The 144179-nt window shown below is 43.4% G+C and overlaps 2 protein-coding genes across 3 annotated transcripts; both read right to left on the bottom strand.

Moving 5' to 3' along the window:
• Positions 1 to 7671: 7671 nt before the first annotated feature.
• On the bottom strand, positions 7672 to 31970 carry SLC14A1 (solute carrier family 14 member 1 (Kidd blood group)). Of its 2 annotated transcripts, XM_060028982.1 has the most exons (10): positions 31840 to 31970; positions 31107 to 31170; positions 25411 to 25567; positions 24659 to 24848; positions 21963 to 22091; positions 20017 to 20209; positions 16972 to 17119; positions 16632 to 16766; positions 11951 to 12000; positions 7672 to 10063 (listed from the first exon to the last, which is right to left on the bottom strand). In XM_060028982.1, the coding sequence occupies exons 3-10, from the start codon at positions 25544 to 25546 to the stop codon at positions 9890 to 9892; spliced, it is 1155 nt and encodes a 384-aa protein (XP_059884965.1). In that variant the 5' UTR covers positions 25547 to 25567; positions 31107 to 31170; positions 31840 to 31970; the 3' UTR covers positions 7672 to 9889. The 2 variants fall into 2 exon arrangements, with proteins under 2 accessions (XP_059884965.1, XP_059884966.1); XM_060028983.1 differs by lacking the exons at positions 31107 to 31170; positions 31840 to 31970 and adding an exon at positions 28719 to 28865.
• Positions 31971 to 82884: 50914 nt separating this feature from the next.
• On the bottom strand, positions 82885 to 137821 carry SLC14A2 (solute carrier family 14 member 2). Its single transcript, XM_060029536.1, has 19 exons — positions 137642 to 137821; positions 128472 to 128652; positions 127312 to 127501; positions 124677 to 124805; positions 120123 to 120315; positions 116095 to 116242; positions 114681 to 114815; positions 113098 to 113147; positions 112422 to 112596; positions 97144 to 97266; positions 94691 to 94773; positions 93476 to 93635; positions 92498 to 92687; positions 92050 to 92178; positions 90988 to 91180; positions 87932 to 88079; positions 87162 to 87296; positions 86045 to 86094; positions 82885 to 83085 (listed from the first exon to the last, which is right to left on the bottom strand). The coding sequence occupies exons 1-19, from the start codon at positions 137819 to 137821 to the stop codon at positions 82885 to 82887; spliced, it is 2793 nt and encodes a 930-aa protein (XP_059885519.1).
• Positions 137822 to 144179: the final 6358 nt, after the last annotated feature.

The raw sequence follows: 144179 nt of genomic DNA, 5'->3' as shown, positions 1-144179 counted from the left end.
CCCCAAATTATAACACAGCATTAAGCACACAAAGTCTGTCTGCATTGGACTGTTTGACCAAGTGTATTCCAGGGTGACCATCAAAAACGTTATCCGGGCTTCCCTGGTGGCGCAGCGGTTGAGAGTCTGCCTGCCAATGCAGGGGACACGGGTTCGTGCCTTGGTCAGGGAGGATCCCACATGCCGCGGAGCGGCTGGGCCCGTGAGCCATGGCCACTGAGCCTGAGCGTCCGGAGCCTGTGCTCCGCAACGGGAGAGGCCACAACAGTGAGAGGCCCACGTTCCGCAAAAATAAATAAATACAAATAAAATAAAAACATTATCCACTGGTCTGGTAAGGGTATTGATCCATCAGATCCAGGATGCTGAGGAAGGGGCTCCTCAGGCTGCAGTGGGCCTGTGTCTTGGGGCCTTTGAGGGCCCTGTAATGAGCAGTGGTGGGCGGGGCTGCAGGTGATTGGATGAGGAAAGGAAGGTCAGAGGCGGGACACGTGGGACAGGTGTGGATGTTGAGGGAAGTCCCCAGTATAAGGAGAGAGAAGCACAAGCCTTCCTCACACAATGAGTGGAGAGGTAGAGGCAGGGGGCGGGGCAGGGCCTGGCGAATCACAATGTCAGCCTTCTTCTCTTGGCTTTTTTTGTGTCTATGTAAAATCTGGTTGGCTATTTCTAGCTCATTCTTACAGATGAAAAGCAGTAGCCCATTAGGGTGGGCAAGATGAACTCTGTGCCATCACCTTGGCTAAGGGTAAGAGCGAGACGGGAATGATGGTCAATATGGGCTGACTTGGCGCATGTAAGTTTTGTGCACCTAAGGAAATAGATTCTCCACTACAGGCACTTCCTTTTGCCCCTGACCACCTTCTATATACACTGTCTACACTGTCAATCTCAGGGCCCATCAAAACATGGCCCCTTGGTAAGAGCATCATTTTCTGGGACCCTAGCAGTTTTTCTGGAAAGGTTGGTAGTCAGGGGATCCAGGAGGAACCCAAATGAGCTTCCAAGACCAAGTCCAGGTGAGTCAGGGAGGGAATGTGTCAGAAAAAGAGCAGAGTCACACCTCCTCCAGGAAGCCATCCTTAATGACTCCAGCTTCCATGGATCTCTGAGTTTTCTGAGTTTGCAGTCACTTTTACATAGGAAGGCACACTAGAAACATCTGTAGAGTCACTAAAGATTCAGTAGGTCCAGGATGGGATGGGAACAATTGCATTTTTCAAAGACTATTATGCATAATTCTGATAAATGCCCTTGGTTGAGAAGCATTGTAGAGCATTTATAAGAGGTGCCTAGGAACAGAACTTGTAAAATGGAGCCCATTAGAAGAAATTTAGCTGCCAAATGAGATTTGTTTGCCTAGCACAGTGTTAAAAAAATCTGAATGTGAATGCTTTTAGGTTGGGGGGGGTGCAATCTTCAATTCGCCAGTCTCCCACTATTCCTTAGTGCGCCACTCTTTTCATTGCCTGTGACTGATGGGTACTAGTACATCTGGGTGATGGCATCCCTACATGGGCACATTGGGAGGCACCCCACTTCTTCCAGCGGTGCTGCCCTAGCTCTGAGTGTTTCTGAGGGTCCTTTTCAGGCACTAACTTCAGAATAACTTCATACCACACACAAGAAAATCAGTCTCCTCATTCTGTAGCTATATAATAATTATTTTAAAAAATGACACACTTGCTGTGCACAGGGTAGTCCTGGAAATGTATAAAATTTTACCTGAAATTGACATTTATAGTCTTTGAACTCACAGATTTGTGATAAAGACTCCAGAATTAGCTAGCAATGTAATAGAGGAAAGGCTTTTTACCCATTCATTCTTTCAAAGGGAAGAATGAATTCTCTGGAAGTGAGTTCTGACAACTCAGTGCCATTTGAGTTGCCATGGAGGCTTTATAAACCATTAAGAACCCAGGGCTTGGGCATGGTCTAGCCCAACATTGCCCAATAGAAATATAACGTGAGTCACAACTGCAAGTCATATATATGATTTAAAATTTTCTAGTGGCCACATTAAAAAAATTTTTAAAGGTAAAATTAATTTAATAATATATTTTATTTAACCCACTGTATCCAAAGTATTGTCATCTCTACTTTTAATCAATATAAAAAAATTATTGAGGGACTTCTCTGGTGGTCCAGTGGTAAAGAATTACCTTACAATGCAGGGGACACTTTTTTTTTTTAATAATTATTTATTATTTACGGTTATAGGAAACAAATTTTAAACAAATTTGCATACATGTTTTGTTGCTGTGATATATGAGAGAGTGATCAATAAAAGACTGTCAAGCATAAAAATATCAATGTATTACATCAGGATAAAATTCTGTGGGAGAAGTGAAATGGAAATATAGTTTCAAAGAGTAAAAGGAATGATGTAAAATGTCTGATTGTTAAAGAGCTTGTCTTGTACTTTTAAAATGGATGATGGTGGCTGTCGCATCATAATGATTTTTTTTTCAACATCTTTATTGGAGTATAATTGCTCTACAACGGTGCGTTAGCTTCTGCTGTATAACAAAGTGAATCAGCCATACGTATACACGTATCTCCATATCCCCTCCCTCTTGTGTCTACCTCCCACCCTCCCTATCCCACCCCTCTAAGTGGTCACAAAGCACCAAGCTGATCTCCATGTGCTATGCAGCTGCTTCCCACCAGCCATCCATTCTACATTTGGTAGTGTATATATGTCCATGCCACTCTCTCACCTCGTCCCAGCCCACCCCTCCCCCTCCCCATGTCCTCAAGTCCACTCTCCATGTCTGCGTCTTTATCCCTGTCCTGCCCCTAGGTTCTTCAGAACCATTTTTTTTTTTTTTTTTAGATTCCATATATATGTGTTAGCATATGGTATTTGTTTTTCGGGGATGTGGGTTTGATCCTTGGTCAGGGAACTAAGATCCCACATGCTGCAGGGCGACTAAGCCTGCGTGCCACAACTACGGAGCTCACGAGCCTCAACTAAAGCCCGTGTGCCACAAACTACAGAGCCCATGCGCTCTGGAACCCACACACCACAGCTACAGAGTCCACGTGCCCTGGAGCCTGCGCGCCACAACTAGAGAAGAGAAAACCCACACGCCGCAACTGGAGGGAAGCCTGCGGACCACAACAAAGAGCTTGTGTGCTGCAACGAAAGATCCTGCACGCCTCAATGAAGATCCTGTGTGCCGCAACTAAGACCTGATGCAGCCAAAAATAAATATAAATAAATAAATAAAAAATCTTAAAAAACAATTATCGAGATATTTTACATGTTTTTTGTCCTTCACGTTTGAATGCAGTGTGTATTTTATACTTAAAGCCCACCTCAATTTGGGCTAGCTTTATTTCAAGTGCTGTGTGTGGCTAGTTGCTATCACAGATCTAGCCTCTTGCTGAGAGGACAACCTGGGGTCTCAGAATGTAGAAAGTCCTCCTTGTTGGATTGGCTCCTCCTGTGGCCCCCGTATTGTTGCCCTAAGATGTGCTTGCTCTTGGGTCACTAACTCATGTCCTGGCTGCTATTGTTTCCTTGGTCTGATGGGCTTAATTTTAACCAGGTTTCCTGGTATTGTGCCAACTTTCCTCTGTGCTTCATTTCTATCCCTTCAAGTCCTTGCATGTCACTGAGCTATAATTCAAAGCTTCTATGGGCTAGGATCCCACGGACCCAACCCAAACAGGAAAAAACTGGCTTTCTCATTGTTTATTTGGAACCAAGAAGTAGAAAACGTTGGACATTTGTTTTCAGTGTTTCATTGAGCTGGAACTGAACTGAAACTCAGCTGTTTCCAAAAGGGCCTTCCAACGTGGAATGATTTACAGGATTCAACTGTTGGATTAAGAGGGCTGATTAGAACATGAATGGACCCTAAGTTTCCTTGCTTTGATCGTTATCACTGGTTGTCTCACCCTTTGTTTAGAATTCTATTAGTCAGAGGCTATAAAACCTTGTGAGGCTGGGGTATCTAAAGTACTGTGGGAATATTTCAGTAAGTATTCAACAAAGTATCACTGTGTAAAAGGTAATAGTTTAGGTGTCTGTCCAAATCTTTGTGAATCCCAAAATAGACAGTCTTTACTGTCACCATGGCCTCTCTCCAGTGTGGTCTGGGCACAAAGGTACTGTATGCTGTATAGTGGTACCATATACCACTGAGGCAGGCATGTTGGCACCTGTCCAGTAGCCATTCCTCTTGCTTTTGCTGCAATATGGCAGAGCTCACTTGCAATAACAAGTGTCCTGCAAATAATAGAAGTGTGCCAGATAGATGCTTTCCCAGACTCCTTTGTAGCCAGGAATGGCCATACGACCCAGTTCTGCCAAAAGGACTCAAGGGAAAGTACTTTTATTTTTTTAATAAACTATTTTATTTTATTTTATTTATTTTTGGCTGCGTTGGGTCTTAGTTGCTGCACGTGGGCTCTTGTTGCTGCGTGTGGCGAGTGGGTGCGCGGGCTTCTCATTGTGGTGGCTTCTCTTGTTGCGGAGCACAGGCTCTAGGTGAGTGGGCTTCAGTAGTTGCCCACTGAATGGGGGCTCTCCAGGAGGTAGCTCATGGGCTCTAGAGTGCAGGCTCAGTAGTTGTGGTGCATGGGCTTAGTTGCTCCACGGCATGTGGGATCTTCCTGGACCAGGGATCAAACCTGTATCCCCTGCATTGGCAGGCGGATTCTTAACCACTGCGCCACCAGGGAAGTCCCAGGGAAAGTATTTTTGGAGAGCTTCTGGGAAAGATTTTTCTCCCTGATAAGAAGAGAGAAACGTGAGAGAATGACTCTCTTGAAGCTCTGGTTTCCTCCTTCTTCGTGATGTGGTTGTGATGTTTGCAAATAAGGCAGCTGTTTTGGAACCATGAGCTAACAAACCTGAGGATGAAAGTGAAGCCATCTGAGGATGCTGATGGGTGGAAAGAGGTCACATCCTTGATGACATTGTTGAACAGCTACATCGAACTTGGAACAGAACTTCCTACTTTTAGGATGCTGTTTAAACCACTTTTTGTCAGGTATTCTGTTGCTGGCAGCCAAAAGCATCCTGACTGGTATGCATGCCTGATATTTAATGATATGTTCTTGTTTCTTGTTTCTTGGAAAGAAGAGGTTAGTGGAATACTCTTCCCTCAAACTTGTCACTTGGCATTTCTCATCCTCATCACCACACTCCTCCATCTACTCATTTACTTGTCAGTTCACCTCATAAGGCTCTTGTTGAGGGAAGAAATTTTGACTGTCTGGTGCACTACTGTAGTCCTGGTTCCTATTATGTAATAAATAGTCATTCAATAAATATTTGCCAATTGATGAATGAATGGGTCTGTCCAGGAAGTAGAATCCCTAGAATGTGGCTGTCGCCTAGAGGTGAGGGAATGAGTCAGGGCTGGCACAGTGTTTCTGGCTTGTGTGGTTGGCTGGAGGGTGCTGCCTCCACCATGAGCCACCATGGGAGGGAGCAGAATAATTGAAGGAGTTGGGTTTTGTCCTAGATGTGTTGAAACTGAGGGGACATTTTTGGCATGGTCCCTGTAGACAGTTGGACATAGGGTCTGTGTTGGAGCTTGAGAAAGATGGGTTTGTGGAGCATGGGAAGAGAATGACCCTCTATTACCATGGACTTCTCTCCATCCCCCCCGCCACCACTGGAGTCCAATCCAACCTCCTCTCTTCCGCACTATCGCAGTGGCCTTCTAACTGGTTTTCTGAGTTCACTCTGATGCTTTTTCCTTTCATCATGCTCTAGCCACACTGATCTTCTTTCTCTCCTTGACAGCACAAATCTCCTTCCCATCTCAAGGCTTAAAGGCCACGAGGACTTCTTCCACCAATAACTCTGCTCCCTCCATCCTCTACCTTCCTCCACCTGCACAACTCCAGTCTATTTTTTATGTCTCAGCCTAAATGTCATGTCCTCAGGGAGGCCTTCCCTGACTACCCCCAACCCCACCCACCTTTGTAGCCTCAGAAATTTAAATTTGTTGGAACACCATGGGTGATTTGCTTTTTGGTGACATATAACATCAAATAAAACTTGTAAAGACTTATGTATCTGAATTAAATTATTAATTAAAATGAGAAATGTAACTATCGACGATCAGAAACTCATGAGTGTGGACAAGTACATTTTTCCTCTGGAAGACAAATCTACACAGGAAGCCAGGTAGCTTGTGCATACAGGATTATATAAGAGGCATTTGCTGCTTGATTAAATGATCATTAGCTAAACCATGATACCCCAGTGCATCGTTTTCCACCACAGAGATCTCCCTTGACACCTGTTCTTGGACCACCACCCCCTGTGCTGAAGACCCCTGCGTATGTTTGCCTCCAAATCCTAAGTTTCAGTGGTTGACCTGCTACTGCATCAGAGGTAAGCTTGCTTCAGCTATGTTAACACCTACCTGGTTAATACTTAATAAGGTTAAGGTCAGATCTGGAAGTATTCTTTTCTTTTAGATGATTTTGCATATGTCTGCTCTGACCTATTATATGTATTTCATAGTTCAATTTTAAGAGCTGTGAAAGCAGACTATTATAGGACTTATATTCACTTCTTTAAGAGTCTTTCATTCACTGTATTTGTTTAGATTCCTTCAAGATCTGCACTGCAGATTTTTTTAGCAAACGGAACTCTGTAGCTGTGAATCTACAAGTCTTCTAATGGTCCGGGGGGTTGTCAATGCACGTTCAAGAAGGATATTTAACTCTAAAGATTAAAGCTTTTTGGAAGGAAGTTGTTAGATAAGGGGGAGGCTGAACACAGTCACATATGTAAAACCTCGTTCTATACTTAACAAGCTTGAAAATATTCTTGCAAGCTTGTTTGTAAGAAGCCCCCTTGGAAATTCCTGATCTCCTGGAGTTTAACCTTCCAATCTCAACATATTCCACAGTAATCAAGTGTCTGGGTAGCAAGAAAATTGGCACCTGTAACTCAGAAATTATATAGTGTCTGGAGTCTTTAGCAAAAAGGGCTCAAAACCTTCTCGCTGTTTTCTACCTCATACCAAAGGAGGCAGATCACTCTTGTAAAATTTATTATCTTGAAACGATAGGTGGGAGTGGTTTTGTTTTGACAGAGAGCACTCCAAGGGTCCAAGTCATTGTGGCTTCCTTTTGCTTCCTGTTTGGGCAGCTTTTTGAAACTGGTTGGACTAACTTTCCATTTTTAGTGTGTTTTCTTTCAAATATGCTAACCATGGGTTAAAGGAGGCAGAGACAAGCACTGGCCTTCACCCTCGGGGGATGACATTCTGAACAGTAGTTTGTCCTAGAACACTGACCCCTGAGGCAGGTCATGGCCCAGGGTCAGTCCTGATGGGTACCCAGGGCCTGTCTGGGAATGCATGGAAGCTGGCTCTCAGGATATTCTTCTCCAAGTGTTAGGAGAGTGCCCTGAACATCTGTAACTGTCCTCAGTAATGCATTTTAATTCTCGAGTGAGGAGACCAATGGATAGTTGAGGGGATAACCAAGGGGATGGGCTCATAAATCTGAAATTGAACAGGGTTTTCTCAACTACGCATCTGGTGTGACTATGAAGTATAAGAAAGGAATAAGGATTCTAGTACATTGAAATATAAGCAATACATACCTATGCGTGTGATTGTTAATATACACAATGGCTATAAAAGGCATATATGACTTCTAAACAAAATTTACACAAAACTGAGCTGTGCGTATAATTTATTCATATTCTTACATAGAAATTTGTCATACAGGCAATAGAAAGGAATATAAGCACTCCTTAGGAAAATCAATAAAATATTCACTAAAATTATTAGGATAACACTTAGCAACAAAAATAGCTTGAGAAAATGAATACTATTTAAATTAGACAATGTACAAGGTTTTAAAATGTTCTTATTTACAAGTCTGTGTGAGCACGTGGGAAAAGGGCATATGGTCAGCCCGCTAGGGCTTCCCTGTGAACACGGACTTGGAGACACTGAGAGGCTCTGGTTCCCTCAACCTTGCCCCAGGGTCTCCAGTCCTGGTGATCTTTGGTCTGCTTGCATTTTTGTCCACCCCCCCCCCCAACTCTTATTTTACAAATTCCCTAACAAGGGAGATTTCAGTTCCAACACTGAAAATTTAGTTTTTCCACAGGAATATACATGACTCTATGACAGCTGCAAAGTCATGGTTTCAAAAGGCTTTGGTCACAAGGTTTTTAAATTGGAACAGTGTTTCCCTGAGAAAATGAAGAAGTGAACTTTTCCCTAAAATATTTGTAGGTTTACTTCCCTTCTTCTGTTTGTTCATTCAGCAAACTGTATAGTTTGCACTGAGTACTTCAAACCCAAATAGAAAAACACCTTTAGGATTCCAGTGTCATTTTCCAATTCGCCAAAATTTCGGAGCTTCCCACTGCCGTCTTCAGCATGTTTGGTTATAGAATCTTTACAGGATTGATAACTTACACAAACAAAGCAAAACAGGAGACTCCTTTACCTGTATTTCTCTTTTTTTAAAAAATAAATTTATTTTATTTTTATTTATTTTTGGCTGCGTTGGGTCTTTGATGCTGCACGTGGGCTTTCTCTAGTTGCGGTCAGTGGGGGCTACTCTTCGTTTTAGTGCGTGGGCTTATTGCGGTGGCTTCTCTTGTTGTGGCTCTAGGTGTGCAGGCTTTAGTAGTTGTGGCACATGGGCTCAGTAGTTATGGCGCACAGGCTTAGTTGCTCCACAGCATGTGGGATCTTCCCAGGCCAATGCTTGAACCCGTGTCCCCTGCATTGGCAGGTGGATTCTTAACCACTGTGCCACCAGGGAAGCCCCCACCTGTGTTTCTTTTTGATGGTTCAAATACCATTGGTTTCTGAGTGAGAATATTGTAAGCGTGCAGAAAATAGTGATTTTTTTTAAAGTAAGAATTAAACAACTTCTAAACACCCAGAAGCAATCTGGCATTAACCTTCAGTCTTTATAATATATAACATCCTTAAATGAATTGAAAATGTGGCTTTAAAGGGCCCTTGGATGTTGATGATTTGGTATTCGATTCTCTGCTTTTGTGGCATTTACAAAATCAGTTTAGGTAGATTAAAGTAAAAATAGCTATGCTGAGTATTTTAGAAAAATGTAACTTTTTCTTTTTAATACCTAGGAACTGGTAAAGCCAGGAACTTCTCTTATTTTACCTCATTGAAAACAAATCTATCCTCCTAAAAAAAAGATAATAAACTACCTAAAAAATCCTTTGCAATATCCAAGAAAAGTGACAATACAGAATAATTTTGAAGGATGGGATCCCATTCTCCCTCCTGCAGCTCTGCCAGCCTGAAACAAACCAACCGTCTCCTGTAAGAGAATGTCACACACATGGGACAGCATGGAGGCAGTTCTGCTGAGGAGCTGGGGAAAGAGCTCAGTGATGAGCCCTGCGACGTTGACCACTGATGTAATGTGTAACTTGCATTGATTTTAAATAAGCCAGATGGCTTATCTGAGAATTCTGGGTTGACTTTGATTTTGTGACTCTGAATTCCATTCACTTAAGGCTTAGTTGGTTTATAGAGATTAATTTTTTAATACTGTTAACATCATGTGCAACCAAGCACCAAGAATATCAATAAATATCAATAATTAGCTTTGGTCTTCCTTCCTCTTTCTGGTGGACCATTCTGACTTTGTAAATACAGTACAGTCTCAGTGCCAATGCCCCACTGGGGTTTAAATTCCATAGCCAGAGCACATCACCTTGATGTGTCTTGTCACTTGTTTGGGCATGTTTTGGAGTCTGAAAGAAAAATACAAAATGGGAAAAAGAACAGATCACCGATGGCTTAGCATGAAATTTGTTAGTAGTAAAAACAACAGTTTTGAGACCCTCGAAGTCAACTGGGGTAGTTAGTCAGAAATGACTTGTGACCATGGCTGTGGATGGGGGTTGCATTCACAAAGGGCTTTCAACCAGCCTTTTCTTGGCTTGTAGGTAGAAGATGCGGTTTTCTTCAGGATAAGTGACTTTACTGAGGGGCATCTTATAGATGTTGGGGTTTTTCGTGGTCAGCAGGAGGAACAGTAGTGTCGCCAAACAGAAGGGCCAGGTACAAGATGGCAATCCGACCTGGAGCAAAAGAGACAAGTCACACATTCCTTTGAGATCCTGTCGGAGGATCTCAAAGGAACCATGCTTCACTCCACTGTCATTCAGCTCAGGGGATGACTTGCTGGGGGCACTGCTCTGGACTCTGCTTGTTCCTGTGGAGACTGAGTCTAAGATCTCAGGGCATTCTGCAGCTGAAATGTCAGCATGCATTCCTTAGTGTTGATGTATGTCTTTCCCTCCCTCTCATGCAGTCAGACTTCCTACACTGGATGAGCAAACATGACACCTTGCTCCCAGAGATGACACTTCGCCAACCACCAATGGCTCCTGACCACTCATCAGGTCCACCGAGCCATTTTTGATTAGTTCAGCCCTCTCTCCCCTTGACCTCTACCCAGTCTAGGTCTTGGACTCTACTTGCTTTACTGCTTTTTGTTCATTTCTCAAAAAGACTGTAAGCTCCTTGATGGTAGCTCTTCCTTCTGTGCGTCCATGGCAACTCACACAATGCTGAGCACACACCATGTACTTGGTTAGGTTTGGCCTTATACATGGACCCCCAGGGTATGATGATACACAAACCTGACGTCACATCACATCTGGAAGAATTTAATAAAACACAGATGCCTAGGCATCATACAAGATCTACTCTACCAGAAATGCCAAGGGACAGGGTCTGAGGACCTGCATTTTTCAAAATCTCCCTAGCTGACTCTGTTTCGCAGCCTGTCCAATTCTGGCCCACAGGCCAAGGTCTGTGAACCTTTGTTGGGATGTGAAGGGCCCCACAAGCTCTAAGGCATCCCATCATGCCTGTAACAGGGCTTTGACATTCCACCATAAAGATACTGTGTCTCCAGAAGGACCCTCCCAGGTAAGCTCTCGAAGCTGCTGTTGAGAGGGCTAGATGCTGTCCTAACCCAGTGGCAGCCATGACCACATCTACATGGATAGAGTTATCATGAACCGGCCCTGCATCATCTGCAGTGGTCGGTGAGGAAGGGCACTGAGAGGTGGGGGACCCCAGAATACTCTGGGGATACTGGGCTCCTCAGGGGAGGGGAAGAACAAAGTCAAAGGAAGGAGAGAGTAGCAGGAGGCTCTTAATGGGCAACCATTTTGGCTACTAAATAATTCAGCCAGGGACTTCCATCTGCCAGTGCAGGGGACACAAGTTTGAATCCTGGTCCGGAAAGATCCCACATGCTGTGGAGCAACTAAGCCGGTGCACCATAACTATTGAGCCTGTGCTCTAGAGCCCACGAGCCACAACTACTGAAGCCTGTGCACCTAGACCCCGTGCTCCGCAACAAGAGAAGCCACCACAATGAGAAGCCTGCACGCTGCAACTAGAGAAATCCCGCACACAGGAATGAAGACCCAATGCAGCCAAAAATAAAAAAAAAATTCAGCCAGGACATGGGTCTAAAAAAGTCTTACTGATGACTGATTGGGGATTAAAAAAATATAAGGGGTATGAAAAACTGTTGGCTTAATTAAAAAAAAATCTGGGTCTTTAATCAACTATCCTTTTCCTCCCTTTTCTGATTTATCAACTAATACATAGCCCCAGTTTTCTGTTTAAGTGAAAGATATTCTAAAGTCAACTTCTTGACACTCAGAGTTAAAGTATGAACTTGATAATATATTATACACCCTAAATTTCACTCCTTTAAATCAAACAATCTGATATTTTTAGCAAGTCTGGTGACTGTAGTTTGGACTAAGGTTTACTGTGATGCTGGAGGGTAAGTGAGGACTGGTGGGTCTGGCAGATGGAAAGTAGTGGCTATCTGTCATGGATTCTGCCCCAGGATGCCACGAAAGTGGACTTCAGGAGGGCTTCCATATCGTTGAAAACTGATCGATCACACTGATGAGAAAATGAGATTAAAGCAAACTCACCACAGCCATCAGGTTGGACATGCTGGCTCCAACGTAGGCAGTGAACAGGGCTACAAAAAAAAAAAAAAAAAAAAAAGGAAAGAAGAATGCTTGGTAGGTGCACTTTTCATTACAGGAAAGACTGCCTTTAGGTATAAATCCCTGGAATGTAAACTTGTGCGTTTCACCAGCGAGCCCAGCATCCTGGTTACAAGTATGAGCTTAGAGTCAGCGGTTCTGGGTTCAAATCCAGACTCCACCCTGTACGAGCTCGGTGCCGCCTCTCGAAGTCCCATTTCCTCACCTGTACAAGGAGGTAATAGGAATCTCTCTCTCACGGGTTGGTGTGAGTGTGAAGAAGATAATGCTTGGGCTTAGCACACAGTAAGTACTCAATAAAGGTAGCTTTTCTGTGGTACTATTTTGTTGCTATTATTGATAACACTTAAGGAAAAGGCCTTCCATGGTAAATAAACTTCCCCATTATTTTATCCAAGCATAATAATTAAAATTAAACTTATGTTCCTTGAGACAGCATACAATCTCATGGCATCTGGGATTCTCAGATCAATGGTTAGAATTCACAGTTCCAAATATCATAGTGTATATATATATATATGTAGTAACTCAGAAATTGGCAGAAACTGAACACAGACCTGGGATTCCTCCCCATAATAACATTTTCCCAAATACCATTAAGGTTGGCATACAGGTCAATGAATTAATTAACATCCTGTTTTTATTTACTTTGAGCACAAATTAGAGTAGGTAATTTGAGTTATATGTATGACTTTCAATGTAAAACAACAAAATCAAAGATCTCAACTAGCTAACTCAATTCCTGGCCCCAAGGGGGCTCGTGGAAGCCCTTAGGTTTCACAGAGGCGGCCTGAAGAATAACCGTCTTACAATGGCCACATGGTCACTTGGGCCAGCAACACTCAGTGTTAGACACACTCATCATCTGATCCTCAAGTCCATCGAGAAATCACATCTGCTACTCTGGGGAGTTGGGCAGCGGTGGTGGGAGGGACCTTATGATCCTCCTTTACTATAGACTTCCATCCTTTTATCAATATTTTATATTTTTATCCTGATAGTTTTTGTTCAACAGTATACCTAATTCTTTCACATCTGAATTGTCTCATGCCAATGGGAAAGGCTCATCTTTGGAAATGATCTGGGCTTCAAATCCCAGTTCTGCAATTTTGTTTGCTGTGCAACAAATCACTGAACTAGGAATCTAGTTTCATCACCTGTAAAAAGGCAACTTGAAGAGGTTTTTTACAGGGAGGTAATGAATCTCAAATGAAATCGTATATTTTCACAAACAGTAGCTATAAACTCATCTCTGTCACCATGGGTTGGAAGTACTGCTCTGAGGAGAAGGGTTAGAAGATTTTCTCTTTTCCCCCCATTTAGTTCATTCATTCATTCACTCATTCAAGAAATATTCACTGGCCATTGGCTAAGTAGAGGGAACACTCTGTCCCTTCTCTCCTGAGTACCAGCTTTTCTATGACACTCCCTTGAACACGTGAGACCTTATTTCTCTCCTAGAAGTGCAATAGCTTAATACCTATTAACGTACTTTTGGTGCTCGAGTCTCATATTGTAATGCTGTTTCAATTCCCTGTTGCTTTTCTTTCTATAGTAAGAGTATCAGATTGTCTAACAGTTGCTGCCCATCACTTAAGACTAGCTGGGTTGGGCTGGGAAAGCCTTATATTAGAGGTGAAGTTCTGTACACCATGGTTTGGAGGTGATGACCCTGACAGCGTTCTGAGTAGCCGAGGGAGAGAAAAGGCCCTTGAGTGTGGAAGGGAGGACTGGATCCTAGTCCTTCATAGACAACGTCCCTCCCCACAGACCACCATGCGTGAGTCCTACTATGATAACCCAACTGTAAGAAGAGATACAAAATGTGTTTACAGTTTGCACTGATAAAATAACAAAATTGAGGAGTTCCCTGGCCATGCAGTTTCTGGCTTAGGGACACAGGGAAGGCAGCTTTACCAGGCTCTATCAGTGACTCCGAAGTCCTCTTTCCGATAAAGCCATAGGAGCTAATAAAAGAGCACCTCTGTGATAAATGCCTGTTATTTATTTACCTTGGCTGACAAGGTTTACCTTTTGTTTGGCAGTATTGGGGTGATATGGGCAAGCATAAACTTGCTGTGAGATTTGCTTTTTAAGAGGGACTAGAGGTCTGTCTCAAAACTTTATGTCCAAAGATGAAAAAGACAGTGCCCAGTGTGGGTGAAACAGGCACTCTCATATACTGTCAGTGGCAGGGGAAATTGGTACGGCCTTTGTGGGCTGCATTTGGCATCTCTTGAAATTAAAATAGGCAGAGCTGGGATTTGGGCACCAGGGAGGGTCTGGGCTCTTAACTAGTTCAATATACTGACTTAACCAGTATGCTCTACTAATAATGAAAATCTGATCTATCCAAAGGAAGGGAGATGTGATAGGCAGAATAAAGGCCCCCAAAGACGTCCATGTCCTGATTCCCAGAACTTGTGAATATGTTACCTTATGTGGCAAAAGGGACTTGGCAGTTGTGATTAAGTTAAAGATCTTGAGATGGAGGTTTATCCTGGATTAGCCAGGTTGACCCAATGTGATCACAGGGTCCTTATAAGAAGGAGGCAAGGAAGTTCTGTCTAGGGAGTGGGATGGAGTGTTTTCATTCTCTGCTTTATACACTTCTGTATTGATTGAATTTTTGTTTGTTTTGTTTGGTAGAATAGGCCTGTACAACTATAGAAGTATAGAAAGAAAATAATGATGATATCACAGCTTTGGGAAACACACATCTGTAAACATCTTTGGCTTTTCCTTTCCCATAGTCCGTGAAGAGACCTTCACAGACCTTAACAACACCCGTGACCAAGACAGTTTCTGCTTATCTTTAAGGATGTGCTCAGACTGTCCCTATGCTGGCCCAGACCATGCTTTCTACCAACTGGAATTCCTCCTCTTACTTTTTAGGACTTACAGAAAAGCCACCCTTTCTAGGAGGTGCTTTTTGGTGATTCTGAACTATAATGTTCCCCCAGGGACTCACTCTGCACTGTAGGTGTTTCCTAGCTCTGCATCTTGTGGTCTCTGTGGGCTTCTCTCTCTTACTCACCTGGCTTCTGTTTTCTGTACAGAAAACCATCTGGGATCTAAAGCTTCTGAACCTCTAGCTCTTCCTAGTACTGTCTGGGTTGTACCATGAGTGTTTAATACATATTTGCTGCTACTGCCAATACAGAAAAAATAAAGGTTTGAAACCTCAAACCAACCTCAGAATAAAGAGTCTAACCCAGGTGAGCTCAGGAGGCCACATAATCTGTTTCTACCCTTCTCCTTTGCCCTAAGCTTTAAACAAGTATGGAAAAATGAGCAAAAATTTTAACAGGACTATTAGGTGAAATAGTTATGTAACTATAAAGAAATTGACAAAATGACATGTGAATGGCGACACCACAGCAACCTGAGTTTTGTTAATCTTCCTAGAGCATCAGACAATCAAAATTGGATTAGGCCTTAGAAAACTTTGGTTCTATCCCATGTCCTGCCCAATGCAGGAACTCACTCTAAATCCTGCCTGACATGTCCCACCACTTTAATAATGGCTGGATTGATTAATCTGGTGATAAAATGACTCTAGACAAATGTTTCCATGAGATTACAAAAGTTTCTGCATGTTCCAATATCCCTCCACCCCTTTGTCCCCAAGGAAGTGTCATTTCCTTCATTCTAGCACATTATCTTACACACTTTTATTTGTGTTGAATTAGGGATGCCAGAAGCTATAAGTGAATAAGCTCCCCTTCCAATGGCCAGAGAAATCCATGGTAGCTTTTCATATCCAAAGCACTTGAGGTCTGTTTTCACCTAAGTGCCTGAATGGTACTAAAGGGAAGGAGAGTAGTGTAGTGGGCGTAACTCTGGAAGTTGTTAGCAAATGTGGATTCTGGACTTATATTTACCCCTAATGGATGCCTTTCCGTGTGTCACTTTCTCTCTCTGCCCTTATGTAGAACCCCAACAGTAAAATGAGAAGGATGGAGTGGAGATCTCCAGAACCCTTTCTAGCTCCCATAGGCTGAGTCTGGCTAGAAAACAGAGGTTAGAAAGGATTAATATAGCAGTTCTCAAAATGTGGTCCCCAGAGCTACAGCATCAGCACCACCTGGCACCTTGTTAAAAATGCAAACTCCTCCCCCTACCTCTAACAATGAGTCAGGGACTGGGGGTTAGACCCAGCAATCTGGGTTTTAACAAGGCTTCCAGGTGATTCTGATGTTTGCTGCATTTTTGAGAACAGCTGGATTAAGGTGATTCTCTAAGGGCCCTTTAATATCACCTGATTCACCAGGAGAACCGACTCTAAGCTTGTTTCCTTTTAGTTTCTTGGGTCAAACAATTAGTATGAAGAACATAGGACAAGTCAAGTTTCTATCCCTCAACATACACATATTGTAAAATGGTTCTCTCATCTTCAAAATGAGTAATGAGGTAGACAGAGCAGACCCAAACCCTCCCAGAGAGGGGAGGCCAGTTGCCCTGGTTCCATCCTCAGCAGATAGCAGGGGGCTCAAACTAGAACTCCTGCTCTAGTTTCTCACACAGTCCTTTCTGACTGTTTGTTCTTGATGTTGATCCCATAATCATAAGCAACCATGCCCCAGATGAACAGGATACTCACCGCAGGCAAGAGCCAGGAGGTGGGTTTGCCAGGTGAGCGCCATGAACATTCCTCCAATTGCAATGCAGGTTAGAGAGCTGTTGAAACCCCAGAGTCCAACGTAGATGTTCTCAAATGGAGCTGAAAGACTGAGTCCTATTAGGCAAGACAGGAGGAGTCAGAACTTTGGACTAAATGCAGGATGCTCTGGAAGGAGTCTTGGGGTGGGGAAGTCATCCGAGAACTCCCACTGGTCCCTTGGAAGCAGACCTTCAAGAAAGGTCTGGGGTATAGAAGATGCCTGAGACAATGGATGGAGCAGAGGAGGCGCTCAGTATCTGGTAACAAGTCTTACACTCACCTGCTGCCATCCCCAGCAACGACCCGATCGCAGCATGTAGGCACATGAGTGGGGAGGAGAGGAAGATGGCGCCTAGGAAGATGCCCCCTGTCCACGGATTATCACAGCCATATATCTGACCAACACCCACAGGCAGGGACTTCAGTAACTGCAGAAACAATTTAGAAAATGCGGTCATTAAAACTACTGTACAGAAACTCATAGGGCACCCACAAACACAATGCGATGTCATTTTAGATTTAGCGTATCTTATCTTTCAAGGTCAGTGCTACTAATTTTTAAAATTCTCTCTCTCTATGGAAAAATCTCAGTCATTCTTCTGCTTTATCCCCAGAGATACACCAGCCCTTCCCTGCTGCGTGCTGAGCATGCCTTTCCCAGACCCTTCACTCACTGGCTCTACTGCTTGCACTGTCACCTGGCTTTGGTCACTGATAAGCTCCCAGTGCTGTGTCACTGCTCCTCACTGATCCTGTGAGGATCGGCCACGCCTCCCAGTGAGGATGGCAGGGACCACAGCTCACACTTCTATTGCTTTCAACTCTTTATCAGATCTGAGGCCAATAAATCAATGCATCTCTATGGTCAATAGAAGTATTATTACTCCCACGTAATTTAGTTATTTGTGCTAAGGGCAGAGACCCAAAGTCGGGTTATCTTATCCACAACTCCGAAGCAATTATTGGCAGGTTCATGAGTCAGGACCATATTTACACTTCTGTTGTTAATGAGAACATGTATTAGTTAATTAATTTTACTTTATTTTTTAAAATTTATATTTATTTATTTACTTTTTATGTTTTGATTAGTTTTTATTAAAAGTTTTTTAATTAAAAATTCTTTTTATTTTTCATTATATATACATTTTTAGAGAGCTTGTATTAATTTAAACCAAGATATCCTTAGCTTATTCCAGTTATCAACAACTGCCAGTCCTCAGAACACAAAAATCCATGTAAATATCACAATTCTAGCTTTCTGGCTGAGTTCTGAACTCAGGTAATATGTTCACAGAGTGGCAGTTCCTAGGAACAAAGTACAGGGTTTGATTCAAGCTAACAAATGATAATTCCTTATAACAACACTTCTGGTAGGGCTAGGATAGGCGTAATTAATTGTGTTAGTTCTGTTTTGACCAAGGCTATCACTGAAAGGGGTCCTCCCTACCTCCCATCTCACTCCTTCCACCTTTTCGCAAGGACCTTTGGGAGGCAGTGACTCTGATGCAGGGAGGCCAGCTTTGGCACAAGGAAGTGTCCGCTCCTTCCATGAATTAGGCTGGATCCAATGCTGGTTTCTGATGCTAGTCTGGTCCTTGCCCAGGGCACAGGATCATACTGTGAGTTTGATTCTAACCTAAGATGGGCCTAAATTCTTCCAGCCCATGCTGGATTTTCACGTCTACACAGGATCATTTCCTGTTTCTTCTAGACCAGGGAACTTGACACAGGCAGACTGTGTGGTCTTTTATCACAGAACTGGACAGCAGAACTATCCCTCAGGTATCCCTCCCCAGGGAAATGGGGAGTTGATGAGATGGGAAATAAGTATGCTGATGTTGGAGAGGTAGTTCAGAGTGAGGAGAAGGACAAGACTCCCCTTCCCCATGTTAGCACTGTCCACTAGCACTTTCTGTGGTGATGGAATATTCTGTATCTGTGCTGTCCAATACGTGCAGTTATTGAGCACCTGAAATGTGGCTAGTGAGGCTAAAGAACTAAATTTTAAATTTTATTTAATGTTAATTAACTTTACATTTAAATTAAAATAGCTACTGTATTAGGGCAGTTTTAGATAGTTAAACTAATGCTATTTTTTCATGGGCAGTTCTGATAAATTTTTAATTTTCCTTCTGAGTTATTTCCAAATGCTCCCATTCATTTTCTGGGCAAGAAGCTAAAGAAAAGGCTACTTGAACTCCTCACATGTTTTGACTGCTCAGCAAAGAGGACAGCAAAAGGTATTTTATAACCTGATAGCGGAAAAATCAGTCTCTTGCACCCTAAAAAAGGTAAGGTTGGTTTTCTTCTGATTTCAAGTGTTTTCTTTTTTTAAATAATCAAGAAACCTTAAACAGATTTATTAAATAAACACCAATACAAAGAGCTGGAATTTGATTTGGGTTAACCAGGCTTTTAAAAATAGTGCTCTCTCTATGCACAACTGTAATGAAATACACAGCATACATGCTAGGATAGTGGTTCTCAAACTCTGGCCCACGTCACTATTATCTGGGGAGCTTGTTAATACAGGCTCCTAGGCTCCACCCCAATGATTATGATTTAGGGAGTCGAGATGGAGCTTGTATTAGTATTTAAAAAACAGTGATTCTTATGCCTCCAAAGCCTGAGAAATCTGAATTACTGTACATATTCTATGAGGTCCACCATAAGAAAAAGCAGAATAGAGAGCTTCTGCAACAGGATCTAACAGTAAGCAGCCAGTTCTTTTGATTGGAGGAGGTAGGTCAGGGACGACTTAACACCAGGCTGGAGGCCCCTGCCTCAAGGGCTGGCCTCCATCATACCCCACAAATAAGGGCCAAGTTTGAAATAGAGTGTCTAAATTTCAGTGGAGATATATTCTGGAGTTAGCACTGCAGATTTTAGGAAAAGAGGAAGAAAAATTAGCTTTGACCAAATAGTCATTTAAAAAATCCCTTAGAGCCCAAAGCTTTGGAGTAGAACAAATAAGCATTTAGACGGCAAGAGGAAGGCGTTAAAGGACTTCCTGGTGGTCCAGTGGTTAAGACTCTGCTCTCCCAGTGCAGGCGGCCTGGGTTTGATCCCTGGTAAGGGAACAAGACGCCGCATGCGGCAACGAAGATCCCGCGTGCGGCAACTAAGACCTGGCGCAGCCAAATACGTATTTTAAAAAAAAATCTTAAAAAAAAAAGAGGAAGGTGGCAAGGTCCCCCCAGTGCTGAGTCTCTATAAGCTTCTGATGCCCATGAATAATTAACCAGGAGGACACGGGGTGTCTTCCAGAGCCAGTGGTGGGGGTGGGGTTGGGGGGGTCGGGGTGTAAGAAGATAGTGTATCTTACCTGCAGGGCACTGAGGTCAGACCAGGTGACATTGGGAACGGAGGTTACAGGTGTGAACAACTTGCTTGGGAAAAATGGATTGTAATGTCCCGTGGCAGAAAGGTACATTGACAACGCCATGTTGAAGGGCAGAGTGAAGACAGGGAGGTCCCATTTGCAGAACACGGAGTTCAACGCACTTGAGAAAACTGGACTAAAAACAACAACAGAACAGAATGGAAGAATATGCATGTGAAGCCTTCCAAACTCCCAATGCCCTGGAATGGAAGCCAGGTTGACAAACTGGATCTCTATACTATGGAGGGGCTTTGTTTCATTGGCAAATATGTCCCTAAAGTGTGTTGCCAAACTTTTCACAGAAAAAAAAAACAAAAATAAAAACAAACCCAAACCCAAACACACCTGGAATAAATCCTGTCATAGAATAATTCTTACATACAGTCAAAAATAAACTCTCAGCTTATTTGGCTTGTGGAAAATTATGCTCTGGGTTTGCTCACAGTGAGTTATAAATCTAGGTTTTAAAAATATTTTTGAAGTATTTAAGACATCTGAAAAGAATATTGTCTAAACAGTTAAAGCCCCTTCTGTAACCTACTTGATCATATGCACCTCCCTCCCCACCAGAGGCAAACTTGATCTTGAACTTGTATACCATCTCCACGAGTCTTAGTATATTTAGTCTTGAAAAAGAAAAACGATGATCCCAGGAAGGATGCAGGTGGTGTGGACTGGAGGAAAGAGATCTTAAACTCAGGAGGGCAGAGTTCTAAGTCCTTGAGCAGTTGAACTGTGTGGCCAAGGGCAGGGAGGTACTTTCAGTTCCCTCATCTGTAAACTGGGAGATTGGATTATATGGTCTCTGGGCCCATTTTGTTCCCTCACTTGTTGATCCAATCAAGGAGCCATCACTTTAAGGTCAGAATCCCAGGTTTCCGGAATTGGGGGAGAGGGTGAGTGACCATGTGCAGGTGATGCCTCTTGCCCTTGAGCCTTATCTTCAGAATAGGTGGGAAGTCCCACCTGAGCAGGTTGGCCGTGCCGGCAGGTTCTCCTCCACACATCTGTGCTGTATCCAGGGTGGGCACGCTGTCCATAGTGGGCTACACGTATCATTTGTGTGGGTACTAATATTTTATATTCTGAATATACCATGGTAAGAAGGAAATGTTTGTTTTCGAAAAAGAAAAAAAGTATTTAAGACAGTGTCAACATAGAACTAGTTTGAAGGATTTAGGGTTAAAAAAGGAATCGAATTCAGTAAAGAACTATTTTGAAGGGGACAGGGGCAGGTGGTAAGGGGAGTTCATACAGGCGCAGGGGTTCTCAGTGAGGTCCCTGGATCAGCCACAACAGCATCATCTGGGAAGTTGTTAGAGATGCAGATTCTGAGGCCCTGCCCCAGATGGACTGAATCAGGAAGCCTGGGGGAGGGAGCAGCAGTCCGTGTTTTAACAGGCCTTGCAGGTGAGGCCGATAGTGTGCATGTTTGAGGACCACTGATGTGGGGAGTGGTTCTCAACTTTGGTTGTACTTTAGAACCTCCTGGGAGCCTTCAAACTCCCAATGCCCTGGAAACACCCCAGACCAATTACATCAGAATCTTGTGGGGGGTTGGCTGTGAGGTGTGTGTGGAGGCCACACGCATCGGTGTATTTGAATGTTTCCAATAGACATATCCTGAATCTAAATTTAAAAATATGTTTTTCTAAAGATTGTGTTATATACATAACATAAAATTTACCATTTAAGCCATTTTAAAGCATTCAGTTTAGCGGCATTAAGTACATTCACATTGTTGTACAACTATTACCGCCATCCATTCATGGAACATTTTTCATTTTGCAAAACAGAAACTCTATACTCCCTAAATAATAACTTCCCCCACTGCCTTCTCCCCCTATACATTTTTCAAAAAGGCATTTCGAAAACCAGGTACAACTTACCAAGTCATGGACATAGCAGATACAGGGAATAATAGCCACCAGAAATAGTTTCCCTTGTCTGAAAAGACAGCCATGAGGATTCCCACCAGGGTGGCATTGTAGCCCTGGAGCCCTGCTGCAATGGCGGACCTGTGGGCAAAAGGCGCAGCTTGGACAGCTTCCAGGAGGATGTTGGCTGGACGTGCACATAAATGACACTAGTAACTTCCAGATAATATTTACATTTGAAAATGAGATTATATTTAGGATTTTATTGCAAAGTCTGTAGAAGTCAAATACTAATAAAAGCATGAAAAAGTAAAATATACATGGATAAAATGCAAATGTGCACATAGAACAACCCCTATAGAGGTGTCATAGCTAAAGAGAGAATTCCAGCATCCAGGGGAGGAAAGGGAAATCAGCAATCCAACCTATTCTGCTTCCTTTTACCCTTTTGTTCCAAAAGTTATTATTTCTTTTAAGTCATTAGGACCTCTGACTTGAATAGAGCTTTGATGTGAAACTGTTTCCTAAGTCTGATTTTCTTGGTGAGAGATGTAAGATTCTTAAAATGTAAATTTACTTCCATGGTGTCTTTGATCTTATAAACACAGCTCTTCCAACTTAGCATATATTTTCATCTTCCTGTGCTTCCATTTTGTTGTCTCCAGATATACATTTCCAAGTTATTGCAAAGAAAAACAATTACTTTTACTTGGCAAATTACTCCATTTAATTATGTGCATATATAGCACCTAATTATTTCTTGGGTCCTTTTTGCTTCCCAGCATTTAACCTCACTTCTAAATGTTGTCCTGGGTAAGTTTCTACTCCTGGCCAAAATGGTTCCCATTTCATATCTGGGGACAAGAAGCTCCAAGAAATGGAATGATTTCTATAGAATAAGCCCTGGGGCTGACAAGCCAGGCCCCCCAGGGCTCTGAGAATTGGCACCTTGAAGGTACCCAGCATTCAAGGATGAAGTCTGTAGGAGTCACGGGTTTGCAGATGGTGAAGTGGGTGGGCGAGGTTGAACACAGGGCCTGAGGGGGAGGTGATGTAGCAATGAGTCACGCTACAGGGCAGTACAGGATGGTGTGAAAGCTTCTCCCGGCCTGTTTGTCACTGGAGCAGGAGGCACCAGTTCAACAGCAGGGTGATATTCATCTGGGCAAGAGTATTAGAGGTGAGACTCCATGCTCAAAAGCCCTTTGTCTCCCTTAAACAATCCTTCAGGATATGTGGCAGGTGATGCGACTTGTATTGGTTTAACCCAGGAAATGATAATTGAGGCCATACCTGAGGGCAGTGGGGAGTTATGCAAGGCTTGTCCTCTCAGCAACTGACTTTCGGATTGAAGGCTTGAGTTTGATCAACAAAAAATTAACTGCAATGCCTACATGTTGTGGAATGCCACAGTTTCATCAACAGGAAGATGTGTATTCATTTAAAGCAGAATTACCTTTTTCATGTGCCCTTTAGGACCGAGGAGAGTAAAAGAGATCTGAAAACTAACCCATGTAAATATGGCTGGTCTTTTAAACCATTGATCGCCAACGTTTTTGGCACCAGGGACCGGTTTCATGGAAGGCACTTTTTCCATGGACTGGGTTGGGGGGGGATGGTTCAGGCGATGGGGAGTGGCAGACGAAGCTTTGCTTGCTAGCCTGCCACCCACCTCTTGCTGTGTGGTCCAGTTCCTAACAGGGGGTGTTGGGGACCCCTGTTTTAAACCATATGTGATAAGGACAATGGGTCAACTTCTACTGGGGCAAAACAATGAAGAAGATTTGATATGATACAATCCTGGACCATACCTCCAAACTGGACAGACTGTTTCTTGATGTGCATTAGAACAGAATTTGACCTAAGGTACAAAATCACCCTCCATAGAGAACAAGTCAGGCTCCTTGGACCTGATGGGAAAGTGGAGCATTTTTGGACTCTCTCCCCGAGAAGCCCCTTAGGCAGTTTGCAGTAAGTGTTACAGGAGCTTAGCTGTATAATGACCATCCACTGGGGGTGATGCATGGATCCTGGCCACCTAGAAGACCAGCAGGAACCAGACCTGAAGGAACTGGTCAGGCAGGAGCCGTCTCCTCCCATGGTAGGAGTCAGCTCATCAATTCTTCAGTGGCAGATAGTTTATAAAGTACACGCTATGTTTAGCCTAACACATAGTTCAGAAGACACACTAACATTACTTAAGTCAGAACTTGCTTACTTGGAATTTATGTCAGTTCGTCTCTCTGGAAGCTGAGCTAATCTTTGTACTGTCCATGAAGAATGAATTTACTAAGCTAAGCATGGAAATAAGATATAATGGGATTAGTGGGATTTTTAAGCCACTAAAACTTTTCCTGAACCCATATTCATTTTTTGTAAATAAACAAAATGCTGATGATAAATAATTGATCAATCATTAAAGCAGATCCCTTTGGACCCTACCCTGGGAATTACTTATAGCTTTCTTCTGGTTACCATGTAGTGCCAGGAGCATCTGGCATCATTCAGACTGGCCGCTTATTCAGGTACCACGAATAAGAGGATATAAATGATTTCCTGACCTCTGACTAAAGGCACATATAAAGCATTCTGTGCAATAAAGGTTGTTTCTCCTGGGGAGGGTGGGCTTTATCACTGTTGCCCAGAGTAACTGGTTGGCTCCTGTGTTCTAAGAAGCAAGAAGCGGAGGCTTGGAGGGACGCGCCTACCTGTCCTGACCGAGTAACAGGGCTGTCAGGGTGGAGACCACAGTTGCCACACAGCCACTGAGCGCCCACCAGGGGTTCTGGACCAGGAGTCCCACCAGAATCAGGATTCCGCTGATGGGGTTGCTGACAAACACCACTTGGGATATGCCCCGAAGGACCCAGTCGACGAACTGGAGTGCCTGGGGTTTGTCTGGAAGAGATGAGATGGGCAGAGCTAAGGAAACAGCGAGGCAAATGGGGCTCCTTCCCAAGTCCAGGGCCCACCCTGAGCAAAATCCCCTCTCATGAAGGTGAAGCTAATTTTTGATATTCCTTGAAGCTTTTTCTCTGAACCCTTTCCCCTTAGTGACCTTCAGATCCCTGAAAGCAACCAGTTTCTTTCCTCTCAATCCAACTGCCCCTACTAGAATCTCAGTTCCAGAAAGCATCGGATGAACTTATTTACCATGCTTAGAGGTTCAGATTCATACGGCAAAGGAATGAATTACCAATAGTAAAATTTCACTTTTTAAGTACTGAAATTATAAGGAGGAACCAGGTGCCTTCCTCTGATATCAACTGGACTGCGGCCCTGACCACTATCTCCATTAAAAAACATTTGAAGAAGTTTGCTGGTTATAAGATAAAAAGTTAAAAAAGGGAGAGGAAAGAGATAGATAGAAGGTAGGGGAGTATAACTAAAGATATGACTAGAAGAACCAGCAAACCATTTCCCCCAAAGCCACTGCTCCAAGGGATGGAAGAGTAAATACCTTTAAGCCAGTTGGCAAATTCTTTCATATCACCAGTTATGTAGCCAAGTGCCTTGGGGAGGCATCTTCTCTTGCGAACTGGTGGACCCTGATTTCCACCCTGGTCCAGTTTAACCACAGTGGGGCTGTCCTCCATGGATAGCTCTTCCTCTGGCTCCTTAAGGAAAGAACAGAGCTCATAAACATCCTAATGTAGAACACTTCGGACTGGCCAGTGTGGGACCTGGTCACAGTAGCCACAGAGGATGAGTTTAAAGGCACTTTATCTGGACCATGACATCCCATGGAACTAAGAACACACCATTTTCCTCTTGAAATGTTGTCACGGAGATTATTACCAAGACCCAAACCCCATACTACTTTTGTTATCACTGTTTTCAATGCCATCACGAAAAAAGGTTCTGGTCTTTCATTTCATAAGGTTCAGTTTCTAGCTCAACAAATATTTATTGAGCACCTATATCCTACACTCAAAGAGCTCAGTCTAGTGGGAAAGACTGAAAAATAGTTAATTTCAACGTAAGGAGTCAGATAATGATATAGAAATAGCTAAGTACTTAAGCTTCTTGCTGCCAATGAAAGGAGCCAGATGTCAGGTTACAGACCAATCAGCTACTTTCCAAGACAAGCAGTCATTTTAAATTGAATTTTTATTTTACAAAAAAGAGTTTTGTTTTTAAAAGTTTGAAAGAGAAGAAATGTTTACAAAACAGTGTGTGTGTGTTAACACAGCCTAAGAAAACCGCCTCTCACACACTCTCCAAGTCAAAGATTGCTTGACTATGTCATCACATCAGGCAACTGCCTCAGATATTCTTTATTTTTGGAATTTGTTATTTAAATGTTTAAAGACTGGAAAAATAATATTCCACAAAGGTGTAGAAAATGGGAAAGGTGGAGGCGGACCAAGCTGTTGAAAACCAAAAAATTACAATTTAAGAATTGTATGCTATGGGGCTTCCCTGGTGGTGCAGTGGTTGAGAGTCCGCCTGCCGATGCAGGGCACGCGGGTTCGTGCCCCGGTCCGGGAAGATCCCACATGCCGCGGAGCGGCTGGGCCCGTGAGCTATGGCCGCTGAGCCTGCGCGTCCGGAGCCTGTGCTCCGCAACGGGAGAGGCCACAGCAGTGAGAGGCCTGCGTACCGCAAAAAAAAAAAAAAAAAAAAAAAGAATTGTGTGCTATAAGAATGTACAGGGCATACTTACAGTAAGCATGCCTCGGGGAAATACTAACAGTATAACCGCGACTGGCACTCACTATGAGACTCTTCACTTCTCATGATAAGTGTTAATAGGACTAAGTACCAGCATCAACAGAATATGGTACCCTGTAGACAAAAATGGTTTTATGGTGCCGATGGTAGATATAAAAGAATACCAATGATGTCGTCCCAGAAAGAGGCAAAGGGAGAACGACAATGGCAAAACTACCTTGAGTTTGCAAGGAAGCAAGGAGCACAGCCAGGCCAGTGTGAAGCAGGGGAACACCAAAACCATCAGACCCCAGAAGGCACAAGTGTGGAATGTGGAAGCCACAGGCACGTAAGACATGACCAAGGAAATACCCCAAACTCGTGCAGTTAGACCAGCTCGTCTTCTCTCTGTGGCCAGGCTGTGAATAAGGGGTTCTCGTGGCTATTTTTGGTCCCATCGTTGTTCCATTTACCATAGCCAACAAATGGCTATTAACAGATAATAAAAGTTATGGCTTTTAAAATTTTTATTTTTTGCAATCCAGATTTTAGTTTTGGCTTCTATTAATCCCAGTACAGAAATCAATGTAACATTTTTTATTGAGTCACAATTTCACTTCAATTGTATTATTTCATTGCCCAACTAACCATTCTGCTTTTGAACAATGGCCAACCATTCCACAAAGTAGAAGCTGTTCATGCAGTGCATTCTAGACCAAGGTCATTTTGTCTTGGCAAAATAGTGATAGAAACCAGCATTTGTGAGACTTCCAATGAACATTTGCATTAAGAAATTCTTAAACTGAAAACTGCTGGAGGTCAGGAACCAAAACTAGGTCTATATGGAACTCAGCTGGCCCCAAAGTTAAACAAGGAAAACTGTTTGAATTATTAAGCAATTGTGAAAAATTGGATTTTATTTCATAATCTAAGTGATGACTATCATTTATTTTTATTTATCTCCCTCTTTAAACATCATAACTGAAAATATTGCTTGGAAGGCCCTTTCCTCAGCTACAGTGACCCCATTCTCAAAGCCATGCATCTTATGAGAGGCATCAGGCTCCAGCCCAGGCAATGACAAGAAATTGCCTTGAGTTTCTGTGACTGAGTAGATCTGGCCCTACAGAGGCAGCACCGAATGAAAACATTAAAGTGGACATTTTCCATCAAGCACAGAAACAATTAGGTATATGGGTTATTCCAGGGTGAACAAATTCATGTTCTCAAAATTTCCAGCATTTATTTAAGAGGGTTTTAAATACATCATCACCTCAGAGATTTTAGAGATAACAAATATGAAACCTGATATTCTAACTGGCCAGATATGACTGAGAACCTGACTGGCCAGAGTTCCCTGCCTAGCCACCCGAAGCTGAATAAAGATTGAATCATTTATCTGAATCCACAGCCCAACGTACAGAAGGCTTGCTGTGCTTTGTCTTTCCAGTATCCACATATTGGGGTAGGTTGTGTGGTTGCCATGTCCTAGAGAGAGGGGTCTTCTCATGAGTTGAGCAGACAGTTGCTGCTGTGGCCGAACCCCCCAGGAACCATTTATTCTGAAATCCTGAATACTCTGGAGCCCTGGGAACCCTGACTACTTGCTCCAGAACTTAGGCATGAGAATTGGTTATGAGAAACCAGTAACTTAAAGGTTGTGGTTCACCCTAGAATTTTATCATGCTAGACTGTTTGCATTTCTTTAGGGAACTTTAAGAATCCACACATCCTAATTGGAAAGGCAATGCAAGGTGATAAAACAGGAACTTAAACTGATGCTCAAGCTTTTCAAATCTAAGTAGGTCATTAAATTTCAACTAAAAAGACAAGACCAGAAAATAAAAGGAAAAAACTCTATAAAATAGGAGGAGCATAAGTTAAAAATCCCAGACTACTTTTTCCTAGCTTTTCCATGGTTGTCAAAACTCTGCAGCACAAAGGTCCAGCATCCAACCCCAGATGAGTGTCTTGTGACTTTCTTGACCAAGACCCCTGTGCATCTGGCTCAGCCCAAGCTGCACTGCTCAGCAGAGCATGAGGACCCACTTCCCAGGCTCTGTTCAGAAAAGACACAGCAGAGTCACAGAGAGAAGCTGCACAAAGGTAGCATACCTGTTCTGGTGGCCCATGGGCCAGGGCCAAGCTTAGCCAGGGAAAGCCTCTGCGTGCCGCCTCACCAGCTTTTTTTCCAAAAGGGTCCCTCCAAAGAGGACCAGGAGGGGCGTCACCAGCGGCGCCAATCAAAGACCGTCCATTCATCCTTCCTTTCTTTCCATACATGACAAAGGGCAAAAATAGATGAATCAGCAGGATTTGTGCCCTGGCTGTGGTGTGAAATGCAAGGTAGAGAGAGGCAGGAGCTCTCCCAGAGAGTTCCTGGGGAGAGGAGATATTAACAGAGAAGGCCAACTTCTCCATAAACAAGAGCTCCATCAGCAAAGAGAGATGATGAGCTGACTGCAGACATTGAATGTTCATTTTACTTCACTTAGAACAAAAGAAAAATATGGCAAATCATCCTGCACAGAGACCTATGCATAGGTTTTGTTCTGCTGCGTTTCTCCACTATCAGGAAGCTGACAGATCTGAAGCTTGTTCCAAAAGGAGGGGTGGGCTCAGGCTCTGAAACACTTCAGGCAAACTGTTAGGGCTCCATCTTGGGGGTCAAAGCCAATGCCACAAATTCCCTCAGCCTTGATCTTTACAAATGTGAGGAGAAGGCCTGGTATGGGTTCTATTTTCTGTGATAAGATGCTAGCCACACTTTGTATGCATAGCAAAAGCCCAGTCTAAGAAACTGCTAAATGGCATTTTCCCCCTCCTTGTATCTGATTAGGAATTGTTAAAAATTGGACATCGCCTTGTTTATAAGAAACAATTCTTAGTTGAATTCAACAAGTGTGGCAACTTTTTGTTTCCTTTTTTTTTTATTAAAAAAAAAATTCCATCACATCCAAGGATAGTATTCTTCCTTCAGAGGTCCCAGGAAAGTCGTATGTGTGGTATTTCTTTATTTTTTTTCTTCCTCTTTTATTTAATTTTTATTTTCTTCTACTGGCTTGGTTTGAAATCTGAAAATTTACACTCTACTAGAGTGACTCAGAAAAATCCACAACCGTGGAAAATATTACTGACATTTCTTAGGAAAAAACTGTGTATGTGTATGTTTATCCATGGTTAAACAATCTGGCAAATACCTGACCAGTGGGTTGCATTATGTATATTTTTGTTTGATAAAGAACAACATGCAGAAACCCAACTGTAGGGCACTCATACACAACTTTAAAAAAAAGAAAGAATGAATGAAATAAAAAGGAGAGAAAGAGGGCTTCCCTGGTGGCACAGTGGTTGAGAGTCCGCCTGCTGATGCAGGGGACACGGGTTCGTGCCCTGGTCTGGGAAGATCCCACATGCCGCGGAGCGGCTGGGCCCGTGAGCCATGGCCGCTGAGCCTGCGCGTCCGGAGCCTGCGCTCCGCAACGGGAGAGGCCACAACAGTGAGAGGCCTGCGTACCGCAAAAAAAAAAAACAAAAACAAAAACAAAACAAACAAAAAAAGGAGAGAAAGAGACAGGTAGGACTGTTACATTCCCCTTTTACATTTCCCCACCACCAAAATCACCACGTCTTGGAGAATGACAACCTTGAGCTCAACAACGATATTTCCTTAGCCGAGAGAGAGACAGAAAAAGTTGAGAGAGCATATAATTTGAGGCTTCATTTTATAGAAGGGAAAACTGGGGTCCAGAGTGGGGACCATCCACGTTCACTCAGCAGGGTCAGCCTTATGGAATAGGTAAGCCCTGGTGGCTCTTCGTCTTCCGGGCTGGAGCCACACACATTGATGCCCCCAAGATTCTATTCAAGTCAACACACAGTGAAGGAGCAGCTTCTGAATGCTGGGATGCAAGGGGCATTAGGGCTCAGTGACACACTAGACACAGCCTTCGTGGCCTCCCTGACATAACTCTGGGGAGGGAGTGTTGCACAGCAGCAAAGGGCTCTGCTACGTCTGGTTTCACCCCATGCCCTTGCCCGAAGCAGTGACTCTCCTGACAAACATCTCACTGTGCCTCAAAGTAAGCCTCACTCTCCTGCATCGCTGACATATCTACAACAAGGCCTATATGTGCTGAAGGTAACATCCCAAGAATGTTCTGGAAGCTGCACCCGATGAGCTTACAGCAGGAGTTAGAAAGCACTTTTCATAGCCCAGATCACTAGTACAACAAAGCAGTACTCATCATTCTGAAAAATCAAGATTTCAGCTCAACTACATTCCTTGTTTTATTACAGGAAGTACAGCTCATTCTATTGTCAACATACATTAGAAATTTGTACAATTAGAGAGCCCTGAAAGTTGTTAATTTTCTGTGCCTCAAGTATCACTTTTACAAATAATACAAAGTTTTGGATATAGATATAGAAGAAAGCATATAAAGATTCATGCTCTATCATACATAAGAGAATTTTCAGCATTGACATTTATCTGATACTTACAGTAATCTTTATTTTAGGTAGTTTTTGATTCTAAGCGGTGGGAGGTGCTCAGGTTTCTCTAAAGCTGTAATCAGAAACAAAGAAACTGCTGTCAGCTATCCTGTCTCCTGATTAAAACACTTCTCTCTTCAGAACACACTCCCCTAGAAGCCTTGAGGTCTGAATTCCACATCAGAAAGGGTAGCTGCAAAGAAGCTGCCAGATTCGTGCCTGTAGTGGGACTGATTCTTTCTCCCAATGGGTGTTCCAGCACCCTCCCTCCAGCACGACAGCACATAAAACCATAGTTGGAAAGGGCCATTCCCAGTACCCACTTTTTTTTTTTGAGTCGGATTGATACATCTCCAATTTTACTTATTTCAAAAACACAGCCTGAAACTCCTATAGAGCATCGGTGAGCTGAGTCCTTTAGCACCTCAAGTGGACTCCTTGCTGAAACCCTCTTCCACACGAACTCCGGTGGAAGAAACCATGTTGTAGTTTGATCCACCTGCTGTAGAAAACATGAACCAAGACGCTGCTTGCAAGCGTCCAGGAAGAAGCCCATGGTTTGGGTAAATGACTTTCTAGTATACCAGAACTCTGTCTTTGCTGCTTTTACTCAGTTCCAATCATCTGAATATATTTCTCCAGTAAAAAAAGAAAAGCGAAAAAGAGCAAAAATTAGAGAGGTCTAAGAAGACAACCCCCCGACAAGGAACAGTTAGAAATGAACAGAGATGAGAGTACTCACACTGCAGCTGGCTTCCTGGGCAGAAGGCACTGGCTGATAAAGCCCTGCTGGGCTCTATTAAAAGGGAGGTGCTTAGGAGGAGGGTGCTGGGGGAGGCACCCAGCACTTTGATACTCAGAACCCACTCTGCGTATCTGTGCTGCTTTTTTTCTCCTCCCACTTCAGGCACCAGGGCCAAAGTACTGCCAAGCAAATGGCCCCCTGTCCCGTGCCTTCTGTCTGTCTGTCTCTGTTCTTGATTGGGTGCCAGCAGCTTTGCCATCGTTTCTGCGGGTTCCCAGGTCTTTGTCCAGCAGCAATCCTGCTCAAGCTCATTGTTGTCTTCCCGGTGCTGTTTCCTCTACCCTGAGATATTCTGGGGAAGATTTGTAACTGAAAAGGATCAACAAGTGTCACTCAAACTAAAAACTGAGAGACACGTTGCTACACAGTAGACTCTGGAGCTAAGTATCAGCTCCCGGGGTGGAATGTTCTCTCAGACTTGACGTGGCTTCTGCACAGGTGTAGGAATCCAGCAAAGCCTTGCAGAGTGTGGTGCGAACGTGGGGGAGGACCGGGGTCCACAAGTTGTTTTCTGGAAACCAACCTGCCCTTGTCCCCAGTGAGGAGGAAAACAAAAATATAAATGTTTCTCTGGAATTGTCCCCCTTTCCAGGTGAGAATCCCGGGACAAACTCTGCTGCCTTTAAAAGTCAGGAGGCAAACACTCCACAGCAGAGGAATCTAAAATTCAAGTGAGAAATCCCTTTCTTCCCCATTTTTCTTAAATTTCATTTTTGTGGCTTGTTCTGTGATGACAGAAATCACGGGAACTCTGGTTCACTTCTATGAGCACAGAATTTTAAAAAACAATAAAACACACAGAAAGCTGTGCAGGTGTCAGCGGGGCCTCCTGCCCACCTGGACGAGCTGATAATCCTCATCAGGGAGGCGGCCAGCAAGTCTCTGGCTCCACCCCCTGGACACCAGCCAAACCACAGGGCTCCATGCGGTGGGGGGTGGGGGGGATTCCCTCCCTCCAAGTGTCCCCCTGCAGCTCAGGGTATGTGTGTCTGGGGCCTGGGAGGGAGACCACAGGTCCAGGTTTATGACCAGAATTTTGAGGTTCAGGCAAATCTCCCTTCAACATTTTCTTCCTGGTAAAATAAGGAGAAAATAAATTCCTCAGGTTACCCTGAAGGAGAAAAATGAATCACAAGAGGATAGTCTGAGGGCCTGGTATAGGAATGAAAGGAATCACACTAGTGTTTCCATGAGTTCCTTATGCAAATGGGCTACAATCCCTCGTGGCAATAATAGTAATAGTGGTAGTAATGATAATGATTGGAATTGCACAAATGGTTGGGCATTCACTCTATGTGCTGGGCTCTGCACTTTGGGGCTAAGCGCTTTGTATGCATTAGTCATTTAACCATCACTAAAATCCTCTGAGGTGAATGCCATTATCCCCTTTTTGCAGAGGAGGAAACAGGCTCACAGAATTTAAATAACTTGCCCCAAGTCTAACGCTGAGGTTTGTACTTGGATGTACTCTAGTATCATCCAGTATTTCCAACTTCTGCCTATTGTTTGTCTTTCATTAATTCATTAATTAACTCAATGAGCTCAGCCATCAACATGTATCTCTAGAACTCATCCTAAAGCCACCTCCACATGGTACCCAAGCAGCCTTCTGCCTCAGTGGCCTGAGTGGGCTGCTCAGGGGTGGAGGGTGTGTACTGAGTCTTAAGTCTTCTTGCAGAGCAACTTCCTCCCCACCCACCCTCCCTCCCTGCCCTCTTCCCTGATCTTTGTAAAGGCACACCTTAAGTTGCTGATTACAAGATAGAGCCGTACTATACGGTTTACTTAAAGTAATGCAAAGCACGTGGGATTCCAAGTCAGGCAGACCTGAGTTTGAATCCTGGCAGACCTGAGTTTGAATCCTGGCTTTGTCCCTTACTAGTTATGTGACCTGAGATATGTTACTGTCTCTGGACCTCAGATTTCTCATTGTAAAGCTGGGTAAGTTGACTTACTTTGTAAGGTTGTGATGAAGTTTTGTAACTATGTATGTAAATCTCTACCTGACACATGGAGGTGTCACCATTCGGATGTCTGCTCTTCTCAATTTGGGTTGGTTTGTCCTTGGGGATTCCTGAAAGGGTCCCTTTTCCCTGCCTGAACCAGGGGAAAAGACTTCTTGGCTCTGACATCCAAAGTGGTGTAGTTATGAGTGTGGAAGAACCCTGAAGTGGGTAGGTGGGAGTCAAGTTCTCACACTGCAAGACCCCAAGATGCCAGGGTCTGCCCTTGCCCAGTGGCTGTGGCTTTGGAGAGAACACTGAGCTGGACATTAGAGGGAAAATTGGGCACCCAATAACAAGTGCATACATAGGTTCTTAGGTGCTTTTAAACAGCTCTAATTACACAATTCAATGACTTTTTTTCAGCCTCTCCTGGTATCATTTATTGAGAGTTTGAGCACCGACATTGTTTTCCTTCCCGAGTTGTCCCCAGGCCTCCTCATGGTGGAGGTGCCCCCCTCTCCTCGTTCTTGGAACTCATCTGTCACCCTCTCTCTGCCTCAATCACAATGAACATATGAGGAGGTTTCCCTCCTCTGACTTTCTCCATAAAGTTCCTGCCCCTAGAAAGTTCTTTCTCTCCTCTCTCCCCACCCACTTTGCATAAGCATCCACACCCAGCTTTCTTCCTCCGCCCGTCCACACTATGCTCCTGGGAAATGAAAGCAATTATGTCCATGTTCCTCACTGGAGAAGTGACTATCCCCCTGGACCCTGCGACAGCTCTGCTATTGTCTCTTATTTAAAAAAATACTTTATGGTGTGCAGTCCCACCTGGGCTGGAGGATACTAATTGTTCTTTTTATTGATAACAGATCTCTCTCTTTCCAGAAAGGTTTTGAGGAAGTTCATAAAAATATATGTGAGAGGAAGTAAGAACTAGATAAATAAATGGGGAAGAAAGGAGGAAAAAACTATGGATAATGATGTGATTTAAGTATTTTTCCTACAATGTCTTGAATTTGTAGGTTTTTTTTTATAAGAGATACTTTTATTTTTTTATAATTTATTTATTTGTTTTTATTTTTGGCTGTGTTGGGTCTTTGTTGCTGTGTGCAGGCTTTCTCTAGTTGTGGTGAGTGGGGTGTACGCAGACTTCTCATTGTCGTGGCTTCTCTTGTTGGGGAGCATGGGCTCCAGGTGCGTGGGTTTCAGTAGTTGTGGCATGCAGGCTCAGTAGTTGTGACTCGTGGGCTCTAGAGTGTAGGCTCAGTAGTTGTGGTGCATGGGCTTAGTTGCTCTGCAGCATGTGGGATCTTCCCGGGCCAGGAATTGAACCTGTGTCCCCTGCATTGGCAGGCGGATTCTTAACCACTGCGCCACCAGGGAAGCCCCCATTTGTAGGTATTTTAAAATATGTATTGTTTGACTCAGAAATTATCCCAACATTATTTCATTTTGGTTGCTGCTTGATATTGATGTTTCTATAGGCAATTTAACTTTACAAATAATTTGCACCACAGCATAACAGGACAGTGTCCACACTCAGGAATTCTGCAGAAGAGGAACAAGCAAGCAGAGGACTATTCTGCATCCTGAGCAGGGCTTTTCTAAATGGGAGAGAGAGCATTAAAGAAAAAGCAGCCTCAGTCTTCTTCTCCTGTCCTCCTGCCCCCCACAGAGAAAAGCACATGGAGTACAGAGTGTCCCTCTGCACTGTGTTCTGGGACCACAGTGTTTGGTTTGGTAAACAGTCAGACAAAGAGGCTCCAGACAAGGGCCAAAACCCCCATTGGCCCAGAACACCACTCTGGGTACCCTTTGTGGTAGGCATTCCCTAGATGTGGAGCCAAGAGGCAGGCAGGCGCTAAGTGCACACATCTCTCCACCTGGCCAGGGGAGCATGGGGATGGGAGATGGTAGGAAGCACTGAGGCACCTACATTTTTAGCTCTTAAATGCACTTGTGCAATTATTCAGCCCCATTGAGTATCTGGTTGTTTGTCCTTCTGCACACAGCAGAAGGGTGAGAAAACCTCCATCCCTACCTATGACTTCTATCAGATTCCTTCTTTCCATGCATCACCTTCTTTCCAGCTCTTAAATTAAACTCAGGCGAGTTTCAGGCCCAATCATGTAGGTATCTGGTGTCCTCAGCCAGTACCTAAGGGTGTGCACTGCAAAAATGCACCATGGCTAAAGGGGCAGCTTTAACATCCTAGACATTTATGTATTTATTGCAACAAATCTCCTATAGATGGTGCTAAAATGTCTTGATGAAAGGGGTGCTGGGGTGCCTTTGAATGAAAGGGTCATACTGGCTAACAATGGTCCTGCTGGTGCTTTTGTTTATTCAGGATTAAAAATAATAATTTCCCGGGCTTCCCTGGTGGCGCAGTGGTTGAGAGTCCGCCTGCCGATGCAGGGCACACGGGTTCGTGCCCCGGTCGGGGAGGATCCCACATGCCGCGGAGCGGCTGGGCCCGTGAGCCGTGGCCGCTGGGGCTGCGCGTCCAGAGCCTGTGCTCCGCAATGGGAGAGGCCACAGCAGTGAGAGGCCCGCATACCGCAAAAAAAATAAATAAAAAAAAAAATAATAATTTCCCAATGAGGGACAATAGGGAAAAGCGTAGGAGGAGAGTTTTTGTAATCTACATAGACTAGGTTGAAAGAAGAGATTGGAGTGTAGAGGAAAATGAGTGCTGGGGACTGGCATGGCCCTGTTTACCTGTAATATTCCTAAACTTAGGAAGTCGAGCTTTATTTTATAATTGGGCCAGGAAGAGAAGGGGGATGGCCTAGCACAAGCATTGCGAATGAGGCTCTCTGAGCCAGTGGGTTGGCCAAGGGTTACAGGCTCTTGGCAAAGACATCAGCCACTGGAGGTTGAGTAGGATGGGCTGAGGCTCTCTCCTAGCCAGGCACATGAATCGGGGTTACTCACTAGGGGGCCTCTTGGAGAGAGCTGGCATTAATGCAGCCAAGAAGCTGCAAAGGCCAGGGTAGATATGTTAAACTAAGGTTGCTTTCGGGAGCTAAGGAGGTGGCAGTTGGCTCAGCCTCCTCACAGTTGCCCTAACTAGAGGCTTAATGTCTGCTGGTTGCACAGTGTTGCCAGCTCCGCCTGATTTAAAGATCAGAAATGCTCCCTATTATCATCTCCCTGCCTCACACCAATTGGCTGCCAAGATTTACAGAAGGATTCAGAGTCTCTTGGCTCTCACTCCTCCTCCCATTCCCCTTGCCTCTTCTTTCTCTACTGTCGGCACCTGCCAAGGCTGGGGTGGGGACCAAAGGCAGAGGGACATTGAGAGGACATTATTCAACTACATGTCTGGTCAATTGGCTTAAAGTTGGACTACACTGCACCCTCAACTTCTTGAGTTGGTAAATTGAGCTATTATGATTCAACTGGCCACAGATTTATAACAGAGCCTTAGTAATCCTATAATAACATTGCCTAAGGAAATGCAGTTGTGTGGGGTTATTATGACAGACATGGAGGAGAATTCCCATGGAGCTCTGATATTGCATTCTATTCTTAAAGAATAAACTTGATTCCATGTTTTATTCAAAACAAAAATTAAACCCGGTCTATAAAAATATGCACCCGGATATTGGTTCAAGATGGTGGAATAGAAGGACGGGCACTCACTCCCTCTGTGAGAGGACTGGAATCATGACTAACTGCTGAAAAATCAACAGGAAGACACTGGAACTGACCAAAAAACCCTCCACATCCAAAGAAAAAGGAGAACCACAATGAGATGGTAGGAGGGGAGCAACCACAATAAAACCTAATCCCATAACTGCTGGGTGGGTGACTCACAAACTGGAGAACAATTATACCACAGAGATCCACCCACTGGAGTGAAGGTTCTGAGTCCCACGTCAGGCTTCCCAACCTTGGGATCTGGCAATGGGAGGAGGAATTCCCAGGAATCAGACTTTGAAGGCTAGCAGGATTTGATTGCAGGACTTCGACAGGACTGGGGAAAACAGAGACTCCATTCTTGGATGGCACACACAAAGTAGTGTGCTCATCAGGACCCAAGGGGAGGGAGCAGGGACCCCATAGGAGACTGAACCAGACCTACCTGTTAGTGTTGAAGGGTCTCCTGCAGAGATGGTGGGCAGCTGTGGCTCACAAGGACACAGGCAGCAGAAGTTCTGAGAAGTACTCCTTGGCATGAGCCCTCCTGGAGCCCGCCATTAGCCTCAACAAAGGGCCTGTAAGCTCCAGAGCTAGGTTGCCTCAGGCCAAACAACCAACAGGGAGGAAATACATCAGTAAGTGGATTAAAGTTTTACTGAGCTCTGTCCAAAAGACCAACACTCAGCTGTACCCACCACCAGTCCCTCCCATCAGGAAGCTTCAACAAACCTCTTAGATAGCCTCATCCACTAGAGGGAAGACAGCAGAAGCAAGAAGAACTACAATCCTGCAGCCTGTGGAATGAAAACCATGTTCACAGAGAGATAGACAAAATGAAAAGGCAGAGGACTATGTACCAGATGAAGGAACAAGATAAAACCCTAGAAAAACAACTAAATGAAGTGGAGATAGGCAACCTTCCAGAAAAAGAATTCAGAATAATGATAGTGAAGATGATCCAGGACCTCAGAAAAAAGAACGGAGGCAAAGATCGAGAAGATGCAAGAAATGGTTAAGAAAGACCTAGAAGAATGAAAGATCAAACACCTAGAAGAATTAAAGAACAAACAAACAGAGATGAACAATACAATAACTGAAACGAAAAATACACTAGAAGCAATCAGTAGCAGAATAACTGAGGCAGAAGAACAGACAAGTGACCTGGAAGACAGAATGGTGGAATTCACTGCTGCAGAACAGAATAAAGAAAAAAGAATGAAAAGAAATGAAGGCAGCCTGAGAGACCTCTGGGTCAACATTAAATGCACCAACATTAGCATTTTGGGGTCCCAGAAGGAGAAGAGAGAGAGAAAGGACCCAAGAAAATATTTGAAGAGATTATAGTTGAAAACTTTCCTAACGTGGGAAAGGAAATAGCCACCCAAGTACAGGAAGCCCAGAGAGTCCCAGGCAGTATAAACCCAAGGAGAAACAAGCTGAGACACATAGTAATAAAACTGACAAAAATTAAAGACAAAGAAAAACTATTAAAAGCAACAAGGGAAAAATGACAAATAACGTACAAGAGAACTCCTATAAGGTTAACAGCCGATTTCTCAGCAGAAACTCTACAAGCCAGAAGGGAGTGTCATGATATATTTAAAGTGATGAAAGGGAAGAACCTACAACCAAGATTACTCTACCCAGCAGGGATCTCATTCAGATTTGACAGAGAAATCAAAAGCTTTACAGACAAACAAAAGCTAAGAGAATTCAGCACCACCAAACCAGCTCTACAACAAATGCTAAAGGAATTCTCTAGTGGGAAACACAAGAGAAGAAAAGGGCCTACAAAAGCAAGACCAAAATAATTAAGAAAATGGTAATAGGAACAAACATATCGATAATTACCTTAAATGTGAATGGGTTAAATGCTCCAAACGAAAGACGCAAGCTTGTTGAATGGATATAAAAACAAGACCCATATATATGCTGTCTACAAGAGACCCACTTCAGACCTGGGGACACATACAGACTGAAAGTGAGGGGATGAAAAAAAATATTCCATGCAAATGGAAATTAAAAGAAAGCTGGAGTATCAATACTCATATGAGATAAAATAGACTTTAAAATAAAGACTGTTACAAGAGACAAGGAAGGACACTACATAATGATCAAGGGATCAATCCAAGAAGAAGATATAACAATTATAAGTATATATGCACCCAACATAGGAGCACCTCAATACATAAGGCAAATGTTAACAGCTATAAAACAGGACATCAACAGTAACACAAAAATAGTGGAGGACTTTAACACCTCACTTACACAAATGGACATATCATCCAGACAGAAAATTAATAAGGAAACACAAGCTTTAAATGACACAAAAGACTAGATAGACATAACTGATATTCATAGGACATTCCATCCAAAACCAGCAGATTACAATTTCTTCTCAAGTGCACACGGAATATTCTCCAGGATAGATCACATCCTGGGTCACAAAACAAGCCTTGGTAAATTTCAGAAAATTGTAATCATATGAAGCGTCTTTTCCAACTACAATTATATGAGATTAGAAACAATTTACAGGGAAAATAACGTAAAAACCACAAACACACAGAGGCTAAACAATAAGCAGCTAAATAACCAAGAGATCACTGAAGAAATCAAAGAGAAAATCAAAAAATACCTAAAGACAAATGACAACAAAAACTCAATGACACAAAATCTATGGGATGCAGCAAAAGCAGTTGTAAGAGGGAAGTTTATAGCAATAAAATCCTACCTGAAGAAGCAAGAAAAATATCAAATAAACAATCTAACCTTACACCTAAAGGAACTAGAGAAAGAAGAACAAAACCCAAAGTGAGTAGAAGGAAATAAATCATAAAGATCAGAGCAGAAATAAATGAAATAGAAACAAAGAAAACAATAGCAAAGATCAATAAGCCTAAAAGCTCATTATTTGAGAAGACAAACCTTTAGCTAGAGTCATTAAGAAAAAGAGGGAGAGGACTCAAATCAATAAAATTAGAAATGAAAAAGGAGATGTTACAACAGACACCACAGAAATACAAAGCAATGTAAGAGACTACTACAAGCAACTTTACGCCAATAAAATGGACCCTGGAAGAAATGGACAAATTCTTAGAAAGGTATAACCTTCCAAGACTGAACCAGGAAGAAATAGAAAATATAAACAGACCAATCACAAGTAATGAAATTGAAAGTGTGATGAAACATCTTCCAACAACAAAAGTCCAGGACCATATGGCTTCACAGGTGAATTCTATCAAACACTTAGAGAAGAGCTAACACCCAGCCTTGTCAAACTCTTCCAAAAAATTGCAGAGGAAGGAACACTCCCAAACTCATTCTATGAGGCCACCATCACCCTGATACCAAAGCCAGAAAAAGATACTACAAAAATAAGAAATTACAGACCAATATCACTGATGAATATAGATGTAAAAATCCTGAACAAAATACTAACAAACAGAATCCAACAACACATTAAAAGGATCATACATCATGTTCAAGTGAGATTTATCCCAGGGATGCAAGGATTTTTCAATATATGCAAATCAATCAATGTGATACACCATATTAACAAATTGAAGAATAAAAACCATATGATCATCTCAATAGATGCAGAAAAAGCTTTTGACAAAGTTCAACACTGATTTATGATAAAAACTCTCCAGAAAGTGGGAATAGAGGGAACCTACTACAATGTAATAAAGGCCATACATGACAAACCCATAGCAAACATAATTCTCAATGGTGAAAAACTGAAGGCATTTCCTCTAAGATCAGGAACAAGACAAGGATATCCGCTCTCGCCACTATTATTCAACATAATTTTGGAAGTCCTAACCATGGCAACCAGAGAAGAAAAAGACATAAAACAAATACAGATTGGAAAAGTAGAAGTAAAACTGTCACTGTTTGCAGATGACATGATACTATATATAATCTTAAAGATGTCATCAGAGAACTACTAGAGTTAATCAATGAATTTTGTAAAGTTGCAGGATACAAGAGTAATGCATAGAAGTCTCTTGAATTCCTATACACTAACAACGAAAGATCAGAAAGAGAAATTAAAGAAACAATCCCATTCACCATTTCAACAAAAAGAATAAAATACCTAGGAATAAACCTACTTAAGGAGGTAAAAGACCTGTACTCAGAAAACTATAAGACATTGATGAAGTAAACCAAGATAACACAAACAGATGAAGAGATATACCATGTTCTTGGATTGGAAGAATCAATATTGTGAAAATGACTGTACTACCCAAAGCAATCTACAGATTCAATGCAATGTCTATCGAATTACTAGTGCCATTTTATACAGAACTAGAACAAAAAATCTTAAAATTTGTATGGAGATACAAAAGACCCTGAATAGCTAAAGCAATCTTGAGGGGAAAAAACGAAGCTGGAGGAGTCAGAATCCCTGATTTCAGACTATACTACAAAGCTACAGTAATCAAGACAATATGGTACTGGCACAAAAACAGAAATATAGATAAATGGAACAGGATAGAAAGTGCAGAGATAAACCCATGCACCTATGGTCAACTAATCTATGACAAAGGAGGCAAGGATATACAATGAGAAAAGACAGTCTCTTCAATAAGTGTTGCTGAGAAAACTGGACATCTACATTTAAAAGAATGAAATTAGAGCACTCCCTAACACCATACACAAAAATGAACTCAAAATGGATTAAAGACTTAAATATAAGACCGGACACTATAAAACTCTTAGAGGAAAACCTAGGCAGAACACTCTTTGACATAAATTACAGCAAGATCTTTTTTGACCCACCTCCCAGAGTAATGGAAAGAAAAAGAATAATAAACAAATCGGACGTAATGAATCTTAAAAGTTTTTGCACAGTAAAGGAAACTATAAACAAGATGAAAAGACAACCTTCAGAATGGGAGAAAATATTTGCAAACGAATCAATGGACAAAGGATTAATCTCCAAAATATATAACAGCTCATGCAGCTCAATATTAGAAAAACAAACAAGCCAATCAAAAAATGGGCAGAAGACCTAAATAGACATTTCTCCAAAGAAGACATACAGATGGCCAAGAGGCACATGAAAAGCTGCTCAACTTCACCAATTATTAGAGAAATGCAAATCAAAACTACAATGAGGTACCACCTCACACTGGTTAGAATAGGCAGCATCAGAAAATCTACAAACACAAACGCTGGAGAGGGTGTGGAGAAAAGGGAACCCTGTTGCACTGCTGGTGGGAATGTAAATCGATACAGCCACTATGGAGAACAGTATGGAGGTTCCTTAAAAAACTGAAAATAGAATTACTTATGACCCAGTAATCCCCCACTGGACATATACCCAGTGAAAACCATAATTCAAAAAGACACATGCACCCCAATGTTCATTGCAGCGCTATTTACAATAGCCAGTACTTGGAAGGAACCTCAATGCCCATTGACAGACTAATGGATAAAGATGATGTGGTACATATATACAGTGGAATATTACTTAGCCATAAAAAGGAACAAAATTGGGTCATTTGTAGAGATGTGGATGGATCTAGAGACTGTCATACAGAGTGAAGTAAGTCAGAAAGAGAAAAATAAATATCATATAATAATGCATGTATGTGGAATCTAGAAAAATAGTACAAATGAACCAGTTCCGAAGGCAAGAATAGATACACAGATGTAGAGAACAAATGTATGGACACCAACGGGGGAAAGCAGGGGGTGTGATGGTGTTGGTGGTGGAATGAATTGGGAGATTAGGATTGACATATATACACTAATATGTATAAAATAGATAAGTAATAAGAACGTGCTGTATTAAAAAAAAAGTAAACCTGGTGGAGAAGGACTTAGATATTTTTTGATGCAACCATTTTTATTAGAACTTAAAAAATTCAGCTGAACATTATAGCACCATTATTCTCTGCAGATAGTTATTTGAAATAAAAATTAATTTATTAATATTATGATGCAAAAATAGTGATAGAACTAGAAACATTCATAATTAATCATGAACACTTTTTTAAAAAATAAAATATAGCAATTCTCAACACTGTTTTTATCCTTTTTTATTTTTTGGCTGAACTGTGCGGTTTGCAGGATCTTATTTCCTCTACCAGGGCCTGAACCTAGGCCCCTGGCAGTGAAAGCATGGAGTTCTAACCACTGGACAGCCAGAGAATTTCCCTGTTGTTATCCTTAGTTGGAGAAATGACTTGCTTCACTTTGTTTCTAAATGGAAGAAGCCAGGTTAGAACTCAGCTTCTAGGAGCTAGTGGTGCCTTCTCCCAATTAAGGGGTAACTCTGGGACTGGGAGAAATATTAATATGGGAAGAAGTAGGGTACAGACAGGGAAGAACAGATTTTCCACTGCTTTATCCACTTCCCCTGCCTACAGCCTTTTCTCTCTCAGCCCAGGTTGTTGTTTATTTTCTCCCAATACCTGGATCAAGGGACATATTTGAATAGAGAGCTAATATTTAATTATGTCAGTGGCCTTGGTGGTTAGGATGTGCTGATGTGAGTGAAGTCACAGAAGTTATGAGTAGTTTTATGAGAGTCCTGAGTAGGTTACCTAAGCTCTCTGGCCCCCCAATGCACTGGCCAGCCATACCCACGTGTCAGCTGAGGTCACAGAGTGGGCCAGGGAGAGTGGATGGATGAGGAAAAGTCCTTCCTCCTTACAGAAGAATGCTTAGGACACAGCTCAAGGGATGCCATCTTTGAAGACAAGGGTCTGTGGGCTCATGATTGAACCCAGATATGACATGGATGATGAGTTAAACACTGTTGAGTGAGGGGGAAAATCCAATAAGAAATTTAAAGGAACATACTGATAAGTGATGAGCAAAACAATATCCCCATGTGGATTCTTAACACACAGCATCATTTAGATTTTTGGCTCCTCCTGGCTCACATTTTTGCAGAATCTGGGGTTTACAGACCTCAGAAAGAGTCAACGGCCATGTTAATCTGACAACCAATTTCTCAATAGCTTCTCATGCCCAACAACTTACAAGAAGAAACTAGCTTTAAATTAATATCCATTACAGCCTTGAAGGGAGAAAAAAGTTACCTAAAGGCAGCCTGGGGGGCAGGTGGAGGACCCAGAGCTTTGTTCAGTGTAGAATCTGAGATTTTTATTTGTGGAGGTGGTGGGAAGCCTCAGCCTTTTACCTTGATTATGGCAAGAGATGAAGCACTGAAATCCCTAGAAGAGCCTCAAGCCTCTTTTGCTTCAAACACATTGTCCACTTATTTTCCACTTGGTGCATTTCATCCTATCATAAAAAATAATCCAAGTCCTAAAAATAAAATCCCCAAACATGGTTTCCTGATAGTGACCCTTCACATTTACATTAGTCGCTTCATCGCAGGTAAAGTCCTTTTGTTCTATCATTATCCCTTTCCTCAATTCCAGTGTGGCTCCCATTTCTCTACTCAACTTGACTTCTAGACTTTCTTGCCCATTGGACGCACTCTGTCCTTCTTGTTCCCTCCATTCACTCATCCATCGTCTAACGTATGCTAAGTAGAGGACTCATGGATGAATTTGATGTTGTTCTAACTTCAAGGATTTCCGTTTGGTGAGCTTTTCTATCTTTCTGAATCTTTCCCTCATCTCTTAAATGTGAAATGCCTCTTGTTCACTAAAATTCTCTGTTCTTCTCTCTGTATATTCCTTTGGCAAGCACCTCCATCCTACTTCCTCTCCCGCTCTACTTCAACCCACTACATAATTTTTGTTTAGCTGGTTTATTGGAAAGAGTCCTGGAGAAGGAATTGAGAGGTGCTACTTCTGACAAGATTGGCACTTCATCCATCACTTCTCAACTGCCTCACTTATCAGAAGAGGAGTTGGACTAACTCATTGATTCTCAGTCTTGTCTGCACATTGGAATTACCTGAAGGGCTTTTAAAAATGTTGATAGTGGCTCCTTCTCCTAAAGAGTCTGATGTCATTGGTTTGGGGTGGGGCAGCTTTAAAAGTCCTCTTGATGATTCTAACATGAAGGCAAGGTTGGGAACCACTGGACTGAATCTAATTCTAATTCCTTACCTTCCAAAACGAGGAAGCGTGTCATTGTGGGATCAGATGGGTTTTGGAGTTTGACAGACCAGGTTCAAATTTCAGCCAGATATAACATCCTAGGGGAAATTACTTCACCTCTCCAAGACTTTATTCCATTATGAAATTAATAAAGATTACTAATATCTACCTTGCCAAACATACAGATAAAACAAGATCATGGCACATGACAGGCATTCAAGCAAAGGTAACCTTTATTATTATTTCCCCCTAAAATAGTTCCTACCTCTGACTTCCTTACTTCTGCCACTGGTGCCATCATTATCCCAGTCCTCAGGCTCAACTAATACTTGCTGAATGAGTAATAGTTGGTAGATCTGACCATACTCACTCATGAAGGAGAGGGGAAGGTTCACTTTCATTCACTCTTATTAAGGTTCTCAAGTCTTCAATGTGTGATTCCCTGGGAACTTGTTTAGAATCAAGGAATCTCCACCTCTCTCAGAACTTCATAATCAGAATCTGCATTTTAACCAGGTCCCCTGGGGATTTGCATGCACTGTAAAGTTTGGGAAGCACCACTCACAAGCCTCCCTGTCCTTGGGATTAAGTGAAAAGGGATGGACTCAAGCTCCTGGAGTGGTGACAGCTTACAGAGTCCAATGTCTTGGTTGGAGATGCCATGGTGAGCCCAAGTGAGTCATGGTTGCATTCCAACTTGCAGTGGGGAGCATGCTGTCACACGCTGGGCCATGCCGCTAGAAGGCAGGACTCTAGGCGAAGCCTCTTCAATCTCATTAGACTCCATCAAGCCACTCTGTCAGGTCCCACCCTCTGCCTGGTACTAATTGCTTCACATGGGCTTGGTGAGTGCCTCACAGCTCCCAGTCACCATGACAGATTATCACAGGTCACGGGAGGGTGATGCATGCCTAACTGGACTGCTCCTGTTCCTGTGTCCAGCCAGAGGCCTCGGCATCCTGCCCACTCACAGGACTGATACTCCCTGCACTGCATGAGCAGCCCCTGGCCCCAGGCTCTGGGGATCTTTTCTAGCATTTTCCTTGGTGGTCCCCATCCCTCAATCCTCCATCTTGGATTCCTTGGCCTTTTTACACTAGCATCCCTTCAGTGATTTCCCCCCATCCCACTCTGGTATACAACTCCTTTGGCCAAAAGGCAAAAATCTGTGTGTGGAATTGTACTTTTTACAGCCTACATTACAACAGTAGGTATGTTAAATACACCTTTCACACCACACATGTTACCCCATGAAGACTCACTATCTGAGGGAAGGTGACACTTCAGGGCAGGGCTGGAACCACTGGACACACCTCCCAGAGTGTTTCTCTTTTCTCTCACAGTGTTGACCATTGTTCGTAATTACATGGTTTTGTGAGTATTTGTTTCATTGAATTTGCCCACTGGACTGCAAGCTTCCTGGGCAGAGTCGGGCTGGTCTTTTTCATGCTGTGGCTCCAGTTCTGGGCTCCGTGTCTGGCTCACAGAGATCCTCGTAAGCTATTAGTTGAGCACATAGGTGAATGAGTGGGTGAATGACTCTGTGACTCTGGGAACTTGAAGGGTAAGGCAAGTTCTTGCACAGTACTGTACTGAGATGCGCATGTATGTCTTTGGTGTGGCAAAGGGGTCGGTGTAGATCTGTCCCAAATACAGTCCTCAGAGCAGGGTACAGCATTATGGCTGGAACACGTAGCTCATGGGGCAGAGCCCCTGCCATCTGGACACACACGGGTGGCCCTTGCTCTCATTCTGCTGCCACAAGCCAATCAACCTAAGGCACCAGGCACCCAGCACTCCAGTTTTCAGGTCAACCTCTGTGATTAGAGGCTTTGAATTTCCTCTAAGACTTTCCTAAAACTGGGGAGGACCAAGCTCTGGCTCCAGGTGTGTAGACTGGCCAGTTCTTGAAGCACCTGAGTCATCTTGAAGGTGGATAAGCAGACAGGAAGCTGCATTTTCAGGGCCTCCTTGGTAGAGATCAATGTGGATGGTACAAGACAGTTCCAACCCCAGCTGCCAAAACCTGGCTCAATCCAAACCCAGGAAGCCTGGGCTTTCCAAAGACTGGGTGCGGATCATGGCTGGCTCCTCTTCCCTTTACATCCTAGGTCCTAGGCTATAAATTCATGATGTCTTGGCCGGTTCACTTCCTTCCAGCTGTCCTAGGACTCAGCATCTTCTCTCAGGCTATAGGCCATGCTCTGAGCCACTGCTCCTCCACTAACCATCATTTGTTCAACCCTGGTTCCCCATCCTACTGTGGATAAAGGTAAATCCTCGGGACCCTAGGGCATGGTGTGAAGTGTAGTTCTCGAATCCTGGTGCAGCAACAAGACACAAAGGAACATTAGTGTCAGGGTCAAGGCTGTGTCTGATCACTGGTCATTCTATGGGCAGAATAGTACTTTTTTCTTAGCACAGAAGGGATCTATAATATCATTGGCCTATGAGGGAGCCCATCATGCAGTCTTCCAGGGAGGGACAGAATGCCTGTCAAGTTTAATTGAGAACTGACAGATTTTAAGGCTCTCTAAAATGATATGAGATGATGTGCAATTAAGTGCTAAACTGTGAGCAGACACAGTTTAGAGCTAAAAGAGTTTGGGTAATATCGGTGGCGTCTGGAATAGGCAGAGGGAGTTTTACGGAAGATATGGGCCTCATAAGGCCCTTAACATTTTTTTTAAAATAACTTTATTTATTTATTTACATTTTTGGCTGTGTTGGATATGGGCCTCATAAAGCCCTTAACATTTAAAAAAAATTAATTAATTTATATTTTTGGCTGCGTTTATATTTATCTTTGCTGCTGTGTGCGGGCTTTCTCTAGTTGTGGCAAGCAGCGGCTACTCTTTGTTGTGGTGTGCAGGCTTCTCATTGTGGTGGCTTCTCTTGTTGCAGAGCACTGGCTCTAGGTGTGCAGGCTTCAGTAGTTGTGGCACACGGGCTCAGTAGTTGTGGCTCTCGGGCTTTAGAGTGCAGGCTCAGTTGTTGTGGCGCATGGGCTTAGTTGCTCTGTGGCATGTGAGATCTTCCCGAGCCAGGGATTGAACCCGTGTCCCCTGCATTGGCAGGCAGATTCTTAACCACTGTACCACCAGGGAAGTCCAAGGCCCTTAACATTTGAGTAGCACTTAGTGAAGGCAGGAAAAGAGGGAACAGCCTTTCAGGAAGAAAGAGATAGGATTGGGGTGAAGGATGGATGAATCAAAAATGGCATTAAGCGTAAGGGAGTGGAGCAACCAGGACTCACACACAGTGCCAGAGGAGACACACATGGACACAACCACCTTAGAAAACTGCCTGGCAGCATCTACGGGAGTGGCTAGCTGCACATCCACAGTCCAAATGTTCATTCCTAGGAACATGCACAAAAGAAATGTGTATACATGATCACGTCGAAAGACAAGCACCACAAAGTTCAACACAGCACTACTCCTAACAGCCAAAAAAGGGAAACACGTCAGTTGCCCATCAACAGTAGAGTAGATAATGATTTATTTGCACAGAAAGAGAATTAATGACCTACAGCTCCATGCAATGCTATGAATGCATCTCACAACGTTGAACAAAAGAAGCCAGGCACAAAACAGTACAGGCTGTGTGATTCTATTTACCCAAAGTTCAAACACAGGCTAAGCTGAGAGAAGTCAGGGTATCAATCACCATTGGAAGGGGGCACAAGGGGAACTTCTGGGGTGCTGACAATGTTCTGTGTCTTGACCCATCACTGGCTACCTGGATGTGTTAGTTTGTGAGAAGTCATCAAGCTGTATACTTATGATATCTGCCCTTTAATATCTATTATTACATTTTAATAAAAGTTTTTGAAATGACAGTATAAAGTAAAGACAATTGAAAGCCCATTTTGTGACAATGAGCTTGAGATGGTTGGACAGGCAAGTGGAAATGCCCAGGATGCAGTTGGAGATGGGGAACTCTGGTCTGGGCAAGAACCCAGGCCTGGAGACATTTAATTTGGGGGCTGTTTACTCAGAAGAGACAGGAAGATGAGAGTGTGGGCAAGTTTTTGGGACAATAGGGGAGCAGTTAAAACAACAGTCAGCTAGAAGAGCAGTAGGTCCCATTAGAAGGAGGAAAAAGGGTGAGGAGTGAGCAGGGCCATTTATCAGAAGCCTATTCAGCACTTCCCTCCACTAAGACCCTCTGCTTTGCTCTGTGAGCCCTGATTTCTGTCTTTTGGGACTTCTATTTTGATGGGGTGGAGGAAAGATGTTCATTCATCCCTTCAGGTGCCATCATCTTCCCCTAAAAGCTGAAGAAACAGAGGACTGGCTGGCAAGGTGAATGGTTCACGCTGGTGAGGGTGGAGTGAGCCACCAGCCCAGCCCTCCACCTGCAAGACATGTGATGCCTTTGACCCTGCGGCTGCTGACAGCAGAGGGCATCAAGGCATCTGGGCAGGTGGGCAGGCCCCACAGAAGGGTCTTGAAGGTTAGCCTGAGAGAGAGTAGGCAATGAGCTGCCTGGTTCTCCTCCTTGGAATACAGGGGCCTCTTGAGATAAAGGAGGAGTGTGCTGGAATCCGTGCACACAAAGAGAGGTGACACAGGCTTGTTGTCCCACTGCTTCATGTGGGCTCCTGGGCTGGTGCTTTCCCTGTAAGCACAGTAAGTCAGAAGGTCAGGGTGCCATCGCAAACACCTGCGTGGTGCTGGGGGCCAAGGCAATATATCCATAACAGAGCCAGTACATTTCCTCTAATGGAAAATACCAGGGCAGTAGGGACTACTAAACACACCGACATAAAACATCAAGGCATCTGCAGAAATGCAGAAGAAAAATACATATCAAGATATACACACACACGCCCCAAAGTCCCCACCATGAATTCTTAACCATTACACATGGGATGGCAGGAGTGGCAAAGTAGCTGGTTGGGGGTGAGTGGTAGAAGCCCTCCATCAAAGCTCCTCTACCTGTTTTTAGGACCCTCCCTCTGTAGTGGGGTGCTTCCCACCCCTCCATCACTAACTCTCATTGCTCCTCAATGGGATGTCAGAAGGGTGTGTCAGTTCCTCAGTGTACAAGTGCCCCAGGACTAATGGTCCTCATTTCCACCCCATACCTTTGCTAGGCTGTTCCTCCTAGAAAGATGTTCTTGAGAGTCAGAGGGATGGAAATCCTGGTTCTGGGGCTCCTGAGCATGATAATATGAAGATGTGGGGCAAGTCCTGTGCACTCTACTCAGTCTCCTTGTCTTTAAGGTGGGGATGCCCCCTCCCCCCCAGTGGTACGGCTGAGGTAGCATCCGGGAAGCCCCTGGTAGAGAGAAAACAAATAGTAGTTGTTCTCCATCTCACTTCCATTAACCTCTACCTGGAATGTCCTGATAGTCAACATGACCTTGTGTTTCAAGTGGTTTCACTAATTAGATAGTGTACCTGCCTCCCCTGATTCTGGCTCAGCTCCCAGGGTCAGGAGCACCCACTGTGCAGCCCAGGTTGGCTAAGGGCTTTGGTGTTGCTCTGGAAAGGAACACAGTGTCTCCAGATCCTCTGAGTGACTTCCTCAGGGACATTTGTTTTCTGTAATTTCTAAAATGTCTTTGAAAAGCTAGTAACTACTTGCATATTTGAATTTGATAGCTCATTTAAAAAATCATAAGTTTCAAGAGTTAATTGCATTTTACTTATTTGCTTATTTTATTTTATTTATTTTTGGCTACGTTGGGTCTTCATTGCTGCATGTGGGCTTTCTCTAGCTGCGGAGAGGATGGGTTACTCTTCCTTGTGGTGCATGGGCTTCTTATTGCGGTGGCTTCTCTTGTTGTGGAGCATGGGCTCTAGGCTCACGGTCTTCAGTAGTTGTGGCATGCAGGCTCAGTAGTTATGGCTCACAGGCTCTAAAGCACAGGCTCAGTAGTTGTGGCGCATGGGCTTAGTTGCTCTGCGGCATGTAAGATCTTCCCAGACCGGGGCTTAAACCTGTGTCCGCTGCATTGGCAGGCGGATTCTTAACCACTGTGCCACCAGGGAAGTCCCAAGAGTTAATTGCATTTTACAGTACAATTGTGGAAGGGCTTCTGGATGCTGGTGATACTGTTTCTTGACCTGGTGCTGGTTACATGAGTATGTTCATTAATTGGAAATTTATTTATGTTCACTTATTACTTTTTCACTCTTCTGGATATATGTTAAAAATGGATTTGTTACAGGTTTTCTGAGCTCTGCCGCTTGACTTCATAGTAGGCATTCAAGACTGTAACGGAGTGCATGCTGGCTCAGCCTGAGGGCACTGGGTCAAAGGTCTTGGATCAGTCTAAAGGGGTCCTTGGAGAGGTCATTTTAAGGCTACCTCTGGTGGGCAAGGAGACCCCATCAGCCTGTTACAAGGCAGATCAAAAATGTTAGACTGGAGGTATGCAAAAAATACCACGAGTGTGTCAAGGAAGGAAACAACTTTGCCTTGAGAGTCAGGGAACCCCTCATAAAAGATGCCAGTGACATTTGAACTGGGTATTGAAGGCTGAATAAGACTCTTTCTGGTGGGAAGAATGGGATGACAAGAATAGTACAAAGACAGAATAAAATTAAGGTGCATTGGGTCTGAGGCTCATAACATATCTAATGTGGCAGAGCTTAGTGAGTGTGTGTGTGTGTGTGGTTGGTGAGAAGTGAGGCTAAAGAAGTAAGCAGCAGCTGGCTTGTGAAGCGCTTTGGCTGCTAAGCTCAGGAGTTTGGGATTTATCCTTCAGGTGGAATCTCTGAAGGCTGCTAAGTAGGAGAGCCCACAGCCGCTTCTACCACCACCACCCTCTCTCCATCACCAACTTCAGCAGCTCCATAATCACCAACTTCACCGTCACCTCTACCTTCTTCACCACCTCCACCTCCACTACTCTCCTCACTTCCACCTCCACCACTAGAGCACCTATTGCAATAGCTGCCTCCACAAAATGAACTATCATAATGTTAATTATACCACAATTATTTAGGGAACAACACTTAGATGACATCTATTTGTTACTACCTAGCATGGCCTGGGGAAGAACTCTGTGAGTGTGGAGCCTGGAGCTGAGCCCCTTGGTGGGAATGGAGGCACTGCTTTGCTAACCTGCATTTCTGCTCACCACTGGTGTCATGAACTGTGCTGCAAGCAAAATGATAAGGTCCAGACCAAAAATTATCGAAGAGGCAGAAAAGCTTCTGAATATAGGGATGAAAGACAGCCAAGACAGAACTTGGATTTGTTTATAATTTGTTGATAATACAATTTTTTTTTTTTTTTTTTTAGCGGTACGCGGGCCTCTCACTGTTGTGGCCTCTCCCGTTGCGGAGCACAGGCTCCGGACGTGCAGGCTCAGCGGCCATGGCTCACGGGCCCAGCCGCTCCGCGGCACGTGGGATCTTCCCGGACCGGGGCACGAACTCGCGTGCCCTGCATCAGCAGGCGGACTCTCAACCACTGCGCCACCAGGGAAGCCCGATAATACAATTTTTAAAACTGTTTTTGCAATTCAAGTTTTCTGGTTTTCTAGCAGTGCAAATCACTGCCTATGGTAGAATAATAATATCCAGGAGCTGATCAAGGAGCATTAATTTTATTATCTCAATGAACTGTTAAAAGAACTACGATAATAGGTTCGTATTTTTCCTTAAGATGAGAAACATGGGCTTAGAGGCATTAGGCAAATTCCTCAGAGCCTCACAACTAATATGAGGTTTTTAAAAAACAGCTGTGCACTCTTGTGTGATGTAATATCCTTTTGGGAATCAGTGAGGTGGGGGACAGGCCTGAGATTGGGAGATTGGACTCTGGCTGGAGAGTTTGTAGTGCAAAAGGAGAGTGAAGAGGAAGGCAAGACTTGCGTGGCTTTCGGAGATGCTCTGGCGTCCTCTGGTGACAACATGAAGGTATCAGAAACCAAGGAGTGCTTTGTGTGCCTGAGTTCAGTGATGGTATGTGTACACAGGATACATGCATATACACATGCAAAAGGGCACAAAGTGGGCAGTGGAGATGGGGAAGGAAAGGAAGAAGTACAGGAAGAGCCATCCTGGTCCTACTTACCTGTCAGCCTCTGCCCACGCTCCCTCACCCCCGCCCCCCATCTTGCTACAGACTACTTGGTTCTCTCCATTGATCCAAGGTTGAGCAGTAGTTCTCAAGCTTTGGTGTGCACAGGAATCAACAGAGCGCCTGAGAGCGCAGCATCTGGGCTCCAGCTTGAGAGTTTCTGATTATTAGGTCAGAAAGAAATCTGCATTTTAAAACCACATCCAGGTGATTCTGATGCAGATGGTTCTTGTACCACACTATAAATAAAACACCCTGCTTAATATTTAGTTTTAAAAATGGATACCTCACTAGTAAACCAAAAATATGCATCCTAAACCAGTTACCAAAAAGATCCAGAGGAATTCACAGGTTACTGTCTTATTTCTGCTACCACCTGGTTAAAAATAAAAGATACAACTCTACAAAACCCCCAGCCACGCTCGTGGCTTAATTCTCAAAAAGTTAAAATATTTTAAGAGCATTCAAATGAATAAGTTTATTAAAAGAGTGGATCCCAAACTTGTTTCTTGGAAGTCTGTGTCTTCTTTTTTTTTCCCCCTGCTGACCAGAACTTATTTATGTGTCAATGATAAGCTGCAGGGATCATTCTGGGAGGTGATTTGCCCTGTTAATTTCTTTTTAAAAAAAAAATTATTGGAGTATAATTGCTTTACAATGTTGCATTAGTTTCTACTGTACAACAAAGTGAATCAGCTATATCTATGCATATATCTCCTCTTTTTTGAATTTCCTTGCCATTTAGGTCACCACAGAGCACTGAGTAGAGTTCCATGTGCTATACTGTAGGTTCTCATTAGTTATCTATTTTATACATAGTATCAATAATGTATATATGTCAATCCCAATCCTCCAATTCATCCCACCCCAACTTCCCCCTTGGTATCCATATATTTGTTCTCGTTTGTTCTCTAAGTCTGTGTTTCTATTTCTGCTATGTAAATAAAATAATCTATACCAATTTTTTCAGATTCCACATATATGTGTTAATATACAATATTTATTTTTCTCTTTCTGACTTACTTCACTCTGTATGACAATCTCTAGGTCCATCCACATCTCTACAAATGACCGAATTTCATTCCTTTTTATGGCTGACTAATATTCCATTGTATATATGTACCACATCTTCTTTAGCCATTCCTTTGTTGATGGACATTTTGTTGTTTCCATGTCCTGGTTATTGTAAATAGTGCTGCAGTGAACATTGGGGTGCATGTGTCTTTTTGAATTATGATTTTCTCTGGGCAAATACCCAGGAGTGGGATTGCTAGGTCACATGGTAATTCTATTTTTAGCTTTTAAAGGAACGCCCATACTGTTCTCCACAGTGGTTGTATCAATTTATATTCCCACCAACAGTGCAAGAGGGTTCCCTTTTCTCCACACCCTCTCCAGCATTTATTGTTTGTAGATTTTTTGGTGATGGCCATTCTGACTGGTGTGAGGTGATACCTCATTGTAGTTTTGATTTGCATTTCTCTAATAAATTAGTGATGTTGAGCATTTTTTCATATGTTTGTTGGCCATCTGTATGTCTTCTTTGGAGAAATGTCTAGGTGTTCCATCCATTTTTGGATTAGCTTGTTTGTGTTTTTGATGTTGATCTGCATGAGCTCTTTGTATATTTTGGAGATTAATCCTTTGTCAGTTGCTTCATTTGCAAATATTTTCTCCTATTCTGAGGGTTGTCTTTTCGTCTTGTTTATGGTTTCCTTTGCTGTGTGAAAGCTTTTAAGTTTAATTACATCCCATTTGTTTATTTTTGTTTTTATTCTAATTACTCTAGGGTCAAAAAAGATCTTGCTGTGAACACTATGTCAAAGAGTGTTCTGCCTATGTTTTCCCCTAAGAGTTTTATAGTGTCTGGCCTTACATTTAGGGTTTCAATCCACTTTGAGTTTATTTTTGTGTATGGTGTTAGGGAGTGTTCTGGAAGTGTGCTTCTAGAGATGTTAATATGCGGCCACATAAAAAGCCTTCACTGATAAAGTAAGGGTGAGAGATCCATCAAAGCATGCTGGCACTAAAGTCTTCGAGAAGCCTAGAATAAAGGGAGATGTTTAGTTTTATTTAGCTTAATGTACCTGGAACTTGTTGGATCATGTGACTTTTTTCCCTTTTTTCTATTAACATGTTTATTAAAGTTCTCAACAGACCACCTTGGGAAATACTACCCTAGAATAATAAGAATGCAAATTAAAGATTTTTCTGAGTTCTGAAAGAAAACTCCAATAAGTGGGAAAGAGTGGCCTTTAATAAATGGTGCTGAGACAAGTAGATATTCACCTGTAAAATACTGAGAATCCTACCTCACACTGCATACCAAAATTAGCTCAAAATGGATCAGAGACCTAAATATAAGTGCTAAAACTGTCAAACTCTTAGAAGAAGAGTATTCACGACCTTGGATTAGGCAATGGTTTCTTAGATATGACACCAAAAGCACAAGAAACAAAAGAAAAAAACAAATTGGAATTCATCAAAATTAAAATCTTTGGCGTTTCAAAGGACACCATCAAGAAAGTGAAAAGACAACTAATAGAGTGGTAGAAAATATTTGCCAGTCCTATATCTCATAAGGAACTTGTATTCAGAATATATAAAGAACACTTACACGTCAATAATAAAAAGGCAACCTAATTTTAAAAATAAGCAAAAGATATGAACAGATATATCATCAAAGAAGATAATTCAAATGGCCATTAAGAACATGAAAAGACACTCAACATTATTAGTCCTCAAGAAAATGCAAATCAAAACCATAATGGGATACCACTTCACACCCACTAGGATAGCTACAATTAAAGACAGATAATATAACTGTGGAGCAAGTGGAAGAACTTGGAACTCTAATACATTCCTGTTGGTGAAAATGTAAAATGGTGCAGCCATTTTGGAAAATAGTCTGACAGCCCCTCAAAAGGTTAAACAAATAGTTACCATATACCTGAGTAATTCCTCTCCTACGGATGTACGAAAATGAAATTAAATCACACAAAAATTTGTACATGAATGTACATAGCAGCATAATTCATAACAGCCAAAAGTGGAAACAACCAAAATATTTTTTAACTGATGAATGGATAAACAAAAAGTGGTATAGCAACACAATGGAACATATTCAGCCATAAAAGGAAGGAAGTACTGATCCCTGCTACAGTGTGATGACCTTGAAAACCTTACTTCTGCTAAGTAAAAGAAACCAGTCACAAAAGATCATATATTCTATTGTTTCATATATGTGAAACATTCAGACTAGGCAAATCTATAGAGACAGAGAGCAGATAAGTGTTGACCTAGGGCTCGAGAGGCTGGGGAGAAAAGGGGAATGATTGCCAATGAGTACAGAGTTTCTTTTTGGGGTGAAGAAAATGTTCTAAAATTGATGGTGGTGATACTTGAACAAGTCTGTGGATATTATAAGCTTTCAGTGGGTGAATTGGATGATATGTGAATTATATCTCAATAAAGGTGTTATAATAAATCCTATAAGTTTCCTCTTCCATAGAGGCAATGGAAAGTCCTTGAGAATTATGTATGAAAAGGAATATTTATTTTAAAACTGAGTTTCTAGTCTATCTTGCCACCTTCAACAACAGCTGCTGCCTGCCTGAGCTGAAATGATAATAAGGACATAAAGTTAAAAAAAATATATTCCTAAGGGTGGTGGAGACAAGATGGTGGAGTAGAAGGAGGTGAGCTCACCCCTCTCATGAAAACACTAAAATCACAGCTAACTGGTGAACAACCATCAATGAAAAAAATACTGGAACCTACCAGAAAACATATCCTACATCCACAAAGAAGAAGCCACAACAAGATGGGAGGAGGAGTGCATTCATGATGAAAATCAAATCCCATGTGGGCAACCCACAAACTGGAAAATAATTATGTCACAGAGGTTCTCCCACAGGAGTGAAAGTTCTGAGCCCCACATCAGTCTCCCCAACCTGGGGGTCTGGCCTCAGGAGGAGGAGCCCCCAGAACATCCAGCTTTGAAGGTCAGTGGGGTTTGATTGTAGGAATTCCACAGGACTGGGGGAAACAGAAACTCCACTCTGGGAGGGTGTATACAAGGTCTCCTGCACACCAGGAACCACAGGAAAAAGCAGTGACCACATAGAAGCCTGGGCCAGACCTACCTGCTGGTATTGGAGGGCTTTCTGCAGAGGTGGGCGGGGGGGAGGCTGTGGCTCACTTTGGGGACAAAGACACTGGTGGGAGTACTTCTGGGGAGTACTTATTGGCATGAGCCCTCTTGGAGGCCACCATTTTCTCACCAAGATCTGACACTACCCAAGAGCCAGTAGGATCCAGTGCTGGGACGCCTCAGGCCAAACAATGAACAGGGCGGGAGCACAGCCCCACCAATCAGCAGACAGGCTGCATAAAGTCTTCCTGATTCCACAGCTGCCCACTAAATACACCCCTTGACACGGCCCTGCTCACCAGAGGGACAAGACCTGGTTGCACCCACCACTGTAAAGGACCAGTCCCTCCCACCAGGAAGCCTGCACAGGCCTCTTAGACCAGCTTCATCCACCAGGAGACAGACAGCAGAAACAAGAAGAACTAAAACCTTGAAGCCTGTGGAACAGAAACCACAATCATAGAAAATTAGACAAAGTGAGATGGCAGAAGAATATGTCTCAGATGAAGGAACAAGATAAAACCCTGGAAGAAGAACTAAGTGAAGTGGAGATAGGCACTCTACCTGAAAAAGAATTCAGAGTAATGATAGTAAAGATGATCCAAGATTTCAGAAAAAGAATGGAGGCACAGACCAAGAAGATACAAGAAACATATAACAAAGAATGAGAAGTTCTAAAGAACAAACAAAGAGAGATGAACAATACAATAACTGAAATGAAAAATACACTAGAAGGAATCAGTAGCAGAATAAAAGAGGCAGAAGAATGGATAAGTGAGCTGGAAGACAGAATGGTGGAAATCACTGCCACGGAACAGAATAAAGAAAAAAGAAAGAAAAAAATGAGGATAGTCTAAGAGACCTCTGAGACAATATTAAATGCACCAACATTTCCACTAAAGGGGTCCCAGAAGGAGAAGAGAGAGAGAAAGGACCTCAGAATATATTTGAAGAGATAATAGCTGAAAACTTCCCTAACATGGGAAAGAAAACAGTTTCTCAAGTCCAGGAAGCACAGAGAGTCCCAGGTAGGATAAGCCCAAGGAGGAACATACTGAGAGACATAGTAATCAACTGACAAAAATTAAAGACAAAGACAAAATATTAAAAGCAACAAGGAGACTAGGGGAAGATGGCGGAAGAGTAAGACACGGAGATCACCTTCCTCCCCACAGATACACCAGAAATACATCTACACGTGGAACAACTCCTACAGAACACCTACTGAACTCTGGCAGAAGACTTCAGACCTCCCAAAAGGCAAGAAACTCCCCACGTACCTGGGTAGGGCAAAAGAAAAAAGAATAAACAGAGACAAAATGATACGGACGGGACCTGAACCAGTTGGAGGGAGCCATGAAGGAGGAAAGGTTTCCACACACTAGAAGTCCCTTCGCGGGTGGAGACTGCGGGTGGCGGAGGGGGAAAGCTTCAGAGCCGCGGAGGAGAGCACAGCAACAGGGTTGCGGAGGGCAAAGCGGAGAGATTCCAGCACAGAGGATCGGTGACGACCGGCACTCACCAGCCCGAGAGGCTTGTCTGCTCACGCGTCAGGGCAGGCGGGGCTGGGAGCTGAGGCTCGGGCTTCGGTCAGCTTCCAGGGAGAGGACTGGGGTTGGCGGCATGAACACAGCGTGCAGGGGGTTAGTGCACCACAGCTAGCCGGGAGAGAGTCCGGGGAAAAGTCTGGACCTGCCTAAGGGACAAGAGACTTTTTCTTCCCTCTTTGTTTCCTGGTGCGCGAGGAGAGGGGATTAAGAGCGCTGCTTAAAGGACCTCCAGAGACGGGCGCGAGCTGCGGCTAAAAGTGTGGACCCCAGAGACGGGCATGAGATGCTAAGGCCGCTGCCGCCGCCACCAAGAAGCCTGTGTGCGAGCACAGGTCACTATCCACACACCCCTTCCGGGGAGCCTGTGCAGCCCGCCACTGCCAGGGTCCCGGGATCCAGGGACAACTCCCCCGGGAGAACGCACGGCACGCCTCAGGCTGGTGCAACGTCACGCTGGCCTCTGCCGCCGCAGGCTTTCCCTGCACTCCGTACCCCTCCCTCCCCCTGGCCTGAGTGAGCCAGAGCTCCCAAATCAGCTGCTCCTTTAACCCAGTCCTGTCAGAGCGAAGAACAGACGCCCTCCAGCGAACTACACGCAGAGGTGGGGCCAAATCCAAAGCTGAGCCCCTGGGAGCTGTGAGAACAAAGAAGAGAAAGGGAAATCTCTCCCAGCAGCCTCAGAAACAGCGGATTAAAGCTCCACAATCAACTTGATATACCCTGCATCTGTGGAATACCTGAATAGACAACGAATCATCCTGAATTGAGGAGGTGGACTTTGAGAGCAAGATTTATGATTTTTTCCCCTTTTCCTCTTTTTGTGAGTGTGTATGTGTATGTTTCTGTGTGAGATTTTGTCTGTATAGCTTTGCTTCCACCATTTGTCCTAGGGGTCTATCCGTCCATTTTTTTTTTTGATTTTTAAATTTTTTTCTTAATTATTTGTTATTTTAATAACTTTAGTATATTTTATCTTACTTTATTTTATTTTACTTTATCTTCTTTCTTTCTTTTTTCCTTCCTTCCCTCCTTCCTTGCTTCCTCCCTCCCTCCTTCCTTTCTTTCTTTCTACTTCTACTAATTCTTTCTTTCTAATTTTTCTCCCTTTTATTCTGAGCAGTGTGGATGAAAGGCTCTTGGTGCTGCAGCCAGAAGTCAGTGCTGTGCCTCTGAGGTGGGAGAGCCAACTTCAGGACACTGGTCCACAAGAGACCTCCTAGCTCCACATAATATCAAACAGTGAAAATCTCCCAGAGATCTCGATCTGAACACCAGCACCCAGCTTCACTCAATGACCAGCAAGATACAGTGCTGGACACCCTATGCCAAACAACTAGCAAGATGGGAACACAACCCCACCCATTAGCAGAGTGGCTGCCTAAAATCATAATAAGTCCACAGACACCCCAAAACACACCACAAGACGTGGACCTGCCCACCAGAAAGACAAGATCCAGCCTCATACACCAGAACACAGGCACTAGTCCCCGCCACCAGGAAGCCTACACAACCCACTGAACCAACCTTAGCCTCTACAGACAGACACCAAAAACAACGGGAACTACGAACCTGCAGCCTGCAAAAAGGAGACCCCAAACACAGTAAGATAAGCAAAATGAGAAGACAGAAAAGCACACAGCAGATGAAGGAACAAGATAAAAACCCACCAGACCTAACAAATGAAGAGGAAATAGGCCAGTCTACCTGAAAAAGAATTCAGAATATTGATAGTAAAGGTGATCCAAAATCTTGGAAATAGAATAGAAAAAATGCAAGAAACATTTAACAAGGACCTAGAAGAACTAAAGATGAAACAAATGATGAACAACACAATAAGTGAAATGAAAAATACTCTAGATGGGATCAATAGCGGAATAACTGAGGCAGAAGAACGGATAAGTGACCTGGAAGATAAAATAGTGGAAATAACTACTGCAGGGCAGAATAAAGAAAAAAGAATGAAAAGAACTGAGGACAGTCTCAGAGACCTCTGGGACAAAATTAAATGCACCAACATTCGAAGTATAGGGGTCCCAGAAGAAGAAGAGAAAAAGAAAGGGACTGAGAAAATATTTGAAGAGATTATAGTTGAAAACTTCCCTAATATGGGAAAGGAAATAGTTAATCAAGTCCAGGAAACACAGAGAGTCCCATACAGGATAAATCCAAGAGAAATACGCCAAGACACATATTAATCAAACTGTCAAAAGTTAAATACAAAGAAACCATATTAAAAGCAGCAAGGGAAAAACAACAAATAACACACAAGGGAATCCCCATAAGGTTAACAGCTGAACTTTCAGCAGAAACCCTGCAAGCCAGAAGGGACTGGCAGGACATATTTAAAGTGATGAAGGAGAAAAACCTGCAACCAAGATTACTCTACCCAGCAAGGATCTCATTCAGATTTGATGGAGAAATTAAAACCTTTACAGACAAGCAAAAGCTGAGAGAGTTCAGCACCACCAAACCAGTTTTACAACAAATGCTAAAGGAACTTCTCTAGGCAAGAAACACAAGAGAAGGAAAAGACCTACAATAACGAACCCAAAACAATTAAGAAAATGGGAATAGGAACATACATATCGATAATTACCTTAAATGTAATTGGACTAAATGCTCCCACCAAAAGACACAGATTGGCTGAATGGATACAAAAACAAGACCCATATATATGCTGTCTACAAGAGACCCACTTCAGACCTAGAGACACATACAGACTGAAAGTAAGGGGATGAAAAAAGATATTCCATGCAGATGGAAACCAAAAGAAAGCTGGAGTAGCAATTCTCATATCAGACAAAATAGACTTTAAAATAAAGACTATTAGAAGTGACAAAGAAGGGCACTACATAATGATCAAGGGATCGATCCAAGAAGAAGATATAACAATCGTAAATATTTATGCACACAACAAAGGAGCACCTCAATACATAAGGCAAATACTAACAGCCATAAAAGAGGAAACTGACAGTAGCACATTCATAGTAGGGGGCTTTAACACCCCACTTTCACCAATGGACAGATCATCCAAAATGAAAATAAAAGGGAAACACAAGCTTTAAATGATACATTAAACAAGATGGACTTAATTGATATTTATAGGACATTCCATCCAAAAACAACAGAATACACATTTTTCTCAAGTGCTCATGGAACATTCTCCAGGATAGATCATATCTTGGGTAACAAATCAAGCCTTGGTTAATTTTACAAAAACTGTAATTGTATCAAGTATCTTTTCTGACCACAACACTATGAGACTAGATATCAATTATAGGAAAAGATCTGTATAAAATACAAACACATGGAGGCTAAACAATACACTACTGAATAACGAAGTGATCACTGAAGAAATCAAAGAGGAAATCAAAAAATACCTAGAAACAAATGACAATGGAGACATGACGACCCAAAACCTATGGGATGCTGCAAAAGCAGAACTAAGAGGGAAGTTTATAGCAATGCAATCCTACCTTAAGAAACAGGAAACATCTCGAATAAACAACCTAACCTTGCACCTAAAGCAATTAGAGAAAGAAGAACAAAAACCCATCAAAGTTAGCAGAAGGAAAGAAATCATAAAGATCAGATCACAAATAAATGAAAAAGAAATGAAGGAAATGATAACAAAGATCAATAAAACTAAAAGTTGGTTCTTTGAGAAGATAAACAAAATTGATAAACCATTAGCCAGACTCATCAAGAAAAAAAGGGAGAAGACTCAAATCAATAGAATTAGAAAGGAAAAAGGAGAAGTAACAACTGACGCTGCAGAAATACAAAAGATCATGAGAGATTACTACAAGCAACTCTATGCCAATAAAATGGACAACCTGGAAGAAATGGACAAATTCTTAGAAATGCACAACCTGCCAAGACTGAATCAGGGAGAAATAGAAAATATGAACAGGCCAATCACAAGCACTGAAATTGCAATTGTGATTAAAAATCTTCCAACAAACAAAAACCCAGGACCAGATGGCTTCACAGGCGAATTCTATCAAACATTTAGAGAAGAGCTAAAACCTATCCTTCTCAAACTCTTCCAAAATATAGCAGAGGGAGGAACACTCCCAAACTCATTCTACGAGGCCACCATCACCTTGATACCAATACCAGACAAGGATGTCACAAAGAAAGAAAACTACAGGTCAATATCATGGATGAACATAGATGCAAAAATCCTCAACAAAATACTAGCAAACAGAATCCAACAGCACATTAAAAGGATCATACACCATGATCAAGTGGGGTTTTTTCCGGGAATGCAAGGATTCTTCAATATATGCAAATCAGTCAATGTGATAAACCATATTAACAAATTGAAGGAGAAAAACCATATGATCATCTCAATAGATGCAGAGAAAGCTTTGGACAAACTTCAACACTGATTTATGATAAAAACCCTGCAGAAAGTAGGCATAGAGGGAACTTTCCTCAACATAATAAAGGCCATATATGACAAACCAACATCATATATGACAGCCAACATCATCCTCAATGGTGAAAAACTGAAAGCATTTCCACTAAGATCAGGAACAAGACAAGTTTGCCCACTCTCAACACTCTTATTCAACATAGTTTTGGAAGTTTTAGCCACAGCAATCAGAGAAGAAAAGGAAATAAAAGGAATCCAAATCAGAAAAGAAGAAGTAAAGCTGTCACTGTTTGCAGATGACATGATACTATACATAGAGAATCCTAAAGATGCTACCAGAAAACTACTAAAGCTAATCAATGAATTTGGTAAAGTAGCAGGATACAAAATTAATGCACAGAAATCTCTGGCATTCCTATACACTAATGATGAAAAATCTGAAAGTGAAATCAAGAAAACACTCCCATTTACCATTGCAACAAAAAGAATAAAATATCTAGGAATAAACCTACCTAAGGAGACAAAAGACCTGTAAACAGAAAATTATAAGACACTGATGAAAGAAATTAAATATGATACAGATGGAGAGATATACCATGTTCTTGGATTGGAAGAATCAACATTGTGAAAATGACTCTGCTACCTAAAGTAATCTACAGAGTCAATGCAATCCTTATCAAACTACCACTGGCATTTTTCACAGAACTAGAACAAAAATTTTCACAATTTGTATGGAAACACAAAAGATGCCGAATAGCCAAAGCAATCTTGAGAACGAAAAACAGAGCTGGAGGAATCAGGCTCCCTGACTTCTGACTATACTACAAAGCTACAGTAATCAAGACAGTATGGTACTGGCACAAAACCAAAATATAGATAAATGGAACAGGATAGAAAGCCCAGAGATAAACCCACACACATATGGTCACCTTATCTTTGATAAAGGAGGCAGGAATGTACAGTGGAGAAAGGACAGCCTCTTCAATAAGTGGTGCTGGGAAAACTGGACAGGTACATGTAAAAGCATGAGTTTAGATCACTCCCTAACACCATACACAAAAATAAGCTCAAAATGGATTAAAGACCTAAATGTAAGGCCAGACACTATCAAACTCTTAGAGGAAAACATAGGCAGAACACTCTATGACATAAATCACAGCAAGATCCTTTTTGACTCACCTCCTAGAGAAATGGAAATGAAAACAAAAATAAACAAATGGGACCTAATGAAACTTAAAAGCTTTTGCACAACAAAGGAAACCATAAACAAGACCAAAAGACAGCCTTCAGAATGGGAGAAAATATTTGCAATGAAGCAACTGGCAAAGGATTAATATCCAAAATTTATAAGCAGCTCATGCAGCTCAATAACAAAAAAACAAACAACTCAATCCAAAAATGGGCAGAAGACCTAAATAGCCATTTCTCCAAAGAAGTTATAGAGACTGCCAACAAACACGTGAAAGAATGCTCAACATCATTAATCATTAGAGAAATGCAAATCAAAACTGCAATGAGATATCATCTCATACCAATCAGAATGGCCATCATCAAAATATCTAGAAACAACAAATGCTGGAGAGGGTGTAGAGAAAAGGGAACACTCTTGCAATGCTGGTGGGAATGTGAATTGGTACAGCCACTATAAAGAACAGTATGGAGGTTCCTTAAAAAACTACAAATAGAACTACCATATGACCCAGCAATCACACTACTGGGCATATACCCTGAGAAAACCATAATTCAAAAAGAGTCATGTACCAAAATATTCATTGCAGCTCTATTTACAATAGCCCAGAGATGGAAACAACCTAAGTGTCCATCATCAGATGAATGGATAAAGAAGATGTGGCACATATATACAATGGAATATTACTCAGCCCTAAAAATAAATGAAATTGAGTTATTTGTAATGAGGTGGATAGACCTAGAGTCTTTACAGAGTGAAGTAAGTCAGAAAGAGAAAGACAAATACTGTATGCTATCACATATACATGGAATTTAAGAAAAAAAGTCATGAAAAACCTAGGGGTAAGACAGGAATAAAGACACAGACCTACTAGAGAATGGACTTGAGGATATGGGGAGGGGGAAGGGTAAGTTGTGACAAAGTGAGAGAAAGGCATGGACATATATACACTACCAAACGTAAGGTAGATAGCTAGTGGGAAGCACCCGCATAGCACAAGGAGATCAGCTCGGTGCTGTGACCTCCTGGAGGGGTGGGATAGGGAGGTTGGGAGGGAGGGAGATGCAGGACGGAAGAGATATGGGAACATATGTATATGTATAACTGATTCACTTTGTTATAAAGCAGAAACTAACAGACCATTGTAAAGCAATTATACTACAATAAAGATGTAAAAAATAAATAAATAAATAAAAGCAACAAGGAAAAAGCAACAGATAACATACCAGGGAATTCCCATAAGGTTATCAGCTGATTTTTCAGCAGGAACTCTGAAAGCCAGAAAGGAGTGGCAAGGTATATTTAAAGTGATGAAAGGGAAGAACATACAACCAAGAATACTCTACCTAGCAAGGCTCTCTTTAAGATTTGATGGAAAGATAAAAAGATTTACAGACAAGGAAAAGCTAAAAGAATTCAGCACCACCAGACCAGTTTTGCAACAAATGCTAAAGGAACTCTCTAGGAGGAAAAGAAAAGGCCACCTCTAGAAACAAGAAAATTACGAATGGAAAAGCTCATCTGTAAAGGCAAACATACAGTAAATGTAGGGAATCAACCACACACAAATATGATATCAAAATGAGTAATCGTGAGAAGAGGAGAGTACAAATGCAGGAAATTGGAAATGCATTTGAAATTAAAAGATGAGCAAATTGAAACAATCTTATTTATATACAGACTGCTATATCAAAACCTCATGATAACTGAAAACTGAAAATCTACAATAGATACACATAAAAAAGAAAAAGGAATCCAAACACAACACTAAAGTTAGTCATCAAATCACAAGAGAATAAAACAAAAGAGGAAGGGGAGAAAAAAGACCTACAAAAACAAATCCAAAACAATTAACACAATGGCAATAAAAAGATACATATTGATAATTACCTTAAATATAAATGGATTAAATCCTTCAACCAAAAGACATAGACTGACTGAATGGATACAAAAAAAAAGACCCGTATATGTGCTGTCTACAAGAGACCCACATCAGTGATAGCAACACATACAGACTGAAAATGAGGGGATGGGAAAAGCTATTCCATGCAAATGGAAATCAAAAGAAAGCTGGAGTAGAAATAGTCATATCAGACAAAATAACCTTTAAAATAAAGACTGTTACAAGAGACAAAGAAGGAGACTACATAATGATCAAGGGATTAATCCAAGGAGAATATATAGCAATTGTAAATATGTATGCACCCATCATAGGAGCACCTCAATATATAAGGCAAATATTAACAGCCATAAAAAGAAATTGACAGTAACACAATAAGAGTGGGGGACTTTAACACCCCACTTTCATCAATGGACAGATCATCTGGACAGAAATGCAATAAGGAAACACAGGCCTTAAATGACACATTAGACCAGAGGGACTTAATTTATATTTATAGAGCATTCCATCAAAAGAAGCAGAACACACATTCTTCTCAAGTGCACACGGAATATTCTCCAGGATTGATCACATGCTGGGCCACAAAGTGAGCCTCAGCAAATTGAAATCATATCAAACATCTTTTCCAACAACAGTGCTATGGGATTAGAAAGCAACTACAAGAAAAAATCTGTAAAAAAACACAAACATGAGGAGGCTAAATGTCTTGCTACTAAACAACCAATGGATCTCTGAAGAAATCAAAGAGGAAACAAAAAAATAACTAGATACAAAGGAAAACAAAACACAATGATCCAAAACCTATGGGACACAGCAAAAAAAAGTTCTAAGAGTAAACTTTATAGCAATACAATCTTACACCAGGAAACAAGAAAAATCTCAAATAAACAACCTAACTTTACAGTGAAAGCAACTAGAGAAAGAAGAACAAACAAAATCCAATGTTAGTAGAAAGAAAGAAATCATAAAGATCAAAGAAGAAATAAATGAAATAGAGACAAAAAGTAGAAAAGATCAATGAAAATAAAAGCTGGTTCTTTGAAAAGGTAACCCAAATTGATAAACCTTTAGCCAGACTCATCAAGAAAAAAATGGAGAGGGCTCAAATCAATGAAATTAAAAATGAAAAAGGAGAAGTTACAACTGACACCACTGAAATACAAAGGATCATTAGAGACTACTGCAAGCAACTCTATGTCAATAAAATGGACAACCTAGAAGAAATGGACAAATTCTTAGAAAGGTACAAGCTTCCAAGACTGAACCAGGAAGAAATAGAAAATATGAACAGTCCAGTCACAAGTACTGAAATTGAAACAGTGATTAAGAAACTTCCAACAAACAAAAATCCAGGACCAGATGGCTTCACAGGTGAATTCTATCAAATATTTAGAGAAAACACCTACCCTTCTGAAACTCTTCCCAAAAATTGAAGAGTAATGAGCACTCTTAAACTCATTCTATGAGGCCACCATCACCGTGGTACAAAAACCAGACAAAGATACCACAAAAAAACCCCGGAAATTACAGGCCAATATCACTGATGAACATAGACTCAAAAATCCTCAACAAAATACTGGCAAACCAAATCTAACAATACATTAAAAGGATAATACACCATGAACAAGTGGGATTTATCCCAGGGATGCAAGGATTTTTCAATATCCACAAATCAGTCACTATGATACACCACATTAACAAATGAAGAATAAAAACCACATATGATGATCTCAATAGATGGAGAAAAACACTTTTGACAAAATTTAACACCCATTTATGATACAAACTCTCCAGAAAGTGGGCACAGAGGGAACATACCTCAAAATAATAAAGGCCGTATATGACAAAGCTACAGCTAACATCATACTCAACTGTGAAAAGCTGAAAGCATTTCCTTTAAGATCAAAAACAAGACAAGGATGTCCACTCTTGCCACTTTTATTCAACATAGTTATGGAAGTCCTAGCCAGAGCAGTCAGAGACAAAAAAAAGAAATAAAAGGAATCCAAATTGGAAAAGAAGAAATAAAACCATCACTGTTTGCAGATGATATGATACTATACACAGAAAATCCTAAAGGTGCTACAAGAAAATTAACAGAGCTCATCAATAAATTTTGTAAAGTTTTAGGATACAAAATTAATACGCAGTAATCTGTTGTATTCCTATGCACTAACAATGAAAGATCTGAAAGAGAAATTCAAGAACCAATCCCATTTACTATTGCATTAAAAAGAATAAAATACCTAGGAATAAACCTACATAAGGAGGCAAAATACCTGTACTCTGAAAACTATAAGATGCTGATGAAAAAAATTGAAGATGACACAAACAGATGAAAATATGTACCATGTTCTTAGATTGCAAGAATCAATATTGTCAAAATGACTATACTACCCAAGACAATCTACAGATTCAATGCAATCTCTATCCAATTACCAATGTCATTTTTCACAGAATTAGAACAAAAAATTTTACAATATATGGAAACACAAAAGACCCCGAATAGCCAAAACAATCTTGAGAAAGAAAAACGGAGCTGGACGAATCAGGCTCCTTGACTGCAGACTATAGTACAAAGTACAGTTATCAAAACAGTAAGGTACTGGCACAAAAAGAGAAATATAGAACAATGGAATAGGATAGAAAGTCCAGAAATAAACTCGCACACCTATGATAAATTAATCTATGACAAAGGAAGCAAGAACATACAATGGAGGAAAGATAATCTCTTCAATAAATGGTACTAGGAAAAATGGACAGCTACATGTAAAGGAATGAAATTAGAACATTGACACCATACAGAAAAATAAACTCAAAATGGAATAAAGACCTAAATATAAGACCAGATACTATAAAACTCTTAACAAAAAACATAGACAGAACACTCTTTGATATAAATCACAGCAATATCTTTTTCAATCCATCTCCTAGAGTAATGGAAATAAAAACAAAAATAAACAAATGGGATCAATTAAACCCCAAAACTTTTGCACAACAAAGGAAACCATAAACAAGACAATGAGACAGCACACAGGATGGGATAAAAGACTTGCGAATGATGAGACCCACAAGGGGTTAATCTCCAAAATTTACAAACAACTCAGGCAGCTCAATATCAAAAAACCACCCAATCAAAAAATGAATAGAAGACCTAACTAGACATTTCTCTAAAGGAGACATACATATGGGCAAGAGGCACATGAAAAAATGCTCAATATCACTAATTATTAGAGAAATGCAGATCAAAACTACAAGAAAATATCATCTCACATCAGTCAGAATGGCCATCATCAAAATATCTACAAACAATAAATGCTGGAGAAGATGTGGAGAAAAAGGAACCCTCTACACTGTTGTTGGGAATGTAAGTTGGTATAGCCACTATGGAGAACAATATGGAAGTTCCTTAAAAAACTAAAACTGGGGCTACCATATGATCCAGCCATCCCACTCCTTGGCATATATCTGGAGAAAACCATGGTTTGAAAGGATACATGCACCCCAATGTTCACTGCAGCGCTATTTACAATAGTCAAGATAAGGAATCAACCTAAATGTATATCAACAGATGAATGGATAAATAAGATGTGGTACATATATACAATGGACTATTACTCAACCATAAGAAATAACAAAATGAGATTTGTTCAAAGTGGTGGAGTAGAATGATGTGCGTTCACTCCCTCTTGCAAAACCACTGGAATCACAACTAACTGCTGAACAGTCATCTACAGGAAGCTACTGGAGCTAACCAAAAAAGATATCCCACATCTAAAGACAAAGGAGAAGCCTCAATGAGATGGTAGGAAGGGCCCCATCACAATAAAATCAAATCCCATAACTGCTGGATGGGTGACTTACAAACTTGAAAACAATTATACCACAGAAGCCCACCCACTGGAGTGAAGGTTCTGAGCTCCACATCAGGTTTCCCAACCTTGGGGTCCAGCAACAGTAGGGAGAATTCCCAGAAAATCAACTTTGAAGGCTAGTGGGATTTGATTGCAGAACTTTGACAGGACTGAGGGAAACAGAGACTCCACTCTTGGAGGGCACACACAAAGTAGTGTGTGCATCAGGACCCACAGGGAAGGAGCAGTGACCCCATAGCAGACTGAACCAGACGTACCTGCTACTGCTGGAGGGTCTCCTGCTGAGGCAGGGGCTGGCTGTGGCTCATTGTGGGGACAAGGACACTGGCAGCACAAGTTTTGGGACGTATTCATTAGTGTGAACCCTCCCAGAGTCTGCCATTAGCCTCAACAAAGGGCCTGTAGGCTCCAGTACTGGGTTGCTTCAGGCCAAACAACCAACAGGGAGGGAACTCAGCCCCACCCATCAGCAGACAAGTGGATTAAAGTTTTACTGAGCTCTGCCCACCATAGCAACCTCCAGCTGTACCCACCACCAGTCCCTCCCATCAGGAACCTTGCACAAGCCTCTTAGATAGCCTCATCCACCAGAGGGCAGACAGCAGAAGCAAGAAGACATACAATCCTGCAGCCTGCGGAACAAAAACCACATTCACAGAGAGATAGACAAAATGAAAAGGCAGAGAACTATGTACCAGATGAAGAAACAAGATAAAACCCCAGAAAAACAACTAAATGAAGTGGAGATAGGCAGCCTTCCAGAAAAAGAATTCAGAATAATGAGAGTGAAGATGATTGAGGACCTCGGAAAAAGAGTAAAGGCAAAGATCGAGAAGATGAAATAAATGTTTAACAAAGACCTAGAAGAATTAAAGAACAAATACCTAGAAGAATTAAAGAACAAAAAAACAGAGATGAACAATACAATAACTGAAGTGAAAAATGCAGTAGAAGCAATCAGTAGCAGAATAAATGAGGCAGAAGAACAGATAAGTGACCTGGAAAACAGAATGGTAGAATTCACTGACATGGAACAGAATAAAGAAAAAAGAAAGAAAAGAAATAAATACAGACTGAGAGACCTCTGGGACAACATTAAATGCACCAACATTAACATTTTGGGGTCCCAGAAGTAGAAGAGAGAGAGAAAGGACCTGAGAAAATATTTGAAGAGATTATAGTTGAAAACTTCCCTAACATGGGAAAGGAAATATCCATCCAAGTCCAGGAAGTTCAGAGAGTCCAGGCAGGATATACCCAAGGAAAACAAGCTGAGACACATAGTAATGAAATTGACAAAAATTAAAGACAAAGAAAAATTATTAAAAGCAACAAGGGAAAAATGACAAATAACATACAAAGGAACTCCCATAAGGTTAACAGCTGATTTCTCAGCAGAAACTCTACAAGCCAGAAGGGAGTGGCACAATATATTTAAAGTGATGACCTACAACCAAAATTACTCTATCCAGCAAAGATCTCATTCATATTCGATGGAGAAATCAAAAGCTTTACAGACAAGCAAAAGCCAACAGAATTCAGCACCACCAAACCAGCTCTACAACAAATGCTAAAGGAATTCTCTAGTGGGAAACAAAAGAGAAGAAAAGGACCTACAAAAACAAACTGAAAACAATTAAGAGAATGGTAATAGGAACAAGCATATTGATAATTACCTAAATGTGAATGGATTAAATGCTCCAACCAAAAGACACAAGCTTGCTGAATGGATATAAAAACAAGACCCATATATATGCTGTCTACAAGAGACCCACTTCAGACCTAGGGACACATACAGATTGAAAGTGAGGGGATGGAAAAAGATATTCCATGCAAATGGAAATCAAAAGAAAGCTGGAGTAGCAACACTCATGTCAGATAAAATAGACTTTAATATAAAGTATGTTACAAGGGACAAGGAAGGACACTACATAATGATCAAGGGATAAATCCAAGAAGAATATATAAAAATTATAAAAATATATGCACCCAAAATAGGAGCACCTCAATACATAAGGCAAATGCTAACAGCTATAAAAGAGGAAATCAACAGTAACACAATAATAGTGGGGGACTTTAACACCTCACTTACACCAATGGACAGATCATCCAAACAGAAAATTAACAAGGAAATACAATCTTTAAATGACACAATAGACCAGATAGATTTAATTGATATTTATAGGACATTCCATCCAAAAACAGCAGATTACACTTTCTTCTCAAGTGCACATGGAACATTCTCCAGGATAGATCACATCTTGGGTCACAAATCAAGTCTTGGTAAATTTAAGAAAATTGGAATCATATCAAGCATCTTTTCTGACCACAACTCTATGAGATTAGAAATCAGTTACAGGGTAAAAAAAAACGTAAAAATAGAAACACATGGAGACTAAACAATACATTACTCAATAACCAAGAGATCACAGAAGAAATCAAAGAGGAAATCAAAAAATACCTAGAGACAAATGACAATGAAAACACGATGATCTAAAACCTATGGGATGCAGCAAAAGCAGTTCTAAGAGGAAAGATTATAGCGATACAATCCTACCTCAAGAAACAAGAAAAACCTCAAATAAACAATATAACCTTACACATAGAGGAACAAGAGAAAGAAGAATAAAAAAAAACCAAAGTGAGTAGAAGGAAAGAAATCATAAAGATCAGAGCAGAAATAAATGAAATAGAAACAAAGAAAACAATAGCAAAGATCAATAAAACTAAAAGCTGTTTTTCGAAAAAATTTTATTTTATTTATTTACTTTTGGCTATGTTGGGTCTTCATTGCTGCTTGCAGTCTTTCTCTAGTTGTGGCAAACAAGGGCTACCCTTTTGCTTTTTTTTTTGTGGTTCACGGGCCTCTCACTGCTGTGGCCTCTCGCGTTGTGGAGCATAGGCTCCGGACGCACAGGCTCAGCAGCCATGCCTCATGGACTTAGCCGCTCTGCGGCATGTGGGATCTTCCTGGACAGGGGCACGAACCCGTGTCCTCTGCATCGGCAGGTGGACTCTCAACCACTGCGCCACCAGGGAAGCCCAGGGGCTATTCTTGACTGCAGTGCGAGCGCTTCTCATTGCAGTGGCTTCTCTTGTTGCAGAGCATGGTCTCTAGGTGTGCGGGCTTCAGTCGTTAGGGCGTGTGGACTCGGTAGTTGTGGCTTTTGGACTCTAGTGCACAGGCTCAGTAGTTGTGATGCACGGGCTTAGTTGCTCCATGGCATGTAGGATCTTCCTGGACCAGGGCTCGAACCTGTGTCCCCTGCATTGACAGGCGGATTCTTAACCACTGCAGCACTAGGGAAGTCCTAAAATCTGTTTTTTTAAGAAGATAAACAAAATTGATAAACCTTTAACCAGAGTCATCAAGAAAAAGAGGGAGAGGACTCAAATCAATAAAATCAGAAATGAAAAAGGGGACGTTACAACGGACACAGCAGAAATACAAAGCATCATAAGAGACTATTACAAGCAACTCTATGCCAATAAAATGGACAACCTGGAAGAAATGGACAAATTCTTAGAAAGGTATAACCTTCCAAGACTGAACCAGGAAGAAATAGAAAATATGAACAGACCAATTACAAGTAATGAAATTGAAAGTGTGATGGAAAATCTTCCAACAAACAAAAGTCCAGCACCCGATGGCTTCACAGGTGAATTCTATCAAACATTTAGAGAAGAGCTAACACCTATCCTTCTCAAACTCTTCCAAAAAATTGCAGAGGAAGGAACACTCCCAAACTCATTCTATGACACCACAATCACCCTGATACCAAAATCAGACAAAGATACTACAAAAAAAGAAAATTACAGACTAATATCACTGGTGAATATAGATGCAAAAATCCTCAACAAAACACTAACAAACAGAATCCAACAACACATTAAAAGGATCATACACCATGATCAAGTGGGATTTATCCCAGGGATGCAAGGATTTTTCAATATATGCAAATCAATCAATGTGATACACCATATTAACAAATTGAAGAATAAAAACCATATGATCATCTCAATAGATGCAGAAAAAGCTTTTGACAAAGTTCAACACCGGTTTATGATAAAAACTCTCCAGAAAGTGGGCATAGAGGGAACATACCTCAACATAATAAAGGCCATACATGACAAACCCACAGCAAACATCATTCTCAATGGTGAAAAACTGAAAGCATTTCCTCTAAGATTAGGAAAAAGACAAGGATGTCCACTCTCGCCACTATTATTCAACATTGTTTTGGAAGTCCTAGCAATAGCAGTCAGAGAAGAAGAAGAAATAAAAGGAATCCAAATTGGAAAAGAAATAAAACTGTCACTGTTTGCAGATGACATGATACTATGCATAGATAATCCTAAAGATGCCACCAGAGAACTACTAGAGCTAATCAGTGAATTTGGTAAAGTTGCAGGATACAAAATTAATGCACAGAAGTCTCTTGCATTCCTATACAGTAATAATGAAAGATCAGAAAGAGAAATTAAGGAAAACAATCCCATTCACCACTTCAACAGAAAGAATAAAATACCTAGGAATAAACCTACCCAATGAGGTAAAAGAGTTGTACTCAGAAAACTATAAGACAATGATGAAAGAAATCAAAGATGATGCAAACAGATGGAGATATATACCATGTTCTTGGACTGGAAGAATCAATATTGTGAAAATGACTATACTACCCAAGGTAATCTAGAGATTCACTGCAATCCCTATCAAATTACCGGTGGCATTTTTTTACAGAACTAGAACAAAAAAATCTTAAAATTTGTAATGAAACACAAAAGACCCTGAATAGCCAAAGCAATCTTGAGGGAAAAAAATGGAGTTGGAGGAATCAGACTCTCTGATTTCAGACTATACTACAAAGATATAGTAATCAAGACAATATGGTACTGGCACAAAGACAGAAATATAGATCAGTGGAACAGGATAGAAAGTGCAGACATAAATCCATGCACCTATGGTCAAATAATCTATGAGAAAGGAGGCAAGGATATACAATGGAGAAAAGATAGTCTCTTCAATAAGTGGTGCTAGGAAAGCTGGACAGCTACACGTTAAAGAAGGAAATTGGAACGCCCCCTAACACCATACACAAAAATGAACTCAAAATGGATTAAAGACCTAAATGTAAGACTGGACACTATAAAACTCTTAGAGGAAAACATAGGCAGAACATTCTTTGACATAAATCACAGCAAGATCTTTTTTGACCCACCTCCAAGAGTAATGGAAATAAAAAGAAAAATAAACAAATGGGACCTAATGAAACTTAAGAGCTTTTGCACAGCAAAGGAAACTATACACAAGATGAAAAGACAACCCTCAAAATAGGAGAAAATATTTGCAAACGAGTCAACGGACAAAGGACTAATCTCCAAAATATATAAACAGCTCATGCAGCTCAATATTAAAAAAACAAACAACCCAATCAAAAGATGGGCAGAAGACCTAAATAGACATTCTTCCAAAGAAGACATACAGATAGCCAAGAGGAACATGAAAAGCTTCTCAACATCACTAATTATTAGAGAAATGCAAATCAAAACTACATTGAGGTATCACCTCACACTGGTTAGAATGAGCATCATCAGAAAATCTACAAACAACAAATGCCAGAGAGGGTGTGAAGAAAAGGGAACCCTGTTGCACTGTTGGTGGGAATGTAAATCGATACAGCCACTATGGAGAACAGTATGGAGGTTCCTTAGGAAACTGAAAATAGAATTACATATGACCCAGCAATCCCACTACTGGGCATATACCCAGCGAAAACCATAATTGAAAAAGACACTTGTACCCCAATTTTCATTGTAGAACTATTTACAATAGCCAGGTCATAGAAGCAACCTCAATGCCCATCGACAGACAAGTGGATAAAGAAGATGTGGTACATATATACAATGGAATATTACTTAGCCATAAAAAGGAACAAAATTGGGTTATTTGTAGAGACGTGGATGGACCTAGAGACTGTCATACAGAGTGAAGTAATCAGAAAGAGAAAAACAAATATTGTATATTAATGCATATATTTGGAATCTAGAAAAATAGTACAGATGAACCAGTTTGAAAGGCAGAAATAGAGATAGAGATGCAGAGCACAAATGTATGGACACCAAAGGAAGAAAGCTGGGGGTGTGTTGTTGTTTTTGGTGGGATGAATTCGGAGATTGGGATCGACATGTATACACTAATACGTATAAAATAGATAACTAATAAAAAGCTGCTGTATAAAAAAATAAAATTCAAATTAAAAAAATAAAATTGTTACTCTTAAGCATTTTATTATATTTGCAAGTAGCTATCGAAGGAAAAAAAAAGAAAGCCAGAAAAGGCCTGGTCGGTGGGGTGTGGAGCTTAGGCATGGATGGAGTTTAGGTGGGGGACGGGGCCTATGCTTAATACATTGCCCGAAAAGGCGGCCCTGGAGGGGGTAGGGGGTGGGGCTTAGGTTCAGTGCCACAAGAGGGGCCCAGGAGTGCCTCTGGCCTTGGAGGGCAGAGGACCAGTCCTAGGAGCCCAGCAGGCTTCCCGGGATCCAATTGGGCAGGGGAAATGTTAGCTGTGCTCTCCCCTGTCCGTCTGATCTTCCAGGCCCCTGAGGGTCCCTCCAGGCATGGGAACCCCTCGCCTCTTCCAGCCACCACTCAGGGGCACAAGTCTTGTCTGGTCTTCACTTCTCCTTCCCCTCACTCCCCCCAACGTTCTACTCGGTCACTCGGGGGTTCCTCCCATCTCCTTGGGTGTCGAAGTCCCCACCAGCGTCTGGCCGGTGCCCTAGTTGTGGGGATATGCAAACTCCGCGTCTTCCCACCCCGCCATCTTGACCCCAAGGCTTCTTAAGTAGCCTTCACATGAACACTCCTCTGAGGCAGGTACAGCCCTCGTTTCATAGACAATGAGCTGCAGGCTCTGAGATAACCTCCCAGCCTGTAAGGACTGGATTCAAAACCAGGTTAGTTCACAGCTGGGACCTCTTCACACCTACCTTCTGACTCACCAACTAGGTTTGATGACTGTAGGAGGTGTTGTGAATTTATTATCTTTCTCGTAGGTTCATGATCTTTCTGAACTCAGTTTATATCCTCAATTCCTACATCTTTCATTTTTAGAAATGTTCTTTCCCACCTTTCTGCAATCTCAACAGCAACAAAAATTTCCTCTTATTCCTACATTCATCAGAGATTCTAAAACACTCTAAAAGAAGAAATAAAACATACATTCTTTACTATTGTTCTTCTAGGGGTTAAAATATGTTCAACTAATTTGGAGGTGAAGTGCAAAATCTTCACATCTATATCTATCTATCTATCATCTAACTATCTATCTATTATCTATCATCTATATCTATCTATCATCTATCTATCCATCTACCTATCATCTATCATCTATCTATCATCTATCTAAGTATCTATCTATCATCTATCATCTCTCTATCATCTAAGTATCTATCATCTATCTATCTATCTATCTATCTATCATCTATCTATCATCTATCTACCCATCTATCATCTGTCTATCTAATACATATCTATCTATCTATGTATCATGTATCTGTCTATCCTCTATCTATTATCTATCTATCTATCATCTATCTATTTATCTCTCATCTATCTGTCATCTATCATCTATGTATCTATCCATCTATCTACCTATCTATCTATATCTATCTATCCATCTATTATCTATCTATGTATCTATGTATCTATCATCTACCTGTCTATCATCTATCTATTTACCCATCTATCTATCATCAGTCTATTATCTATCTATCATCTATCTGTCTATCATCTATTTACCTATCTATCTATGTATCTATGTATCTATCTATCATCTATCTAAGTATCTATCATCTATCTATCATCTATCTAAGTATCTATCTATCTATCTATCTATCTATCTATCTATCTATCTATCTATCTATCTATTTATCATCTATCTATCTCAGTTTGTAGTGTGGCCAGAGTGCTTCCATATGCTAGCGGAGGTAGATGGGATGCTCTCAGGCTTTGCAGGTTGACCCCACCCAATTCTGCGTTCACTCTGAGGCTCTGACAGAGCTGAGCAGAGCACACACTATGCCCCACCCCTTTTATAATTTCTTCTGACCGAGGATTGAGTTAATCATGTGGCTTAGTCCCTCCATATTATCTTCTTGGTCTGTGCAAGCCCCTCTCTTGAATGTGTGAAGGTCTGTGTGTCTTTTCATTTCTATGCTCCATTCTCTTTTCTCTCTCACATTCCAGTGTACCTCTTTTTTTGTTTGCATGCTTGCAAAATATCTATTATTTTGTGTGCATGCATTTTAAATTTATGAATTGGTATGATTATAAATGTCATTTTCCTCTTTATGCCAGCACTATGTTTTTAAGATCTATCCTCATGGCTCTATGTGTGGTTCTGGGCTTCTACCTGCTGTGCTGGCTCCCTGGTGTGCAGCACCCCACTCAGCCTCTGCCCTCTCTCCAGCTCTCTGCAATGCAACCAAGGCCGTGGTGAACAGCCCCATCTGGAACTGTTTATACTCTGGCCAGGAATTTCTGGGCCACAAGGTGTGTAGATACTCAACATGACTGAATTCTGAGGACCTGCTCTCCAAAAGGCAACAGTGTTCAATTTCCCACCAGCATCTCATGAGGACCCCAAGCTTGCTCCATGAGTGCTTTAAAAGAACATCTGTTCTCTATTTGAGAACACATTTTTTGAGGGGTGTTGAGTGGGAGGGTTTGGAATCCTACATGTACATAAGAGCTCACACTTATTAATTGTAATGTTCATAGCCCTGATATCTCTGCTCATTTTTTGTTCTCATGATAGATTTGTTTCTGAGGTTTTGGTAAAATCTTAGCTACAATTATTAATTTGTTTGTTTCCCCCTGCAGTTCAGTCATTTGTTGCTTGATGTATTTTGAGACTGACTGTTTAGGTCACAAGTGTTGATGATGAGTGTGTGCTCTTGGCTTATTGTTCCCTTTACATCATTATTTGTCCTTTATTTTTGGGTTTTAATTTCACTTTTCAAGGTATTATGGCTGATACCCTAGCTTTCTTTCAGTCCGGATTTGTTTAGTATATCTTATTTCATCCTCTCGTATTCAAACATTTATGTCTTTCTGTTTTAAAAGTTTATTGTAAATAGAAAATTGTTCAGTCTTTAAAAAAATGCAGCCTGAGAGTCTGTCTTTCAGTGGTGAATTTAATAGTTAACTTTTTTTGGGGGTCAATTAAGGTCATATTATGACTAATTTCTACCTTCTGCTTATTTTTTTGTGCTTATTTTTTTTTTTGGAAGGGAGACTTTCTATAATATTTTACTCCTTTTTTACTTTCCATTGCAAAGAGAATTTTCCTCTGGTTTAAAATTTATAATTCTGATTTTGTTCTCATGGTGGTTGCCCTTATCACCCATGTTTATTCCTCCCTGTGGACCTTGTAAACGTATGAATTTTTGTACAAGCTAAATACTCTAATAGGCTCTCCTGCCTCTTCCCCCACCCACCCTGCCACCATCATTTGATATTCCAGTTGTAGGTCTATTTCTTCTGTTTTTCCCCTTTGGTCCTAATAAACAATAAACATGTTTGATCACCTTACACTTCTTGTGTCCTTTGCAGCATTTCCTGGTTTCATTTTTCTCCTTATTTGGATGCTTCCACTCAAAGTGTTTTCAGTACAGGCTTCTGTGGGTAAATCTTATGATTGAGAACACTTTTGTTATTCTCTCAGCTGCCTCCTGTATGTAGAGTGGCATCCATGTAGCATCGCTGGATTGAATATTTTGGCCCTAGTCTTGGAGTCTCTGGTTAGGAAGCCTACATTAGTTCCTTCTCACCAAACTGATGTGTCAGTGGTGTGCTGGTGAACTGGCCATCCGGGAAAACAAAGATCAGGTTTGTAATTTCTGGGGTGTAAATACTCCCACCCTCTCTGATTTCCAGCTACCAAGGTGATGTCACTAAGTGTGGCACTGGAGGGATATGCTCACTTGGGTAACCAGCTTTCAGGAGTTGGTTGGAGCTGTCTCCCCTCTCCACTGCTGACATGGAATTGAAGGGCTGGAGGAGAAATCCTTTAGTAACCTCTAGATGTCATACATTTCATAAATCAAATTCTTTTATCCCATCTATTTCCACCTTGCTTGGTATCCTGGGCCAACTCAACTTGCTTTATAGGTGAGGATATTGAAATACTTAGAACAGCTGAATGGATTTGTTAGTGGTCAATAATCAGAATGGCATGCATGTGGAGGGTTTCCTGCTCTTAATAAAACCAGATTATAACACTTTGGTGGAAAATGCATGAAAAATGGTATTTTAATTGTTCTATGTCATCACTTAGAGGTTCTGGGGCAGCTGAGTGAGCTGTGAGCATAAACAGCCTTCTGGTGAAATTCTCGGATGCTTGATCCTCAGACAGCCATAACTCACTGGTCATGAAAATAGAGCCTGAGACTTTCTCGGCCTCAAGGTGTGATCACAAACTCAGAGGTAGTCTCTGGAGTGTGACTTGTTCCCATTTCCTATGTGGGGCATTTGTTTCCAGCGAGAAGTGTTCTGTTTTCCTGGAGAAGCCATAATTGGATAGATATAATCTGGAAGAGAAATAGGCAGTCAAGTATTTTTGGGCTGATGGAAGAGGGCTGGGATCTCAGGGCTGACAGAGGAAAGAAAATATAAACGTAGACACCAGCTTTTGCTAAATGATGGATTTATAGTTTGTCCGCTCCCCCTTGTTTCCTTCCCTCATCTCCCGCCTTATGTCCTCACCCCACAATGCTAACCTGGAAGGGTGCAGGGGGTGGGCACTGAGGCACTATAAGTGGTTCATCCCTGTCTTTTGGGGGAGGGGTGGGAAGGCTGAGCCACGTGGCTTCCCAAAAAGGGACCCTGTGTTTTAGGAGCTCAATGCTATAACCAGAGCAACTAAATAACAAGAGTTACTGGCCATTCAAGAAGGGCTGGATTAATAATTTTAGGGTGCAAGACTATCCCCTAAGAAATGAGATGGGTTGCAACAACTTGCACTTCAACTGAAACAGAAAACAATGACCATGGTCATTACTGTATAATTCCCTTTGTAAGCAAATCAAACCTTCTTCTGATAACTTTCAACCCACCCTCCTCTCTCTCTGTTTTTTTTTGGAAGAGGTATCTTTTATTGTTTTGGACTTTATGTAATACAGTCATTACAGTGAATACATAGCTGTTTCTTTTTCAGTGTTAAGACAGAATGGGTGGCAAGTGATTCTGTGGAAAGAGGTAAGAATGCATTTTATCTATTCATCCTCATCTCTTTTCAAACACATCCTTGACCGTGGAAAGCCCCTCAAATGAGCACGGTGTGGACAATGTAGCTGAGCCGCATTTTAAGAAAACCCTGACACCAACTTGCAACCTTAAACATTTAATGAGAGTATGCTTATGAATATTATAAAAGGAAACACATTTGTTTAAAATATGATTTAAATGTTGAAAAAGATCAATTTTCATCTGATGACATTTCTAGTAATAATTGTTACGTAAAGGAAGGCACGTTGGAATTTCCAGTGAACTTAGGTTCCTAATCCCAAGTCTGGAGAACATCTCATGACTCAAGAATAAATCTCCACACAACATTAAAATTGTCCTGCCTCTTCTCCTGCCCTTTCATCTTTTACTTAAAGTAATTATTTATTGGTCATGCTGATTTTGTCAGTTTATAGGAAAGAGAAGAATCAATACTTCTGAGGTGGAAGGGACTGTAGGGCCCCTCCTCGTCATGAAACCAATAAGAAATTGAGGCTGAGAGGGGGGATGGACCTACCCAAGTGGTTGGAGTTCACTCATGGCAGAGCTGGGTGTAGACCTGCCCTTTTGCCTTGTAGACTGATTTCCTGACACTACGTCACTGCATTAAATGACTGAGTTGGCTAACAATGTCACCCATCTCTGTCCCCTTCCTGGTGAATTCTCTTTAGGGGTGTGGCTTATTTTGCAAAAGAGAGAAAATTCCCCACAAAGAGAGCTCTTGTGGAGTGAGCTATAGGTATAAGGTCTAAATTAACCATGTTTTTGATAAGTATTGTGCATCTTAGAACATAGAACTTCCTGAATAGGGACTGCACGCTTATTTCCCTGTTCTTGGGAATAACTGGGGTATAGGCTTGCTTGGGGGCAGAATCACAGAACCATCAGAAGGAGAGTTTAAGTGGCCTTCAGCCTGGGGACCTGGACAGCCTGCTGAAGGCTGAATTTACAGTGACATGTTTTGGAAAGGGCAACTTAGGAGACATCGTAGGCCTGGTACTTTGTGATGGTCGATGCTCTTCTGTTTTTCTCCTGGGACAGGTAGTAGATGCGGTTGGCCTCTGGGTAGGTGACTTTGCTGAGCGGGAGCTTGTAGATGGCCGGGTTGTTGGTCGTCAGGAGCAGGAAGGTGAGTGCCGAGAGGCAGAAGGGCCAGGTGCAGGGCGGTAATCCAAACTGGGGGGAGGCGGATCACAAGAGAAGCCTTGGTTACATCAGATGCCTGTGCTCGTCTCATCGGCCCTTCACAATCACCTAGGGTCCTGGGTGGAGGAGGGGAGGCTTGGTGGGCACTGAGCAGAATAATACTTAATTCATGACCAACATAAATCAAATCGTTCCATTGGGGTCAGTCTGCATTGTAACAGGGGACACATATTCTTCAAAATGCAGCCGCTGGAACCCTCTTATAATATGCCTTTATGTGGAAGACATATTTTGTCTTGGGTGTCTGGCCAGGCTCTACCTCCCACTCTAGGACTTGTGGCTGTTCCCCGCCTTCTCCCAAAGCCCCTGTGGAAGGAACAGCATCGGCAGCCATTTTTTGTTCAAAACCTTTTTCTCTTTGGTCATGTCTGCTTGCACTAGAGATAAGCGAGCACCTGACCCAAATGCAGCTTCCCATAGGCAGGCTACCTGGGAATAGAATCCCTGTCTTGAGAATTTGAGCTAAGAGATACAGAGACTGTGTCCAAAGACTCGATCTGAAAAAACTAGAGAGCCAACCAGTGCTGGGTGGATATTTGGGGGCCTCTGTGCAGCAGAAGAAACCCATCCCAGAGAGACACAGAAACAGAACAGACGTATGGAGAGAGGCAGAGATGTCACATCCTAGTCCCAGGGAGCTGGAGATCAGGAGTAGCTACCTCTCTCCTCAAGGGCTCTCCCATTCCCAACAGCCTTTCTCATGATGTTCCCCTGTTTTTTGTATCTTCAGATGCCCTGAGGCTTTTACATACCCCTCCCCACTCTTCATTTGAGATAACCTGGAGAGCTTGTTAGCAAAGAGCCTACGAATTCAACTATGAAGCCGAGCAAATCAATGCCCCTTCTCCCCCAAACATCCTTTTATCATAAGCAGTAAAAGCCTCAGGGAGTACCATTGAAGGAGTGATTCCACTTGGTGTGTGGTCAAAGATGGCCCTGTTGGGTGGGACTTTAGGAGGAGCAATGGCAGCCTGGTACCAGAACTGTAGCCTTAAGGAACACCCATGACTGAAGAATTCCACTCCGTGAGTCTTACCAAAGCCCTGCTAAGACTGCATAGGGTGTTTTGGAAAGCATCTCCTTCAAGTCCTACCGTGAGAAGGATGTGGGCTGGGAGTTCCACAGACCCAAATCCAAATCTCAGCTCTGGTTACCTTGTTGGAGCCATTTCCTCTTTCTGACAACTATTTCCTCAACAGCAAAATAGGGATAAAGATATCTACTCAGAGTTGGTGCCTAGTGCATACTAAGCGCTCAGTAAATGGTCCTCAGTTTGTGGTCATTGTCGTGAGGCAGAGGGCAGTGCTGTTGAAGATATGGGGCTGCACATGCAGGAGCCGATTAGAAAGCAAAATTGTGCGGCTCCTAAGTGCCCTCTTCTGTAGAGGCTTGAACGGTCTCATAAATGTCATTCAACATTTTTATATCCTGTTCCTCAAGGAGACTGGAAATTCCTTCAGAGTGAATTAATAGCTTGCACTTTTTTTGTATCCCTGAGAGTGGGCAGTACAGTGTCTTAAACATAGTAGGTACACAGAAAATAAACATGATTTTGTTTTGAAAAATGTCTAGGTAGAGTGATATAACCTGTAACTTCTCTGCACAAGATGAAGGGGCCAGTTACCCTGTAAATTCCTATGATCAGGAACCAAAGTGTCCCGTTTGCATCCCTTCTAGTACCTTGTCCAAGGAAGGCACGTGACACGTATTTACTGGATGGACAGTTGGGTGAAAGGATGGGGGCAAGAAGAGGTGGGAAAGCCTGAGGCAGACAGGAGCCTCAGAGGCCAGGCTCCATCCTGTTTCTGAAGGTCGGCTATCTAGCCCCAGCTCTAATGTATCCCATGGTGGGGACTCACTACCTTAGGGTTTCATTCATTCTGCATTTCTTGAGCACCTACTATGAGCTGGGCACTATAATAGGTACTAGAGATAAAGATAAGAATACAACCGGGCCCCTGTTCGAAGGAGCACAAGGGCTGAAGGTGGAAGAAGACTGGTGTGTACTAGACTTGTCACAATGTTGTCAAGCGTCGTAGCAGATACAAACACAAAACATGATGGGGCCCAGAAGAGGGACTTAGTCCACTGGGGGACACAGGATGGTATTAGGGAAGTCGAATTCTATTGCTTACAAAATTCCTTCCTATGCTCTGTCCAAACCATGCAATTTCACTGAGGATGGAGGAGGAATTTAAACACGGGTTAGTGGAATGCCCATCTCCACCTCCACCTGCAGGACCAATGGGACTTTTCCTGGTTGCCTGTGTGAGCTGGGCCTTGAACCTTTATAGAAGGGGAGGCATAGACTGTAGGCTGAGCCCTGTGTGCTCTGCTATGGGGCCAGTGTCCCTCCTGTGTGTGTTGGGGGCTGGGCTGGCCATGTGGCTCCCCCAACCTCACACACAACCTGCACTGGGGCTCAGGCAGAGAAGGGCTCTCAGACTGCTGCACAGGCCCTCAGCCGCCAGCTCTGGCTTCCCTCGGGCTTGGCCTTGTCCTCCTGGAAGCCTTGCCTCGTGACTCCTGACTCCCTGGTAGTAGCTATGGGGTGAATAAAGATGTACACTGGCCCACAAGCTACTTGGGTAGATGATCTAGAAACATGGGAAAAAAAATTAAATATGAAGATTTAAAACTAGTTGCAGAGGATTGATTTACAAGAAACGAGTCTGATTTACAAGGTAATGCTCTTCAGACTGTCCTTCTATACGGAGCCCCACTGGCCCACTGACCACAGGATCTGATTGACCAGTGTTGACATTAACACTTTTGAGGCCCAGCTCTTTCTGTCTGCGGCTGTGAAGGAGGGAAGCGTGATTTGAGACATGAGGGATGGATTGCGAAGGGGTTCCTGGAGGAGGGGTTTGGGGAGCTGAGAGAATACAGAGGAGGGTGTAATGCACATTCCTAGCCCATGTTGACTCACCACAGATAATACGTTAGCCAGGGCAGCACCCAGGTAGGCTGCAAACAGAGCTGCAAAAGAACCAAGAAATAGGTGACTAAGAGTGTCTCGAGTTTACATATTCTCCCCCCATACGTTTCATGCCACAAATGCTATCTCTCAGGTTAAAAAAAAATCGAGTTATGTTTCCGTTGCTTGGCAGCTTTGAAAAGTGTTAAATTCCATGCAAATTCCAGCACAACTAAGACAGCAGATGAACTTTGTTGAAAAGGACCAGAATTTAGCTGTTACAGTTCTCCTGGGTCCTACCACCTTGCATTCTAGCAAAGGAACATTTAGGAGCATAAACCATAAATGAACATTTTACTATATAGCCAAGGCACGTGAATCCCAGAACTCCCTGCTGTGATATTTCATCACAAGTTATTAACATAATATAGGTTTCCAGGGAGGAACAGCATTCTTTAAGCTTGAGGAAGACCAAATACACCTACTGCCTCATCTTCTGGGCTTTGTGTGTGGAGGGTACCACTAGGCTGGCCACTGGGAAGACCCAAGTGCTGGTGAGAGGTGAGGTTCCGTGAAAACGGGCCACAGTAATTTGGCTTTGCTTCTGAGCTCTCACTTTCTCCACTAAAACCATCCCAATGGTCCCTAGGATATTAACAACAGCAAACCTTTATCAGAGAGTTACTGAGTGCCCTGACCACATTCTTCAGCATTCCTACAAGCATTATTTGAAGGTTCTGTGGTTAATGTTTGGGTGCATAAGGTTAACTGCTGTATCTGATGTAAACTGCCCAATTCCACATATAAAGATTAATTTGCATAAGACTTGCTCTGTCGGAAAGTTCCAATCACCAGCACGGAAAGCAGCAACCACAGCAGACAGCCCACGGGCAACAACCGAACAACCTCCATGTGGCTGAACACTTAGTGTTCACTGAGAATAGTTTTCAATGTACTAATCACTAAAGGACCATTCAAAACAGCTTAAAATAAAAACGCTTTTATAAAGCAAACACATCCTCCCATTTATCTTTGGAGGACCAGCAGAATTTCCGCGGGGCGGTTTCCCTGTGGGCATGGACCCCGGCATCATGGGAGGTGGAAAGGGAATCCCTCTGGCAGTACCCACCGCAGGCGACGGCGAGGAGGTGCGTCTGCCAGGTGATGACGTAGAACATGCCTCCTATGGCGATGCAGGCCAGCGTGCTATTGAAGCCACACAGCCCGAAGTAGATGGAGTCAAAGGGTGTCGCGAGAGTGAGGGCTGGGGGAGAAGACAGGCTGAGTGCTGTGCAGGTCGCGTGGGCCCACCCACCAGCCCCAAAGCCCTCCACAGTCCTCAACCCAGACCAGTTATCAACACCAAAGTATGTATAAAAAGGACTTCTGACTATTCAGTGAAAAAACATCTAAAGGAAAAAAATGGCCTTGGTCACATGCATATCAGTGGTTAAGCGGGTATGGGTACAAGAGACCCTTTTGAGTAGTGATCTGAAGTCTGAGTGAGCAGTCCAGAGAAGGTCCCTTCCCTGCCAGAAAAAGGCGGGTTAACAGAACCTTAATGTTCTCTAATGGAGGACAAATGCTTCTTATCGTGATTAGAGATAAGACTTAAAATATAAACATGCCTGGAAGCAACTCCTCCCCAGCTTTTAATTTATACTGAGGTGGAAATGACTAACACCAGAGCCTTTCCTGAGGACAGCTTTTGCTCACGGGAGTAGGAGGGCACCGGCACCCAAAATGGAAAGACAGGTGTAATGGAAGGAGGGAGAGTTTATAGGAATAAGCCGGTGGAGCATGGAAGACACATGGCACCATTTTCTTTGGAGCAGGCCCCAGATACAGCATCCTTATTGCCCATTAATAAGGGGCCCATTAATTAATAATGACACTAACCTGCTAACATCCCCATGGCGGATCCGATCGCAGCATGCAAGCAAATAAGAGGTGACGATATGAACAAAGCTATGAGGAAAATGCCTCCAGTCCAGGGGTTATCGCAGCCGTACACTTGGCCGATTCCAACAGGGATGGCTCTCAAAAGCTGCAGGTCCAACAAGAGCACATGCAATTATGGAGGCAAAAGAGACAACTTGAAGCTTGGCTGGAAAAGGTTTGGGGCCAAACCCTCCACACTAATATTTTGCAACAGTTTTCCAAGATATTTTCAAATAGGTTCACTCTAAAAGGCACACAAGATTTATTGTTTTAATCTTAAGTTCTTAGAACAGTAAGGGGTTAAAATGTCATTTCCTTTATTTAGAAACATGAGTGTAAGGCACTAAACTCTCAGTGAAGAGAAACTGAATACTTCAAATGAGGGTGTTATTCATTAGAAAAGTAATAGATGTCTAACCAAAGTTGGGGTTGAAAAACTCTTGTAACATTTTTTTAAAGCTAAAAACATGACTAGAAGGCTAAATATTAGATGGAAAAATGGTCCTTTTTGTTTCCAAGAACAGCATGTCTGGGCTGTGGTCACGTTTGTGCCGTCGTCTGGGCGAGGAGCTGGACTCATATCCACAGAGCAGCACCTGGGCAGGTGGTATCTTGGCATCTGCGGGTTTTATTGATGAACCTGTCACATGGCTGATGGAGGAGAACCCTGATGTGTTAGGCCTCCGTGTGTCTCAGGTAGCAGACCTGTGTGTGAATGAGACAGGAAGGCCAGGGTGCAATGTCGAGTGGGCACTTGCACACGTACTCTGGAGTTTGGGAAAAGGATCCAGGGCACATGGGCTTCCCCAGCAACTGAGATTGGGTCCTGTATTTTGGAAGGTTGGCCAAGGGCCCTTGAGCAAAGAAACGCTTTACAGGAGGGGCTCTGGGTCCTGCTGGGATGCACTGGGGTCCATCCTTCCCCTTGTGTATATTTCATGATAAGGCAGTTCTTCCCTCAGCCCAAGTCCTCTGAGGACTCCTCCTGGGGTGCAGGGGAGGGAGGTCCTGTAGCTCCAGGGCCCTCGCCCCACACGAGAGTGTGCAGTGACAGGACTGCAGGGTAGTCTTGTGGGCAACCCTCTGGGCTCCGTCCCCCGTTATCCCAGGACAGAGAGCAAGACTGGGCTCCGGCATCGCCACGCGGGGGATGGTGGGACAGGCAGAGAGTTTGGTGCAGAGGCAGTGGTGCTGGTTCCTCTGGTCTCCAGCCGGTTGCACCCTCCAGCACGCTCTCCCCTCACCAAAGAGCAGAGGAGCTTGTGGGGCCTCAAAATCGTTGGGAGCTTTAGACCCTCTCTCTGACATCTACCACTTGTTTCCCCAAAACTCAAGGCTCTAGTTATAATTGTCAAAATGACAAAACATACTCACTATTACCATAATCCATTCAAAATTGGCCAGAAAAGTATTTCTTAAAGAATAACCACCAAACGTTGAATTTGTCTTTCCTGGAAATTTGGGGGTTCTAAAGCATTTGTACGATATTTTCCATTTTTTTCATTTTTACAAAATTCCTGGTTATCTTTTCAATTGAAAATGTGGTTTGGAGCATGCAAAATATCTTAAACTTGCCTTTTCTACCATCATTTCCCCATAGCACGACAATTAGAGCAATTTTGACTTCAAAAGATACTGATTGGTTTAATATCGTGAAAGGGAAGCCTGAGGGGCTGAACTGCTAACAGCACCTTTTCTCACCTTTGGCTCATGAAGGTACACTCACACAGACACACACAGACACAGACACACACAGACAGACACACAGACACAGACACACACACACACACACACACACACACACACACACACACACCAACAAGGATGGGGCTAATGTGAATACGTCTCTTCCTAGATAATGCGTCTTGGACAAATGGAGGGCTCTTTCTGCCCTGCCATGCTGCTGTTTCCTTGAACTGTTCAGAGAAACTAGGCACCATTATTTCTGACACAAATTCCCTTCAACAAGCCCAGGTGGCTTTGTGGTTAGATGATGAATTGCCAATAACAAAGTTCAGAGTGAGCTCTAGCCTATGGAGTCATTTAGTGTAACAGAGAGTAGGGGGACCTCAGAGAAAACGTGCCCAGTTAGAAAAGAAGGCTGATGGGCATAGTTCTCCAGGCTGACTTAACGCTTTTAGAGTAGCTTCTTATTTAGTTTGGCAGACTTCCAGCGGCCAGCAGTATATACAGAATACTTGCCAAAAGCGTAAAAATCTCTGTTATATAGATATTTCTTAGTGGAGCAACACCTGTGCTTTAAAGTGTGAGGATGCCCCAGAGAGCAAGGGGAAGCTGCTCCCCAGGCTGGAGCAGAGACTTGTCGAGCCAACAGATGGCAGTGTGTGTGATGTGCACATCTTCAATGATTCAATGACATTGAATGAGGAAAAAAATACACAGAGTCGCTTGGATTGAAACTGGAGTAAAGCATCAAAAAGGCTTTTTTAAAAAAAAAAAAGATAAAAGAACCCAAGTCTAGGAGTCAGGAGGCGGGAGTTCTAGTCTTGACTTTGCTCCTTACTGATTAACCATGTGACCTCAGGCAGTCTCTTAATCTGGCTTTAGTCTCTCCCCCTGTGCTATGATAGGACATTGTGTGGCCAAAAATGGCCGTTTTAGCTCTTAAAAAGAGGAAAGAAAAAGCTGGTGGCTAATGAGATATTGAGGTAGAGTGTCTCGCACTGTATAATTGGTAATAGTTGTTACTCATGGATTTTTTTTTTTTTTTTCGGTACGCGGGCCTTTCACTGCTGTGGCTTCTCCCGTTGCAGAGCACAGGCTCCGGACGCGCAGGCTCAGCGGCCATGGCTCACGGGCCCAGCCGCTCCGCGGCACGTGGGATCCTCCCGGACTGGGACACGAACCCGTGTCCCTGCATCGGCAGGCGGACTCTCAACCACTGCTCCACCAGGAAAGCCCCTCATGGATGTTTCTGACATGCAAAATAAGTAAATGCCACTTTAACACTGAGTTTGGACAGACGCTGCCCTTCCACCTTCCACGATACCTACCAAGGGCACTTGGACCTCCGACCAGGTGATATTGGGCATGGAGGAGGAGGGCTGCAGCAGCTTCGTGGGGAAGAAGAGGTTGTAGTGGCCTGTGGCCGCCAGGTACAGGGTCACTGCGATGTTGAAGGGCAGCGTGAAGACCGGGAGGTCCCACTTGCTGAAGATGGTGCCCAGGGCACTGGAGAGGATGGGGCTGAGGGCAGAAGCACAGGAGATGCTGTTCAAGATGCCCCCTGGCCCTGACACTAGCCTGAGTGGGTTTAGGGGGCCCCCTGTGCCTTCCCAGGGAAAAGCAGCTGGCTGGCTCCCTCTCCCAGCCTGACTGGCCCTGGGCAGCTCCTCCCCTGGACCTCCTTCCTCTGCCCCTGCACAGCAACAGGGTGGACGCCCAGACTCAACTTCAGAAGGAGGGCTTTCAGGGGAGATCCTAAGGCGGGGAGCCACAGACCTTCCCTGAAGAACCACATGGCTCCCTGTGCAGTCATGGGAAAGGGGCTGATGGTGAAGGGAATCACATTCATTCAATCATTCAGCAAATGTCTGTTGAGGCAGAGAGCACTCCTGGCCGGGGTGCCCTGTGGTTTCTGCAGGTGAGTAAGGACCTGGAGCCTGGCCGTATGAGGGCTCTGGGCAGGGCTGGGCCTGCAGCCCACACTGGGAGGTTGTCCCTGTCTGGTCAGGGTGCCCAAGGACAGGGTAGCACTGGGGGAGCAGGAGGGATGGGAAGATCTCCAGACACTGACAGGACCCCATAGTATGGCTCTTAACCTCTGTGGGCCTCAGTTCTCTTCCCTGTGCTCTGCCGGGGTAGGACCAGGGGCTCTTTTAGATCTTACAAAAATGAAGAGTGAAGGAGGGTATGTAATGAGATACTGTGTACAGACCACCTAGCACAGTGGTGCTGTTGCTGTCTAACATCAGTAATTATTTCTAGTGGCTGTTTCTGATGTGCAAGCTAAGGAAATGCTTCTTTAAACTCCAGTTTGGACAGACAGTCACGGAGTTGGGGTAGAAAGGCTGGCAGCCCTTGATCTACACCCACAGCCTTGAAAGCAAACTTACCAAGACATGGACATTATGATGACGGGGAGTAGAAGCCACCAGTAATAGTCGCCTTTGTCCGAGAACACAGCCATCAGCAGCCCCACCAGCACCCCGTTGTAGCCGTGAAGTCCGGCTGCGATGGCGGACCTGGGGGGGAGGGCTGGTGAAGAAGGGGTTCCCCGAGGCCTGACACAGGGCACTGCCTTCTTGATTTTCCTTCTGAGTCAGGCTTTTCTCAGCTGGAGCCTGACCACACACCCCTTCAAACCATCAACCCTTCACAGTCCCCTAGACAATGTGTGGTTGTTAAAAGTAACCAGGGAGTGGTTGTTTTGAGTGATTAGTGACCTTATTGTGAGGGGTTTCTGAGCCGGGAGCCAGGCAGTGGGGATGTGAGGCTGGTGAATGTCCCCACGGGGATCTACCTGTGGTCTCAGGCCTGGACCCTGGGTTTCCTGGGACTTACTTGTCCTGACTCAGGATGAGGGCTGTCAGGGTGGACACCACGGTGCCCAGGCAGCCCGAGATGGCCCACCAGGGGTTCTGGACGAAGAGGCCGAGGACGATGAGGATGCCACTGAGGGGATTGTTCACAAACATCACCTGGGATGTGCCCCGGAGGACCCAGTCGAGGAACTGGAACACTGGGGATTTGTCTGAAATAGAACCAGTCAAGGCTCAGCTGTTACATCTCTAGGCGAGGCCCCAGAGGGTGAGGGGGTGAGGGAAGCTGGGCGTCCAAGGTGGGTTCAGCTCCCTGCTGTCACCTGCCACAGAGGAAGGTACACCAAGAACCTGAGGGGGCATCTGACTGCCCAGAAAACCCTTCAGACCCACTGAGAGCTGGCTGTGGTCTTTAGGTTGTCATTCAGGCAGTGGGTACCCTGTGCGACCTGTGCCCCTGTGAGAGTGGCATGAATTTTCAAGAGGAGGGATCCAGAAAGAAAACTCTTGCAGCCCAGCAGGCATCAAACCCATGGCCTGAGGTCTGGAGGATTGCTAACGGGAACCTATTGGAATAGTAGACACGGCTCTCCCACGATCCATCTCTAGGGCAGGCATTTTTCTAGAATGCTGGCTCTAGAATCCCAGTCCTACAATGTGACATTCTTTATTTAAACAAAATTTTATTGGAGTATTGTTGCTTTGCAATGTTGTGTACAATGTGACATTCTGAGGGGATATTTGAAAGCACATGACTGTTACGTTCAGAACTGAGAGCTTGTATACCTACATGTATTGGCATTTACATCCTGAGAGACTGCGTGTCTGTCATAGAGTGAAACTCCTATCCTACCCTACCCTATCCTATCCTATCCTATACTATCCATGGAAATGGGACTCAGTCTCATCTACAGAGATCTGTGCAGCGTGTTTCCTGGGGGACGACCAGAGGGGACATTTTTAGGGATAGGAGCAGGGGCTGCTCTCACGGAAACTTTACCTTTAAGTCCCTCTCCGCACTCCTTCATCTCTCCTGTGATGTACCCGAGGGCTTTGCGGACACTCTTCCCGCTGGCAGCCAGGGAACTCTGAATCCAGGAAGTCTTGGAGATGTCTGTTTCTACCTTTATCTCGGAGCTCTCCTCCATGGTGTCCAGATCCTGTCCAGGGACAAGAGACGGGCAAGAAGCTCCCACATTCTGAGGCTCTCACACTGAGGAGTGACTTGTTTGCTTGGGGACAAGCTAAGATTTTCACTTGGTATTTAGTGAAATTGCTATTTAATCATTTTTGTTTCTGTAGACCAGAATATCTTTTGTTTTGTTTGATCTTTTACCTCATTTAATATGGGCAACAGCCTTGCACAGTCAGCCATCTGTATCATCCATGGATTCAGCTAACTTCAGGTTAAAAATACTCAAAAACAATTTCTAGAAAGTTCCATAAAGCAAAACTTGAATTTGCTGCACACTGGCAACTTTTTACATAGCATTTACATTGTACTTACAACTATTTACATAGCATTTACATTGTATTAGGTATTGTAAGTAATCTAGAGATGATTTAAAGTATTCCAGAGGGTGTGCGTAGGTTATATGCAAATACTATGCCATTTTATGTAAAGGATTTGAGCATCCACAGATTTTGGTACACATCAGGTGTCCTGGAACCAATCCCTCATGACTGTAGTATAACAAGACAACATCTTTATCCTCATTCTGTGGATGAGGTCTCAGGCATGGATGGAGAGGTTCTCATTTGTAAAAGTCAAGGTCAAATGATAGAATTTAGATTTACCCACAGATTTTTAGATTCTTTTTTTAAAACAAATATTACTTCTACTGTACCATACTCTTTCCAGAAGAAAGTATCCCCTCCCACCCTAGCATGTCTAGTCTTTAAAATTTAACTGTCCATAAAATTAAACAAGTAAATGTTCTGTTTTGAAAATTGGCACCAGCTTATTTCCTAAGTGCTTGAATGCTGGATTCAGAGGAAGATGGATAAGAAATAATCAAAATAAAAGAAACATGAAACTTTATAAAGTAAACTGAAAAGTAGACATCTTTATCCCACATAATTATGTTTCTGGAAATATGAACTCAAGAAAAGTTTGCCTAAATCAGAGGACGTCTTTTCTGGACCTCAGCTCTCTACCTTGCTGCGGACTATGTGATGTGGGCGCTGCCCCTGATTCGGGCCACTCTTTACTCACCAGCAGCTCGACCGTGGGCTTCCGGTATTGGTGGGGAGAAGGGTCTTTGGTGCGCCTTTCCTGGTGTTCACCTTTTCCAAATACTGGAGTTGGCAGGGAGAACATCATCTGTTAGGACCTCTACCCTGGCACCTTAGCAGCAAATTTCCTGCAAGGCTCAAGTTGGAATACTCAGCACTTTCTACCCCAGTGAGGATGCCCCAGCCTCTGCGCCTGGGGCAGGAGGACCCCCTCCTCTGCTACTGCACACACCCAATTGGGCAAGCTCTTCGGGGAAAAAAATTCACATCTTCATGTAAATTGGACATTTTACAAGAATTTAGGGAATTCAGAGACTCAGCTGACTTTTAGTTAAGAGGCTCTGATCTTGTTCAACTCCCCTATTTTTTAGGTGAGGAAACAAAGCTGTCTGTGAGCCCTGAACCCAGGGTTCTTTTTCCACATGAACACGAAGATTGGTATTTATGAGGCATTATTGCTCATAAAGCATTAAGCTGCCTGAACCATACGTCTGTGTTCAAATTATATGACAACTTTTTCCAACTGGATAACCTCAGCTGTTTTGGTATTTTTAGGATGTATGTCTTAGAATTTTAGGTATTTTAGCAGCAGCTTCTTGTTGGATTAAGACAAGTGATATCCGTGTTGTCACTTGACACAGATTTTGGCATGTCCTTGTAATTCTAGAAAACTGTTATTAAGTAGCTCTGAATGTATTTTTCATTATTACAAGATAATTTATTTGTAAAGGTGAGTAATTTCAGAAAGGTTTTAAGTAACATGAAAGAAGGCCCTTGGAGGTTTTGCTGTTTATGCTCTGGTGCCCTCTTGTGGTCCAGTGTGAGAATGGCTGTCTGGGCTCAGAATGCCCTGTATCTTCAATTGGCCATTCTGTCTGCATTCATGAGATTTCAAGGCACCTAAACACTAGAAGAGACACGTCAATGGCTCTGAGCTCCCCCATCTGAAGGAGCAGGGACTGCAAATACCAGTGTGGTTGGGAAGTTACACTATGTAAGAGAAACAAATTAAGGAAGTTTGAAAGGAAGAGTAGGAAGCAAAGAGGATGACTCTAGACTGTGAGGCTAGTGTGTTTGATATCCTGATGGATTCTCTGCTTCTGTCTGAAGCGCCAGCTCTTCAGCAGCTTCTGCTAACCCGCCTCCCAGGCTCCTTTGCGTGGGGCTCTCTGCTAGGCCCTCTTTCACCCCAGCCCCCAGCCACTATCCTAAGAATATGTTTGCAGGGAGATTGTTAACTTTTTGAGGCAAACTATGCTTTCTTCCTGAGGATGCCCTGGGGCCTCTGTCAAACACAAACTCCTGGGCTAAAGGGGTCCTTGATTTAATTTGGTGCCCTCTCCCCAGTGTATGAGGTTTTCCCAGACCACCCCAGGCCATTTCTCTGGCTGGCTACTTTGGCTATAAAACAAGGAGGCTCAGACAAACTGGGGCAAGAAAGTCACATGCTTCTGGGAAGCATGTGATACTGTAAAAGGACGCTAACCCAGGAATCAGTTTTATCCCTGCCATGCCCTCACCAGCTGTGTGACCCTGGGCAAGTCGCCTCCCTTCTCTGGAGGGCAAAGTTAGATTGCCCCTCTGCCCTGGGTCTTCATGACGCTGCTCCCACCGTGCATCTGACTGGGGAGACCCCCACTTGACCCCACACCCCTCCCCCACTGCCAGCTCTTCCCTGTTTGACACAACATGTCCTCAGCGTCCAAATTCAAGTTTCTGGCTTCCCCGCTTTGGCTGCCCTCTAGACCCTCCTCTTGACCTTGGGAGCCCCTCCCCTCCAGGGCTCTCCATCTGTTCCCTTGTCTAGACATCACCACTGTCTAGCATCAGGACCAGCATCAGCATCAGGACCAGTAGCATCAGGATCAGTGGTTGTGACTTGGCAGCACATTAGAATCTCATGGAGAGCTTTTTTTGGGGTCATTTTAAAAGTGCAAAGTTTTATTTATTTTTATTTTATTTTTTGTATTTTGGCTGTGCTGCACGGCATATGGGATGGTTCCCTGACCAGGGATCAAACCCAGGCCTCTGCAGTGAACGGGCCAAATCCTAACCATTAGGCCACCAGGGAACTCCCTCATGGAGAGCTTTTAAAGCTCCTTCTGCCGCCCAGGCTTCTTCCCAGGTGAATTGGATTAGCACTTCCGGGAATGAGATGCAGGTGGTTCCAATGTGCAGTGAAGTTTGCAACCTCCTGGCCTAGACTGACAGAGTCAGCTGCTTGTCGTGGCTCCAGTCTCCCTGCCCCAGGGCGTCTAGACCCTGGAACCCGTGGCTGTGGTCAGAGGTCGAGGGTGATGAGACTGAACCTCACCCTTGTGGCTCTCCCCACTACCTTGTGATGGAGGTGTTGCCATGGTCCCCATTTTAGAGGTGAGCAGATCAAGGACCCGGGAGCGGGGTCAGGGGTGGGGGGTAGTGGGAAGCGCACACCTTTGCTCCTTCTGCGAATGGATGACCATTCGATGTGGAACACGTTCCTGGGCTTGGGGTGCACAGCCTCCGAGCCCTCATCTGCCTTTGGGCTCGTCGTGGGCGGCGGCCCCGCAGCGCTGCCTGGCCGGGGGCAAAACAAGACAGGTCAGTGTCCCACCCTGGACCACCCCCCGAGGGGCAAGCAGAGAGTGCAGGGAAATCATGTGCAGAGCCAGAGGAGCAGCGTGGCATGAGCTGCAGCAGTGAGTGCACCAGTATCTGCGGAAAAATCCCTCTTTTCCATTCCTCTCGATGAAACTTCCTTTCCTCACAGAAACTGCATCCCAGACACCTATCAGTGTCAAGATATGGACAGGCCAGCCTGCCTTGTTTCCCCAGTAATACACTGCTCTAAGACCTCCTTCACTTGGTCTCGGACTGGTGTGGATGGTGGGCCCGAGCTGACTGCCCGTTCCTGTCCTTCAGCCGGTGGCCTGGCCTCCGCCTGCAGTAGGGAGTTTGTGTGTGTGGGTCCTCAGTGCTCGCTGCACATCAGAATCACCTGGGTGCTTAAAAAAATGCCTGACCCCTACCCCAGACCCATTTTAAAAATTGGAGTTTTTAATGCCCAAGATGTTTTAGGAGGTGGCCCTAAGGTGCAGTTTGGGCTGAGAACCTCTCATCTAGGGTTTTGCTGCTCAAAGTGTAGTCCCTGGACCGGCAGCCTCCTCTGGGAGCTTGTTAGAAATACAGAATCTCAGTTTCCACCCAGGCTGATGGAATCAGAATCTACAGTTCAACAAGGTTCCCCAGGTGATTTCTGTGCACATTGCTTTGCTCTGTGGGGAGCTAAGAAGCTGCAATCAGCTACAAGAAACATTTCTACCCTTGTGGAGAACAGAACAGCTTACCACGTGGCACAGTTTCTCAAACTGGGTCTGAGAATTGACAGTGTCAGGTCACCTGACGGCTTGTCATGATGCGTGCCCCAAACCCTACTACACCCGGCCCACACTGACTAATTGGAGTACGTGGTGGTCCCTGAGACAGACACTTCTGACACTTTCTGCTTGTGGTTCCAGTGAAGTCTAGAGTTAGATGATCAAGTGGCTGCCTGGAGAGCTTTCACACTGTTACTACATTTGCACACTTCTGTAAGTTAACTCACTTGGGCATTGTTATCACCAAAAGATGGAAAATTGAGGCTCAGATGATTTCTGAAGCATCCTACAAACAGTGAGCCATGTGGCTCTCAGCCCTCAGTCCTCTTTGCAGCTTTGTTGCTCAGCGTTTGGTTTGTGGACCAGCTTCATGGACATCCAAGGGAGCTTGTTAGAAATGCAGACTCTCAGGTCCCATCTCAGACCCACTGAATTGGAATAAGTTTTTTGTTTTTTCTTTTTAAATGAGATCTCCAACTGACTTGTGTGCACATTAAAGTCTGAAAAAACTGGTCTAGTTCACACTACTCATGTAGAAACAACTTTAGCAAAGCTGAGAATATAGCAGGACCAACAACCGGAGTATGTGGGACATGTGTGAGCAAAGAAGGTATTCTGTCTATACTCTCAGACTGAAAGGTCACACATGTGACTATGTCCCTTCCCTCTAGGCTCGGAATGGGAAAAAAGCTCCTTTTTCACTCATCACCCTGCCCGTGGGTCACCATGGAGCCATAACTCCAGAGGCTGGAGAAGCCCCCTTGACCCTGTGCTTAAGACACACGTGGAAGGTCAGCCTTCTGTAGGGCACCTCTGCAGATAGGTTCTGGGCAGGGGAGTGAGGACCGAGGGGGTATTATTGCATCATCTGGCAAAGCAGGGCATTCTCCCATAGCCAGTCCACAGTGTACACCTCCCAGGCTGGAAGGGCACCTCTGCTGGCTCAATGCTTCTCATTTCTCACGTGCCAATGGTCAGCCACCCTAGCCACGCCCTGCGCAGAGCCATATTTTGACCTTAGCATCATAGGTTCAGACTTGCATGGATCTTCAAGATCACAGTCTACCTCCCATATCCAGAGAAATCACCTCGCCCCACCCAAGTCACATAGCTTATTAATTATGGCACAGCCAGGAGCTGCACCCAGGTCTCCAGACTCCCAGTTCGCTGCTCTACGGATGGCCGCAGAAGACCTGGCTCCCGTTTCCTGCCCTGGCCCTTCGCTTTCAGCACTTAGATTGTGCTGCTTGCTCAGAGCCCAGGAAAGTGGGTCAGGGTCCACAGTACTACGTGTTCCCAGAATCGATGTCCCAGCCACAGAAACAAAAATGAAGAGTATCTTTCTTTTCCTTGAACACATTTTTTTTTCTTATTTGGGGTGATTGCGGAGGTAGCCCCAAATGTGGTCTGACATCGTGTTGCTCCTGGACCTCCCGTGGGCAGGACGGGAGTGCTGAGCTGTAGACCAACCACCCAGGGAGGGCGATGGCCCCTCCAGATGTGCCGGCTAAGCGGTGAGGATGACAGGTGGGACGGATGCCACAAGGAAGATTGGAGAGAAAGTAACACATTTCCTGAGGCTGTGAAAATACTTAAAGCTAAGATGATAGCAACTTACCACTACCTTTGGGACAGATTCTCAGGGCTTTCATAATGGATAAAGGCAATTTCAAAAATATCATGAACACATCTATCAAATGCTCTAGAAATAAATGTTCCATTGGTGTGGTGGGGAAAAAAGAAAACAACGATAACACTGGCCGGGAACCAGCATCGCTCATTCTGCACGGCATTTTGCAAGTCAAGTAATTTCATCGACAGTTTCCCTCATTGCAAGCACGGCGCTCAGAAGGAGATATACAGACCCCGTAGAGCTGACCTTGCAAACCCAACCTATAGAATGATGACAGATATTTCGGAGGGTACCTGCTATTTCGTTCTCATATTGTTATGAAGATGAAATTAATGCTTGCAAAATGTTGGGGAAAATAATTTTGCAGCGCTCATGTCAGTATCTCCTCAGGGAGGCCATGTCTCTGGAACAGCCTGTGCTCTGGGCAGGGTGGGTCCTTAAGTCAGGGCAGGCCTGGCATTTTATACCTATCATCACCCACTCCTACCTCGTGTTCCTGTCTGTCACCTTCACAGGACGGTGGGATCCTTGACAGCCTGGGTTACAGAGGTTTATATTGGCGCTTCCAGCACCCAGCATGGGCCTGGCCTACTGTAGGCACTCAGAAGTGTTTGTTGAATACATTAATGAGGGATAATTATCCTACACATTTTAATTTCTGAATGGTAAAATGAACAACCGTTGGCTATTTCAGGGCATGAACTATTAAAAAAATAATATATCTCGTTGTAAATGTTAAATGCTTGATAAATATTGAAATAAAAGTGAGCCTTTCATAGGTTAACGATGGTAATAGCTGAGTTGTGTAGGGATTTAGAAGTTTCAGGGCAAGAGCTGATTATCTCCAGCAGTACCTGGAGAAAAGAAGGGAAGTTTATAGATGTGATAAAGTGATTGGCCATCTATGACCAACCAACCAGAAACCCAGAAATCCTTCATGAGTGGATAGAAGAACCCAGTTAATGAGAGAGAATAAAACAGGCCACTGAAGACAGAGATCTTGCTTGATGGGATTTGCATTGGTTAACAAGAGATTACACCAGGTGGTTGAAAACCCCAAAGCTTCTTGGAAGAGGGCAGCTGGGTGTTCTGAAGCCCAAGAACAAATTTTTTTTTTGACAATAACTCACCCTGGGGAGTTCTTTCCAGCTTCCCCTTCCCCCTGCCCCCCAGCATCATGGCACACATAAAAATAATACTGTGTGGCATGGTGCAGAAAACAGATGATGATGTTTACGGCCTGGGCCTGAGGACTCTGGCTTCACCAGCCCACCTCTGTCTGCTTCGAGGACCAAGGGCTTTGCTCTCGTGGCTTAGCTACATACGTGCTGAGAAGCTCTGTCCTTGAGAACCTGCAGGTAAACCTTAGCAGCTGAGTAACTCCTCGGCTTTCCCACCTGGTGTAGGAACTGCTGCCCCCTCCTTCTCTAACAAGCCTTTCAAGTGTCCCAATGTGTGTAGCTTCACACTGGGGCTGTTCAGGACCATTTCAGGGGCATGGTCCCTGCCCTTGAGGATTGCCACCATCCTGTGTTTTAACAGGCAAGAGTCCAGTGATGCTTTCCTCCCATTGACTCAGAGAAGAAAAGAATAGTCATGAGCCATAATGATTTGTTCAGAAGCACTTTTTTTTTTTTTTCCTGGAGAGTAGTATCCCATAGTACCCACACCTCTACTGACTGCTAACATACAGAAAATGCAATCCGTTCAAATATCCTGGGTAAAAAACATTTTACAGAAGAGCCCACCTGTCAAATACAAGTTTGAAGCTTACTGCAATTTCTTTGAAGGGAAAAAAACAAACCCAAACCATATATGACATCCTTTCAGAAGAAAAATGATCTAGTCTATTTTACTAAAATCAACCTTTACTCAGCCTTTACCTATACTCCTTCTACAAGCTGTCTTTCTCAGGTTTTGAACAGGTTTTCCTGTCTCCTGGAGGTGGACCAATACTGTCCATCTATCACTAGCAATGCCCAACATATAGAGGATCTGGAACCTACTATCAAGACCCTTTTGTCATCCCTCCCCAGATCACTGGGTCTCTTATTCCTCCAACTTACTGTGGCAGACACAACCACACACCAGGAGGTAATTTCCTAGCTACTATGCCAGCAGGATTTTTTGAAGTGACAATAGTACATAACTTGATTTCTTCCTACACCCAGTTCTACAGGATAACACTTTGGCCGCAATTTAGGCATATGTTTCCCCATGTGGAAGTTGAGCTTTGCACTGTGATGTGTAATTTTCAAGGCTACTCTGTGTGTGTGTATGTGTGTGTGTGATATAGATACCTGTGGGTGGTAAATGAGGTGCTATCTTTTTCTGTGAAGTTGTGTTTAGCTGACATTTTCAAAGATCATTCTATAAACTATCAGAGGCATCGAACGTTAGAATTGGAAAAGGCTTTAGAGATTATCCAGTCCTGCCCTCTTATACAGTCCCCCCCGCCGGTACCCGCCCCCTCATAGAGGAGGAAATGAAGGCTTGGAGTATTGGGGGGACTTTGGTGTCTCTGTCTCATGCCGTGAAGATATTAATTAGCATATATGAGTTGGTCCTCATTTACAACCTCATGAATGAGGCTGAAGAGAGTGCAAAGGTCAGAGTGCCCATTCTGTCACTGGGGTAACACCTGACTGACCTTCCTTTAGAGTGAGTTTTCACTCTCCTTCCCCTATTTACACCGAGCTCACACCTCAGCATTACCTGTGTACATTGTCAGTTTCCCTCCTTTCAATCCATTCTGTGCTTCAACTGTTAGACCATATCATTACATGACTCTGTTACTCAACAATCTACATGGCTCCCTATTGCCAAGAGTACAATAATGCTCAAACTCCTCTGCCATGCTTTCCAGGTATTCCACAATACAGCTGACTTCATCAACCTGCTCAGCCTTCTCTGCCCAACACACACCCTGCCTTGGCATTCTGGCCTTATCTCTGGCCCTCTGTGCCTCTTCTTGCCTAGTTTCTATGCACCCTTCAGTGTCTGCTTTATGTTCTACTTCCTCCGTGAAGCCATCCTTGGCTTATTTGGCCACATGGATCATTCCATTATTTGCAGAAGGTACCCTAGATCCATCTTTTGGAGTTAGGGCCATGGTGGACTTTTATAGTTACAATGCACATGAAAATTTTCCAATCAAATGAAACTACCTGAAATTATCAATCCTTTATAACCAAGTGAACTTTAGGTCTAGGCATTAGCAGAAAAAAACTGAGGCCCAAAGAGAAGTAGCTTCCTTGAGGCTATACAGCTAATTATTCATGGAGCTAGATTTTGACGTCCTGGTTTTGATTCTTTTCCCATGTAGTGTAGGTGTTTTACAGATAGCTGGAGCCTTCGCAAATGATACCAATGGACTTGTGACTTTTTTATTTAAAAAAAAATTATGAAGTATATCATACCCTAAAAGGAGTAACAAAAGTCACCAAAAACAAATAAAAAGAACCCACCTGTGTACCATTGCATTTGTGCCATCCAATGAAAGCCCAAGGAAATTCTGGGCCATTGTATACCAGCTTCTTCTCTTGTGGCAATGTTTCCATACACCCTTTCCCCACATCCTCTTCCCTGCCACCCTTTCTTTGCATTACCAATGGCAAACATAGCTAACTGATCATAGCACTCTTTCCCAATAAGTTTCAATACAGCCTCAGAATCCTTCTTAACACAAAGCTCCAGACAACCAATAGCAGTTAGTCACAGTTGACACTTGAGAGTAAACTTATTTTTCCCCTCTAATCTTAAATGAGGGTGTGGATGCTATACAAGTCTGAGAGAAGGGGTATGTGACAGTAGGCAGAGGCCTGGCCATGGGCTTTCCAAGACTCACAGGATGGCCTAACTTCAGCAAGTTCACCAAGGCTCATATCCTTTGGGGCCAGTTTTTGAGGAGATCCCATTCTCTGATCAGATAACTTCAATGTCCTGGAATGTTGTTCCTCATGGCATGGCTATCTGTTTCCTTCTGGATGTTTCTACATCCACTCTCTGTAGCTACACACAACATGTCTAAAGTAATCTAAGATGGCCATGTAAGAGAGGGCCATTGAGGAGATGGGCTGTTAAGCTGGGATGTTAAGATATTTGTGGTTCCTGAGATGCTCTACTTCTATTGGCTTGTCTGTGGAAGGTGTACAGGACCTGAGGAGAAAGGCTAAGGAGCCTGGACCAGGTGCCTCCACCCTGGAAGCAGCAGGTAAGGAAGGACTCCTGGGAAGAAGGTTTTCAAATCTACCTCATTAGCATCCCACAGTCAGCTCAACAAGGGGCTGCCCTGGGAACCATACTGATGTCAGAGCTGTGGGTTACAGAGTTGTGGAAAGGATGATAAATAATATGAAGGCTCATCCAGTGGGCAGGAAGGTGGTAAGGGGATTTGAGGGCTGATGGGTTAACTTGGATCCATCACTAGATAAGCAAGAAGAGCTCAGGGTTGTGAGTTAGAACACCTGGGCATTTGTCCAGGCTCATTTATCACCTGGGCAGGTTCCTGGACAAGCCATGGTTTCCTCATCTAAAAGTAAAGTGTTTGAACTATAACTATTTAAGAACCCTTCCAGCTTCAAGCTTCCGGGATCTGAACTCTCTCTGGAGTTCTTAATAAGGTCCCCCACCCCAGGATTGCCCTCCTGCAGCTCAGCAGAAGAAAGGAATGGAAAAAGATTGGCCTACCTTTTTTCTCTTCCTTTGAAAAGTCAGATAGATGGTCCTGTTGGCTAGGGCTCTATCTGATTCATTTCTCTCCCCCAGGACCTCTTACCTGAGCTCTTTTTGATTTTCTGCACAGGGCTGGAGGAATCTAGACCACCAGGATTTGGGAAGAAGCTCCTTTCCAATTGGGCGGCGTCTCTGGTCCTCAACTCAGGCGCTGGACTTCTCCCTAAAGCCGAACCCCTTCGGTTCCCAGAGCCCGCAGCTCATCCTCTTACTGGCTTTCTGTAAATTCCCTTTGTGTTTCCTAACCCTATGCCTTGTGCACGCCTTCCACTTGAGGAAGGGTACCATGGAGGAAGAGGGAGAGGAAAGACAACGTTCTTCCTGCAGCTTGCTCACTCTCCGACCTTCCTAAACTCCCCGGGGAAGACTGGTTTGGCTACCATGGTTCCTCCAAACTGGTTTGATCAGGCAGGTTTCCTTTAAAGGGCCAGAGCCTGGACTGCCTGATAATAGCTTCCCTGTCCTCCCTCAAGCATCACCTCCCAGTTACTCCTCTCCTTAGAATTCTTGCTCCAGTATTTGCCTTTAAAGCAATTACCTAAGTGTTGTCTCCTCAGGGTGCCAATTTGCCTTCCCACCTCAATGAACTCCCTTAACTCCCCCCACCACAGGCAGGGTACAGTATTGCCATCAGCGTCTTGATGGTTATTTCTGCACAGCCTAATACTAGATGCTGTCTTTCTGGTTTTGTGGAAATTTTTAGGCCTTTCCTCCTTCTGACTTCTGCTGACTGGGTCCTGGGGTCTGTCTCAGAGCAAGAAGGGCATGACCTAACCCCCGCATCCAGAAAGGACTCTGAGCTCTATATATTAGGGAAGCGGCCCTCCCAAGTCCCATGAGGCCTTTGGGGGGGCGGGGCTCTGGTGGGCTGGAGTCTGGGGATGAGGCCCAATCCAAACATGTTTTGTTTGGCTTTGTGAGTATGATGGGTCAAGCATCAACTGTATACCCACCCCCACCCCTGCACATGTATACCCCCAACCCCCCTCAGTGACAGGGTGTGAGGTGGCTACCCAAGTTCAGAAACAGAACCTCACACTGAGGATATTAGCTACACCTGAGTAGACAAACTCCCCACTGACGTCAAAGGCCCCCTTCTCACCAGGCCAGGTGTTTTGGAACTGCAGAGGAGGGGTCCTGATTACGGAGGGCCTCATGAAGAAGGAAAGCAAACAAAAGAGTGAGGGAGGAGCCCCGGAGGGACCCACATTCCAGGGAGGGGTGGGGAACTGACAAGAGGTCAGCTTCCTGCACAGGGGGCCTTCTTTTGGTGTTGCAAGTTCAAGGCCCATGGCTGTCTGCTGAGGACACGTTCCTTGTCCCCCCAGCTGGCTGGTCTCTTGGCTCAGCTCTGGAGGCCCATCTCTTGACCTCTTACTCTAGCCTCTCCTTGAAGGCTCCTGAACTTCCTGTGGTGTGTTCACTCCAGCCCTTAAGCATCTAAAAGTGACAGGGAGATGCTACCCACGTACAACATGTAAACAGTTTGAAAAGACAAGAAATGATCACCTGGGAGGGAGGAGCCATCCAGGAAATTCTCACACGTTCCATGAGCCAAATGGAGCTGTGTACTCAGAAGTGTGGTGAGTATCTGTCACGCACACTAGATTAGGGAGGGGCAGTCGAGTGCTCCTGGAAAGCAGAAGACTGAGGTGGACCCTTGTCCCCTGAGGGTCTTACCAGAGGCCACAGCTCAGATTCTGCGGCATCCTCAAGATAATCTATGCGTACAGATTATCTCCTGGAGGGCTTGGTCATCAGAATTTACTTCAGAACTAAGTCTTCTTCATAATGCTCATGGCTTCAACTCTGCATTTCCAACTTCGTAGGGGGAGGAGCCTGCATTGACCTCCAGGAGCCAAACTTGGGGAGGTCAGATTCCTCCAGGGGAAAAGCCTAGAGTTCCTGTGGAATAAATGAAAGCCAAGCTAGAAGTTCCCCCGGAGAGTTACTTCCTTTACTTCATTCTGTTCCAGCAGCCTGTGTAGCTGTAGGAGGGGCTGGCAACTCCTAGTTATCAGTTCACAGAGAATAAGGACTTATTTAGCAATGCCCCCTGCCTCCCTCCTTGGGGCCTTGGAATTCTAGTTCCATTAGGGACAGAAGTGTTCTCTATGGATTCTTCTATCTTCTCTGAATGGCAAGAGGCAGGGAAGCCCAGGCAAGTTGAAAAATCTCACATTAAAAAGTGAATACCTTTTAAAGTTGTCAGGTGAGACTGTGGTTTATTGGGTGGAAATCATACCCACACTGAAACTGCCAGCTCCTAGCTGGTTTTAGGTAATAGTTGTCCCCAGGCCCTCACAGCATTTATGACCTGAGGAGACAAAGCTCAGACTCATACAGGAAGCACAAACAAACTGGGGCACACAGGTTTGATGTAGCCACAGAAGTAGGCCAGGAAGATTAAGTTTTTTGATGGGCAGATCTTAGAGGGTTGACCAGAAGAAGAATCCCTGGAGAGGGGAGAGTGATGAAGAGGAGAAAGTCAAGGACAAGGCACAGTTGAGTGATGCTGGCCCCTCAGTTTGCATTCACACAAGCAGCCATGTTGAGCATTTTGGTAGACTGACCAAATGGCTAACTAGTCAAGCTCTAGGAAAAGCTATAATGGCAGCAATGGTATACTTTTGATATATTTATCTCCATGTTCTTACCTTTTTGCCACCTTAATGATACCTCCCCCTTATTCTTCTGTAGGAACTCAGGGCTATAGAATCACTGAAACTTGGAGCTGGAAGAGAGGCTGCAGTTGTCAGCTGGTCTACATCCACCCAAAGCAAGCATCTCCAACAGGCCCCCAGCCCTGTTCCTGAGCTCAGGGTCTCAGAGGACAACCATTTTTCAGGCAACTTCCACTGTGAAAAAGCACTCCTCTCCACTGATTCAATATCTGCTTGCTTAACACTCCCATGTAGTAGTCCGTATTCCATGCTCTGAAGTATTGTTGAGTAAACTGACTTCTTCTTCCACATGTGTTACCTCATACTACGGACAGTCATGGCCCCAGACATTTCTTCTCCAAGCCGAATATGACAGTTTCATCATCATTCCTGATGAAACAAAGGGGCCTCCAGACCTCATTCACCCAGCCCAGCCCCATGTCAGCATGCCCTCCCTTGCCAAGGATGCTCTCAGAATGTGCTACCCATTTTTTCCTTTGTACTCTCCCCTCTTTTTTCATCCAACCTATTCTCAGAAATGACTCCTTCAAACTAAGATGCAAGTGATTGATCATGCTTACTGTGTTACCTTCCCAGGACTGTTTACATTTTAACAGGTTCAAAGACTTGAACTGAAGGGATGGCTGGGAATGTTTGGGCAGCAGATAATGGCAAGATAGAGGACAAGAGCAGAAGAGGCATAGAAATTTTCCTTAAACCCTTAATATCATGCTTGATACTTTTCCTAAACAGAAGAGTAACTCGACAAGATAATTCACTCGAAATCATGAAACTGGTGCTGTGACCTTATGTGGCACAGGTAGTCTGTGGTGACAGCCTCACCTTTACTTCAGGTGAGACTAATCACCTGCTCAGGCAAATCCACATAAAGTGAATTCCTTGAAGGCAGGAACTGGTCTGATTCTTTCCTGGTTTGTTGTCAGGGGGGCCTGAGTAACATATTAATAGATCCCCATACAATATCTTCTGGATGAATGAGTGAATGAAGTCAGAAAAACAGTTAAAAGGAAATGATAAAGTTAAAAGGAAATGATAAAGTTTAAAATAAAGGGATAAGAATACACCAGAAAAAAAAAAAAAAAGAAAATACCAGAAAGAAAGTATGGCAACATAAATGTCAGCTGAGCTGGAATTTGGTTAAAGGCACTAATGAGTATAAAAATGGGTACTTTGTAATAGTAAAAGATAAAATTTAAGAAGAAAAAATGACAGTCATAGTCCATAGGCACCAAACAATGTAGCTGCTAAATATATGAGACAAATATTTCAGAAATATAAAGAGAGTTTAATAAAACTATACAATTATAGTTGAATTTTAATAAACACTTCAGAATTAAGATTCATAGACAAAAAATAAATAAGTGCATAGAAGAGTTGAATGATGCAATTAATAAATGAATTTAATATGCATTTCCTTCAAATCAAAAATCTGCATTTTGTATGTCCAAAATCAATCAAATACTTGGCCACACAGAAAAATGCATAACATTTTAAAATAGAGATTGAACAGACCATATTCTTTGCTCATAATCCAATAAAGCTAGATATAAGAAGTTAAAAAATATCAAAAAGTTTAAAGTGCTAGAAATTAAAAAAACACATTCTTAAATAATCCTTGCGTCAAAGAGAAATAAAAAGTAAAGTTATGAACTGTTTAAAACTGATGAAAGTAGAATATTCCAAAACCTACAGTACACAGCTAAAGCTGTACTCAGAGGGAAATTAATAGCCTTAAAATGCCTTTGTTGTTAAAAGAGAAAGATCTAAAATAAAGGAACTTTATATGAATTTTAAAACATTAGGAAGAAAACCATTTAAATAAACCATGAGAAAATAGGAAAAAGACATAGAAAAAAAAAACCAAAATGAGTAGAAAAGGACAAATAAATTCTAAACTGTTTCTTTGAAACAAACCAATAAAATGGATGAAGCCCTCACAAGCCTGATTAAGCAAAAGAGAGCAAAATTACATAAGATTAGAAATGAAAAAGGAGACAAAGCAACAGATAACAGGAGAGATAGAGATTATCATGAGAATATTATGAGTAATAGTATGGCAACAAAATTTTACAATTAAAGAAAATGGATTATTCCCTAGCAAACTCCCAAGTTTGACCAAGAAGAAGTAAAAAAAATTATTATGTCAATTATCATAGAAGAAGAAGACAGGAGAGATGATTTAAGATTATTTAAAAATACAGCAAAAAAAAATAGAACAAAAAATAGAATTTTTTGTTCTAAAAATAGAACAAAACTATTTCACAGTGATAGTAGGACTCATCAGTGTTGTAGGAGAGAAGATGAAAATGGGAGGGTGAGATGGCCAGGTCAGAGGGAAGAGACAGTGGAGAGAGGGAGAAAGGGGTATGTTGGGGAAAGATAGTTTAAGACAGTGCCTCCTCTAAAGCCCCCTTATCCCCAACCCCACACATACATTCCTACTCTCTTTAATGACTGCTTATTTCTGTTCATCCATAAATACTTATGTTCAACTATCATTTGTATACCCAAGGGCTGCTGCTGGTAGTTTGGGGTGATAGTAGGAAAACAGCTATGATATGCTCCCTGAAGCCCTTCTCCTTCCCTCCTGGGGGCCTGCTCCCAAGCAACCCCATGTTGGTGATGAGAATCTGTAAGGTTAGGGCTCGTGACATACTCATTCAAGGGGACAGTAGTTGGCAAAGCTCTGGTGAAGGTGGGACAAGATCACTCTAGGGAGCTAGCTCTCAGGTCCCAAAAGGCTATTTGGGCTACTTCAGAGGACATCTGGGCATCTGTCTATGGCCTGTGGGAAGAGTGCCCTGCACTGGGCAGAGTTTTCTTAGAGGGGTGGGGATTTTCACTTCTACCCCACCCTCATCCATACTTGAGAGAGAGAGATGCCGCTCCTGCCCACCAGCCTGGCTTAATGAGAATTGTTCTGCCTCTGGAAGGAGGTTGTTTGACCAAATTTGAAAAATTACCATCAATTTTCGGCCTCTTAGCCCCCAAAGATTTTTTTTTTTAAACATTTTATCACTCCTGTACAACTTCTCTTGGCCAGAGAATTCAGTGATTAATAATACTTGGCCCCGGCGGTTCTTTCTTACATCACACTAGCAGATAATGTGTTTTTTTATTTGTACATATATAACCTGGCCATCTTGATCACAGTGCGTTATAGAGTTTCTGGGGTCCTGTGGCTTTTCCAGACTTGCTGGACATACTTTTTCCTTTCTCTGAATAACTTAGCTTTTATCCATTTTTTTCCAAATGAGTTTGGCAGCTTGTATTACCGTTAACTTTTAATTCCTGTAGGGGTTAAAGGGGGAACTTGGGAGGGAAAAACAACCCAGATACCAGTGACCAAAGTGGTACCTTGTAAATGACAAACTATGAAGTGGTGTGGGGAGAGAAGGGAGGGGGAGAGATAATCTTGTCCAGTTGAGCTGAAAGCATTTTTCATATCCAAATAGTTTTCCTCTCCTGAAAATCCAATAGAAAGCATGGTTGAAGGACTGTTCCCATCAGATCCAGTGCTTTGGATGGAGATTCTCAAGGGCTTAACAGAGAGAAGAGGGGATTTCCTATGACAATTTGCCCATAATGAATGAATAGGGTTTCTGGTTCTATCTCTTCTTAGAATAGCCGGAGTGGGGGTGGGGTGTCTCCCTCCGTTTTGGGTGATTGAGCCCCAGAAGGCTTCATCCTCCATATGGAGGGGATCACTCATCACGGGATGGTGGGACAACCTGGCCTGCATGCTCCCTTATAACCCTGAGATTCCAGAGCCCCCCTCCTCTTCCTGCCTAGAAACCCCTGCACTGAAGGGCCTGAGTTTTCTTCTTCTTCTCGTGGTGGTGTACCTGCTGGCAGAGGGGAAAGAGAGCGAGGGGCCGGAGAGGGTGAGCCTTGGGGTGGTTCCCAGACGTGTGTGGAAGGAAGTCCCCGTGTAAAACTGCGCCTCTTGGTGCTCATCACTGGGCCTGTCAGTCTCTGAAAGAGCCTCAGGGCAGATTTTCCTGCTTCCGGTCACACTGATCACTGTTTCTTGAGTGCTCTCCATTTCCTAAGGATCTTCACACTATCACCCAGCATGGAAATGCCTTGTGGCTTTATCTGGTGTAAAGAACATGGTGGTGTCCTCTGGGTCTGCCCACTTCCCACCAGCTCCTATAACTGTTATGTGGATCTCCAGCTCCTAAGCATTGCTATATTGATCATCTACATCAGGGACTAGCCGACTATGGCTTGTGGGCCCAATCTAGCTGCTTGCTTAATAAAGCCTTATTGGAACACAGCTACCATCATTCATTTACATGTTGTCTAAGACTGCTTTGCTCTACAATGACAGAGTTGAGTGTTTGTAAGAGACTGTATAGCCCCCAGAGCCAAAAATATTTACTATTGGACACTTTCTGGGAAAAAGTTGACAACTCCTGATCTATATATAAATAAAGATTGAACGTAAGCTAATGCCTATAATTGGGAAGGCAAATTACGAAATTCATGGATAAGTTTTGTTCTTCTACTCAAGCCTAACCCTTTGTTTAAAGTATCATAAATCTCATAAAGCTTCCAACACCCACAAGCAGACAGGAAAATGAAATAAATTTCCCCAGCCTCTCACATACTGAGCTCAGGTACTTTCCTCAACTGAATTCCCTGCTCAAAGTTGCTGGCTTGACCTACACTGAGAAATGCTTATCCTTCATCATGAGTCATATAGGATTCTAACTTACTGATTCCTTCCTGCTACGGAATACCCTCTCGTCCTTTACTTTGACCCCTGAACATTCAAGACTCCCTATTTAGACACTTTCAGTGCCCTAGCTGTCCCTGTTTTTACTTTAAAACTACCTGTGTGAAATTCCTCTCTTTAATGGAAAGCTGTATGTGCCCATCAGCCATTAGCTCCGTGCACCGTGGTGCCTGCATCCCCCGAATTTTCACCCACTCAGGAACCACTCAGCAAGTTCAGTTTCACAGCATCTATTATTTAGTTAAACATGCCAAAAGATCATCTCTTAATCACCTTTCCAAAAGACTTAAGCCAATGACATTGAAAACACATCCCTTACTATTAGTGCCAGCAAGCTCCTCACCAACTTCCTCTAACGATGCACAATGGTTAGTTAAGGTGATCTGGGCAGGAAGAGAAAATCAGCACCAGGGAAAGGGAGTTACAGGTGTGTTTGGTTCCACACGGGTACAAAGAGAAGCAAAGAAAGTGAGTGCTGCAGCTGATTGACCCAGAGTTGAGATTACAGGGAGCAGACCCAGGTCCAGGCAAAGAGCATTTCTGCCTGTAACTTGGTTAATCACCACTGAGGGACTTCTCTTCTTCACTGCTTTTCACTGTCAGGTAGTAGATGCGGTTGGCCTCTGGGTAGGTGACTTTGCTGAGCGGGAGCTTGTAGATGGCCGGGTTGTTGGTCGTCAGGAGCAGGAAGGTGAGTGCCGAGAGGCAGAAGGGCCAGGTTCCTGGTGGCACACCAACCTGAAATCAAAAACACTGGGATCTGAAAATGTTCCTGGGTTCCAGGGACCTTGGGGGAGAAGGATGCGGTAGGGGTTGAGGATGGGGCATTGGTTTCTGGATTTATCATGTCAGAGTAGTTGGTCTGAATTTGAGGTGTTTGTACCTTTGGGCACAATCAGAATCTTTTAATGATGGAGCTGAAAATCCCCCAGGGATGATCTGCCATATCTGGCCAAACATGAATACCTCCATCTGTCCATCCATGTTCTCCACTGCTAGTTACAATACTCTCTTTCACACACACACACACACACACACACACACACACACACACACACACACCCTCAGAGGCACATGTATGCTATTGCCAGTCCTTCTCTGCACAGACCCTGGATAAACCTTGACAAGGGTGTTGTATGGAGTGCTAGCTACCAGAACACAATCACAAGACTACAAATGTCCTGAAGTCCTGGCTGGGGAGGGGCACTTTAGGGTAGTGTCAGGAGACCCCAAACTTACCACTGACATTATGTTGGAGAGGGCTGCTCCCATGTATGCACAGAACAGGGCTGTGGAAAAACAAGGACCATCGGGAGTCAGCTTTCCAGGGTCCACCCCCAGCCCTCCCCAAGAGCAGGGCTCCGCTCTGGCTCCAGCAGCTTTGGTGTTTGCACCATACCCTGACATCTGGCATGTTTGCCTGACATTATTAGTTATCTTTGCAGGTAGATGTGACCCATCTCCCATCAGGCTGTGTGTTCTCTGAGGGTAGAGATTAAAGCTTACATACCCCTTTATCCCCTCCCCACTTCCATGGTGGCCTTGAATGGAGTCAGGGGTCAATAAGCATCTTTCACTTGTCCACACTGACCTTGGTGATGGTCTAGCACAGGCTGATCTGTCTGGGGGTGAGCGGTCAGACTATGTGAGCTCTGGATAAAGTCCTTCCTGTCCAAGATTCTGAGCTGCTGTGATGCTGTTGGACCTTAATCAAGTCCCACCACGGCTGGGCCTTATTGGGTCCCTGAGCCAGGCATGTGGGTTCACCCATAGGATGAGAGTAGTTGGACAGTTAGGGGAGCGCATCCATACCCCTGGTGCCTCTGGACAAGCTCCTTCTACCGCTGTACCTTTGCTCTGTTTCTCTGTCCAGAGCACCTTTTCCCCCATCTTTGCCCATCCAAATCCCACCCTGAAAGTGTTGAGATAAACCCCAGCCTCCTCTTGAAGCCTTCCCAGATGGTTCCAGCCACAGGAATCTGCCACTCCTCTGAAGGACAAAGACAGTTACAGTCTGAACCTCAAAATACCCGGCACTTTTGACTTGGTAAATATTTACAGAGCCCACTGTCTCCAAGCCCAGCCTTGTGCCGGATGCTGAGGAGGATACGAGAGACATGGAAGTCATTTACAGTCCCCACACGTAAGTGGGGAAAAAACAGGAAAAGCTCTTCTAGATGATATTCTGCCCTTTAAGAGCATGGTGCTGGGGTGCAGGTGTAATGATCGTGGCCCATTTCTCTTCTCTTCTCTGTTTACTCTATGGAAATCAAGCTTCCTTAGCGCTATGTTCTCATTTTCTGGGACCTCAGTGCTGCCAGGTACATACATCATCTCACTGGATCTTTCCAACCATCTTTTTAGATATCTTAGCCTGAATAATTGTGCAATTATTTCTCCTCTGCTAGACCATGGCTTCATGAGGATGTGGTCACCTCTGTATTCTCCATGCCTAGCCAAGGGCCTAGAACTTAGTGGTGCCTTACAAATAGTGGTTGAATGAAGAGTTATTCAGGGCAGGAACACTGCCACTAGCACATGAGGAAACGTGTGTGGGATTTCCTTGTGAAATTTATAACACTGTGTACATATAGTAGCAGTAATAGTGGTGGTGACTCCATCTGACAGTGGAGGAGCCTCAAATCCCCCAGCTGTTAGGGACCCTACCATTAAACCCTCTAGTGATAGGACCCCAGCCACAGTCCTTCCATCACTACTGCTCAGTACTGATTAGTGGCCACCATGGATGTCACATAACCAGGGGAGTGGGGAGGGCAAGGAACAGCAGAGTGGCTTGGTTGCCAGCTTTCCCAGATACCCACCACAGATGAGGGCCAGCAGGTGGGTCTGCCAGGTAAGGGCATAGAACATGCCACCGATGGCGATGCAGGAGAGGACGCAGTTGTAGCTCCAGAGGCCCAGGTAGATAGTCTTGAAGGGCGTGGCCACCGTCAGGGCTGTGGGACAAGGTGTTGCATTTCTGGCTGATTCAGGGTCACAGTGCAAAGATCACCCCATGCTGGTGCCAGGTCTCAGGTGGCCTCTCTTCCATCGTTCCCCCCACACCTGCTACCCCTACTCATCAGAGGAGCCTCTGCAAATAGTGTCTGGTCTTAGGAAACCAAAAATGGGAGGAGAGCAGTGGTTTCCACTGTTTTTCAAAGATTTCACTCAGAGGTATGACTACTTCTATGGTGAGGGTAAGCCAAACAGGTGGACTCTAGGCCCTCCCCACTCCTTTGGCCAGAGCAGCTGCATTTTTAGCAAGAAAGATTTCAGTTGAAAAAGTTCTGCTTCAGCTGGTTGAAAAACATTATGTATATACAGATATAGCTATATCTATATATACAGTTGGAGAAATGGGAAGCAAAAGGGGTAGGATGTGAACAGCAGGTGATCTGGGTAAAGAATTTGTGGGTGCCTCTTGGACTATTTTTATTTTCGTAATTTTTTTTTTTTTTTTTTTTGTGGTACATGAGCCTCTCACTGTTGTGGCCTCTCCCGTTGCGGAGCACAGGCTCTGGACACGCGGGCTCAGCGGCCATGGCTCACGGGCCCAGCCGCTCCGCGGCATGTGGGATCCTCCCGGACCGGGGCACGAACCCATGTGCCCTGCATCGGCAGGCGGACTCTCAACCACTGCGCCACCAGGGAAGCCCTATTTTCATAATTTTTGATAAGTTTGAAATTCTTTCCAAATATAACAATTTATTTTTAAAGTTGTGCTTCCAAGAAGTTTTTGAAAAATATTGCGATAAATCAACAGGCTCCTATTCTTAAAGCGCCCGACGTCTATTTCTGACTCTACTGTCTGCAGTTACATATATAAGTGTGTATATATACACATATATAGAAATTAAATGACATTTGTCAAATGGTAATTCAATTTCTGAGAAAAGTTTTCCTTTTAGCTTAGTCAAAATTTCGAAGGGCTGGGTCATTTATACCTCTGCTTGGTCTGCTACTGGCCCCCACCCTCACTGGGTTACCCTCCTCCCACCCCTCAGCTCCCAGGGGCTCAGCTTACAGGCCAACACGTCTCAGTCCCTTTGCATCTCTCCACACATCCTGCTACTGCAATCTGCTCCCTTTGCGGACTCGAGAAATGGAAAAATAATTCTCAAGCCCTGACAGTGTTTAAAAACTCCAGTGAAGATAAGTCTAGACAATTTGCTGTGTGCTGGGGAAAAATGACCCCAGGAAAATGATCCCTGCAGAGAGGGGGCCCTGTCCTACCTGCTAGCATCCCCACGATTGAGCCAATGGCTGCATGCAAGCAGATGAGTGGCGAGCAGATGAACAGGGCCACCAGGAACACGCCACCTGTCCAGGGATTGTCGCAGCCATACACCTGTCCGACTCCAATGGGGATGGATTGTAGCAGCTGCAAAGTCAACAGAATCCAGGTCACTGGAGCGTGTGCTGATAATGCAAGGACCAGGCCCTAGGGCCAGGAGTGAGCCATTCCTGGGTGGGTAATGGGGTGGAACGGAAGGATGGCTGTGCCCTCCAGTGTGTGGGAGAACGTGGGAGGGCACAAACTGGAACAAATAACTCCTCACTCCACCACCTGGCAGGCATCTGAGCATCCCTCATGCAAAACCGGGCAGGTCCCCCAACACAGAGGCCAGACAGAAGTGCTTCTGAGGGACACATGGCTTTTGCTTTGAGGGGACCAGAGGATACCTCCCTGGACTGCCACTGGGGATTTCAGGCACTAGGGGATTTCCTCTAGACCTTCTGAAATTCTAGAAATATTCCAGGAATTTTAGAAATATTCTAGGCCATTTTGATGAATGATTTGACCAAAGGTCAGGCAGCTCATTGTGGCCAAGCCCAGGCTAGAGCCTCTGAGCTTGACCCCTAGTCTACTGGTGGCTGCCTCACATTCAGTGCTACCTGGGGGATGGTGGGACCCTGGGAAGGAGGGGAAGCTACTTCCCCTGCTCTGGAGGAGCACTTCGCATTGCAGAAAGGTAGCGCGAGGAACATCTGGAGAACAGCATGGAGCCCCAAATCCCTGGGCCTGACAGTCATTGGGTGGCGCTGGAATTGGAGGTGATTGATTTGGCAGTGATGTCAGATAGCCTTTTTTTGCCCTAGCTGAACCACCCACACCTTGGCAAAAAGTTCTTTGAGGGCAAAAAGGAAAGGAGGGAGATTGACAGGGCAGGGAGAGGACTGGCTTGGGAGTCGAGAGCTCTAGCTTTTTTTTTTTTTTTTTTTGCGGTACGCGGGCCTCTTACTGTTGTGGCCTCTCCCATTGTGGAGCACAGGCTCCAGGCGCGCAGGCTCAGCGGCCATGGCTCACGGGCAGACTCTCAACCACTGCGCCACCAGGGAAGCCCGAGAGCTCTAGCTTTTAGGGGCTCTGCAGGAGGCCATTGTGTAACCGCTGGCATGTTGCCTCCTAATCTGGGCTCTGGTGGCCTCCTCCGTAAGATGGGGAGGCTGTCCTAGCCGACTATCTTCCAGCTTTAAGGTTCTGCCAACTCCTTTCTCCATTACCAGCTCACATGACCTTTTTGAGGACAGGCCTCCTTTACCTGGGCCCATAATAGGTGCTTAATAAATATGTGTTGGTTAGCTCAGTGGTTTCCAAACCTTGTGTACATTGGAATCACCTAAAGTTCTTTTAAAACAATGTTGATGTCTGGCCCCTCCCCAGACATTCTGTTTTAACTGGTGTGGGGGGTCAGGAGGCATGGCTGGGGCCTCTGGTGACTCTAATGTACAACAGAGCTTGGGGACCAATGGATTAGCTACAGACAATCTACTGTAGATGTTGGGAGCATTGCATTTCTCCCTTTGATGAAATTTTGTTCTTTTTAACAACTTGACTTAATTCTGGAGTCAGTATGATTTCTTTAGAGAATTTGAGGAGTCCCAGAGAGCTTTTAAACTATGTCCATTCTTGTCTCCGAATGGGTGGCCTTTTAATCACCAAGCACTGTTTGGGCCAGAGTCTATAGACTTCTGCAAGGAATCATAGGGTAGGGGCCCCGTCTTATTTAAAGAAACCCTGAAAACCCTTTGTACCAGTCCAGGGAGCTCAGCTTCAGAGTGGGAACAGGTTGGAAATCTACTCAGTAAATATTCCATGACTTCCCTACATCTGAGGAATGCAGGATGCTGCGGGGAATCCGACTCCCACCTTCCCAACTGGGGACCCAGGTTTAAGGCCCAAGCAGGCAAGAATGAGAAGAATGAGGGGACAAGCTGCTTTGGAGTGAAGCCTGGGTTTAGAATGAAGCTCTGCCGGTTTCCAAATTTCAGCCTGGTGAATGGTGGCCCTGGTCCCTCCAAGCTGTGCTCCGGGCCACAGCCAATACCCTGGTGCGCAGTGCAGTCAGGTGTGCGGTGGAAATTTACTAAGGACCGGCCTCCTATGTACTCCGGATAATCCTTGTGTAACAACAACAAGCTGGTTAAACAAAACAGAAGTCACTCCCCTCATTGTTTTGAAGAGAAAGAGGGAAATGGCATTGATTCTTCAAAACTCAGATCTGGATGTGCAGAAGAAAAGGAGCCAGTGGTCAGAGTGGTGGTGGTGGGGAATTCAGAGGGTGTGCTTGGGCCTCAGGGTATCTGGATTTGGCTCCTACCACTTTGTTTGTTTTGAAGATGAACAAGAGGTACCTCTACAGTGTGGCTGTCTCCACTCTGGTCCCCTCAGCACAGGACAGTACAGCCTCACCGTGCAGGGTGGGTGGGGGACTTAGTGGCCCTTTCTCTCTGGCAGTGCCACATGTCCCTGTGGCTGTCACTCAGACTCACCCCTAGGGCTCAGGGATAGCGGGTTGTGCCCCTGAGGCCGTGTGTGTCCAGTCGCCAGATGGCTGATCATTGATGATTCAAAATTAGTTTTGTCCCTGCTCTGACCCCGGCAGTTTTCCATTTGAGAGGGTGGGCTTTTGCTTAAATGCAGGGCTCTGTCTTTTCCATTGTCTTGAATTTAGACCCTAATCCTGCTTCTGATCCCATTCTAACCTCAGCCTCAGGTAAAGCTTTTAAAAAGACAAAAGCCTGAAAAAGGTTGGCATTGCTGGCAGTAGTGTTTGCCATGAGGGGCAGGGGAGCCTTTCCTTTTCTGACAGGTTCAGGCTCGGAGTTTGGCTGACGCTGCAGGGCCTGTGCTGTCCACCCCACCTGGTGTCTGCCCGGCACCAGGGCCACCCAGAGGTTTAAGCACATCTAGACAAGGACTTGGCTGGGGGGGTGGGAGGGCTCAGAAATCAGATATTGTGAACAATATTTGAGGCACTAGCTACAGTTTGACCTCAGGGATCTAACCCTCTCTGTGCCTTGGTTTTCCCGTCTGTGAAAGGGGATGATGATAGAACTTACAGCATTGGGTTATGATGAGGGTTAAATGAGTTAGTAAGCTAAGGACTTGGAACAGTGTCTGATACATAATAAACTTGCTTTAGTGTAAGCTGTTAGCTATCTCTATATTCATTAACAAAGGCAAAATTTTACGATTCTGTATATCTAATCTTATGTTAGGTTTTTATTATATCCCTTGATCTCTGATGTCTAGAGATCAGTAGAATAAATGAATATGTACATGTGCGATAGAATATAAAGCAGGGTTTCTCAACTTTGGAATTGCTGAAATTTTGGGCTGGTTAATTCTTTGCTGTGGGACAGGGGCTGACCTGTGCATTGTGGGATATCTAGCAGCATCCCTCGCCTCTACCCGCTAGATGCCAGTGGCACCCTTTCTCCCCAGTCTTGATAATTATAACATTTCTGCAGACATTTGCCTTCCCCAGGAGGGCAAAAATCACTCTTGCTTGAGAACCGCTGATATGGAAAATAAACAAAAATTTAACCCCATCTTCTATTGATAATATCTTTAAAATCTTAATTTTAAACATTATTTTAGTGTCCTGACCCTTCACCCAACTATCTGTTTTAGTTAATATTTTCCCCTTAATCCCACCGTTCTGTCTTGTCAACTTAACCTTTATCTGTAAACTTGTTTATTATCTGTTTCCCTGTGCAGAGTGTAGGCGTCATGAAGGCAGGGATGATGTTTTGTTCTCCATGTATTCCCAGTGTCTGATAAGGTCCTCAGTAGGGGTTTATTGAAAGAACATATGGAGGTGGCAGTGACCGTTTCCTGTCCTCCTCTCTGCTAAGACCCATCATCTGCTGGAGGTGCATCTAGAGAAAATGAGAGCCTGAGTAATCCACAAAGTGGTGAGTGAGACGGTCTGCAGTGGAAACAAGGCCCCACACACCTGCCACTGGTGACTTACCAAAGACATCTCAATCTCTGACCAGGTGATGTTCGGCACTGAAGACACGGGCTCCACCAGCGTCGTGGGGAAGAAGAGGTTGTAGTGGCCCGTGGCCGCCAAGTACAGGGTCACTGCGATGTTGAAGGGCAGTGTGAAGACCGGGAGGTCCCACTTGCTGAAGATGGAACTCAAGGCACTAGAAAAGACAGGGCTGGAGATGGAAGGGACAAAGGATTAATCGCTGTGCTCATCCTTCAGTCTATACTGTCTAGTCAGCTCTGTATCCCCTCTCCTTGGCACAGCCATTCCTGGCTCCCTTGAGACTCGAGTGGTCCATTTACCTGGGACTGGAAATAAGGTGTTCAATATAAGTCTACATCCTTGGGAAACAAAACTTAAAAGTCTTATAACTTGTTTTCAATAGAAAATGTTATAAAATAATTTATATATTTCCTTGTTTCTTAAACCAAGAAAACTAAACAAAATCTTATCCTTACAAAATGTCATGTATTGCCTTTGGATCATTACAATGTACATCACAACGTATCGTGGGCTGTGATAACATTTAGACTGTATGCTTTAGATAACCTTCTAAGAGGAGGCTGCTACGAATATAGCAATTCAGCTGAAGTACTTGGAATTATGCTAGGAGCCACCATGTGAAAATGAAACCTTCAGTTGACTGTGTCCTCTGTCTTCCTGGTGTCTTCCTTGGGGAGAGAGTGGATTCTGGAGAAAGATGGAGCGAGGTGCAAATCCTAACTCCTACACTTACAGGCTGAGTGAGCTGCGTTAGGAAATTAACCTTCCTTAGCCTCAGTTTCCTCTGAAAGGGCCATCCACCTGGCACCCAACACTCTACATCTCCCACAAGCAGTGAGCTGCAGGACAAAACTTGAACTCATGTGATGCAGTTGATTGGCTCACTTTTAATTAAGTACGATGAATCTCAGTTGGGCATTTAAGACTGCCTGAAATCCCTACTATATGTCCCTAGCAAATTAACTCTCCAACTTGCTGAGACAACAATTTTGCATTTTCTCCTTTCTCAATTCTTCACTTTCTGCTTCCCTTTAGTTTCAGCTAACCACCTTGCTTTACGCCACTAAGAAAACAGAAATGACAAGATGAGAAATACTTCATTTTCCCGACCATAAGATTCATACTCCGACTGCTTTGTTCTCACATACTCTTCCTCTCTGCCTTTTTCGTATAATGGAAGTGTCCTTGCTCCCTTATCAGGCCAATTCTTTTCCTTGTACTTTGGGATCCAGTCTCTCAAAGACTTCATTCTTGCAATTCTCTCCTTTCTCTCCTGCAGCTTCAACCTCTCCTTTTTCTCCAGGTCACTCTCATAAATACATAATGTGTTCTAGTACGTTCTACCTTAAAAATCCTCCCCCTTTCTTATTTCTGCTCCAAATATTGCCCCTTTTCTCTGCCCCCTGCACAACAATACTCTTCAAAACTTGTCTATCTTTGTTGTCCCCAATTTTTCTACTCCCATTCTTTCCTAAACCCACTCCAGTCAGGTGGATGTTCTCCCCACACCACAGAAATGGCTTTTGTCCTGTTCACCGATGACATCTCTCTTGCCGTGGTCATTCTCTGCCCCTTTCATTTGACAGTTGGATCCTCCGCCTGGATCGAAACACTTTCTGTCAGGGCTACCACGACACTGCACTTAGTTGCTTCTCTAGCTTATCCTTCTCAAGTCCCCTTTAGTGGTTCTTCCACTCTTCTGCCAGGCATCTAAATCTTGGAAGATCCTACAGCTCTGTCTTGGATCTTCTCTTTTGGAATCCTCTCCTCCTGGGTGATAACCTTTAGTTTCAAGGATGAAATATCTTCCATATGCTTCTGCCTTCCTAATCTTGACCAAATCACTAAGTTCCAGATTTGCACATCCAATTTCTTTCTCAGCATCTCTACTCAGAATGCTGAAGTTTAATATGTCCAGACAGAACTCTTGACGTGTGTCCTGTCCCTCACCATCAACTGGTTTTTCTTTCCGTCTCCTCCATCAACCCAGGTGCTCAGGCAAATTATAGGAGTGCACCGAGTCTTCCTTCACCCCCACCCCCAAACTCCACAGCCTCCCAGAAAGTCCTGCCAACTACCTTCCTTAAAATATACCCCAAGCCCAACCACTTCTCTTCACCTTCATGGACATCACCCTGGTTAAAGCATTCCTGTCCTCTGTGGGTTATTGCAGCAGACCTAACTATGCTTCTAGCATCCACTCCCACTCCAGCTAAAATCCATTCTCCACACTACCAGCAGAGTGATTTGTTTAAATTTAAACCACATCCTGTCACTCCTCTGCTTAAAACCCTTTAACTGCTTCTCATCACAGTTGTAAAACTCAAGAGGCTTACTGGAGCGGTACAAACTATTAGGTACAAAATAAGCTACAAGGATATATTGTACAATACGGGGAATATAACCAATCTTATAATAACTATAAATGGAGTGTAACCTTTAAAAACTGTGAATCACTATATTATACACCTATAACTTATATAACGTTGTACAGCAACTATATTTCAATTAAAAGAAAGGCTTACTAGATCCACAAGGTGTATGGGCCTTGGCCATCATCTACTTCTGCCCTCACCTCCTGCCACCCCTCCTTCATTCACTGGGCTTCAGCCCCTCTGGTCTTGTTTCTTGAACACATCATACTTCTCCAGTAGGTGTCTTTGCATATGCCACTGGTTCTGCCTGCAATATACTTCACCCAGATCTTCAGATGGCAGGTACTTTCTTATTTAGGTGACAGTTCAGATGTCTCCTCTTCCAAGTGGTCTTCCCTGACCACCCAAGTCTGGGATCACTCTTTGTCCCATTTGCTCCATTTTGCTTTCCTCAAAGCACATATCATATCTTGAAACGATCATTTTACTGAACAATTGATGAGTTTATTTCTATCTTTGCCAAGAAGAATGTCAGCTCCCAGAGGATGGAGACTTTCTCTTGCTCACAGCTCTCCCCGACATCTAGAATAGTCTCTGCACATAGCAGGCCCTCAGCAAATTTTTGTTTGTTGGATAACTCCAGCACTACTTAGTACCTACGCTGTGGATTGGATTTCCAGGATTGTGTGAGTGGATTCATGAAGTGCCCGGGTAGTAGCACAGAGCTCAGCCAGCGTAGGGGCCCAATGTTTTTTTCTTTTTTTTTTTTTTCACTTTAAATTGGGAAGTGAGGGTGGGGATGGGGGCACGGCAGACACACTGCCACCCAGTGCACTGTGTCTGAGGGGCTTAATCTATGTAGCTATAAACCAAATGTATGCAAATGAAGACAAGTTCTCCTCCTCCTCAGGCGTGGCGTGTGGGGGACATTAAGGAAATCCCCACAGAAATGACTGTGTTAGCATTTTGTCTTGATAGATTAACGAAGAAATCCTAAGAAGAAATGTAAATTGCCCAGAATGCTTAATGTAGTAATTTATTTGCAAACACTCCTAAAAAGTAATGGAACAGCACTTAAACTAAATTAAACTAACTGTTTTTAGTAACTCCAGACTTTGAAACCAAAGAAAGATGTTAAAAATCAGTCGACATGTCAGAGAGTGGTAGAGTTCAGGGGGTTGCGGGACATGGGCTCCCCTCAGGCTTCCTGCTACCATGTGACAGTGGGTGCGACCAGACCCCTTGACGCTATAGGTTAGGAACCTATAGGAACGCTATAGGAACCACTGTAGATTCAAGTGAGCTGAACATTACATATGTAAGAGGCCTATTTGTTGCTAACACCCTTCATCTTGACTTTTATTCCTTCTGAAAAATGAGGCAAATGCACAGCAAGACCTCAACTGATGCTTCTTGTTCAAAGATTCTATGCTTTAAATATAGACATTTTGTTTCAAGAAAGCTCTTTGATTCTATCACAAGTGAGTTTCAGCTTTTGGGTCTTGGTTAGGCCATGAGATAGACGATTCCCATGTAGGCTGGAGTTGAATAGTGCAGACTCTGGGTTCATCATCTGGTGCAGGTTGCAAAGCCTCTGCATGCCTTAGCCTTCCCTTCTGTAAATTGGGGACAGTAATAGTCCTCCCTTGCCTAGCACTGTGCCTGGCATGTAGAAAATACTCAGTAAATGTTAGCCTTTATTACTAAGCCTATCATTCAGAGGAGGTTGTCAGCACAGTAAAAAAAAAAAAAAAATCTTCCCTGGTGGCGCAGTGGTTGAACGTCCGCCTGCTGATGCAGGGGACACGGGTTCGTGCCCCAGTCCGAGAAGATCCCACATGCCATGGAGCGGCTGGGCCCATGAGCCATGGCCGCTGAGCCTGCGCGTCCGGAGCCTGTGCTCCGCAACAGGAGAGGCCACAACAGTGAGAGGCCTGCGTACCGCAAAAAAAAAAAAAATGTAACGTTTGCTCTTTGAAAGGTCCGTGTTATTCCAAACTCAAAATGATCCTCTTCTGTTGCAACTCAACTCAGGGACTCTTGCAAGATAGAGACAAACCAGGTTGACTATGAAGACACTGGGCCCCACAACATTGTCAGACACAGCACCTTGGGGCCCTGTAGGTCCAAGAGTGGAAAGAAAGAGGTGCCTCACCAGGACATGGCTGTGAAGGTCACAGGAAGCAGAAGCCACCAGTAATAGTCTAACTTCTCGGAGAACACAGCTATCAGCATTCCCACCAGCATCCCATTGTACCCATGGAGACCCGAGGCGATGGTGGTCCTGGGGTTGAAAACAGAGGTACTGTGTGAATTTGTTGGCACTTACTGGGTCTGTTCCTCCTGCTGCTCACAGAAAAAAGTCAGCTTAGTCAATGAATATAGGGTAGTCACACAGCTGCCGGCACATTTCTAGATCACACACACACACACACACACACACACACACACACACACACCTTGATTACCCTTACTGATCTAGAATTAAATAATGCACTTTGTGTCTAAGCTCCCCTTTGCTTCTCAGGGGAGTCTAGACTGCTTTATATAGAGGGAAATCTAAGAGAAACCTGAGGTGTGTCATGGGGAAGGGGTGTGTGTGTGTGTGTGGTTTTTCAGAGAGAAAGGAGGGTTCAGAGAGCACTGGGGTAGTCAGGGATGGCTCCCTGGCGGAGGAGGGATTTGAAGGAAGGGTAGGATTAGTTAGGCTGAAGCAAAAGTGCTCAGTTGGGAAGAGTGTGATGCTACATGGTAGGTTGGGTGGGACCCATCAGAGAAGGCTTTGGAAACCAAGCTGAGGGACTGGGTCTTTAGCTAATGCACACTTGTCTTAGATTCTTAATCAAGATATTTGGGAAGATTAGGCAGGGAATGTGTGTGTGTTTCCCTCATAAAACTGGGAGCAAAACAAGAGTCCATGGAGCAGCTCTTTGAATGGCTTGGCAAGTTTTCCAGTGGATTATGGTCAGGAGGGAAGTTGGCGAATTAGACTGTCAGAGCAGGAAGGGACACAGGCTTCTTGAAGGTGACCTGTAGGTGGGCTGGATGGAGTTCACCTCAGGGCAGTTTTGGCGAACAGTGATGGAACAGTAGGACAAGAGCTGATCCTGTTGGAGGCCATTTCTATGCCAGCTCTCCGTGAGGCTGTAGGTGAGTGGCAGCAAGGAATAGGGAACCCACTGCTTGAAACAGAGACACAAATCTTGGCTGGAGCCCATTTCTTCTGTCACCTACCAGACCTACACCCCAAAGAATTCAGCCTCTTATTCATCTGATCTCGTATGGTCTCCCAGCTAGAATTGGCGTGGTCCCCCAAGGCCACCTTAGAGGGGCACTGACACTTCTCATGGGAGACAAGTCAACCCACGCCTGTGCCTTGGTGGAGCTGGAATGTCAGGGGGGCTGGAGGAGTGCAGCGTTGGTTATAACACAAGCAATTCGGATCACTCCCAGGCTCTGGGGTCACCAGGGGCCCCCGGATCTGCCGTCCACTCTGTCCACGTGCCAGGGAGAGCACTGACCTCCAGCCTAGAAGACGCAGGTCACGTGTCCAAGCCTGAACCCTGCCATCCACTGGCTGTGGCTCCTTCCGTGAGCACCTTACTCCGCCTAGCCTTCTTTCTCTCACTTGCAAAATGTGGACCCTCTTACCTTCACTGTCTGCCTTGTGAAGTGGCAGGAAGAATCACAGGTAACAAGGCACGACAGTGTTTTTCAATATTTTTACAGTACCCCATGGTAAGGAAGGAATGTGTTCATATTTTATAGTATGGCCCAGTTTCTCTCTCTCTCTCACCACCCCCACACACACCCAACATGATTGAAACAAAAATTTCACAAAATAATATTTACCTTTACTACATATGGATTACTCTAATCTGTTTTATTTTACTGTACTATTTTAATTTAAAAAATCCTGTTTTTAAAAATTCATGATCTACAAATGAAGTGGTGACTGCCAAATTTAAAAAAACCTGAGACTCTGGGCATTCCCAGACCTCTCTGATCATCAGAACTACCCAGGAGAATCTTGTTTAAAACACCACCCACCTCCAGATCCACTGAATGGGAATATCTCTGGGAGGGAGGGGGACTGGGGCGGTGCTGAGAAACTACATTTCTTAACAATCACTCCAGGTGTTTCTGGCCATCAGGAAAGTTTGGGAACCATTGGAATAACATATGGCAAAGTCTGAGGAAATGGTCCCGTTCTCTAAAATGCGCTTGTTGTTGTTACTGGGCTTTGTGACCACCGGTGCAGAGCTGACCCCCACCCCCCGACCCAACCTGCCCCCTTTCAGCTCCTGTTGTTCCCTTCTCCATGCCACCCCCCCACGCCCTCACTGCTCTCTCCTCTCGCCTTCCTCTCTCCTACATCAATGTTACTAGATCAAGTCTGCCCTCTCTAAACTTCCCAACACTTAATGAGGTCTGCCTTCTCTGAGCTCTCCAGTATATACTGTCTTGTATTATTCTGAGACTTTTCTTATCTGTTAGTCTTATCTCCCTCAACTAGATTGTAGGCTCCATGAAGGAAGAGCAGCTTAAGTGTTCCTCTGCACCTGCCTTTGAGGGAGTGTTTCCAGAAGTCTCTACAGTCAGATGGAGCCTGGTACTGTCACTTGTTGTGAACTTAGGAGAAGTTTAACTGTGTAAAGAACTCCAGTGACATGTTTAAAGCTGATACTCAGGAGACTGTGGTTGGCTGATACTAGGATAAGGTCACTCAAGTAAACACTTCTCCACCTGTCTATCCCAAGAACCCAAGACCCTCAGAGAGAGGAACTCACCTGTCCTGGCTCAAGACAAGGGCAGTTAAAGTTGACACCACTGTCCCCAGACCCCCAGCAATTGTCCACCAGGGATTCTGGATCAGGAGCCCTATGAAGATGATGAGCCCGCTGAGAGGGTTGTTGACGAACATCACCTGAGCGGCCCCCCTCAGAACCCAGTCTGTGAACTGGAAGGCCAGGGGCTTATCTGAAAGAGATAAGCAGAGTCATCAGCAGGGATCAGCCTGTGCTTCCCTGCTGGACCACTGGTTGGCGAGGCAACCAAGGCAGACAGGGATGCACTAGCCAGGACATTTTCCCTCATTCAGTCTGGCGCCCAGCCCGAATCTCTGCGTGGCCTGACAATCAGTCCACAGTGGTGTCAGTTTTGCCATACAGACTGAGGCACCATGCTGAGACCAATTTAACGCTATTCCAGCCATCGCCTTGGTTGGTAAGGAAGCCCCAGGAACATTCCAAGGGAAATTTATTGGTCCAAAGGAAGAGGTGGGGAGGGAAGGAAACTCTTTTTGTGTAGAGCTGTATGACTCAATTGAGGGCTGGTATCTGAGCAGCAAAGAATACAGTCTGGAGAAAAGAAGGCTTGGAAAGAAATGATTTTAGCCCAGCTGTGAAATCAGCATTGAGTTATGTATTGACATGCATTCTGTCTCATTCTCTGGTTTGGTTTCCAGAACAATATATACAAGTGGGGGGCAAGTGGGGGAGGGTAGGTTAGGGATATTTGTTGCAACATTTAGTTTAGGGAAACTAGGAGAAGAATGATGTTAAAAGGGAAGAATCTGGAACATTGGGGAGGCTGAGGCCAATATTTTCTTGGCACATAGAAAATGACTGTGGAATAAGTGAAGGAATGACCATTCAGTTTGTTTGAAAATGACTTCTACGTTGCTAATGTGGTTGTTTTATATCTATTCCATGTAGGAGTGAAGAATTTGCAAAGAACTAAAATCAGTGGAATGCACTGAATTCTGAAACCATGGGAATTCAGGTAGTAGGATACATTACGGCCACCCAGAGCCAGCCCTGAGCTGGGGGACCTCAAATGTGGGGGCCCTGCCATGGGTGAGTGTGGGAGCAGCTTCCTCAGTCCAAGCCAGAGGGAGGGCTGGCTCTCTGGCCTGGCCTGGCTGCTTCTGCCCTGGGCATTGGCCTACCTTTCAGCCAGTTCCTGCATTCCTTCATCTCGCCTGTGAGGTAGCCCACAGCTTGAAAGAGGCTGATGCCCCCTTGGCCCAAAGAGCCCTGAGGGGCTGCCCCACTTTCTCTTCTTCTACCCTTTTCATTGGGTTTTTCAATCTTCACAATGTGGCTTTCTTCGCTGGATGACCGAAGATCCTTTAAGGAGAAGCCATGACAAAACATCAAATAATATAGCTTTTTGAGAGCAGGGGCATTTGGGGGTAGGGAAGATTGTCAGATTTTTTGATAAAGGTAGAGGATCATGAGACAAATAAATGTCCATTGTGCAATGCTGTCTAGAGTGCCCCACGCAGGCCTGCTCTTCCCAGGACTTCTACACATTCCTCATAGCAGGGTTCTTAACTTTTTGTGCCATGGATCCCCTTTGGCAGTTTGGTAGGCCTGTGGGCTTCCTTCCAGAATGTTTGTAAATGAATAAAATAAATAAGATTGCAATGAAAACCAATTATATTGAAATGCAGTTATCACAGTATTAAAAAAAAAACCTGCTATGCATATAGGGGCAGCAGATCCAATACCAATTATAATTTTAAAGCATTGATGAGTGACTATGTGGGATAACAACTCAGGACAACTCTATAGGGCCATTCTAGCTCCAGAACTCACCGTAGGCTCACCTGAGGCCTTTATTGTGACTGCATCACAGCCCAACTTCTGCCTAATTCTGCTGCCTTTACTTCTCTACAAGTATTGACCCCAAGGATACACCCCAGTAAACTTCTTACATCCAACCCTCCATCTCCTCTTCTCCTCTTCTCAGGGAACCCAATCATGTGACAATGACAAAAATCTCAGGTACTACTAATACGGCTGTTCTTTGCTTATATTTGTAATTGAAGTAAATGTTAAAGTTCATTGGAGGTTAGTGAAAATAAAGATAAATTAGTTTTTCCATCCAAGTTCATATCCCCGTCAATCTTGTCTATGGATGCCTGGGTCAGGACTCCTTGCTCTAAAACTGTGCTTTCCAATATAGTATCCATATGGCTCTTGGCACCTAAAATGTGGCTAATCTGAACTGAGATGTGCTCGAAGTAGGTTTTGAAGGTTTAGTACGAAAAAAGAATGTGTAAAAGTTCTCAGTGATACTTTATATTGATTAAATATTAAAATAATAATATATGTATTTATATATATTAGGCTAAATAAAATATATTATTAAAATTAATTTCACCTGATTAATACAGATAGCCAAAAGATACATAAAGTATGCTCAACATCACTAATTATAAGAGAAATGCAAATGAAAACTACAATGAGGTATCACCTCATACCAGTCAGAATGGCCATCATCAAAAAGTCTACAAACAATAAATGCTGGAGAGGGTGTCGAGAAAAGGGAGCCCTCCTACACTGTTGGTGGGAATGTAAATTGGTGCAGCCACTATGGAGAACAGCATGGAGGTTCCTGAAAAAACTAAAAATAGAGCTACCATATGATCCTTCAATCCCAATCCTAGGCATATATACGGGGAAAAACATAATTCAAAAAGATACATGCACCCCAATGTTCATTGCAGCACTATTTACAATAGCCAAGACATGGAAGCAACCTAAGTGTCCATCAACAGATGAATAGACAAAGAAGATGTGGTATATTTATACAATGGAATATTACTCAGCCATAAGAAAGAATGAAATAATGCCATTTGCAGCAACATGGATGGACCTTGAGATTATCATACTAGATGAGGTAAGTCAGTCAGAGAAAGACAAATATATGATATTGCTCATATGTGGAATCTAAAGAAAAAATAATGCAAAGGAACTTATATACAAAACAGAAATAGACTCATAGACTTAGAAAATAGACTTATGGTTACCAAGGGGGAAGTGGGGGGAGGGATGGTTAGTTTGGATTAACATATATACATTACTATGTATAAAATAGATAACCAACAAGGACCTACTATATAGCACAGAGAACTACACTCAATATTTTGTAATAACCTATAAGGGAAAAGAATCTGAAAAAGAACATATATATATATATATATATATATATAAAACTGAACAATAATATATATAGTTATATATATAACAGAATCACTATGCTGTATATCTGAAACTAACACAACATTGTAAATCAACCATACTTCAATAAAAAAATAAATTAATTTCACCTGCTTCTTTTTTTTTTTTTTTTTTTTTTTGCGGTACGCGGGCCTCTCACTGCTGTGGCCTCTCCCGTTGCGGAGCACAGGCTCCGGACGCGCAGGCTCAGCGGCCATGGCTCACGGGCACAGTCGCTCCGCGGTATGTGGGATCTTCCCGGACCGGGGCACGAACCCGTATCCCCTGCATCGGCAGGCGGACTCTCTACCACTGTGCCACCAGGGAAGCCCGCTTCTTTTTCTTTTTACTTTTTAAAATGTAGTTAATATAAATTTAAACTTACATGTGTGGCTCATATTATGTTACTATTGTATACTGATGGTCTACAGCTTTCTCTAACCTCATCACTGCATCAAAACTTAAATGTCTTGAAGATGTCAGTAGAAATGGTGAAGTGAGGACCTCCTCAAATTCTCTCTTCCATTAAGGCAATGAGAACATTGGAAAAAAATGTGCTGGAGGTGGTGGATAACAGTTGAGGAAAACAAGAAGCTCATCAAAAAGCTTAAAAGGAAAAACTGGGGAATGAGATATCCAAAGGGGGCTTTAAAAGCCTTGGGCATATTGCTGTGAATCTAGAACACCTCATGCATGTGTAGGGCTTGCACATACCCAGGACAGTATGTATGCTCAAGAAAGACCTGAGAATGCCCTAAGCTCTCACCTCTGGCTTAATCTGAATCTCTATGAAAGCAGAAATTAAAGGCTAGGTGGAGTTGAAAACTGCCTAGGTGAGTGTTGAAGATGCCCCAACACACAGACAGCTCTCCTTGGCAAAGACTGAGAAGCTTACTGATCCCAGGCATTTAAGAAAATCTCTGGCCAATAATTAGCTAAACTTTAAGCTGACTGAGCAGAGATTTCAGTGGCTACAAATGACAAAAGAATAAAGACTTTCCAGAACTAGTCCAGAAAAGCCATTAAACAAAGAAGCCAGCAACGACAAAACCTGGGGAGAGGGAAGAATCTGATTTTCAGAGTTGTCACATTATTTAAGACATCCAGTTTTTTAACAAACAATTATGAGACATGCAAAGAAACAAGAAAGTATGAGACAAGGGAAATAAAGCAATCAATAGGAACTGTCCCTGAGGAAGGCCAGACTTATTCAACAAAGATTTAAAATCGCCTTAAAATATCATCAGGGAACAAAAGAAAACCATGTTTAAAAACTAAAGGAGAGTATGAGAAATATGAGAACAATCTCACTAAATAGAGATTATCAATAAAGAGGAAATTATAAAAAAGAAACAAATAGAAATCCTGAAGTTGAAAGGTATAAAAATGGAAATGAAAAATTTGTTAGAGGAGCTCAACAGCAGCTTGGAGCACTCAGAAGAAAGAATCAGGGCTTCCCTGGTGGAGCAGTGGTTGAGAGTCCGCCTGCCGATGCAGGGGACACGGGTTCATGCCCCGGTCTGGGAAGATCCCACATGCTGCGGAGCAGCTGGGCCCGTGAGCCATGGCTGCTGAGCCTGCGCGTCCGGAGCCTGTGCTCCACAACGAGAGAGACTACAACAGTGAGAGGCCTGCGTACCGCAAAAAAAACAACAAAAAAAACAACAAAAAAGAAAGAATCAGAAAACCTAAAGGCAAGTCAATTGAGATTATCCAATCTGAGGAACAGAAAGAAAACAGAAAGATGAAAAATGGACATAGCCTCAGAGACCTGTGGGACCCATCAAGTGTACCACCATATGCATAATGGGCATTCCAGAAGGGAAGGAGAGAGAAAGGGGCAGGAATATTGGACAACTTCCCAAATTTGATGAAAATCAGTAATAGACACATCAAAGTAGCTCAACAAACTTCCAGTAGGATAAACTCAAAGAGGTCTTCACCTAGACATATCATAAACTATTAAAAGTCAAAGACAAGAGTAATTTTGTATAGACTCTTGAAAGCAGCAAGAGTGAATCAAGTCATTACATACAAGAAATTCTCAATAGAATTAACACCCAATTTCAGAAACCATGGAAGTCTGAAGGCAGTGGAATGACATATTGAAAGTGCTGAAAGAAAGACTGTCAATCAAGAATTCTATATTCAGCAAAACAGATTTTTAAAAATGAAGGAGAAATTAACACATTCTGAGATAAATGAAAACCGAGAGAATTTATTGCTAGTAGACCTGCCTATGAGAAATATTAAAATGAGTCCTTCAGGCTGATATGAAAGGACATTAAGAAGGACACTAGTATCTCAAGAAGAAATAAAGAGCATTGGTAAAGGTAACTACATAGGTAAATATAATAGACAGTATAAATGTAGTTTTGGTAATTCTCTTCTTCCCCTTCTGATGTAAAGACAACTTCATAAAATAATTGTAAGTCTGTGTTGGTGGGCATACAGTGTATAAAGATATAATTTGTATGACAGTAACAGCACAAAGGAGGTGGGGATAGAGCTACATAGGAACACAGCTTTTGGATAATATTGTAATTAAGTTGGTTTTAATCCAAGCTAGAATGTTATAAATTAAGATGTTTAGTTGTAATATCCAGGGCAACTACTCAGAAAATAACTAGAAACATATAGAAAACAATGACAGAAGAATTAAAATGATACACTAGAAAATATCTGTTTAAGACAAAAGATGGCATAGTGAAATAATAGAGAAACAGAAAAAAGACATAGAAAACAAATAGCAAAATGGCAGGCATAAATCCTACCTTATCAGTAACTAAATTAAATATAAATGGATTCACAATTCAATTAAAAGACAGAGATTGGCAGAACGGAATTTAAAAAGTTATACAACTATATCTTGTCTACAAGAGACACAATTTATATTCAAATATGTAAATAGATTGTAAGGATGGAAAAAGATAATATTGTGCAAACCGTTACCAAAAAAAAAAAGCTGGAGTGACTATACTAAGATCAGCAAAATAAACCTTTTGCTAAGACAAAAATTGTTACTGGAGAGTAAGAAAAACAATTTTAATGATAAAAGGATCAATCTATGAAGAAGGTATAAGAATTATAAACACTAACATGCCTAACAAAGCCCCAAAATACATGAAGCAGAAGTTGGCAGAATTGAAGGGAGGAAAAGTCAACTCAATAATAATAATTGGAGACTTCTATACTCCACTTGAAAAAATGGATAGAATAACTAGACAGAAGATCAAGGAAATAGAAGACTTGAACAACACTATAAACTAACTAGACCTAATACATATCTATAGAACACTTCACTCAGCAATCGCAGAATATACCTTTTATAGTGCACATGGAACCTTCTCCAATATAGACCATGCTAGGCCATAAATAAGTGAAACATTTTTACTGATAAAAATATCAGTAAAGGGATTGAAATCATTCACAATATGTTCTCTGGTCACAATGGAGTGAAATCAGAAATCAAACATAGAAGGATATTTGGAAAATATGTGGAAATTAAACAACACACTCCTAAATAATCCATGGATCAGAGAGGAAATCAGAAGAGAAATTGGAAAATATTTCATTCATTGAGATGAATGAAAACAAAACCACAACACACCAAAACTTATGGGATGCAGCTAAATCACTGAGTAGAGTGAAATTTGTAAATATAAATACCTATGTTAAAAAAGAAGAAATATCTCAACAACCTAACCTTTCACTTTAAGAAACTAGAAAAATAACAGCGAATTAAACCCAAAGCAAGTAGAAGGAAGGAAAAGTTGGTTCTTTGGAAAGATCAAAATTGACAAACTTTTAACTAGTTTTACAAAGAAAAAAAAGAGCAGATTGAAATAACTAGAATCAGAAATGAAAGAGGGTGCATTACTACCAACCTTAAAGAAAAAGAAAGGATTATAAGGAAGTGGATTATAAAGAAATTAATAATTGTATGCTAATAAATTAGATAACCTAGATGAACTGTATAAATTCTTAGAAAGCCACAAACTACCAAAACTGACTCAGGAAGAAATAGAAAATCTGAATTGACATATAACAAGGTAAAGCAACTGAATTAGTTAAAAACCAAACCAAACCAAACCAAACCAAAATTTCCCACAAAACCCCAAGTCCTGGTGGCTTCACTTGTGAATTGCACCAAATGTTTAAATAATTAATACCAATATCTTCTAAAGAGTAGAAGAGAAGGGAACACTTCTTAACACATTCTATGAGGCTACTATTATCCTGATACCAAAACCAGACAAAGTAATCACAAGAAAGAAAACTACAGACCAATATGCTTTATGAATATAGATGCAAAAATCCTTAACAAAATACTAGCAAAACAAATCCAAGCAGGATATAAAAAAGATTATAACCAAAAGAGAATTCTAAGAATTTGAGGCTGTTTCAACCTATAAAAACTATCAACAGATTGTTTAATAGAATAAAGAAAAAAACTCACATGATTATCTTGATAAACACAGAAAAAACATTTGAAAAATTAAGCAACCTTTCCTGATAAAAAACAATCAACAGACTAGGAATAGAAAGGAAGTTCCTCAACCTAATAATAAAAACCCACAGCTAATATCAAACTTAATGGTGAAAGACTGGATGCTTTCCCTCTAAGATCAGGAACAAGAGAAAGATGTGTGCTCTTGTCACTACTATTCAACATTGTACTGGAAGTTCTAGCCAGAGGAATTAGGTAAGAAAAAAACAGACAAAAGGGACCCATATTGGAAAGAAAGAATTTAAACTATCTCTATTTGAAGATGGAACATCCTTTTATACATAAAATCCTTAAGGAATCTACAAAAAACTATTAGAGATAATGAATGAGTTCAGCAAGTTTGCAGGATAGACAACCAATATACAAAACAAATTTATTTTTATACATTGGCAATGAACAATTGAAAAATAAGATTAAGAAAGCAATCCTATTTATGCAGCATGAAAAAGAATCAAATATTTTGGAATGAATTTAACAAAAGAGGTGCAAGACTGTACACTTAAAAACTACGAAACATCATTGAAAGAAATTAAAGACTCAATAAAAGGAAAGATAACCTATGTCCAAGGACTGAAAGACTTAATATTGTTAAGATGACAATATTCTCCAAATTGATCTATAGATTTAACACAATCCCTATCAAAATGCCAGTTGCCTTTTTATTTTTTTTCAGAAATTGAAAGTTGCATCCTAAAATTCATATGGAAATTTAAGGATCTCAGAATAGATACAACAATCTTGGAAAAGAAGAACAAAGTTGGAGAACTCATACTTTCTGATTTCAAAACTTACTGCAAAGCTACAGTGATCAAGGTGGCGTGGTATTGCCATAAGGATAAACATATAAATCAGTTCAATAGAAATGAGAGTCCAGAAACAAACCCATACATTTATAGTCAATTGATTGTTGATAGGAATATCAAGACAATTCAGTGGAGGAAGGATAATCTTTTTAACAAATGATTCTGGGACAAGTGGACATCCACTTGGTAAAGTATTAAAATTGGACCCCTATTTAATATCATATACAGAAGGGAACTCAAAATGGATAAAAGACTTACATGTAAGAGCTAAAACTATAAAACCCTTAGATTAAAACATTGGAGTAAATCTTTGTGACCTTGGATAAGAAAATGTTTTCTTGCATATGACACCAAAAGCATAAGCAATCAAAGAAAAAATAGATAAATTGGACTTAATCAGATTGAAAAACTCTGCTTCTAGGACATGATCAAGAAAGTGAAAAGATAACTTACAGAGTGGGAGAAATTATTTGCAAATTATATATCTGGACAGGGTCTAATATCAAGAATATAAAAAGAATGATTACAACTCCACAATAAAAAGACCAATAACCCAATTTAAAAAATGGGCAAAAGGTGTGAAAAGACATTTTTCCAAAGAAGATATACAAGTGGCCAGTAAGAACATGAAAAGATGTTCGACATCATTTGCCATTAGGGAAATGCTAATCAAAATCACAATGAGATGCCATTTCACATTCACCTAGGCTGTAACAAAAAAGACAACAACACATTTTGATGAGGAGGTGTAGTGGCACGATGTGCACATTGCTGGTGAGAATATACACTAATGCAGCCACTTTGGAAAAAGAGTTTGGCAGTTTGTTAAAATATTAAACATAGACTTACCATATGACCCAGAAATACCACTTCTAGGTATATACCCAAGAAAAATAGAAACGTGTCCACACAAAAACTTCTACACAGATGCTTATAGTAGGATTACTACTTATACAGCCTCAAAGCAGAAACAACCCAAATGTCCATCAGCTGATGGATAAATAAAATACAGTATATTCATACAATGAAATATTATTTGGCCATAAAAAGGAATGATCTACTGAAAGAACCCAAAAACATTATGCTAAATGAATGAAACCAACCACAAAAGGCCACAAATTATATGATTCCATTTATGTGAAATGTACAGAGTAGGCAAATCCATAGGGACAGAAAGTAGATTGGTGGTTGCCAGGGGTTGGGGGGAGGATGGAATGAGGACCGACTGCTAATGAGTACGGATTTTCTTTTTGAGGTGATAAAAATATTCTGGCATTAGATAATGATGATGTTTGCACAGCTTTGTAAATATGCTAGAAAACTGTAATGTATACTTGAAAGGCGTGAATTTTATGGTACGTGAATTACATCTCGTTAAAAAAACCTAAGCAGTCTTGGGTTCTCTTCCACTGAATCTGTAGCTAGCCAGGCTGCCTTGGTGCTTCTGGGTCCAAGGAGTGCTGAAGGCCTGTGTTTGAATGAGGGCTTCCTTTTGGAGATAGTAGAGTAATTCAAGGGTGCAGGTGTAAGGGGAAAGATTTTGGGGACTGGTTGGAAGACTGGTATGTGTGTGTGTGCATTCTCTACTTGTCCTTAAAAATCATGTCGCACACAGAGCCACATTTTCCATCTAAGGCCAAGTAGGGCTGCTTGTGGGTGTGAGCACGTATGGGGGGCAGAATCTCCCCAGCGGTGACACTTCCATGGCATTAGGTCACATGTGCTGGGAGGCAGCATCTTTCTACACTCTTTCTCCTACTATCCACCTGGGAAACACCCTGGGAGGGACGTTCCTCACCTTTTCTTCAGGCATTTCCAGGAGGGGCAGAGCCGGATGTGTATCCTGGGGGCTTGAGGGCCAGCTAGGGCTGGTAAGCTCTGACTCATAGAGTTTGTGTCTGCTGGAAAGAGGCTCTGGCAGGAGAGGACTGCTGTGAATGTGAGTGTCAGACATCTCTTCCATGCGGCGGTCACTCATGGATCATGTGACTGGTGAAAGGAAAGGGAAAGAACAGGTGAGTCAGGATGGGGCCTCAGGGACTTGACCAAGGCTGGATGGAGGCCCCAGGAGGACTGAGGTCTGTCCTGACACAAGGGACCTACTCCTCCAGTCTCCAGAGGGGCCTGAAGCCATTCCTCAACCCACGTGACCTGTACCTTTCAAAATCCCCCCATTCTTCCAAGCCCAGAAGAAAGTCCATTTCTGCTGTGCAGATTTCCCTGACCACCCAGTTAGACTAGATCTCTTTTTTTTTTTTCTGATCACTAAAATATTTTTTCTCTACCTTTCATATCGTCTATTGTACTCTCTTATTGTGGTAATTAGTTGTACATATATTTTCCCCTTGATACATACATGTGGATCTGGGTCTTCCAACAAAATGGGAGTCTAAGAGAGATTTGTTTTCTTAGTTGCTGTGCAGCTTATATTGCTGACAGTTGGCCTGCAGTGCCCCCTCTCTCCCCTCTGCCCTCAGTGCCCTTTCCAGCTCCTGCCCCCTTCCCTTCCCCAGGAGCAGTAAGCAGCTCTGGTATGATCTCTTGGAGGCTATGTGCACCGGTCCCTCTATGTGGGGCTCCTTTTCCTTTCACCACTGGGCCAGGGCTTATGCCAGGACTTGGTTTTAAACAACCTCTGCCCAGCGTCCTTAGTTTCCAGTTTAGTCTGCCTGCCCCCTCGTAGTTCTGTACTTCTCCTCTTCCTGTCTCAGCCATTCTTCCTTGGCCTCTTCCAGCTCAATTACGTCTTCCTTGACTTTGACTTTATTGCTTCTTTGGGAGGTGGTTTTGGATCTGCACACAGTCTCATCTCAGTATGAGCTAGAGTTTTCCTCATTGGTCCGTGCTGCCATGGGTTAACCTTCCATCTACATACCTGTAACTCCCAAATCTAACATTTCCAGCCCAGTTTTGAGCACTAGATTCATAGATTTAATTCTTTACTTCATACTTGCATGTGGATGTTCCAGAAGCAGCTTAAACTTAATACACTGAGACAACTCATAATGTTCCCTTCCCAAGTCCTGTCCTCCTCCCTCAAAGGGGCCCATCCCAGGAAAAGTCCCCTCCCCCTTCCAAGCTGCTCCTTCAGACAACTCAGGAGTCAAACTTCATGCTCCCTTCTCTTCCACTCTCCAAATCCAGTAATTCTATCTCTAAGATACACCTTAATGTACAGTATCACCACTTAGTTGTCATTACTTCTTGTCACTTCTCCAATAACCTCTCAAATGATCACCTCTACCTCTTCTCAAATTTCTCCTCCAAGCCGTGCTCCACAGGCAGTCAGAGTTGTCGTATTAACACTCAAGACTACTCATGTTTGTTTCCTGATTAAATCCCTTCAGTGGCTACAGAGGGAAAGCCACTGGGCTCCACACTGGCCTCCTTCTAGCACTTTCTACCTCAGGGTCTCTGTAAACGCTGGTCCATCTGCCTGGAAGGCTTCTCCCTCATTCTTTACCTGGGTGACTCCTACTTTTCCCTTTGTGTCAATTATCACCTATCAGTGATGCGTTCCCTGATGGTCTCCTGTCACATGTCCTCATGGGACCCAGTATTTTTCCTTATACTGCTGTATCCCAGCTCCTAGCACAGAGCCTGGCACATAGTAGGTATTCGATAAATAAGTAGTTCAGTGAAGGAGAAGGAGGGAAGGAAGAAAAGGGGGAAGGAAGGGTGGAAAGCTACAGGTAACTGCTAGAGTGGGGGAACTTTACAAATCACTGTGGGTCTCAGGTGTTGAATGGTTTAAGAAGGTGTGGGCCTGCCCACCAGCTCTGCACTTTGAGGCAAAACTCTGCTGTGTCTAGCACTTGTTCTCATTCCCAGGAAGAGCTCATTTGAACCATGGGTGATTTTTAGCATGGGTCAGCAAACATCATTCAGATCCAACCAACTCCTCTTTCTCGTTCTGCCATGGCTCTGAAAGAGGGCCTTTCCTCTATTCTGAGTTTGCAGGTGGCGTTTCAGTGAGTTTCAGACTGCCCTGGAGGGGGCACCCTGGAAAGGTTTAGGAGAGGGAAAGCCCGCAAGCCTGAGAATCTGTCCCTTCCCAATGCACTCTCTCCCTCTGGTGGCCAAGAGGTGATACAGCATCCCAGCCTGTTGGTACGATTCCTTCCAAGTCACCTAGTTGAAAACGTGAGGGGCAGTGAGATATCTAGACACACGATCTGCATGACACTATATATCTGAATGAACTAGAAATGCTCTGGAAAAATCGTGTATTAAATTCAGTGGCTGTGAATTACATTAAAAATCCAGTTGAAAAATAAGTTTTTTCCCCAAACATATTTCATTGAATCTAAGATGTTACCAACTGTAAGATGTATCATTGTTTCATATATAACCAAGAAAGAAGAAAATGCTGGCAATTAAAATTGCAGGTTGCACCCTGAGTTAAGAAATGTTAAAATATGAGAAAGATGTATATTATATAATCAAGGAAACATGATAAAAATCATAGTGATGCGGCTCAGGAATACTCAGGAGTAGGAATTGTTTTCTAACTACGGGACTTCAAACATTTATATATTTTTTTGATGAAAAATGTGTGTGTATATTATGAGCCCTTTAAGAACAGGGCCTGTTACCTTGTTGATTTCTGTATTTGCATTGCTCAGCAGAAAGCCTGACACATAATAAACCCTCAATATATGTTTAATGATTATGGAAAGAATGAATGATTGCACAACGGAAATACTCTCCAGAGTGTCTCCAAAAAGGCTCCATCTTCTCTTCCTTTGAGTCCCTCCTGTATGCAGATAATATTCCCAATTACCGATGGAGAAATCAAGGCCCAGGAAAGCAAAGCAAGAGTTGTTTCTCACGTAGATTAACTCTCTGCACTTTCTGAAGCAAACTTGCTGCCTTGTGACGGCTACAGGGAGCAGAGACCCAGGGAAGACACCAGCTTGCTGCAGAGTCAAGATTAGACCCAGTTTCCCACCCTGGGCTCCTTCTATTACTCCAACTGCCTTGCAGGGCACAGCTGGGGGAGGCGGGGGGGAGGCAGGCAGCCCTCCAGCCTGGGGCCAGGCCCTCAGCCCAGTGTCCTATTTCATAAGCCCACAACGTGATTGCATCTCCTCTGGGGAACACAGCGTTCCTTTGCCATGGGAATGTTTATCCTGTTCAAATGGGGGAATTTTGGCTTTGGGGTAGGGGCGAGACGTGCAGCAAAAACGGCCTTGTAAAGAGAAGGTCACTGTTTGGAAAGAGCAAAGGCTGTGGAAGCTGAGATGCCCAGCTTCACTCTTTTCTCTGCCAGGAGTTGCTGCATGGGCCTCTGTCTCTCCCTCTTTAACGGGTTCTTAGGACAGTGAAACTGCTGACTTGGTTCTTGGCACACAGTAGGTGCTCAGTGATTTTTATTTTCCTCCCTTCGTGTTCTCCCAAATTGAAGGGAAAGATGGCTAAAGCAACCAGATGAGGTGCAAACTGGCTGGTCTGAAGCAGAATGCCTTTCAAAAGTTTCCATAAGGCGTCGGCCACTTGTTAAAACTGGACAGTGAAATCGCTGCCCGAGCCACGTCCCGTCAGAAGGCGGCAGCCCTCAGAGCCCATTCCCAGTTCAGTTCTGAGCCAGTCCATGAAACCTGCTTCCAAGAACACATAATTATCTGCTTGGCGTGAGAACGTTCTCCTTGGCTGCCCGCACCTCCTCTTCTCCCTCAGAAATGTGGACAGAAATGGTTGTTTGGATCAGCCTCCTATCTCTCCAAAAAGCCAGGCCTCAACGTTCCGCAAGGAGGCTTCTCAGATAGACTGGGCCCTCCTTCCTCTTTGTAAGAAGCTCCCTGTTGAATACCTACTGTGTGCCCTTAGGCTATCCCAGGGGGCACGGAGCTGCTGCTCTGGCGGTAGAGAAGCAGGGAGAGAGGCAGCAGACTCTCGGTGTGGAGGGAAAGTGGGCCAGGGTGGGGGGGATGCAGGGACTGCTGTCGAAGCACAGGGCAGTTCCCCAACCTCCCTGCCTCAGGGAGACCAGCCCAGGCTTTCCTGTTAGGGCTTGGCTGAGCAGGCAAGAGGCAGGCGAGCACTCCAGCCAAGGAAATGCCTGAAAAAATACACACCTGTTTTGTGCCAGGAAATCCCAGTTGTGGGCCTGCTGGAGCCGGAGTCAGCCAGCAGCCAAGGCGAAGCTGGGTGTTAGAAGCCAGACTGTGAGTTCTCAGTCCATATACTTGGACCCCATTTCACCTCCCAACATCAGAAAGTGTGGCTTCCACTCTACTGTACTAATTTTGAAATTCTTCTTCTAGCTCTTTTCTCTAAAAGACTGTTTCCAGTAGCAATGTAAAAACATGCCTCTGACCGGTGGGGAGAAGCTGCACCCTCCCTGGCATATTCCTGCAGTTATGAGAGGAAAGGGCCTGTGATTGAGGGGTTTCTGTATTTTTTTTTTTTTTTTTTTTTTTTTTGCGGTACGCAGGCCTCTCACTGCTGTGGTCTCTCCTGTTGCGGAGCACAGGCTCCGGACGTGCAGGCTCAGTGGCCATGGCTCACGGGCACAGCCGCTCCGCGGCATGTGGGATCTTCCCGGACTGGTGCACGAACCTGTGTCCCCTGCATCGGCAGGCGAACTCTCAACCACTACGCCACCAGGGAAGCCCCTCTTTTTTTTTTTTTTTTTGAAGGGTTTCTTGAGTTTTTGGTGTGAATCAGTGCACAGTAGAAGCTCCCCCTCGCTGTGGCTTGTTGGGTTTAAGTCTGCCCGTGACCTTGTCATGGGGAGTGAATCTAAAATGGCCTCATTTACGTCATCTTCCACCCAGCTGAGTTACTGAGGTTGCAGTGCTCTGGAGAAGGAAAAGTGATTAGTACGTTTTCCAAAATATTTACTGAATTGATTAATTTTACCCAAGACTTTACAATTGATACAATTATGGAAAGGGAGAGTTTCCATAAATTTCTACAACCGTAGGACGGAAAGGGATATCCTTTGCCTCTTTCAAACTTTGAAGGTCCATTTTTTAGTGCCTCTGACTGTTGGCTGGGGTCCCACAATCCCATGAGGCAGTCTGCTCTCACTGTGAACAGCTCTGATTACTGGAAACCCTTGGGTCTGTGGAGCTGACATCAAGCCCCTGAGTTTTACCCATCGCGGGCTCTGGTTCTGTCTGTCACGTTGGCACAGGATGCTCGCACTCCCTGTGCCACATAAGAGCACTTCAGGGATTGAGTCCAAACCTTCCTTTCTCTAGGGCAGAGCCCTTGAGCTTCCTTTGATTTGGCTCAGCAGACAAGGCCCCCAGACTCTCTGCCGTCTTGCTACGATCACAGTGACAGCAGGATCAAAGGCAGGGACTTCGCTCTGAAGGACCTTGCTGAGTCAGGCTGGGTCCCTAGGCCAGGGGCTCTGTGGATCCCTGAGCTTGGTGGACAGCTGCTGAAAGGGAGAAATCAGCTGTGCAGGGCTCAGTGGACACTGGAATGGGGACAGAAGAGGCCCATGGGCTGGTGGATCATCCCGAGGGAGGCCAGGGAGAGGCCTGGTCAATAGACAGATAGGCTGGGGAAGAAAGGAAGGGGCCTGGCAGGCCACCGGGCCTAGGTGAGAGGTGCCTTTCTCAGGGTCAGTTGTATAAGATGTTGTCCAAGTGCTGCCTCTTGTTAGGAGTGGTTCAGAGCTTTTCTTGGCAGCTCCAGCCCAATGAGTTTGATTTGGGCTCAGAGGAGCCTGACTCACTGGGGCCAGAAGGTCAGGTGGGTGGGACGGGAGTCAGGAGGCAGCAAAACTCCTCTGGGCCATCAGCAGACTGTCTGGGGTTAGACGGCTGGTGGCCAGTGTGCCGGGGGCCGTATCTTTCTGGCCTCTCCTTCAGGGCCAGGGCTGGGGCCTGTAGCTGGGAATTTAACCAGGGCCCTCAGCTGAAAGTCTCAGGAGTCTATGTGAGGTGGAGGTAAGAGACCAGACCTTTGATCTCCGCCTTAGATACTAGCTTGTGTCTGGAAGGACATTCAGAGGTGCGCACCACACCCTTCTCAGCTGACACTTTTCAAGTGGGATGACCCTTCCATGGGCTATGTACTGAGCCACTGCCTCACCATCCCAACTGCAGCAATTACCAGGCCGTCAGAGCTCCCTTCGAGGGCCTTTGTCTGCATCAGCCTATTCTCTCCCTCTGGGCCAGGCCCTCCCCTCTCCAGGCCAGCTCACATCCCTTTCCACCTCCCCACCGGTGGTGGATATATTAGCTTAAAACACTACTTGGTCATGCCACGGCTCAAAAAGCTTCCCAGGTGCTCCAGGTCTGAGTGTCTCATTACCTCTGGACGGGATATGCACACTGCTCCACATGCTAATTGTTTTTGGTGGGAAATTGTTGTAT

This window comes from Delphinus delphis, chromosome 13, assembly GCF_949987515.2.
Source record: "Delphinus delphis chromosome 13, mDelDel1.2, whole genome shotgun sequence".
NCBI lineage: Eukaryota > Metazoa > Chordata > Mammalia > Artiodactyla > Delphinidae > Delphinus > Delphinus delphis.
Note: the sequence above shows the minus strand (reverse complement) of the source record. Positions and strands in the feature narration are given on the sequence as shown.

What these genes read in the sequence shown, in the direction of transcription:
- SLC14A2 (XM_060029536.1), bottom strand. Translation starts at nt 137,821, where the DNA reads ATGAGTGACCGCCGCATGGAAGAGATGTCTGACACTCACATTCACAGC. An exon ending in AATCGTGGGGATGCTAGCAG is followed by an intron (nt 114,816 to 116,094) that starts GTAGGACAGGGC and finishes CTTGTCCCACAG; the next exon opens with CCCTGACGGTGGCCACGCCC. An exon ending in AGAAGAGAAGTCCCTCAGTG is followed by an intron (nt 97,267 to 112,421) that starts GTGATTAACCAA and finishes GCCCCCGGCCAG; the next exon opens with GCAGCGCTGCGGGGCCGCCG.
- SLC14A1 (XM_060028983.1), bottom strand. Translation starts at nt 28,865, where the DNA reads ATGAATGGACGGTCTTTGATTGGCGCCGCTGGTGACGCCCCTCCTGGT. An exon ending in ATTTGCCAACTGGCTTAAAG is followed by an intron (nt 24,849 to 25,410) that starts GTATTTACTCTT and finishes CATCTCTTCCAG; the next exon opens with ACAAACCCCAGGCACTCCAG. An exon ending in CTGTTACTCGGTCAGGACAG is followed by an intron (nt 22,092 to 24,658) that starts GTAGGCGCGTCC and finishes TTTTGCCCACAG; the next exon opens with GTCCGCCATTGCAGCAGGGC.